This window comes from Lonchura striata, chromosome W (assembly GCF_050655825.1).
Source record: "Lonchura striata isolate lonStrDom1 chromosome W, ASM5065582v1, whole genome shotgun sequence".
NCBI classification, from domain to species: domain Eukaryota; kingdom Metazoa; phylum Chordata; class Aves; order Passeriformes; family Estrildidae; genus Lonchura; species Lonchura striata.
Window position 1 is genome coordinate 9,186,439 of NC_140743.1, and position 143,653 is coordinate 9,330,091.

A 143,653-nucleotide genomic window follows, 5' to 3' on the forward strand; every position below is an offset into this window, starting at 1 on the left:
CAATACTAAAAAAATTTCCCCTCTGTTTTGTAACTACTTTTACTATACTATCTAACCCTTTGTGACTGCTTGTTCCACCTCCAAAGTTGGTAACTCATTCCATGGCTCAAACTCAAAATCACAGCTGTTTCCCGCTGCCTGTCAGGGTCTAAAATGCTTCTGACCAAGGCCAGGAACCTCTAAAAATGTCTGAGAGACATTTTGAGTTCAAACAAATTAGGAGAAAGAATAAGTAAAGAACTTAACCAGCTGTTGGGTTTGTGGGGGAGCTTTGATGTCCAAAGAATGGCCATGGAAAGGCAGTAGGTTAGGCCTGGTTGAATGCTTAAAGTGGAACCAGGGAAATACAAGGGGACAAAACTGACCAGAAAGGTGGATTTTAAGCTCAACAGCTATAGGAGAGGAATGTTTCTGGTGCACTGGGAAAAATTTTCATAATTATATAAAGTTAGCAATGGCACTTTTGCATGGTGGATCCCAGAGATACCAACTCAGTATTGGACTCAAGGAGAAATGAAAAAAAGAGGAATTATAACTATAATAATGAAATTAGACTCTTTCAATGTAATTATACAGGTAAAAATCCTTATTCTGGGATCCCAGAAATATCCAAATTTTGGGAAAATATAAATAAACAGAAAAGTGATTATTGGAAGGCACCAGATAGCTTATTTTGGATATGTGGAAAAGGACCATATCTAAGACTCCCCTCTAGTTGGAGAGGGAGTTGCACTTTGTGTATTATACAACCAGGATTCTTTCTTCTACCCCAACCAAATGGAGATCAATTAGAAGTACCAGTTTATGAGGACCTAAAAACAAATAAAAGGGACTTAATTGGAGGATCCCAAAAATCGGGAAAGGAGGAGTGGCCCCCAGAACACATAGTGGAAACGTATAGGCCAGCCACCTGGGCACAAGATGGGAATTGGGGGATACTGGACCCCAATTTATATGTTGAATTGCATTATAAGACTCCAAGCAGTTATGGAAATAATAGCAAACAGAACTGCTCTGGCAAAGGAATTAATATCAAGGCAACAAACCCAAAAAAGCGCAGCTGTGTATCAGAATAGGTTGGCCTTAGACTATTTGTTAGCTGAAGAAGGGAGTGTTTGTGGAAAGTTTAATACATCAGATTGTTGTTTGAAAATAGATGACAACGGAGATGCCATCCTAGATATAGTCAATGATATCAGAAAAATAGCCCATATACTGGTCCAAAAGTGGGAATATATGCTAAAAACTAGCTGGTGGGATAATGTATTTGGTATAGAATGATGGAAGAAACTAGGCTTCTTCCTTTTATGTGCTACTGCTGGATTGATATTTCATCCTTGCTTGATCTCCTGCTTTATTTGACTAATCACCAACATAGTCCAAGGCATGCAAGTGCTAACAATGCTGACAGACCCAAAATCGACTACATCTGGGACTGCACAAAATATTATGGTGTTAAAGAAACCAAGACCCCTTGGAGGAAGCAAAAAGGATTTTTGAAAAAAAAAAGCAAATAATGAAGGATGAAAAACAAGAATTATTTCTCAAGCCAAATTATTTGTAAAAAGGGAAGAGGAGGGATTGTTATCGGATACATATTATGTTGTTGGCTTTTCACAAACATTAGGATGAATGTTATATGTACAATGTAAAAATAACATTAGGATGAATGTTATATGTATAATGTTAAATTACTTTGCTTTTATTGCTGCTGTTAACAAAAGCTTAGACATAGTAGTAGTGGTAGCTGATATAGTTATGAGTGAACTGTCTGTTTGGTTGGGATAACATCCAGTGAACATGCAATGAAGACCCTGCAATTGATAGGCCAACTATCAGCATCTGCCGTCTGAAGAAAGTATGGACCAAGGCCCATACTGGAAAGTGATAAGGAAAAGGAGCTAAAACCACAGCCAAGAAACATGCATGCTCGAAAAAGGCAGACCCAAGGAGGGGCCATGTAAAATAGTTCCTGGAAAATGTGAACTAGTTTATGCATATGTATAAGGGTCTATGAATATGCAATGGCATTATGTAATGGAAAAGGTATTTAAGGGGTATCCCCGAAGGTGAAGGTGTGCTCTTGGCTGAGTGCTAAGACACACCCAGGTGTAATCTTTACTTTTGTCTCCTGTTATAAATGAAAAATTTTCCAGCCAAATTAATATGAAAAAATAAAATATTTATTTTTCAATCAAATTCTATCTAGCCAGCCACAAGGAAAGAACAGAGCCAAGCCCGGGGTCGGCCCTGGGTGTTCAACAAAGAGGTCAACCTCAGCAGAGGTTTTCCTCTATGCCCACACACCTCCATCCTGTCACAAGTGGTTTTTATAGGGAAAATTCCGCCTGAGGCTAAGATTTAGACAGTCAGTTTTTCTTCCATTCAGAGTCCATAGGTTAATAAGGTTTTCCTTTTTGGTGCTGAGGAAGAACAATTCAGTGTCCGGAGCTGTTGAATCGCTTGATGAAATTTACGGGAACGGAACGCTGCATTCACATGTATCTGCTCAAGGATTTCCATGATATCCATCTCGGGTCATTCACGCGATGATCAGTGCCTGGGTGCCCCGTATCTCTCCAGACATAGCCCATCTCCTGGCCGAGCCACATCCTTTTACTTGTAAATCGGGTTCTAATATACAACAGGTTTTGCCTGCGAGGGTGGGGGGGGACTCCTAATACAAATGTGTATACTCCAACAAATATTCAGTATCACATATATCATACTAGAAATGGCGCAAATTATATCTACTACACATAACACTCCTATTGTCCTTTATTACATTTTTTAATTTTCACAGGAGACTGAACGTATTTTTCACACTTGTGGCTCAGGAGAACAGAGACAAGGTGCCATAGACGCTCTCCCAGCTCAACCATCCCTCTCCTCCCCCTGCCCCCAATGCCAGGAGAAATGGAAAACCAAACGAAGACAGAACACAGAACAAAATCTGGAGAGCTAGTTAGTTTGACTCGGGGGTTGCACTGCCAAAATGCTGGTTCCTACAATGACAGTATGTATGCACGGGCTCTCTTTCTCCATGGTGTGGTTGCAGAAGGTGGTGGACTGCGGTGCGAAAGGGGGCAGGTGCTCTCTCTCTTTGGGACCCGCCGGAGGTGACTTCCTTGGAAGCCTGGAGAGAACAAATAAAGCCCTGTGAAAAATGAATACTTTATGATTGGCTTTTCACAAATATTACAATGAATATTATATGTGTAATGTTAGAAAGTTATGCTGTATTAATTCTCTTAAGTAGTGTGTTAAATATATTTTTAGGTTACAACACAATGTTAAAATAGAAACTATGCTATGTAAGATACTTATTAACCAGCTCAAGAAAGAGATGAGATTATCAAGAAATTCTTCGCACAGAGATAACAGTGAAAGGGCCCATAAAGAGTTACTGCCTCCTTATCAGAAAAGACAAACATTCTTCCACCTTCTCTCCGTCTTTATGGAACCACCAGGATTAAGGGGAAGAAGTTGACAAGAACCGGAAAAGTTCTTAATTTGCAAGAAATTTATGCATCATGTATGAGATATATGAATATGCAACAGGTTATTGCTTTTAAGGGTTATTCCTTTGTTCACAAGGCATGTTTTTGGCAGCTTAGTGCCCAAAACCATCCGGCTGTCTGTAATTCTTTGCTTTTTATTGTAATTGTCCTAAATCTAAATTTTTATTACTCTAATTGTATTACTATTTTTATAACCATTTTATTATTATTAAACTTTTAAAAATTCTAAAAACAAGTGATTGGCATTTTTTACAAGCCCCCTGCGTTCCTGTTCCCTGTTTTTTAAAGGGGCAGAGCACTGTACCCCTTCCGCAAAATGGGTAAAACCCAAAACGTTTTGCTTCCGATGTCAGTCTACTATTTGGAAAAATTCCCGACATCAGAGGTTTTAGTCCAAAAAGAGACAGAGGAGTCCTGAAACTATATTAGAATAAAGGGAGTCCACTGCGGCATACTGTGGGAATCCAGGGCATCCCTCTGGCTGCCCTGGAAGGACTGGAACCCCGGCAAGGGGGTCAGGAACCCCCCTGTATAGAGCCCCAAGAGACATTGTCTCTGATCTCTGTCCATGGAAAAGAGTTTTCAATCTTACAGGATGAATTACAAGCTCTGAGTGTTTGATATAAGTAATAATTAGCATGGCACGGGTGCAAAAGTAGAATTTTAGGATTCTGGATAAAGGGTTCAAAGGGGACAAGATGGAGGAAATTGGGTGTGCCTTGTCTTTTTCTTCTTCTTCATGCCATCCATGTTTCACTGTAGTGTTGGCATTTTTCAATTGGTTTAAACTGGGGACACACTGTTCAATGTAGGTGATAGTTATTGGCACGTTATTGTAAATATAGCACACGTCGTTTCTGGTATATAATGTTTGTAACAGCCCACTGAGGGGCAGAGACCTGCACACTGTCCTGCAACACAGACCTGTGGCAGGTCAGCTGGAACATGTTATAGATAAGCAAGAATAAACAACCTTGAAAACCAGCACAGATGAATTACGACTTCTTCTTTGGCAGTGGGGCTGAAAGACAGAGACTTTCTACAGTCTCAAGATCCTTTAAATACCACATATTCCAACAGCATACCCCATGGGGTTTCTCTCTGAAGGTTTTGGAGGACGCAGCCTCTGTTTGTCCTAAACTGCCAGCCTCATGTTGCCGTCTTCCTTTCCCCATTGGCTGATGTTATAGGAAGGCACAGCCTTCCTGAATCACGTACCACATAACCTGCCAGCCCCCCCCCCAACCCCCCGCTTCCCCTTGAACTTATAATTTTCCTCCACAGTTAGGAAACTCAGGCTTGTGCAGACCCATTTCTCTATTTTAGGAGTCAAACTGTCTGGGTTTTGTAACAAACCTGCGGCTTGAAGTGAGTGGAGACATTAAGACCCATTTCAAAGATGTTAACACCCATACCCTCACCAATCAAACTTGTAAGACTTTAGCACGCATCTTTCCTACCACTACCTTGCCCGAAATTGCCCCCTTCGGGACTACCCTCCCCCCACCCCCACACACCTTGCTCATGGTTATGATGTAAAAATGGTATTGAATAATCAGCTCTGAAAGCTTCACTCCCTTGTCTTTAGACCCAGGACATTATCCACCCCTTATGCTGTACCATTCAAATCATACCCGTTTTTTTTACCTTTCAACTGTATACGTATACACAAAGAAATAACTATATACAAACACAGTTATCATTTCAATAATCACTAACCATCCTCCCAAGATATTTGTTGAGTTCCTTTTAGCCCATCACTGCTGTAACTTGAGCAGTCCATGTTCATTGTCCAGGATATTTTACAACATATGGTTCCAGTGTCATTGAACAACCACTATTACATATGCAATTCAATATGATAGGAAAAGATGTGTGCTAATGTCTTTACAAACAATTCGATAGGTGAGGGTATGGGTGCTAATGTCTTTGAAATGGGTCTTAATGTCTCTACCAACCTCAAGCCACAAGTTTGTCTTGTCTAGAAAGTTTGGAGTCCAGAAAGTTTAACTCCTGAACTTTAGGCTAATAGACAAATGGGTCTGCACAAAGTCTATTCCAGAACCCAGATAGCCTGAACTTCTGAACTTTGGGGTGAAATTACAGGTTCAAGGGGGGATATGTAGTAGGCGATTCAGGAAGGCTGTACCTTCCTACTACCTCAGCCAATGGGGAAAGGAAGAGGGCAACATGTGGCTGACAGCTTAGGATAAAAGGAGGCTGTGTCCTCCGAAACCTCAAGAGATAAATCCCACAGGGTATGCCCCAGTGAACACCCTCTCCCTTTATTCTAATAAAGTTGCAGGACTCTGTCTTCTTTATGGACACTGGCTTTTCATAGCATGGTTTTCCACCCAAACATTACAGACCGTTCTCACCTGTTATAGGTGGGTAATGTGATGATTGGCTCTTGAAATTAAAGGGTGGATATTGCGTGTATGTTAAGAGAAGTTTTATTGCTGTTACTGTAGTTTGTTGTTTGAACATCCTCTCTGTTCTCCCCATAGTCCCCTTCCCTCCTCTGTATTGTTGCCACCGGACAATCTTAGTTGTTGGAGACATGTGGAAGGAGGGCGTATACATGTGCCCCTTGCATGGGGCAGTTGGGAATAGGGAAGGCTTGTTGCTAGGGAGGTGGGGCATGGCAACACCTGACATCAAATCAAGTTGCAAGAAGGTCTCCACCAATGGATGGCAAAGAAGAGTTGACTGACAAACTTTGGGAGGGGCCAGGGTTGGCTGATGTAACGCCAAAGGTATAAAAGGTGGAGCAGCCATTTTGTGAGTGAGCACGTGGCAGACAGTCACAAACTCCCAGCATTGCTCTTTTTCCATATTCAGTCCTTTGCTGTATTTGGTAAGGTTTAATAAACATTTTAAAATTTGAAAGTGAGGGGTCGTTTCTCACACCACCCAAAACCAAATCCCAAGATACACATCTTCCACGTATTTCCCCATCCCTCTGCATTACCAACCAATTGCACCTAGATCCTTGATCAAAAACAACCTCACAGATGGGTTTGTCTTTGCTTGAGGCAGGACTGATCCAAACTTTCCTAACATATTTCTCCTATGCACCACAGGGACTTTATCTTCATTTACAGTACATCTGACTGAGCAGGACTAGCTCAATTGGTAGAGCTTCAAGTGTTAATCAACCAGGTGGCCTTCGCTAAACATAAATCCTAATGTTTAAAGGTCCCAAAGACCATTGTTTTCAATGTGGTTTTTAACAGTCTATTGTACCATTCAACTTTCCCAGAGGCTGGTGCATGATAGGGAATATAATACACTTACTCAATCCCATGTTCTCTGGACAAGGTGTCTATGAGGCTGTTTTCTAAATGAGTCCCATTATCTGACTCAGTTCTGTCTGGGGTGCCATGTTGCCACAGGATGTGCCTTTTGAGGCCAAAGATTGTATTCTGGGCAGTGGCCAGAGGCGCAGGGTGTCTCAAGCAATCTAGTGGTTGTCTTCACAATTGTCAACACATAGTGCTTGCCTTGGCGGGTTGGTGGGAGTGAAAAATAAATGTTAAGGAATTTAGAGATTTTAGAGGAGCTAAGATTTTAGTTAGAGATAAGCCTAACTAGAGTTAAGTAAAATAAATGAGTAGGCCTTGATGAAGTTAAGAGTTAGTAGTTAACTAATAATTGATTGCTTACCAACACAATGTTTAGTTAGCTGGGTTTATAATGAAGAATATAGAAACTGACAAATAGCTTTTAGGAACATAAGACAATTGTGGGCCTCCTCTGTTCTGAAACCAATTGAAGACAAGGAATGGGAGTTCTACCAAGAGTTCATTTGTCATATTTGCATTGAAAAGGTAGAAAGGTCAGAACGAGGAAGACTTCATTTACTTTCTCATTTTGGGACCCCTCCCCATGAAAGGGACCACCGACCCATTTCAAGGAACAAACTACGCATACTTAATAGCTTTTGAAGTGATTAGCATACGAAGCGGGGAATGGGATGTACCAAAATTATGAATATGTAGTTTATTTTGGGTATTCAATACTTGTATGGATAAAAGGGCTCTGTAATCACTTGGAAGGCACGGTGTGTATTTGGGAGCTATCCCGCATGCTGCCCGGCATTGAATAAACATACACTTTCTAACTTTAAACTGTTAGAGAGTTTTTGTCCATCAGAGTTGGATATCGTTACTAGATCACTATCCATATTTTTTTAATAAATCAGGAAGGTGATATAATCAATGTGCCAGGCCACCCCATATTTATATTTTGACCACTGTACCCCATACCACAGAGGGTTTACCTTCTTGGTCTGCTTGATCACAGTGCACATCTCACAGTTATGGATAACCTGGGAAATAGCGTCCATGGCTGAGTCCACCCCTTGATCACAAGTCTATCTGTATGTTGCATCTCTACCCTGATGACAGGAGGTGTTATGGATCCATAGCACCATAAATAACTCACCCTTTTGTTTCCAGTCCAGATCTACTTGAAATACTGTTGCCGTGCGAGACCGGCTTGGGGCGTGCGCCGGTGGGACACAGCGAGAGGGGGGGAGAGGCGGCGCCTCTTTTCCCCTTCAACTCTGCGAGGCTCAGTTCTAGCACGGGAACAGACAAAAAGACGACACGGGGCTTGGGTGCAAACACGTGTTTATTGTGGGAGCGTGTCCCCGAGACCGCCGGGGCACGGACCTGCGGGTCGGTTATACCCCGTGCTGGGGACGGGGGGAACCTGAGCTGAGGCTAATGCGGACGGGAGGCAGGGGACAGGGGCAGGGAAACCCCGGGGACAGCAATGGGAAAGGCGGGGGGGGGGGGGGGGCAGGGACCAACCACATGGCGAGGGGGAAGGCAGGGGAACGCAGGAACGGGACAAAGGACCACAGGAGGAAGGGGGAACGTGCGGGAAGGGGGGAGGGAGAATGGGGGAAGAAGGGAAAATTACAAACCCCGCAAGATACTTTAATCATGACATCTTAATCTTGTCCATTTTTGCAATATTCCTTGTTAGCATGAGTCTCAGGTACATGTGCATCTACATGATATACTTTCAGTCAGCTTCTCTATCTGGGCTGAGTTGTCTTACCACAATTCAGCAGACCAGATGGGTTTTCCTCTGCACTGCCAATTGGCCTTCTGCCATCAGTCCAGCCACCCCCACAGATTTTATGGTGGGGCGTCCTAAGCATGTGCCACCTGTTCTTTTTCCTCTTCTGATGATAGTACAACATTTTCAACTTTGGACCAATTTGTGATGATCTCCAAGATCCCAGGGTGATTAGGGTAAAACACCAGTGATTTGGCTACTGCTGAGCAGTGCTGGTGCAGCATCAGCCCTGTCTATCAACATCTCCCCCCTTCATCAAGGGGCTGAGAGCGGGAAAGATCCTGGGAGGGTACACAACCAGGCCAGCTGACCCAAATTAACCAAAGGGATATTCCATACTATATGATGTCAGCTCAGATATAAAAGCTAAGGGAGAGAGGAGGAACAGGGAGCATTAATTTATTCTACAATGTTTGCATTCTGGAGCAACCACTACACATGCTGAAACCCTACATCCTGGGAAGTGGCTAAACATCACTCGCTGACGGGAAGTAGAGATTAACTTTTCCCTTTGCTTATGTGCCCACAAATTTTTGCTTTACATTTTTTGCTTTAGTAAACTGCTGTATCTAAACCTACAAGTTGTTCTCAATCTAATTTTCTCTTCCCTGTCCTGCTGGAAAGGGGAATGATAGAGGGGCTTGGTGGGCACCTGGTGCCCAGCCAAGATCAACCCACTACAAGCCCCCAGAAGTAGCAGCCCAGACCAGGACAGGCAAACAACAACGAATAAACATCCCAAATGATCTTCATTGCCTTTGATGCTATCATTATAGAAACTGATATCACAAAGTGCATCAACAAAACAATCTTGATTTCTCTCTTGATTTGAAAAAGAGCACCATGGTGGGCAAATAATTCCACATATACAGACACATATACAAGGTTACATGCCACACCCCCATGAATAGACAGAGCAACATGTTGACCAGGGAGTTCTGTTCTTTAGCCAAAATTGTTATTTCAACTTATCTCTCATGCCCTACATTGGGCACCAATAAATGTGTTGGTTTTGACAACCAATGAGGAACTAAACTCCAAATAGCCTTGGCCTCTTCCCCCTGTCAGAAACGGAAGGACAATAAATGAAAGACTGTGTTGATTTTGCATGTCCTGATTTTTGGTGCTGGGGGGCCATAGAGGTGACTTCTGTGAGAAGCTGCTAGAAGCTTCTTCCATGTCCAATAGAGCCTATTCCTGATGGCTCTGAAGATGAACATGCTGCTGGCCAAGCTTGGGCAAATTAGAGGTGATGGTAAGACCTCTGTGATAACATATTTTAAAAGAAAATCAAAACAAAGTGGGGCACTGTTAATTCCAGCTACAGAAGAGGAGGTGGTGAAAACATGTGAGGGAAAAAACACGAAGACACCAAGGTCAGGGAAAATGGAGGGGGAGGAGGTGGTCCAGGCAGCAGAGCCGAGATTCCTCTGCAGGCCGTGGTGATGACCATGGTGAAGCAGCTGTCTCCCTGCAGCCCATGGAGGTCCACAGGGGATGCAGAGATCCACCCGCAGCCCGTGGAGGAGATGCTCATGCCAGAGCGGGTGGATGCCTAAAGGAGGCTGTGATCCAGTGGGAGACCTGGTGGAGAGAGTGGGCCCCTGTTTTCAAGCCAGAGCAGCCTGTCCTTGGAGGACAGCATCCCATGGAAGAGTGACCCATGCCACAGCAGTTTTGGGAGGACTGTTGCTCATGAGATTGGAACCACGCTAGAGAAGTTCATAGAGAACTGTCTCCCATGGGAAAGGATGCCATGGCACAGCAGGGGAAGGACTCATCTTCTTAAGCAGTGGAAAAAAACCTTGGGTGATGAGCTGTTCAAAACCCCCATGCCCTGTCTCCCTGTGCTGTCAGTAGGAGGGAGGGGTTGAGGGAAGAAAAGGTGTTCTTAAGTGTCAGAAATGATACTCACTTCCAAAAAATTTAAAAGGTTTATTAAAATCTTATGAAAAAAGACTGAATAGAGAAATTATTACTGCTCTGGGAGCAAAGGATTTTTTTCCCACCATGTGTTCATCAACACAATGGGGGTTTCGCCTTTTAACCCTTTAGCCTCTTCCAAAGTTCTGTCCATGGATTCCTTCTTCACTGTCCAGTGGTGGAGTTTACTTCCTTACATCTTGATTGAAGGTCAGGTGCTGCCATAGTAACAAGCTGACCCTATCAAATGTCCCGACTACCCAGGTGACCCCATGATACCAATGCAAGGGGGGTAAAACATCTATAAAACTTCTCTTAATATATATACACATGACATTTGCCTTTTAATTGAGACAGTCAACCATCACATTACTCATCTATCACAATCCCCCCTTTTCCTTTTCTACCAGGTATTTGGCTGGAACAATTTAACTCAATGAGTCATACTAGCATCTCTTAATGTGGGAAAGGACAGTGGGAATCAAAGGAAAAAAAAGGTCCCAGGTTTTCCCTAGACACCCTTATCTGGAATGAACAAAAGGACATCACAGAGGTCCGGTATGGCTTTGACTTCCATCTACTATGCCTCTGGGGTTGCTACCCATAGTTGGTGTATCTTACGGGTGAGCATTCAGTCTTTCCCTCCTATCTCTTTTGTATTAAAAGACATTTGAGGAATTATAAAGGTCTGGCAAAGTCCTTTTGCCCCTACCTTACCATGCCTACAGGGTTGCTACCCACAGCAGGGCAATGGAATTTTCTTGATTGCGAACAAAGGGGCCAACCTGGTCTTGCCCTCCATTCCTTGTCTTGCTTTACTTGTGGTTCTTAAGGATGCTGCCCCATTACCTTTTACGGTCCTTTGTGTACTTCCCCTCAACAGATGCTTGTAACTCTCACCCATTAAAACACTTCTCAAGCTGGCTGGTGGAAGCTTGACTCTACCTTTCGGGCATCTTGTTTTACTGGTTGTCTCTTGGTCTCTGCTTGAGAGTCAATCTCGTTTCACCTGGCCTGGATGTTATAGTCCATTCTTTGGGTTCTTCTAGTGGCCTTTTAACTCTGTTGATGTGAGTCCATCCCCGCTCTGCCTTTAGCACAGCTGATTCGGTGGTGAGCAGTACATGAAAGGGACCTTCCCACTGAGGAGTTAGAGGCTGATCTGTCCATTACTTGATCATTACCGAATCCCCAGGATTAATATTATGGATTCTGAAATCCAGGGTGGTAGTTTGAGGAATTGCCCCTTTATGTCTTAGTCCTTCTAAGGTTTGTGCTACATACATAACATATTTCTTGGCATTGGCTTCCCCTTCCTCATAGGTGGCAACTTTCTGGGGTGAGGTCAAAAAGAGTAACTCAAACATCATTTAATAGGGTGACACCCCCAAATCTGACCGGGTTTGGGTTCTAATTCTTAACAAGGCTAAAGTGAGACATTTGATCCATGACATCTGGGTTTCAATCATCAGCTTAACTGGAGTTCTTTTAAGAGTTTGATTCACGACCAGAACTCTGTGGATGCCATGGAGTGTCAAATTCCCATTTTACTCCCAGGGCTTGAAGAACTTTATGCAATATTGTCACCCTGATTCTTAAGATTTTCTAAAGCCTTCTGAGTTTACATTCTGTTGGATAACTTTCCCACACAATTTCTGTAAACAACATATTGTTTACATTCTTTTATGGGGGTGGAGAAACTTGATGTACTAGTGGTTTGTCCAATGTCCTTGGAGAGGTGGCCCATTCACTCTCCAATCCAATGTCACCTTTGGGAAAGTATAAAGGTCGGAGTCAGAGAATAAATCTTCTTCTTTACCTTGCAAATAGCAGGTGGCTCGCGTCGTGCTTTCACATGTCCTATAGCAACTCAATATTTTAGAGGTGAAATGAGTTCCTTGGTCTGAATCAATCCTGTTTTACCATCCCATATTGGGGAATGATTGATTCTAGGAGTGTTTTACTCACAAGTTTGGTATTGGCTTTAACAGTGGGTACTGCCTTTACCCAATGAGTCAAGTGATCTACTATCACTAGCAAAAATTTCCACCGTTGTACCTGGGGAAGCTCAGTAAAGTCTACTTGTATACTTTGAAAGGGCTGTAAGGCTAGTTCTGGCCCTCCTCTGGGTGTTTTCCTCATGACTTTCTGTTATGGTTTGACATGGAAGAGAATTTTTTTCAGGAAGTTGGTAGTCAAACCAATCAGTGTCACATTTGGATATTGGCACCTGGAGTGACCACTGAAGGCTCGACACACCTCTGAGAACACAGGGTGTTAAAAGCAAGAACTCCCAGAAGAACTGTCTCTTTGGTTCTGGTCATCAGAGAGTGTAGACTCTCCCCTGCCCAGCCACGGGCTGGGTGGGGGAGGGGAAGCCATATGGCCTGTAAAGGTAGGCCAGAGTGTGAAGGGACTGGAACCGAGCCAGATCCTATGGACGGAAGGGTAGAGGAAGTCTGAGATGTCTTTGTCGTCCCGTTCCCCCCCCCCCCCCCCCAACCTAGAGGGAAAGAAACAGAGCCTGAAGACACCTGGAAATTTGCCAGCAGAGAAGAAGGAGAAGGGGGTGGTAAGGTGCCCAGCATGGGAGATGGAGTGCTGGGCCGAGATTTCAGCTGTCTGGGGAGTCTGTGACTTTTAACCCTTTCCTGGGGAACAAATACTTTGTGAAATATTACTCCTCCTTGATTTGAAAGAAAAGAAAGACAGTCTGGGACCTGAGATGTTAGGAAAAGAAGGTTGGGGGAGATGATGGAGTGGCTTTTGTCTGGACTTTTTTTGTTAGCCATAGACTGAACCAATTTCTCCTGCAACAGAGACTGCATTTTAGGGAAATGCTTGGTGAGCCAAGAGACTTGCTTCAGCAACTACCAGTACAGGAATGAAGTAAACAGATAAAAGCTGAGGAGGGTATGATAATGCCCTCTGTCTTCAGGAAGAAGAAGATCTCTGTTTTCACCCTCAGCCCCAGGGGAGGAGGAAAATGGGGGGGACCATGGTCCCAAAATGAGACACTGGACTGTTGCTCTTTTTGGTCCTTGGCAAAGCATCCTTAAAGGAGCCTTATGAGCAGTCTGTCCATGCACGGTGGTGAGAGCACTGTGACATGGAGAGGAGAGTGTCACGCTAGCAGATTTTCGCCAGGCAGTGCCACGTGTGACATGGAAACACAAGAAGTGGCAATTGTGTTTCCTGGGGGTCTATGGTGCAAGGGAGAATCCTCGCTCCCTTGATGGACTTACTATTGATTATATTGAAAGGTGAATACTTGATTAAGGGTCTGAGTTGTGTCTCACTGTAGTTTGTTGGAGCTTGGGTGGGGGGAGGAGGAATGTTTTGGAAGGTTTTCATTCTGGATTTAGTGCGTGTGTCTCTTCTAGTAGTAGTAGTTTAATAAAGTTTTTCCCTTTGTTATTAAGCTTGGGCCTGCTCTGCTCTGTTCCGGATCACATCTCACAGCATTCATTTGGGAAGATGCATTTTCATGGGGGCGTTGGCATTGTGCCAGCGTCAAACCATGACACTTTCTTATTCACTTGATGACATATCACCCACCATTCAGTTACTTGCTTAGCTATTCCAAAAATTCTGATGCAGCCCCAGTCCCTGAGAAATTGATCACTTAGCACTTGATGTGTTGTACCATGTATGCCTTCCAGCATTTTCTTGGCAAGAGGTATATTCAACATTTGCTTCCCATCTGCTAATCTCCACTTCTCTTCATTATTTTTCCTGGCTCCTGTTTTAAAGAATTCTTACTCTTTTGTCCCACTAAACACAAGGACTTCTTGCATTTCTCCCATGGGGGTTAACACCATCATTATTTTTTCTGTCCCTGATTCAGCTGCATTTTTAACTTCTAAATCTGCTAAATTGTTCCCTCATGCCTCTTGAGTCATTCCCTTTCTGATGTCCTTTAACCTATAGCACTGCCACTTCCTCTGGTAATTGTAAGGTTTCTAACACTTCTAAAACAAGGTTTTCATGAATCAGTCCCTTTCCCTTTGAATTTAATAGCCCCCACTCTTCCCAAATTTTTCTAAAGGTATGCACTACTCCAAAAGCATATTTTGAGTCTGTATATATTGTTTCTCTTTTCTGTGTTAATATTTCCAGAGCTTGTTTTAGGGCATATAACTCACATGCTTAGGCTGACCAGATGGAAGGTAACGTTCCCTTTTCTATGGCTACTAACTCTTCATCCACTATAGCACACCCCGATACCCAGTGCCCCTGGATTACCCTTGAAGATCCATCAACGTATAATCATTTTTCTCCTTGGAGTGGTTGATCCGTTAGGTCTTCTCTTACTTTAGTTTGATAGTTTGTAACCTCTAGGCAATTATGTATAAATTCCTCACCTGGTTCTTCATATATAAACTGGGCAGAGTTGAGTTGGTTACTCACGATTAGCTCTAAATCATTATCTATTAAGATGGCTTCATATTTTAACACTCAGGAATCAGTAAGCTATTTCTCAGCTTTTTGGCTTAGGATACTTCTAACTGAATGCAGGGTATATATTTTTAATTTTCCCCCAAAGGTTAATTTCTTGCTTTACTCCACGAGTAGGGTAGTTGCTGCCACTGCCTGAATGCAGGTTGGCCACCCCCGACTAACAGGGTCTAGTAGTTTTGATAATTAGGCCTCTGGTTTCCTGGATCCTCCCCAGTCCTTGGCTAGTACTCCATGAGCTACCCCTTTTTCTACATCTACAAACAGATAGAAGGGTTTGTCTAAGTGTAGTGGTTTTGGTTTGTTAATTTTAGATTTTTAAATTTTGAATTTATTTTGGTTAATGTATTAAAGAATGTAGTGGGTTCGGTGTTGGTTAATTATTAATATACTTCTTGTTGTGAGACAGAATTTGGAGAAAGGTAAAGTAGGTTTAGAACTTTAAAACGGTATAAAGAAAATTTTATTAAAAGTAATTAAAAGAAAAAAGTAGTAAGAATTAAAATAAGCTTTTTAGAATGCTTTTTTTTTTACAACATTTTTTTCTTACTGACAATGTAAAGAAACTAAACCTAACATTTTTAGTGAGTTTATTTTTTTTTAACTTTATTTTTAGTTTACCGAGGGAGAGAAGTCTTTTTTTGTTAAGGTTATGGAGACTTTTATAAGAGGAAAAAACCAGTTTTTTTGTGGTTTTTAATTTTGTTACAAATAGTAGCTGCTTGGGGAATTTTGTTATTGTGTTTTTTTTTAAATTTTTATAAGTTTTCCCACAGCTTGTTGATGGGCTATGTTGACTTAGGGGGTATTGTTTTAAAGATTAGTTGTTTAAAGGTAAAAGTTTTTATTATTTATTTTTTAAATTATCTTTCTCTCTGGGAATAGAAATGTTTTTTTTTTTTTTCTTTTTCTCTGGGAAGTACAGTACAGTAACTACTACAAGTTACTAACAAGTCAAATAAACCCTAAACAAGATATTAACCGTTTCAATGCTTTAATCATCCTTCAAATAAGAGAAAAAAAACCAAAATACAAACATATAAACGAACAACATTAAAACATCAGTCAGTAAAAAAAAAAGTTAAGTCTCATGAAAGAGAGGAGGAGATGGCTTATTTTAAAGCTAAAAACCTCTTATAAGCTATAAAGAAAAAACTCTTTTTTCTTACAACACATGAAATTATAAAAAGATAAAAGTGTTCAAATTAATATCAAGCAAAAACCTCCATACTAAGATAAATATTAAAATAGCTATGATCCCATAAAATGTTTAAACAGAGAAAAAAAAAAAGAAAAAGAGTAGTGTACTTCCCAGAGAAGAAGAAAAAAATTTATGTTCCCAGAGATAAATAATTATAAAAAATGAAAACTTTTACTTTTAAACAACTCATCTTTAAAACAGTACCCCATAAGTCAATATAGCCCATCAACAAGCTGTGGGAAAACTTGTAATAATGAAAAAGATGTCACAATAACAAAAATCCCCAGGCAGCTGCTATTCGTAACAAAATTAAAAACCACTGTCATGGGCTGGCACACTGCCAGTGCACCCATGAAAATATATTTTTCTCAAATGGCTACTGTGAGATGCAACCAGAGACAGAGCGGAGCAGGCTCAAGCTTAGAAATAAAGGGGGAAAAAAAACTTTATTAACCTACACTATAATAAAAGAAACACACAAAATTCAGAATGAAAACCTTCCAAAGCATTCCTCCGCCTCCCACCCAATTTCTACCAAAGCACAGTGAGACAAAATCTTGGATTCTCAGTCAAATTACCACCTCTCAGATAATCAATTCTCAGTTCATCAAGTGGGAGAGGAGTCCATCTTGTACCATAGTCTTCCACAGGAAACATCATTGAAACCTCTTATGTTTCCATGTTACACATGGCACTGCCAGGAGAAAATCTGCCATCATGACATCCTCCTTTGTGGCAGGCACATTCTTCTCTCTCCAAGGATTTTTTCATAGAGGAGCATAGAGGAAAGAAAGAGAAAACAATTTCTATTCCTGCTCCTTGTTTTTCCCATGTGGAATGTGTTTGGGGAATTGTTTACCTGGGGTGATTGCTTGATTGGATTCTGGTGAGGATTGTTTGAGCCTGATGGCCAATCCAATCCACCTGTGTCTGGACTCTCAACAGAGGGTCATGAGTTGTGGGAGTTAGATATGGTAGTTAGAAAAAGTAGGTATGTAGTTTTAGTATCTCCTTTAAATAGTATATTAATGTATTATAGTATAGTTATAATAAATAAATCATTCAGCCTTCTGAACTGGAGTCAGACATGATAATTTCTTCCCACAGGGTTCACCTGAATTTACAATATTCCTTCGATGTACACTGCTCTCACCACCGTCCATGGACCAAAACTGCTTATAGGGTTCCTTTTAAGGATGCTTTGCCAAGTACCAAAAAACAACAATTTCTCATTTTGGGACAAAAGTCCTTCCCCATTTTCTCCTCCCCTGGGGCTGAGGGTCTTGAGAACAGAGATCTTCTTCTTCCTTGAAGACAGAGGGCACCACCACAGCCTCCTCATCTTTCTTTGTTCACTCCTGCACATGACATCACTGCAGAAGGTCACCCTCACTTCTGCACTGGCAGTCACTGAAGCAGGTCACTCTCACTCCTGTCACTCTCTTGGCTCAAGCCATTGCATCCCCCTAAATGCAGTCTCTCTGTTACAGGAAAATTGGTTTAGTCTATGGCTTCACAAGAAAAAGCCCAGCCAAAAGCCACTCCATCATCGCCTCTCACCGGCCTACTGCCGCCACATGATATTGAATTTCCAGGTGGCACAGGCTCTCTCTCTCTCTCTCTGTGTGTCCCTCTGGGGTCCTGCCTGGGACATCTCAGTGTTTCTCCACCCTTCCGTCCTGCAGGGGCCAGCCCGGTTCCATTCCCTTCACCCCCCTTCTCTGTCCGGGGCTCCTGGCCTACTTCTCCAGGCCACATGGCTTCCCCTCCCCCACTCAGCCTGTGGCTGGGCAGGGGAAGTCTGAACTCTTCACTGACTGGAACAAAAGAGAAAGTTCTTCTGGGAGTTCTCTGCTTTTAACCCTCTGTGATCTCAGAGGCATATCCATATCTTCAGTGGTTACACCAGATGTCAATATTCAATTATGGCCACTGATTTGCTATAGCTTTCTGAGAAAACTCACTTCCTTGTCAACCCACAACAACCACAAAAAACCTGGTTTATTCCTCTTATACAGAAGTCTCTATAACCTTAACAAAAAAGACTTCTCTCCCTCAGTAAACTAAAAAAAAGCTATTTTAAAAATAATAAACTAACTACAAATCTTTAGTTTCTTTACATTGTCAGTGTTATAAATGAGAATTTATTCAGCCAGATTAAAAATAAAAAATAATTTTATTAGCGGTCAAATTCTATCTAGCCAGCCACACAGAAAGGACAGAGCCGAGCCCGGGATCGACCCTGGGTGTGCAACAAGGAGTCAGCCTCAGCAGAGGTTTTCCCCTATGCCCACACCTCCATCCTGGCACAAGCGGTTTTTACAGGGAAAATTCCGCCTGAGGCCAAGATTTTAGCAATCAGTCTTTTCTTCTATTCAGAGTCCATAGGTTAATAAGAATTTCTTTTTTGGTGATGAGGAGAAATAATTCAATGTCCAGAGTAGGTAAATTCTTGTTGGGAGTTTACGGGAAGGCTCCATTCACATGGATCTGTCTATTTCCATGATATCCATCTCGGACGATCAGCACCGATTATGGCCCATCTGCTGGCCGAGCCAAATCCTTTTACTTGTAAATCAGTTTCCAATATACACCCAGTCTCGCCTGCAAAGGGGCGGGGGGGGGCGGGGGAACTAATACAACGGGCATGATTTAACAAGTATCCAATATTACATATTTCATACAAGGAATGGCGCGAATTATATTTATTACACATAACAATCCCCCACCTTCTATATTAACTCATTAATTTGCGCCCTAATTTCTACCTCTATTCACTCTCAAGGCAGTGTATTGACTACCTTGAGACTGGCTTTTAGTCTACATCTGGAATATCTTGGTAAATTTTGTAGTTTTGTTCTTTTCCCTTTATTTGCCTTTCAAATTTTGCTAGAGCCTCATCCGCCCTGCTGTGAGGAATTTCTTCTCCCAGTGTCATTATTTTTGGTACCTGATTTGTTTTCCAAGGGCAGCTTCTGGGTCTGTGGGTAAAGCTGCTATTTGCATTCCCTGTACCACCGAATGGATGAGTCTTATAAAACAGAGGATGAGACAGGGTAGGAATATGACTCCTGCTATTGAACATAAAATTAAGAAAATTGTTTTCTTCCACCAAGCCCCTTCTAACACATGATCCCACCACGATGCCTGGAGAAGTGAGTTTCAATTTTGTACTGGAACATGGGCTACCTGTTTAATTTCTGTGGCCAGATTTCTAATGGTTTCCCCATAATCATCTATTTATACACAGCACTGAGATTCGTTAAATTGTCCACACACACCTCCTTCTCCAGCTAGTAAGTAATCAAGGGCTATCCTATTTTGATATACAAAAGCCCTCATTTGAGAGTGTTGCTGGGATAATAATTTAAGAGCATCTGAAGTGTGATTGGATACAATCTCCACTACAGCCTGCAACCTTATTAAGCGATTCAGTAAATAGATGGGGGTTTGGTATCCCCACGACACATCCTGAGCCCATGTGGCAGGACCATAATATTCAATGATCCTTTCAGCAGGCCATTCATCCTCTCCCCACGTTTGTTTCCCTCCGATGAGAGGGAATTTTTCCTTTAAGCCTCTTTTTCCTCGGTTCAGGGATTCATACAAGGGGGGGCCTAGTGAACTACTCTCTGACCCGGGTAGGGTGAAGAAAACAGGTCTGATTAGTCCTACTGTGCAGGATCCTTTCCAGCGTGGAGGTAATTCACTGTAGGCTTTTTTCCCCACAGATACAGAGTAATCCATTAGGTGCTTTCCATCTGATTGTTATTCTCTCAGGCTCATCCCAATACTTTCTTAGTTCACTGATTGACCGATAGGGGTTAGCTCCGGGGTTTTTGTACCAGCAGAGCCCAATTTTTTCACTCCATTCACAGTTATCCTTTTTCTCCTAGCTCCAGTACCCAGTAGGGCTTTCAGGCTGCCAGACTTTGATGATGCTGGTGGAATTTATAGATAGGGTGGAAACACATGGAGTGTATCCTACAATTTTTGAATATAACCCTCCCTCTCTGCTAAGGCAGAATGTTCCAATTACTCGTTGGTCTAGTATCCACCCCTCTGGTCTCTGAATTATTTTGGGGGTTGCACCAGTTTCCCATTTTAGTAGTTGTCAGGAGTCAAACCCTCACCCCTCCAAGGCCATTTTTCTGCGAATTTTAGCCCCCCACAGATCCAGCAATTAGACAACCTCAGCTCTGTGGAAATTTCCTGCATTAGATCCACAAAGAGATTCTGATCTGAGGTAGGCAATCCCCATTTTGCGTATTGTTTTTCTAATTGGTCATACTGTTTGCTTAGGGATTTTAGCCTTTCTTGTTCTATTCTCTTTTTCCTCATTTCAGCTTCTTGTCTTTTTACCTCTTGCATTACCTGCTTTATTTTATTTTCTGGGTCTACCCCTTCTTTATCCTTGGTGAAACAAAACATTTTGTCATACTGCAGACAGATTGTCATCTTGGTCCCCTAAGAGGTCCAGAATGATTGGCTCAGCTTCTAGAGGTATCTTATTTTCATATTTCAGGTTATTCCCCACCCAGTATGTTTTTCCCCCCATTACACACATACTAATTTTATTCGGATTGTAGCACACTGGGTTAGCTTGGAAATAAGCAACAAAGATAGACTCCTGTCTTCCCCCAACCCATACAGTACGGTTACATTCATTACAAATCGGAATAGAGATTTCCCTTGTGTTCCTTCGATGCAGTTGATGAGCTGACTGTCCGTTTTCACGGTATGGTATTGATTTCCCCTTTAATTTGTATACCCCTTGTTGAGTGTTTGTCTCAAGACACGGTTTATTAGGCTTACCCGTGCTGCAGTTCCATGAGGTGAGAGATAACTTCTCTGGGTATCTGCCCCCAAGTTCCCCCTTGAGGCATGTGGCTAGGCTCAGGCTCACCAGGATTACTCCCACTGCTAGGATCCCTTTGCCATTCCCAGCGCCCATTGGGTTGCCGCCAGCGGCGGGGAAAACCATCTTCTTGGCAGCAGGAATCTTTGTCTGTGGTTTCATGCTCAGGCTGAGCTGCATACCTGTTTAAAAATGCCTCCCTGGTGTAGTTCAGCAGAGCCTGCGCGTTGTATAACCTATGACACTCAACAATAATAATTTTAGTTTTGCAAATAATTTCTCCCTTAATCCATTCTAATATGGGAAAACACCAGATTATTGAATTTAATTGAAACAATCCCAGCCTTGTGTCTATTACCAGAAAACGGTTAGGTCTAACTCCTGCTCAAAGCACTCCCACATAACCCACTTAGTTTGAGCAGTCTAACAGTATTCATAGGGGAAGCATACAAAGAGGATAATAGTTACACTCTGGCACTGAAAGTTTGATTGAGATGTTTTCAGTCATTTACTTTGCCAGTGAAGGGTTATCTTCATATCTCCAGGGCGGGAGGTGATTTTACACTCTTGTGCCTGATCCTGGAGTTCGACTTTCTTTATCCTTGATGAGTGTGTCCACCCCTTTTCTGTAGTTCATATAGCAGTATCTGTGATCAAAAGAACAATGAAGGGTCCCTCCCAATGAGGCGTTAATGGGGATTCCCTCCATGCTTTTACAAGTACTTTGTCCCCAGGTTTTATTTTATGTAACGAGAAACCAAGAGGACTGTGCTGCATGATCACCCCCGGCTTTCACAATTCTTCAAGATTCTTATTTAATGCTATTAGGTATGGTTGTATTTGTCTATCCTCTAATCTCGGATGCCCTACAGGCATACCATGGGTATAAGGCATCCCATATAAGATTTCAAAAGGTGAAAGTCCTGTTTCAGAGTGAGGCATAGTCCTTATATTTAATAAGGCCAACGGGAGGCATTTTGTCCATGACATCGTGTTTCTAACATCAATTTGGCTAATTGGGCTTTTAATGTTTGATTCATCCTCTCAACTTGTCCTGAGCTCTGAGGGTTCCACGGGGTGTGGTATTCCCACCGAATGCCTAAAGCATCTGCCAATTGCTTAATAATTTTTGATGTGAAATGTGTTCCCTGGTCTGAATCAATGTAGCTTGCTAACCCATATCGTGGTATAATTTCTTCCAATAAGATTCTTGACACTGTTTGGGCTGTAGCCCGAGAGCTTGGGAAAGCCTCTACCCAGTGGGTTAGTTTGTCCACTATGACTAATAGGAATTTGTATCTCCCGACCTTAGGTAGATCGGTGAAATCTACCTGGACCCTTTCAAAAGGCCAGTAAGCTGCTGGGCGACTCCCCATTGTTAACCTTTGGGAGTTTGCTCGATTTATTTTTCTGCAAATTATACACCCCTGTACCTCCTGTTTAGCCAATTCGTATATACTTCTGCAGCCAAAGAATCTCAGGAATTGTTCTGCCACAGCTCGGGCCCCCCAGTGTGTTTTTTGATGTAATCTTTTTTAAATTTTCCTGGTGTATTCCTTTGATAACAATTCCCGCCCGTCTGGTAACTTCCACTTACCTTCTTCCAACCGTCCCCCGATCTCTTGATAAGCCTTCATCTCTTTTTCAGAGGGATGGTGGGGGAATTTCTGAGCTTTTCCTTTCTCAATTTCTAGGGTACTTACTTTTAACAAAGCAGTGCTCTTTGCCTCTTTGTAGGCTAAAATGTTTCCTCGAGTCCTGAATTGCATCCCAGTTTGGTGTCCCTTTACATGGACCACAGCAATAGCTTTAGGTCCCCTAATGGCTTTTAGGATTTGCCTAATTATTTCTTTGTGAATTATCCCTTTTCCCCGTGTGTTTAGCAGACCCCTTTCCTCCCATATTTTTCCAAAAGTGTGCACTACCCCAAATGCATATTTGGAGTCAGTGAAAATTGTTCCCTTTTTCCCTTCAAGTCCCAGCAGAGCCCTTGTCTTGGTTTGACAAGACAGGAGTCTCTGAAGGAGGGCAAAAGCCTCCTGTGCAATGGAGAAGGTAAACCCTCTCCCTCCGAATTACGAGTATTTTTAAATTAAAAGGCTCTCAGGCAAAGATATGGGAATGGGAGTAACAATTCTTTACTAGGAGAAAACTAGATAACAATTTAAAAAGGCAAATGCAATTGGTACAAACAAAACTAATGATAAAGTCCACAACCTGAGGATTCGGGGTGTTGGTAGCAGTCCGGTTGAAATGATAGCTGCTCCTCTTGCAGTGGCTGATGAATTGCAGATGAAGTGGTGATCTTTAGAAGGGTATAGTTTTCACTGAAGATCTGGTGGCAGTTGGGCCGGTCTTCCTCTGCGCCGGGGCCTCCTCCGAGCTCTGCCGCCGCCACCTCACCGCTCTCCGGCCGTTTCTCTGGAAATCCCACCGAAAGGACCTACTTCTCTGGGAATCCCGCAAAGAGAGAGCTGCTCTGTCTCCCAAAAGTTACCCCTTTATACAATAAAAGAGTGCTTGGCTTCCCCCTCTGGGTGGAGCATCTCACAATGGGATGGTGTTACGTTACCAGGCCTGCAGTGAGTCAGTCAAAGGCCCATTAACAAACCATTACCTCTTTGGAGCAAACCATTGTTCTTGGAAAAGATAACAAACCTGCCCAACCTCCAACAGATGGCAAATAGAATACAAGCTTATCTTACAAACCAGGACAGCCCTGTATACTGCATACAGCTCACAGGCTTGAGCCGACCACCCTGCACTCAGGGGTCTGGATTCTACCACCCTTCCCGTCTTCCCATCTATGACTGCATATCCTGACTTTCTTTTACCTTCCACAATTTTTGCAGAAACATCCACAAACCATTTTTCCCCTTCTTTGAGTTCTTCTTCTTCCAAATCTGGTCGTATTTTTGTCTGTAATTCTACTATCTCAGCACAGTTATGGAGGGGGTCCCCTGGGACTGCCCCAAACAGGAATTGGGCAGGATTTTGTGCCGGGGTAGTCTTTAGCTCAAGGTCCTGGGAATGGATTAAAATGGCTTCATATTTCAGAAGCCTGGCGTCTGTCAGCCATTTGCCAGCTTTTTGCTGCAAGATGCTTCTTACATTATGGGGGGAGTAGATGGTTAATGAGGCCCCAAACCTTACCTTTTTGGCTTCTTCTACTAATATTGCCACTGCCACAATTTCTTGCAAGCAGGTGGGCCAGCCCCTGATGACAGGGTACAGAAGCTTGGTTAGATATCCGACTGGTTTCTTGGTCCCTGCCCAGTCCTGGGTCAGAACCCCGTGGGCAGTGTGGTTACTAACATCCACAAAGAGCTGAAAGGGCCTTTTTATGTCAGGGAGACTTAGTACTGGAGCTGCTATGAGGGTTTCTTTTAATCCTTGGTAACTCTCTTAGTCTTTTTCAGTCCACTTAAGTCTGTCTCTGGTAAGTTTGTTATATAAAAACCTTACCTTCTCACTGTAACCTTCGATCCATTGTCTGCAAAAGTCCAAAATTCCCAGCATTTGCCTGATTTCTCTTTTTGTCTTAGGAGAGGGTAATGAAATTACTCCTGCCACCCGGTCTGGATCTAGTTTCTTTTTCCCTTTTGTCAACCAGTGCCCCAAATATTTTACTTCAGGTTCAGTGAATTGTAATTTAGACTTTGAAACTTTCAACCCTTGTCCTCCCAGGGAGTTTAATAAAGCTATGGTTCCAGCCCTGACTTCTTCCTCCTTAGAGCCAGCTACCAATAAGTCATCTACATATTGTAATAGTTTGGTTCCAGGGACTGGCACAAATTCGCTGAGCACCTTTTCAAGGGCCTGACCGAAAAGATTTGGTTAGTCTACAAACCCTTGAGGGAGGGAAGTCCATCTTAGTTGTTGTTTTCTGTGGGTGTCTGGATCCTCCCATTGGAAGGCAAATTAATCACGTCTTTCCTCAGCTAGAGGACAAGTCCAGAAGGCATCTTTTAGGTCGATCACACTATACCATTTATCATCCGGGGACACGTTCAGTAAAGTATATGGATTAGAGACCGTGGGAAATAGGGTTTTTGTTCTTTGATTTACTGCTCTTAAGTCTTGTACTAGCCGGTAATTACCATCTGATTTTTGAACTGCCAAGATAGGTGTATTATGTCTTGACATGCAAGGCTCTAAGGTGCCCCTTTTTATTAAATCTTCGATTATTGGTTTTAATCCTTTTCTTCCCTCTAGAGGGATGGGATATTGCTTCACCCTTATGGGGTCTTCTGGTCTCTCAATTTCAATGTGGATTGGTTCCATGTCTAATTTTCCAGCTTCCCCGGGAGTGTGCCAGACCCTGAGATCAATTTTATTTTCATCTTCGGTAGTTAGGTTGTATAAACTTACCATGAGTTGTGAGTCTTTTGCAATTATACTTATTCCTAATGTTACCATTAAATCCCTCCCCAATAAATTGTATTCTGTTTCTTCCACTAATAAAATATCTCCAACACAGATTTTGTTATTAGATTTTATTTCTACATTTTTTAGGACAGGGACCTGAAAAGATTCTCCTTTTGCCCCAATCACAGTCATAAAATCTTTACCTTTGATGCACCCAGGAGGTAGTTGTCTGACTGTGTTTTTTTCTGCTCCAGAGTCAACTAAAAAGACTAGCTCCTGGTTTTGGGGTCCAACCTTTAATTTTATCAAGGGCTCTCTAGATGTCCTTGACCCCAGATTGTAAAGCCCCTGACACCTCTATTCCTCTTGAAAAACCATTTCATCCTTTATTCGTTTCTTACAATCCCTCTTGAGGTGTCTTTTCTTTTTACAGTAAAAACATTCAGGGGCACTTACCCATTTGTTTGTCTTTTGTGTGAGCGCCGGCTTTCCCTGGGGCCCCCTGGCTGGAGGTGATGTCCCAGCCATTTGTGCTTGTGCTTCCCTTTCTGCTGCTACTAACACCCTGGCTTGTGTCTTTTGTTTTTCCTCATCCCTCCTCATATATACCTTTTGTGCTTCACTCAATAGTTCCTGTAAACTTTTTTCTTGCCAATTATCTATTTTCTCTAACTTCCTTCAAATACCCTCCCATGATTTAGCCACGAATTGCGTTTTTAAAAGGACCGCCCCCACGGGGGATTCAGGGTCTCTACTAGAATACATTTGAAGTCTTTTCCTGAGTCTCTCCAACCACTCAATGGGAGTTGCATCCTTCCCCTGGCATTCCCCCAATGCCTTGCTAATGTTTTGTCCCTTGGGGACTGCTCCCCGAATACCTTGTATTACCATGTTCCTTAATCCGATCATTTTTGCTCGGTCTGCCTCCGCCTGAGCATTCCATAATGGTCTTTGTTCTGGCCACTTTTCCACCCCGCTCCCGCCCTGGGGGTTTCTGAATTCCCAGTCCTTTATGGCAGCCTGCCTTATCATATCTCATTCTTCAGCATTAAACAAAGATCTTAATATAGCCGAGATATCATAATATGAATATATACTATTTCCCAAAAATTCATCCAACCTCTCTGCCACACCCAAAGGGTCATCCATTAATTTCCCCATTTCCTTTTTGAAAGCCCTTACATCCCCAGTGTTGATGGGAACATTTACAAATCCGATGATTCCGGGAGCTGTAGGGACTTCCCTTAAAGGGTATAGACTAGGTCTGTCCCTTTCATTATCGCTATCTCCCATGTTTTCTCTCCTCGTTTTCTGCCGGGTTCTACTGGCAGGAGGAGATGTGTTTTCCCCGGTGAGGTGTGCGTGTGTTTGTGTGTCCCCGTGCTGTGTGGAAGGGGGTTTTGGGGGCTGAGAAGGTCCCGGGGCACCTGCATCAGGGACTTGTACATTAGGTGGCAGTGCAGGCTGAGCCGGGGGCGCTGATGTGGGGGCTGCCGGGACCTGTGCTTGAGCTGGGGGAACCTAGTATGGGGGGGGGGGGGGGCAAGTTCTCTAGGGGTTCCCAGGTTTTCTCCGAGCTTACCCTGTTGCCAGAGGTCTTAATAGGGAACAGCCGTGCACTGGCATATTCCCATAGCCTGGCATAGTCCAATTCCTCATCGTCCCACTCCTTCCTCGTACAAGTGATCCGAGAGTGCTTGGCAGAGCTTATTTTCGAAGGTACCAAGAACGGGCCAGTATTGGTATTTGTTATAAGTTGAGGCGAATAATTTGATTCAGCCTTTTAAGATCAATTAATAATTTTATTAATTACAGCAAGCGATAGCAAGCAAAACAGCGCTGGGTTCAGCTGGGAGCCTGGCTCCGCCAAAAGCTGACAACCTTTCCTTCTCTTCAGTCCCTTTTTATCTTGCATGAGTGGGGGTGGTGAGTCTCGTTCCACCGTGGTTATCAGTCCCAAAAACAAAGGATTTCACAAGTGGGGTGGTATGTCTCCTTCTCCTTCGGTTTATTAGTTTTCAGCAACAATGGGTTTCCACTGCGGTTATCAGTTCCAGTCAGTCCTGCAAAATCTTTTACAATCTTTGTTTGTGGTTACCAGTCAAGCTTGCAAATTCCATGTCCCGACTTCCCCCCCTTTTATCCTAATTTCATACTTTTGATGAACAAACAAGTCAATGCAGTTTCTCACAGTCCCCCATTTCATATTTTATCATTTTGTTCATCAAATCGTTTTATTTCTTGGTGGGCTAGAATCAAAGTCTCTTCTACTTCAGGATCTCTAGGGAGAGTTTCATATTTGGCTTTGATTAGCCTCAGGTGTGCTGCTTCCAATCTTCTTTTTATTATTTCAATTACCTTGTTGAATATACATGGGCCAAATGTTAATCCTAACACTAATAATATTAAAGGACCCGCAATTGTAGATAGTAAGGTAGTTAACCAAGGGGAGTGATTAAACCAGGTCTCATACCAGCTCTGCTGGGCCTCTCTTTCCCTTTTCCTTTTCTTAAGTCCTGCTTTCAGTTTTGTCATAGTGTCTCGTACTACCCCAGTGTGATCTGCATACACAACATTCTTCTCGGAGAGCTGCACACAGTCCTCCCTGTTGTAAGAATAGAAGATCTAGTCCTCTTCTATTCTGCAGAACTACTTCCAATAAGGACCTTACTGACTTTTCCAATGCTGATATTGATTGTTCTATACGTTCCAAATCTTCATCTACAGCAATCCTCAGGGAATTAAACTTCTTTGTTTGTTTTACTAGGGAGGCTACTCCCGTACCAATACCTGCTCCCCCTGCAAGCATTAAAACTGCCACTGTAAGTGCGGTTAAAGGCTCTCGTTTTTGTATGTGGTGTTCTGTGATGTTTTGTACATTATACATATATTCGTTGGGGTGATAGATCTTAGCTGTTAAATCCCCAACTATTACAGGATTAGGGCCCACTGCCTGTGTGTCTGCTGGTACAGGCCCTTTCTTTATGGTAAATACGCTCTCTCTGTCTTTTCCAGGTTCCCAATACCAAAAGCCCCATGATCTTCCCACCATCCATCCTGGGTCTGTGGGCTCAGTTATGTTTAAATGCACAAATTGGCAACTCCCTTTCCACCCGCCCAAGAAGGCGCCACTAGAATCCTTTTGTGGAGGGGTACACGCATAGGGTCCCCATGATACTTTAAGAAATTTATCTCCTGCTGCTTGCCAGTCTGAGGCTATTGTTTTACACCCCCAGTACCCACAGAAATATTCTCCAGGGTAATTGCAATACCCTTTTCTTCGGTTCGATGCTGGACACATGTAAAATCTTGCGGTATTAAAATAGGGCTCTACAGGGGCTAGTTCACATAACTGTGGGGTAAAACTAGGGGGTCCGGATGTTATCTGACTCTGAATTACCCTGCCATCTATTCCGGTTAGCGTCCACTTAAAGGGCTGGTGCAGAGCCGGGGAACTCTCCCCCTTATGTACGATATAAAGCATTAAAATACTTATAATTTGCCAATAAGGGTGGGGTCCTGACCTTGTTTTTGTGGCATAATATCCTGTTTTCCCTTTTTGGGTTTGTTGCCTTTCTGGTGTTTCAGAGGCAATCAGACCGGTCATCTGGGGGAGCTTAGTACTCAGTTAGCAATAGTTGGAGCATTTCAGCATTATTCCATGGGGGGGGGCACATGGCTTTTTCCCCTCTGCCTCGCTCGCCGACCCGGTTGCTTCGAGCCGCGAGGTAAATTATCTTCTCGGCAGCAATGGTACTCGCCTGGGCGTCCTTTCCCCTGCTCCCGCCTAACTTTGTACTGTTCCCTATTTTTATCTTTGACCGGGGGTAGGTGGCATGGGACCTCCTTTAGTTCCCTCTGACAATACCTTTTTAGAATTTGGGCAACAAATGGAGTAGGTTTGTTAATATGGAAACAAAAGTTTCCTGATGCACTCCTTTGGTGTATATATATATATATATATATATATATATATATATATATATATATATATTTTTTTTTTTTTTTTTACCAGTCCTCAGGCTCTAAACAAATCTACTGATTTTTCAATTTTCTTGATTTTACTACAATTTCTGTTCAGACCCCAGTTGGTGGCTTCCCCCCTTGGCAATGGACCTGCCACCGTTCTTGGCAAATTTTACATGTAAAGCACTTAAAAGGACAACAATCACAATTTACCTTATTACAAATTATTAAATGATCATTAAAATAATTACTAACACATATAAAAGGATAATAATTATAATTTACCTTATTATAAACTACTAAATAATTACTAATAAGTAGGTAATTATATTCCTTTTTGTTCTCCTTTGCGATCGACTTAAATGATGTACACAGAGTTCATCGATTTTTCTTAATGGTAACCCTTTAAATTCCCAGGCTGGCTGTCTACTTTCCACTGGTTATCTGTGGTGGCTGGACTTTTAACTCGACTGGCTTGCATCCACTCTTTTTCGGCCATCTGTATTGCAGTTTTTGTAGTCTTCTTTTCTTCTCAAATTTTACTAAAAGTATGAACTACTTTATGGGCATATTTAGAATTAGTAAAAATAGTCCCACTTTTTCCTTTCAATAAATTTAGAGCTTTAAGCACAGCATATAATTTGGATGCTTGGGCCGACCAGCTGGGACTAAGGGGACTAGATTCTACTGTCTTAAATGTTTTTCTCATCTATTGTAGCATACCCGGATTTTTTTTTTTTTTTTTTTTTTTTTTCTCTTCTCAGAACTTGAGAGAACTTGTCCACATATAATTGAGTCCCTTCTTTTAGTTTTTCTTCCTCAAGATCTGGCTTTATTTTTGTTTGTTCTTTTATTTGTTGGAGGTAATCATGTGTTAGTTCTGTAATTGGTTCTTTATATAAAAAAAAAAAAAACTGGGCTGGGTTTTTCAGGCCCATTGTTTCTTAACTTAGGAGAGGAGACTAGGATGCCTTCATACTTTAGAATCTGGCATCCGTTATCTATTTGTCGGCCTGCTGTTGCAAAACTCCATGAATGTTATAGGGAGATAAGATTTTTAGCTTACTTCTAAAGGTTATCTTCTCAGCTTCCTCTACTAGGAGAGCAGTGGCTACTATCGCCTGTAAGCTTGGTTTGTTTTTTTTTGTTGTTGTTTTTTTTTTTTTTAGAGCCTTTCTATTTCTGGTTTCAGTCCTTGCCTCCCCTCCTTAGATATTGGATATTGTTTAATTCTGACAGGTATCTCCGGGTTCTTATTAGTTACTTCAAAGGGTTTAATACTTAATTTTCCTATACTATTAGGGGTGTACCAAACTTCTGGATTAATCTTTTTTTTCATCTTCAGCCCGGAGAGGACACAATTTTACTGTCAGTTCTCCCTTATTAATCTTTATCTCTGTTTCTAATTCAATCATTAGATCCCTTCCTAGTAAATTATAATCTGCTTCTGGTACTAATAAAAACGACCCAATTCTTAATTTGGAGTTACTTTTTAAGAGTACATCCTTGATTATAGGTACTCAAAAGGGTTCCCCTTTTGCTCTAATCACTTGTATTATTTCAGATGAAATCTTACACCCTAGGGGAAGAGTCTGGATAGTCGATCTTTCTGCCCCTGAGTCCACAAGGAACTCATATTCTTGCTGCTGGGGAGTTATTTTTTTAATTTTACCAGGGGCTCTGTTCTTTCTTTTGTCCCCAGCAGATAGAGCCCCTGACCCCTAATCTTCCTTAAACTGCTCTTTATCAGCCATCCTTTGTCAGCATTCCTGCTTCATATGTTCCTTTTCCCCACAATAAAAGCAAACAATTCTATCTCCTCCACCTTGTCTTCCTTCATGCACGTGTCGACCAGCTCCCCTCAAACCTCCTGGGTGACCACCACCCCTTCTTTGGGGAGATTGCCTCTGTCCTTCCCTTACAGCTGCTAACATAGTTCTCATCCTCCCTCCTAACATAAACCTTCTGAGCCTCCCGCAGTAACTCATCCAGCCCCCTCGCTTGCCATCCTTCTAACTTTTCCAACTTCTTTCAAATATCCACCCACGAATTTACCACAAAATGAACTTTCAACAATGTCTCTCCTTCAGGAGTGTTAGGGTCCACCCCTGAATATAACTGAAAGGCTTTTATCAGCCTCTCCAACCACTCAGTTGGATCTTCATCCTTCTTTTGTTGTTCCTTGAATGCCTTTTGTACATTCTGTCCACGAGGGACAGCCTTCCTTATTCCCTGTATTATTATATTTCGCAAATTGCCCATATGGGTACCGTGTAACGGGTCTTGATTATTCCACTGGGGATTATGTAGGGGCCATTTAATATTTGCTAATGGTCCCTGTTGATGTTCATCATCCCAGATTCTCATGCCCGTTTCTCTAATCATTCTCCTTTCTTCTGCAGAAAACAAAATCCCTAACATGGATTGCATCTCCTCTTATTTGTTTCCTCCGTGCAAACTTCTATGCAGTAATGAGCCATTTCTACTTTATATTTTCCCTTCCTAGAAGGAAAGGCATTCCAATATTTAATCATTAAGCCTAATGGACTATCCTCTGAAATATGGGGAAGTTTTACAGGGATTCCCCCACCCATGGGTTCAGCAGGCTTGCTTTTCCTCTGACCCATCTTCTGGAGTACCTTCTCTCACACACACACTTGCTTCCCTCAATTCGTGGCCCAGTCCGTCGCCAGATATGGGAACCGCACTACTATGAGGTCCGCACTTGCTTGGGGAGTCCGAGCTGCCGGCCCCCCTCTCATACACTACACTCGTCACACTCCAGGAACCCCACCCCCGACCAGGCAGTCCCGTTCTCCCAGAACAGGCCTCCTCTGGACACCCGGTCCTTCGGAAAATACTTACACCATCCGGTGTCTTCGCCTGGGGCTTCGTGCACAAAGATTAAGGGGGTAGCCGGCAGTTCCTTGCTTGCTATCGGATTTTAGGTTCGTCGGTCGGAGTCTGGGGAGGAGTGTCCCCGTAAGGCCACTGTTAAAGCAAAGGCAGTGGGGCGCCTCCTTAGGAGACCTCCTCTCCAGGTGTTCCGATCCGAGTCACGGCACCAAATTTGTTATAAGTTGAGGCGAATAATTTGATTCAGCCTTTTAAGATCAATTAATAATTTTATTAATTACAGCAAGCGATAGCAAGCAAAACAGCGCTGGGTTCAGCTGGGAGCCTGGCTCCGCCAAAAGCTGACAACCTTTCCTTCTCTTCAGTCCCTTTTTATCTTGCATGAGTGGGGGTGGTGAGTCTCGTTCCACCGTGGTTATCAGTCCCAAAAACAAAGGATTTCACAAGTGGGGTGGTATGTCTCCTTCTCCTTCGGTTTATTAGTTTTCAGCAACAATGGGTTTCCACTGCGGTTATCAGTTCCAGTCAGTCCTGCAAAATCTTTTACAATCTTTGTTTGTGGTTACCAGTCAAGCTTGCAAATTCCATGTCCCGACTTCCCCCCCTTTTATCCTAATTTCATACTTTTGATGAACAAACAAGTCAATGCAGTTTCTCACAGTATTTTCCAATTTCCATATTTCCCCATACTTCTACACAATAGTGTATCATTTTTTCTTTGGACCTTTTCCGTCTCACAGAACAGTCCTCCCTGTGTTCTAACATCCAACCCAGGGGACTTTCCCTCAGAATCTCAGGGAATCCCTCTGTTTCCCCTCTTCTTGTTTTTGAGTGCTTACCTTTTCTTGCTGTCAGGTGTTCACCCTTTCCTGGTTTAGGATTTTTTCCTTTTGGTCCCCCCTGCACTTTACTGGTTTTTTGTCTCATATTAAAGTTTTCCTTACCGTATTCCAAGTCAGTGTCTGACAGCCGTTCCAAGAAGTCAGCAACCTGCATGCTAAAATGTGTATTTTGGTCCTGTCTCGGACTGAGCCTTACCAAGTGTTTAAACTGGTCTGTTCCCACCCGAACCTTGCCAACCTAGTTACCTCACGGCGAGCCGGTCCGTGGGTTTTCAGTTGGAAGAACAGTGAGCTCTCTTTTACCTTTTTGTCGGGCTCCCCGAGCCCGGAGCCAGTGAGGTTTACCAGTTTCTTGAATCCACGAGAATGTACCTTCCCTCCCTCGACCCGTCCATGACTGGATCCCCGTAACTTCCTGAGTTTCAGGTCGTATGCGTGTTGTGAGTATACCGGAATCCTTTTGGTTCCCCCGTAACCGACCACCTCCCTCATGGGTTAGTGGAACTGCGGTTTGTTGGGGTCCAAACTCGCGCCGTGACTATGTCACATCTCACACACACACCCACTCACGCCCCACTCAACCACGCGATACTTACAGCTCCTTTTCCCGCATGGATTCTTCGTGCACGTTGATTTTACGAGTGAAAGTTTGCTGCTGCAGCCTCGGAGATTTAGCTCCGAGTTCTGAGATTTCTGGGCTCGTTTATATCCTTTCTTAATGTGGCTTTTCGGCTGTTTTCAGAATCTGGTTGGTTCCGTGGAGTTCCTCAGTCCTGTCCGGCTGCTGAAATCAGCAGGGCGCCACCCAGATTGAGGATAGGGAACTCCCCGGATACCCCCAAACCAGATCATGTAAGGGGTCACCAAGATTGTTATAAATGAGAATTTATTTAGCCAGATTAAAAATAAAAATCATTTTATTAGCTGTCAAATTCTATCTAGCCAGCCACACAGAAAGGACAGAGCCGAGCCCGGGATCGACCCTGGGTATGCAACAAGGAGTCAGCCTCAACAGAGGTCTTCCCCTATGCCCACACACCTCCATCCTGGCACAAGTGGTTTTTACAGGGAAAATTCCACCTGAGGCCAAGATTTTAGCAATCAGTCTTTTCTTCTATTCAGAGTCCATAGGTTAATAAGAATTTCTTTTTTGGTGATGAGGAGAAATAATTCAATGTCCAGAGTAGGTAAATTCTTGTTGGGAGTTTACGGGAAGGCTCCATTCACATGGATCTGTCTATTTCCATGATATCCATCTCGGACGATCAGCACCGATTATGGCCCATCTGCTGGCCGAGCCAAATCCTTTTACTTGTAAATCAGTTTCCAATATACACCCAGTCTCGCCTGCAAAGGGGGGGGGGGGGGGGGGGGGCGGGGGAACTAATACAACGGGCATGATTTAACAAGTATCCAATATTACATATTTCATACAAGGAATGGCGCGAATTATATTTATTACACATAACATCAGTAATTAAAAATTTGTAATAAAAAGCATTCTAAAACGTTTATTTTAATTCATACTACTTTTTTTCTTTTAATTACTTTTAATAAAATTTTCTTTATACCCTTTTAAAGTTCTAAACCTACTTTACCTTTCTCCTAATACTATCACACAACAAGAAGTATATTAAAAATTAACTAACACCAAACCCACCACATTCTTTAATACATTAACCAAAAAAAAGTCAAAATTAAAAAATCTAAAATTAACATACCAAAACCACTGCACAAAATTGGTGTTTCTGCCCAGTTTCAAACTGAAACCGCCACATCTTTTGGTAAAGAATACAGGCAATTATTAAACACTGTAAAATAGATAATTTATTTAAAAAAATAAATAGCAAAGTGAGTATTAGATTATAAGATTAAGTAAAATAATAGTGAAAAAGTTTTATTATAATTATAGTAAAAATCTAAGAATAAGTTTATGTAATTTTTTCCCCTTCTGTTTAATTTAATACGTTTTATTCTAAATAAAAATAGCATAAAAATGTAATTTTAATAATAATTCTTTAACATGTATTTCACAGAAGCAAGGAATAGAGTGTCATGGTTTGTAATGGGAGGAAATTCAGGGAAGTGATGGAAAGATTTTGTGTAACTAACAGCCTGTTGAACTACTGAGAAGCTAGACACGCCTCTGTGCAACACACATGTAAAAAATAAAAAAAAAAAACCAGAACTATCTCTTTTCTTTCTGGTCGGTAGAGGAGGTGGCGGGCCCTGGCTCCAACCCCACTGTCTCTGCCAGGCCAGGCCGCGCGGTCCTGCCGCGAGCTGGACCCCTTCCCCTCTCCCCGGGTGGTCTGCTGGCCTCCCCCATCAGCTCCAGTCTGGCCAAAGTGAGCCCCAGCAGCTGCCAGGCAGAAAGGCAGGGGAGGCTGCAGAACCCTGGCCATAGCAGAGCTGGCCATAACTGTAAAAATCTTACCATCTGACCCCCTCCACCCAGCACGACTAAAACCCAAAACCCCTACAGCCAGTGCAGAAAACAAAAAACCAACCATAAAGCCGATCTTAACACAACCCAACCACAACTCCCCATCACACGTTCCCAGGTTTTTTCCATTTTTTACATGTGTGTTTCACAGAAGCATGTCTAACTTCTCAGTAGTTCAACAGACTCTTAGTTATACAAAAAACTTTACATCACTTCCCTGAATTTCCTCCCATTCCAAACTAAGGAAGGAAGACTCAGTGCCAGCGCACTGACTAATTTTTGCTTTAAAGCTTCAAACTTTTGCTCATTGTCTTTTTCCCACCTAATCTCTTCTTCTACTAAATTCATACAAGAACTGGATGGCCTGTGTGTGTATCCTCCAATCCATTGCCTACAATATCCCAGCAAGCCTAGAAACCTTCTGACTTCCCTCTTACTTCTAGGCCGTGGGAGTGAGACTGTCCCTGTAATTCTCTCAGGGGTCAGTCACTGGGTCCCTTGACAAATCACATGTCCAAGGTATTTTACTTCCTTCTCTACAAATTGGAGTTTCCCTTTTGATACCCAAAGTCCTTGGTCTCCCAGAAAATTTAACAATGCTATGGTGGATTCCCTAACTTCTTTTTCTTCTCGTCCTGAGAGAAGCAAATCATCTACATATTGGATGAGTTTTATCTCAGGTTTGATGGAGAAGAGTTGTAGTACTTCTCCTAAGACTTGACCGAATAGGTTTGGGGATTTGGAAAACGCTTGGGGTAACCTAGTATGAGTATTCTCATTTCAGTTACAGAGAAAAGAGAGGTTTTCTAACCAGACTGGGCCTGGTAAAGAGCTGGAAAGGAATGTAAATAATTCTCTATCTCTCTTGTTGTTCACATTGTTTATAGTTATGTTCTGCCACCGTGCATCATTCACTGCACACCAATGGGGTAAGATGTTTTTACTTTAAGACCAATGAAATTAGTCTGCACGATGCTCTCTATAAAAGAGTGATGTATTTGAAATAAATCAGTTGGAGTTCACATCATCTAGCCTTCTGAACTGGAGTTTCTTCTGTTCCTGTCCTGTCTCAACAGTGACAACCTAGTCCAACAAAGCTGTTGCTTTCTTCCTGAATCGGGGTCTTTCCATTCAAAGGCAAATATATCTCTACTTTCCCCTGCTAATGGGCAGGCCCAAAAAGCATCTTTTAGGTCTACCACACTAAACCACTGGTGTGCTGGGGGGATATTACTCAGTAGTGTATAGGTGTTAGGCACTACTTGGTGCCGATTCACTGTTCTCTTATTCACTTCTGTAAAGTCTTGGATCAGTCTGTAAGTCCCATCTGACTTCTTTACTGGTAATATGGGTGTATTATGGGGGAACATACATGGTTCTAAGGTCCCCTCCTCAAGTAGGTCCTGGATCACTGGCTGCAGTGCTTGTCTCCCTTCCAAGGAGAGTGGGTATTGTCATACCAGAACTGGATGGTTCTCTGTTGTGGTTTGAAAGCAGAACCAGTGAGACACTCCAAGTCAGAAATACAATTTATTAGGAAAAGAAAATAAAAACCAAAATACATGCAATAATACAAAAGAAAAACCACTGACAGAGTGAGAATACAACCTGACACCCTGCTAGTTAGGGTGGTGGTGGCAGTCCAGAGGAAATGGTCTTGTTGCAGTGGTGATCCTGTGGAAACAACCTGGTAGCTCTTGTCCTCTGAAAACCAGTGGGTAAGGGTAGCCATTTCTCTGGGAATCCAGTGGAAAGAACTGACTGTTCTGTCCCAAAACCAGATCTAGGTGGAGATGCTTAGCTCCTCCCCCCTGGGCGAAGCATCTCACAATGGGCTGATGTAATTCTGAGTCATGCAGTGGGTCCTTGATTACCCGTTAAACAGAAATGGCTCCCAGAGGGAGTTATCTCTGAGTCATGTGGCAAGACATTGATGGGCCCATTAACAGGAGATAAGGAAAAAAACAATGCCCCTTTGGTTTCAACAGCTCTTAAGGATGGGGATAGAAGACATTTTTATATTGTAACCTCGGACATTCTCATTAACTATTTTTATTACTACAGGTTTCATGTTCAATTTACCTCAATTTTTCAATTTTGCCCACACCATTTTATGAATTTTCTCCTCATCTTCCCTTAATTGGAGAAGCTTAACTACCATTTTCCCTTCCTCTGGGAGCACTCAAATGTCCAACTGCACCTGTAAATCCCATCCTAATAAATTGCACCCTACTTCTGGAACTAATAGAACATCCCCAATTCCTATTTTATTTGCCCTTTCAAATGTTACTTGCTTTGTAATTGAGACTTTGAACCCATCCCCTTTAGGACCTACTACTTGCACAGTATCTTGACCCTTTTTGCACCCCTTTGGAATTCTACAAATAGAAGTTCTTTCAGCCCCTGTGTCTACTAAGAATTCAAATTCTTCCTCCTGGGGATATATTTTTAAAGTTATCAAGGGCTCCTGATGGTATTCTGTCCTCAGGAAGTAGAGTCCCTGATACTCCTACTCTTCTGCTTCTCCTTTTTGCTCAGCCTCATAGACCCTCAGGTCCTTTTCCCTCTAGGGGCAATTATTTCTGATATGCCCATTCTCTTTACAGTAAAAGCAAACTGATCCTAGGTTCCCCCGTCTCCCAAACTCTCCTTTTTTGTGTCCAGTCCCAAGGAGCTGCATCCCCTCTTCGTCTATCTTCTTCATTCTGGGTCCCCCTCTGTGGGAACTCAAAATATCTCTCAGACATTTTTAGAGGTTCCAGGCCTTGGTCAGAAGCATTCTAGACCCTGGCAGACAGCTGAAAAACAACTGTGATTTTGAGTTTGAGCCATGGAATGAATTACCAACTTTGGAGGTGGAACAAGCAATCACAAAAGGTTAGATAGTATAGTATAAGTAGTTACGAAGTAGAGGGGAAATTTTTTTAGTATTGTACAGGGGGGTTTTAGCACATGTACAGGGGGGTTTTCACTTTGTACATGGGGGTCAGAAGTTCTAAGATGTAGGAAAGTGGGCTGAACCCATCCTTCTTCCTTCTTCTTCCTTACCTCCATGTTCTTGGTGATGTTGGCACTCACAGATTGGTTTAGAGTAGAAAAACACTTGGCAACGTAGGTAGTAGGTATTGGGGAATAATTGTAAACATGTTATACGTAATATATCTTATAAAAGATAGCAGCAACCCTGGGCGGAGGGAGAGACGAAGAAGACAGCAGATAGAGAGGATGTCAGGGTGTGTGTGTGCCTCTACCCAGGCCACTGATCAAATAGCTGCAGTCCAAGAACATAATCTGTTAGATAACTAGCAATAAACTGCCTTGAGACCGAACAGCTAAGCCTGCGGAGTTTTTCTTTGGAAGCACGGGTTGGAGGAGGAATTTCACCACCACATGTGGCCCCAAAACAAGGCTGGGGTTCTCACACCCCTCCCTTACATGGGTTGTTCTTTTTAAGCTTGTTTCCTTCTCTAATGGCAGTTACCATTACCTTGGCTTTTGCCTTGGCCTTCTTTTCATCCATCTTTACATATACCTTCTGTGCCTCTCTTAAAAGATCTAATCTCCTTTCTTGCCAACAATCTAACTTTTCTAACTTTCTTCGTATATCTGGCCAAGCGTGAGTGACAAAATTTATCTTTAGTAAGATCTGTCCGGCCACTGTATCAGGGCCACTCCCTGAATATTGCCTCATATTCCTCCTCAATCTTTCTAGTCACTCTGTTGGTGTTTCTTCCTTCTTTTGCTGCTCAAAAAAAGCTTTTTGAGCATTTTGATTTTGTGGAGCCGCCTGTTTGATACCTCTTATGATTAGTGCTCTATACTCCTCCACGTCCTGCCTTCCCCCATTGATGTTGTGGTCCCAATTGGGGCGTACTGTGGGCATTTTCAGGTCCTCTGGAGGTCCTTGCACATGCTCCCTTTCCCATATCCATATTCCAGCTGCCCGGATCATCTGTCTTTCTTCTGGTGTGAATAGCATGGTCATTATTGATTGCATGTCTTCCTGTGTATATATATTGGGCCCCAGAAACTGGCCTAACTGTTCTGCTAATCCAGTGGGGTCCTCTAGTAATCCTTTTAATTATTTCTTGAACATTTTCACCTCAGAGGAACTGAGAGGTACGGTTACAAATCCAATTCCTCCCTGCACCGTGCCCAGGGGTACTTCCCTCAGGGGATCAATCCTGCTGCTTGGTTCCCATCCTCTGATTTGCTTTCCTCTCATTTTGCCACCCTATTTCTGGTGTTTTGGCTAGGTCCATCAGAGGATAGGGGACGTGCAGTTGAGGCTACTGGAGGTAGAGGGGATAAGTACTCTAATGGGTCCCATTCTTTATTTTCTGATACCTTAAACATGCTCACCTTCAAGGGCCAGGTCCCCCCCTCCTAGCAGGAAGTATAGTCACTCTCTTCCTGATTGAATGGTTTCTTAGCTCTTGCATAGATGTTTAATGCCTGACATATCCATTCTTTGTCTGATCCATATCTTGGCCAGTATACATGGTCGCTCCTAATTTCCCCTTTGGTCCATTCTACCATGCAGTACTGAATCATTTTGAGTTTGTCCTTATCTCTGGTATTGGAGTCATATTTCCTCATTTCTTTCCCAGTCGGCTATTTGGAGGTATACCTATTGGTACCTCCTCAATTTCTACTTCTCCCCTTGGGGATTCCCTACTCGCCCATAGTTCCATCCTGACCGGCTGATCACAGGCCTTCCCTTGACAGATCCCACCTTTCCAACCACAGGCCCTCCCGACAGAGTCCACCTTCCCATTCAGTTAGAAAGAGAAAAAGAAAGAGAAAGGAAAATAGAAAGAAGGAAAAAAACCCCCTTACTTTCTCCCTGGCAGACTGGAACAAAAAAAAACCGTCCACCTGCAGTCCAGGAACTCCGGTGCAACTGGGTCAGTACTTCTACTCTTTTGTTCCTGGGGTCTCGCACTCTGATGCTTTTCGGCATGCTAGGGCAACTGCTGAAAGATCCCCCCTCCCCCATGTTGGCTCCAGTGGCCCTGTGGCTTTTATGCCCATGGATATCGCAGAGAAGTCTGCACAGTCTAGCTGCCTCAGTGCTCCCAGCATGGCAGGACCAGCAAAAGACCTCCCCCACATGGGCTCCTGCATCCCCACTCTGCCAAGTCTGAGCCAGCGCTGGGCCCCCAGTCCCGCTCCCAGCCCCACCACGTCACGCAGAGCTCACCAGATCCCTAGCTCCCTTTGGGTGTGCTAGCTGGGAATCTTGCCACGGGTCCCTGTCCAGGCACAAATGCAATCCCCCGACGCGTGTCCTCTGCCACAAACCCCTCACAAACCCTTCAATCTCACGTGTCCTCTTTTATGAGATCCCCGCTTTTCCTCCCCACCACACATCCCCCCGTTCCCTTTTCTTTACCAATATCCTCATACTTCAAGGAACCAGGACAGATCCAGCATAGTACTAGTGTGAAGCTCACTTTCATATACCAGAATTACAGAGTCACAATCTGGACAAGAATAGTTATGAGGATGGTACTCACCCCCCTCTTCCCCTCTTTTTCTTTATTCAGCCTACTGTTGTCTTTGGGCTACCAACCTGCAACCACCAGTGGTCCTGGGAGAGTTCCATAGACTCGGCCAAATGTGTGGCAGGGGGCACCCCTTTCAAAAACTCCGAGTGCCACCCAGGAGAGGTGTAAATCCCAGGCAGAGCTCCCATTGTGACAAATGATACTCACTTCCAAAAAATAGAAAAGATTTATTAAAACCTTATGAAAAAATACAGCAGAAGACTGAATAGAGAAAATATTATGGCACCGGGAGCAAAGGATTTTTTTCCGACCATGTGCTCATCCACACAATGGAGGTTTTGCCTTTTAACCCTTTAGCCCCTCCCAAAGTTCTGTCTATTGATTTCTTCTTCGCTGTCCAGTGGTGGAGTTTACTTCCTTACATCTTGATTGGAGGTCAGGTGCTGCCATAGTAACAAGCTGACCCTCCCAAATGTTTTGACTACCCAGGTTACCTCATGATAGCAATGCAAGGAGGGCAAAACATCTATAAAACTTCTCTTAACACATATATATGATATTTGTCTTTTAATTGTGAGAGTCAACCATCACATTACTCATCTATCACATTAAGGGCTTATTTTACTTCTCATTATCTTCCTCTGACTCTGTTACTAATATATTCAGTTTGTACCTCTAAGCTGAGCCTGTTTTGCTCTTGGAGTGTTTTCTCCCAGTCCTTATCTCAACTCATGAACCCTTCATTTAATTTTTTTTCTTCCCTTCCCATCTGTGGCAGGGGAGGGTGAATGAGCGTCTTCCGTGGGTGCTTTGCATTTGGCCAGTGTCAAGCCACATCATAGATGCCGAGTTAAAATAGCAATTTACTAAAAACACAAAGCAATAGAGTTAGACACACAATGAAAAGAAAATTGTACAGAAGAGGGAAATGTTTTAACCAACAAACAGCAAGGTGTTACGTAGCTCCCCTGGAACAAAGACAGAATGGCTGCTTCTTCCCAGGCAGTCCATGTGGTCATCCTAGAATAAAGACAAGATGGCTACCTCTGGCATTTCCTTGTGGCCTAGGAGAACAAAGGCAAGATGGTGAAACTGAAATAACACCAAAATTTGACCAGTGTTAAGCAGTGTGAGAAATGAAGTCCAGTTCTCACTTGAATTTTAAAAAATTTAATAAAGGACAATAGGGGACAAAATCAATAAAGCAAAAGTAACAATGCTGGCTGTGTAGCCATAGGCAGAGGCACACTGGCTAAACATAGCAACTCTTCTTATATACTTTTTCTATTGCATTGGTCAAATGCATATTCATAAATGATTATACATATTCAAACATTTCTTTGAACTCGTTTACATGATCCAGGAACTTTTTAGCATATCACTTATTCTGATCTCCCTTTTTAGAGCATTTACAGTAATTTTCGATGAGGTTTTGTTGTGGTTTGACACAGGAAAAGAATTTTCTTAGAAGGAAGAGGTCAGTCCAGTCAGGGGTCAGGTTTGGATACTGACACTTGGGGTGACCAATTAAAGGTGGACACTCCTCTGAGAACACAGAGGGGTTAAAAGCAGAATTTCCAGAAGAACTCACTCTCTTTAGTTCTGGTCATCGGAGAGTGCTAACCTCCCCTGCCCAGCCATGAGCTAGGTGGGGGAGGGGAAAAGCCATGTGGCCTGGGAAGGTAGGCCAGGGGGTGAAGGATAGGGAACCGAGCTGGGCCAGTTCCTGCAGACGGAAGGGTAGAAAACGTCTGAGATGTCTTTGTCGTGTCCCCCCCCCCCCCCCAACCTAGAGAGAAAGAGATAGAGAGCCTGCAGACACTCGGGACTTTGCCGGCAGAGGAGAAGGAGGAGGGGGGGAAGATGCCCAGCGTGGTAGACAGCACAGTGTCCTGGGCCAGAGATTTCAGCCGTCCGGGGAGTCCGGGAATTTTAACCCTTTCCTGTAAAATGAAGGCTTTATGAAATATTGCTCCTCCTCAATTTAAAAGGAAGAGAGACAGCCGGGGACCTTAGTTGTTAGAGAAAGAAAGTTAGGGAGAAATAATCAAGTTGGCTAGACTCTTCTTATTAACCATAGACTAAACCAACTTCTCCTCCAAGAGAGACTTCATTTTAGGGAGATGCAATAGTGAGCCAAGAAACTCCTTCAGCAACTACCAGTTCAAGAATGAACAGAGGTCAGCGGAGGAAGGTGTGAGGATGCCCTCCGTCTTCAGAGAAGAAGAGAAGGCGATCTCTGTTCTTGGACCCCCGGCCCCAGGGGAAAATGGGGGGGACTGTAGTCCCAAAATGAGACACTGGACTGTTGTTCCTGTTGGTCTTTGGCAAAGCATCCTTAAAGGGGCCCTATAAGCAGTCTCTGTCCATGCATGGTGGTGAGAGCACTGTGACATGGAGAGGAGAGTGTCACATTGGCAGATTCTCTCCGGGTGGTGCCACGTGTGACATGGAAACACAAGAGGTGACAGCTGTGTTTCATGGAGGGTCTATAGTGCAAGGAAGACTCCTCTCTCCCCTAATAAACTCAGTATTAATTATGTGGAAGGGTGAAGACTAAATTAAGAGTCCAAATGTGTCTTACTGTGATTTGTTAAAATTAGGTGGGGGAAGGAGGAATGTTTTAAAAGGTTTTCATTTCGAATTTTGTGTAATTTTTTTTCTCCTTTATAGTAGTAGTAGTAGTAGTATAATAAAGTTTCCCCCTTGTTATTAAGTTTAGCCTGCTTTGCTCTGTTCTGAATTGCATTTCACAGCATTTAATTGATAAGTTACATTTTCATGAAAGCACTGGCATTGTGCCAGTGTCAAACCATGACAGGTTTTAAGGGTCATGTGTCACCCCGCACAACGACCCCCTGTTCCATGGTTTTAGCAGGTGACAGTTATTGATAGTTGTAGTGTCAGTAGCAGGGGTCCTCATCACCCCCATTCCTCAAATGTTATCTGACCATGCAGATGGTTTAGCTATTTCAGTCATTGCAAGTTGATCACAAGTACTCTAAATCAACATTATCTACTTCACAAATGTGTCTGAGCTATTTTAATTATTGTCATATAGTTACAAAAATAAAAGCATTAGTTATTATTTCACAACCGTAGCTAATGAAATAGAGTGGAAATTTAACAGGGTAGAAATCCCTTTGGATTTAGGTGAAATGTGCTGCTTTGAATTATTAGTAGCTTGCTAGCATAGGTAAAATATGCTGTTTATTCTGGCAGCTCTGCTGCACTAGTAAAAACTGAAAACTGCCTCAGCCAAGGAGAAAGAATGCGAATTTCCAAGCTGAAGAGATAAGAGAGGCCCTTGAACCTTAAACAAAAAAAAACCCAAAAAACCCAAAACAAAAAAACCAAAGCTGAGTCTGCAAGAGACAGACAAAGTGACCAGACAGTTCTCTGTACAAGGACTGTTCTCTGTACAAGGACTAATTGCAAGTAGTAACGTGAAACCAGTAAAATGAATTTTCACAAACCTATTCTGAAGATCTATGAATATGTACTAGTAATGGGGAATAAAAAGGATCGAGAGTTCTCAGGGGTGCACATGTTCTTTAGGGGGGACAATCCCCACATGCGTCCAGCGCTGTAATAAACATACCGGCTTTACAACTTTTACAAGTTGTGGAGTTAGTATTTTTTTCTGCAAATCACTACTTCTGCAAAAGTTAGCATTACAATGTAATGCACAGCACATAGTATCCACTTTAATATTTGCAAAAGCTATAACTATAATATGTGTTTATCACAGCAGACATTCTTTATGAGGTGCCCAAGAAGCACTGGGGATTTTCCTTCCATCAATGCTCCCCACAAGCAGATAAATTCATGCAGTTTATATTTACAAGACTGTTGCATATTCATTACACAGACAAAGAAATCAATAACATAAACCACATCACCACATCTATTTTTAAAGCTGTATGAGCATGATTTAACTACTTCACAGTCTTTACTGCCATCTATTGTCCTTTTGTAAGAAGATAGGCCCTCTGGTGGTCATTCCATAGTCTTCTTCACTTGTCCTTTAATTTAACTTTCTTAATTGACACATGCTCAGTCTGTTATCTTGTTTTCAAGCTACAAAACTGGTTCTTTCTGGTGTTATTTCCTTATCGTCCTGGATGGCTTGGTTCGTGACCTTGAAGGTTGGTTGATGACTGGCTGCTTATTTATTCTAAGCAATATATATCCTGTCTACTTATAAAGAAATTATCTAGTCAGTTACATTTTCCTGAAGATCTCTTACTCTCTGGTTAAGCATAATTTATACATCCTATTTTTAAACAATGCAAAGAAATTACTCAAGATATGCCTATTCATCTATATTCTTCTTGAATATTTGTTAGTTCCTGGTTAAACTTTGTTCCCTTTATCTTTGTTTGTGGTAGAGCAAAAGGCCTTAAAACTATTTTGTTAGTTAATTAGAAATTTATCCACATATGAGAAATCAGCAAGTTTCTTTCAGTGGTGGAGAGGATGTTTTGGCTTGTGCGGAAAAGACATGCTATGAAAAGCCAGTATCCACAAAGGAGACAGAGGAGTCCTGCAACTTCATTCAAATAAAGGGAGACAGTCCACTAGGGCATACCCCATGAGGTTTCTTTTGAGATTTTGGAGGACACAGCCTCCTTTTATCCTAAACTGCAGGTTGCATGATGCCCTCTTCATTTCCCCATTGGCTGAGGCATTAGGAAGGAATGGCCTTCCCAAACCACCTACCAAATATTCCTCCTTGAACATATATTGTCATTTTCCCTTAAAGTTCAGAAGTTCAGTCTATTTGGGTTCTGCAATATACTTTGTGCAGACCCATTTGTCTATTACCCTAAAGTTCAGGAGTCAAACTCTGGTCAAATGGTCTCTGGGTTCTGTAACAACATTGAATGGCTTGATGTTCATAGAGACATTAAGACCCATTTCAAAGACATTAACACCCATTTCTCCTAAGGACCCTCACCCATTGAGTCATTTGTGCAGGCATTAGCACCCTTCTTTCCTATCAGGTTCAAACATCCCCCCCTTCCCTGCCTCTCGCCCCGCCTTTGCCTGAGAGCAACAGAAAAACAAATGAACAAAACCTGGAGCGATAGTTCGTTTGACTCGGTGGTTGCACTGCTGAAATGTTGGTTCCTACAATTACAGTGCAGGTGCACAGGCTCCCTTTCTCCATGACGCGGCGGCAAAAGGCAGTGGACTGCCGTGCGGCTGTGGTCAGGCGCACTCTCACTATCTTTCTCTAAGATTCAGTGACAGCGGTGGTGTGGGTATTCCCAAACTGATCCAAAGCAGCTCTGGATTGTGAAATACAGCTTCGTGGGCTACTGCTTTGGGACTGGCCCAAGCTGACTCCCTTGGGAGCATGTGATGCAAGGAAGTTAGAGATTAAAGAGTAATTGATTTGGGCTGGCTGACTAGACAGTGTATATTGCTTAACATTTACCGTGCTTGCAAAAGCAGGATGAGTAGATGCAAGGCTATTGTGATAAGGAAGACTGTTTGAACCCCTAAACCAGTGAAAACCAGTCTTGCAGTTTGAACTGTGACCAAGAGACCAGGGAGCATGGGCAAGAAGTCAAGGTGAAAAGTTCACCTCAGAGGAAGACTTGGAAAGACTCATTTACTTCCTCCCGTACAACCACCATACGACCACCAGAGAGTGATGCACAAGTGCAGAAGGACTTAGAGCTAATTATGATATGAAGCAAGGATAGGTGGGGTTAGGAAATGAATATGGATTAGGCATGTTGTGCAATTTAATGCATATGTAAGGCTTTAGAGAATAGATGAATAGGCTCTGATGATGGCGGGCATGTCTTTGAGGAGCACATGCATCTCAGTGCTGAATAAATACATACCTACTTTACAACTTTTTTGAGTTATGGGGTTTTTCCGTGTATCATTTTTGTCGAGCCAGCCAGGAGGCTCTCTGTTCAGCTGCAAGATCGGCTGAGGAGCAGACTTCCTGGGCATGCCCTGGTATTTTCCCTGGAGGGACTTCGAACCTCAGCTTGCTCACTGCGGGGACAGACAACAGCCTTCTGGAACTGTGGATAAAGGGTATGTATCGAATCTAGGGAGCCTATAAGACATATACTTGGCCTGGGGCTGCTGATAAGTCATGCTGAGATGTCTGGTGCACAGCATAGTCCCTGTGTAGGTAAAGTTTGGGGCTTGCAAGCAACCGCTGGCCAATAGAGCAGCTGGTGGAGGGACTTGCTGGCCAATAGAGTGGCCACTAGCAACCCTGGGGGTGGGTTGAGTGAATCTTTGTCTTTATTGCTGCTACTAGAATTGTGACTGTGTGATTGCCGAGTCTGGATGTTTTGGTTGTGTGAGTGAGACATACCCTCGGTAAGAAGTGAGTGGGGAGATTTATCCATGTTTCCGACCTTGGGCAATTGAGGTCGGAAAAAAGTGAAGCAATTGAAGTAACTGAGGTACCGTGTGAAGTGTGGTGCAAATGTGAAAAGAGGAGTGTTCTGTTTGAATGCAGTGATCAGTGTATGTTTTAACCATGGCTAGATGAATTGAAGGAATCCCTTTCCCCCAGCAGTTTGGGCTTGATCTTTGGGAATTTGTAAATCTGGTGAATCATTGGATAGAAAGAGGGAACTAATGGGTTTATTGGGAAGGAATATATAGGACTTCTGGAGGAAGATTGGTAGCCTTAAATTGGGAACAGTCTGCACCAAAAGATCTGAATATTCAAGAAAGAATAAATGGAATAGCCTGTCTTTGTGGGCGTTTTGGAGCCTTCAGTGCATCAAGGGGATGGCATCATGCGTAGGTACTGTTACAGTGTAGAGTTTGTGAAAGACATTGGTATTGTTCCTCTGGTAAACAGCAGGATATATGCTCCCAGTGTAAATTGAGGTAATCAAATCAAGTCGATTTTGAACCTAGGATTCTAAAGTTTCTATGTGGAAAGTCACATTTGGTACCTGAAACTTCGAGGTGTGTGTGGGAGGAAAATTGGGAAAGGATTGTGAAAGTTTGTGAAGAAAGATTTGGGTGGAAATGAGATAGGACAAGAAGAAGGAGATAATGGGAACTGGCCAAAGCAAAGAGATTTCTAAAGCCAGCCTGTTGGGCTGTATTATGGCACATTGGAAAGAAAATGCAGGGACTGGGAGTACGGAAAATAAGAGAACTCTTGTTAAGTGTTGCAACCAGTGGTGGCCCTTATATAGGTTAGAAGATGGAGAAAAGTGGCCACCTACTGGAACTTTCGATTATAACACTTTGTTACAGTTAATGTTTTTAAGGAGAGAAGGCAAATGGGATAAAGTTTCATATGCAGATGAGGTTTGTCATACTGTCACCCAAGAACAAGATTTAACAGATTTATTTAAGCCCTCCCCCCAGGAGACAGGAGGAGGATGCAGACTAGGAAGGAACATCAACTTCAATCCACTCCCCTCCTAGTAGCCCAGTTTCATCCAGGACTAGAAAACATGGACTGCAAGCTCCACTACAAGAGGCAGTGGGACCAGAAGGAGAGAGGGTATTGGTTAAAGTACCTTTCTCCACTATTGATTTGGAGGCATGGGGAAAGGTTGCTAAGAACTATTGCAGTGATCTGGTAAGTACCACCAAACGTTTACGGTATATAATAAACAACATAATCCCGACTGGAGTGATATGCAGTTATTTCTGGATGTTTTAAGTGAAACAGAATAACAGTTGATTTTGAAAACAGCACGGGATTTGGCAGAGGATTTTTATAAGACCCAACAACATGATGCAAAAGACTACTTCACACTCCAAAATCCACATTGGAACCCAAACATATCAGCAGAAATGCAAAAGTTACAAAGTTACCAAGAGTGGATAGCAAAAGTAATGGAGACAGTAATCCCTAAAACCATAAACTGGTCAGCTTTATATGCAGTTAAACAGGGTCCTTCTGAGTCTCCATCCAAATTCCTGGATTGCTTAAGAGATGCAATATGCCATCACACATCACTGGACCCTGGGTCAGAGGTAGAAATACAACATTTAGTCAACTTATTTTTGGGGCAGTCCATGGGACACATTAGACAAAAACTTCAAAAGCTTTGGGGGGTGGATGGGAGGAACCTAGAGACCTTAATAGATAAGGAATGGAGAGTTTTTAGCAACCAGGAAGAAGGATATAAGCAAGGTATGAGAAAGTTAGCAGCAGCTGTTAGGAAAAAAGAGCGAGGAAGACACAGACAAGAACCACCCAGGCAAGGCCTGCCCCGGTTGAGCAGAGACCAGTGTGCAATCTGCATGAAATTTGGTCATTGGAAAAACCATTGCCCAGAACGGAGATGAAGTGACCATCAGAAGCGGAACCAGGGAAGAGAAGGGTTGGTCGCCCAAGTGAAAGAAGATTGAGGACGACTGGGGCATTCTACCCTAGCGGATCCACTGGTTATAACAATGAAGCTGGGAGAAAAATGAAAAAAAGTGGAATTTTTGATTTACATGAGAGCGATGTATTCAGTTTTAAATAAAGCTTTAGTGCCTGTGGAGAATGATTACATTGTGGTGCAAGGAACAGCTGGTCAATCTGAAAAGGAATATTTTTGCAGACCACTAAAGTATAAGCTTGGGAAGCAATGGGGCATTCACGAGTTTTTATATATGCCCAATTCTCTAAGGGCACTTTTAGGGTGAGACTTATTGGAACAATTACAACCAACCATTGCATTTAAGAATGGGGAAATTACTCTGGAGGTAAATGACCAACTGTACATAGAGGTATTAAGTTTAATATTAACAGCTATTGAGACTGAAGAGGAAATTAGTGAAGAAATAATAAGCCAAGTGTTTCCTGGAGTATGGGCTTCCAATGTACCAGGGAGAGCAAAAAATGCACCTCCTATATTAATTAAACTTAAGGAAGGGAAGCAACCAATTAGAATGAAAGAGTACCCTTTGAAAAATGAAGATAAGGAAGTAATTAGCTTGGTAATTGAGAACTTCTTGCAATTAGGGTTGCTAAAAGTGTCAATCTGACTTCAACACTCCCATTCTACCTGTTTGAAAACCTAATAGGTCATATCGGGTAGTGCAGCATCTATGAGCTGTCAACAAGATAACAGACGATCTTTACCCTGTAGTGGCAAACACATATACTTTGTTAACGGACTTAGCACCAGCACTAACTTGGTTTACCGTTTTAGATCTGAAAGATCCCTTCTTTTGCCTTTCTCTCCATGAAACCAGACAGAAAATCTTTGCATTTGAATGGGAAAGTCCTAAGAGTGGGCGTAAAACTCAGCTTGCATGGACAGTGTTGACTCAGGGATTTAAGAACTCTACTACTTTGTTTGGAGCACAATTTGCAAAAGACTTAGAGTCCTGGGAAGCTCCACCAGAAGAAGGAAAGCTATTGCAGTATGTAGATGACCTCCTAATAGCCACCCAGACAGAAGAGGTATGTGTCGTCAGGACGGTAAACCTCAAACTTTCTAGGACTCCAGGAGTACAGGGTATAGAAGAAAAAGGCTCAGGTGGTAAAGCAGAAAGTGATCTATCTGGGTTATGAGGTTAGTACTGGACAATGGACTTTGGAGCAAGATCCTAAAGAAGTGATATGTGGAACTCCGAAACCTCAGACAATAAAGGAACTGTGAATCTGTTGTAGGATTTCTGAGAGAGACAGGACATGATTTATATTTAGAGTGAAGAATTGAGCTACCCTCTGACTGGGCCTCAGATAAGCGGCCTTGGTGGGGCCTGGAAGCCTTTTGCATAGTAAGAAATTAGTTGTGAGGCAGTTAGAAATTAGGTTAAGGTGACCACAAAGTAATGAGCTATCTGAGTGTGAATTAGGGTAGAGCTGGAGTGTGAAAAGCTGACCACCTTAAGGCAAAGGTAAACAATGTTTGCTGACCAATGATACGGTGTTCACAACTTGTAAACTATATTGAAGTGTATATAAACTGACATCTTTTAGACAATAAACGGAGAACATAGCTTTAACCATATTTCCTCGATCTGAGTCTTGTCCAATCCAGCTGCCTTTGTATTATAAGAAGTCCCTTGCTTCTTCTGGTGCCTGGAACAGGGATTCAGGAGTCTCCAGGGGCTCCCAAATTGCCTTAGGGGCAGTGGGGAGCATCTCCAAATCGTGTGAAAGGAAGACGCGACGGGAAGATTCTGATCCCAAATCGCTGTTATAGTGACGGGGATCCGGAGCATCGAAGACTCCAGACTCCAAATCGTGCTGGCCACGATGGGAGACGGTTACTAAAATGCTTGTTTTGCATCAGGAAACGCAGGAGCAAATGCCGGAGACTCTGCTGTTCACAGGACTGCCCGTGCGGCTCGGGTGGACAAAACGGAGCGGGGGTGCTGGAGCGAGTATCTCTGCTAGCTCGAAAAAAAGCTGGGAGTGCTTTGCACTGGTGGGAAAGGTAAGCTGCAATCAAAGAGAGAGAAATTCATCATGGATAGCGATTTAGAGGCGGCCTTGCGCCTCCTTTCACATATCCTTTCCAAGAGAGGGAAAAAGATAAAAAAAGTCAGATTTTAGAGCAATTGACTCTGTGGGCAAAAGATAAAGAAAATTTACAGAAAGCCGTCACTCATCCCTAGCGAGATGGGGTGGCAAGAACTACGGCAGCGGGCTGTGGCGCCGAGCACCGGCCAGCCGCCCGGGCGGACCGCAGTGGCGGCGGGTGCAGAGCCGGTCGGTGCGGGGCCAACCGGCGCCAAGCCTGAGGTGGGCCCGGGGGGGGGGGGGTGGGGGTGGGGGTGGATGTCGGCGGAGAGACGGAAGGTTCCTTGTTGCCAAGCAACAACGCAAGGGGGGAGAGGGGCGTTCCCGGGGGCTCGGCCGAGCTGGAGTCGGGGCAGGCAGGGCACGGCCACGGTGGGGGCGTCTCTTCTCACATCCCCATGGTGACGCAGCAAGGACGGGAGCGAGATGGCGCTGCCCCCTCATCTCCCTGGGAACCCAGCCATGGAGGCGGCGGCGGCGCGCCTGCGCGGGACAGGGGGGCCCCGCAGCACACAGCAATGGCGGCGAAGACAGCTGCACAGTCTTGGTTGCCACGGCAGCGACAACGCCGAGGGCAGCAGTGCCACCGATGGCGGGATTACAACATTACAGCAAAAAATTTCATCAGCATTTTTCCAATTTCTTACAAGACTCAGAAAATATAACGGAAGGTACAGCAGTACCGAGTTATTGTCCAAGATGCAAAGAAGCATTAACATTTTGCAAATCAATGTTATTTAAAATACGATATAAATGGAAATCACTGTATAGGTAGAAGTATTAGTAATGATTTAACTACTAAAAATGTCTCTGAAAACAAAGCATTTGAGAAATGTCAGTCAGATGGATTGTTAGTACTCAATTTGTAATCTTTGTTTTTGGGTTTTTATAGATAATAATATAAATAATGATGATTGTTAAGTTTTTTGTAAGTGATGTTGAGATAAATAGTGATTGTTGTTAATGTTATATGAATGCTTTAAAAAGATTGTCTTAAACTATTTTAAACATTTCTTGTTGATAAGTTGATAATATAATGTGAGTTGTCTGATTTTTATGATTAAAATGATTATTAATGTATTAAGGTATTGAGGTGTTGTTATGGTATTTACAGTCAGTTTTCATATGTTTTATTGTCTCTTTGGGTGATTGTTTACAAGACGTGTTTCTACAGGATCCTGTGTTTTTGATTTTTTAACTACTCATGTGTTTTCTTTGTCCAATCTTTTATGCAGCTGCAATTAATCTTCCTTTACACACTCATTGTCCAGATTTTGGTTCAAGATTTCAGATTTCAAATTTTCAGATTTCTGAAGAAAGGGTTTGTTGTGTTTGGAAAATCTCTGTCTTGAAAGAAATTTTGGACAGGTTCAATTATTTGATGGTGTGATAAATTTTTAATCATAAGGTTTCTTACTCATAACTGTTATTTCTAAGACTTTTGTTTCATAATGTGTTAAGTGATATCCTCCAATTAGAGTTTGGGCTCTGGCCAAGCCCTGGCTTTACTTGGATGAAGTGACTGACCCAAGTGTTTTCTGCATCAAAAAGTATTCAAGTCCTTTTGGCTTGACAATTTGACCATATAGGACACTGAGCCTCAAAGGGAGTTTTGGAAGAACATGATCTAGACATGATTTCTCCAAATCTCTGTTGTTTTAAGGTTTGTCAGCTGCTGCAGACTCTGGGATGACAATTTGATATTGTAGCACTTGGTAACTGTGATTTTATATGTAATATTAAACGTGTATTATTTGATTGATTGTTATTTGTTGTTAGTTTCTTTACTATATGTATTGTTATGTTCATGATTTTTTTTCATGTTTATAACAAAGATGTTGATATCTCCATTTCTTCATGCAATTTTAAGGAACAGAATTGAGACAGAATCCTCCAGCCCCTGTGGGGATGTTGGGTTGGTTTGTGTTTTAACAGGTACAGAATCTGGATGGATTTCAATGAAGAATGTAGAACTTATCAACTGCAAGAAAGCACTGATCTATCCACAAGTGGGAGGAGAAGATGCACAGAAAATGTAGATTGTGCAAAGATTTTTGTTTCACCCACAGAAGATCGTGAGCTCTGGGTTTTTCATAGATGGGGGTTTTTGGTGATGTTATAGAATTTAGTTACTAAGTTTTGATTTATTTTAGTAAGGCCTGTGATTCTTCGGTTCATTTTGCCATTGTTTTTCAATGGCAAAAGAAAAAGAGGGAAAATAAGTTAGATAATCATAAACATAATATTAAGTTTATCATAAGTTATAGTTTGTATTTAGAATTAAGTTTATTCCTTTCATGTTAAACAGGGCAATGAAGAACATGAGAAATATGTGGTGGGGGAGAGTGTTTCTATTAAGTAGTGTTTTAGTAGCTAAAGTATTTAGAATGCTTGACAAAAGACAAAACAAGTGAATCACTTGGGCCAAACAAACAGGGCAAGATTCATTTTGCCTCTTGTTAAATACACCATCCAATTCTTTTCATACTTGTTTGATTGGGGTTCTACTGGGTTCCATGGCAGAGTTCAAAGTTTAGACTCTAGACAGAATAAATCCAAAAAGTATTCTGGGAGCACAAGCTCCCAGTCATGCAAAATCTTAAAATTTCTGATGTCAAATCTCAAGAATTCAATCTTTTGGGTTCTGTCCCAAGAAATTATTCTTCGATATTTGGACCTCATGCTATAAAACCAACCCAAAAAGAAGGACAATGAACAGATTATAACACTTGGTTGTCTCCCAGATCTCCATTGTATTATAATTATTCAGAATATTGTAACGGACACAATCCATGATACCACCAAAAACTGCCGTAAGAAAACTGCCACCAGGGATTTTCCTCATTTGTGGGGATCGAGCCCGAATAACTCAATTGGCAGTGCATCAAAAAGCCATGGGAGGCCCATGTTATGTTAGTAAATTGTAGTAGATAGGGACAGGCGAACGGAAGATTTCGGGATGTGACGGAAAGAAAGACCCCCATCCCCCTCTCACCCTGCAACATGTTATCCATTACCCCAAAGAATGTAACCACACCTAATCCAGTAGTTTTCCACTCCTGACTAACCCTAGAGACCCTACCAACCCCTCCTGACGTAGCAGAGTCCCCCAAGACTATTTAACCCCATGAGATAAGATAATAAAGGCTTTCGACCATCCACCACATTGGTGTCCTGCGTGTGTCGTTAGCCCGAGTGGCCCAGGGGAGACTGGGCTGCCGTGCTGTTCCTTGCAACCAGGTCGCTGTTGTCTTCCATGAAGGCAATATAACTGGTGCCGAAACCCGGGAAAGATTAGCTCGGGTAGTGGGTGTCGCCTGGACAAGAGCAGCGGCCAGACCGGTGAAACCGTGTTCTCGGCAAGGGAGACGTCCCAGGACCCGCGGTCGTCATGGACGCCATCGCCAGGGTCGTAAGTGAGGTTCATAAGCAATGGGGAATTGAGTGTAAGCTCAAAGACTTTTATCTTGCTATAGCAAGGCTGCTTGAGCTTGGGGCCATTGAACGCCCTGTGGATGTTTTGCATCCGGAGATATGGGAAAAATGCACAGCCATGCTGGCCGAGGACACGAAATCCTCAGGCAGCGGCAAATGCCTTAAGGCATGGGGCAAAGTAGAGAAAGCCCTGCGCAAAGCAATAGAAGAGCAGGAGATATGGAGCGCAGCGCGTATGTGTTTATTGGTTACACCCAAGCTAGGTGTAGGAGTGGCAACGCAAACCGCCCCTGAGGGCGATCCGCCCAGGAGCGGGGATCCGGGGGGGCCCGGCGCGTCGCCCCCCTCCCCGGGCCGGGGCCCGGGACCCCCCGCGGAAACCTCCCAAAAATCCGCGGCTTCCCCATCCGCCCCACCGCCGCCGGTCGGTGACCCGCTACCGGAGGTTCAGCAGCGCGCAGAGCTCTTTCGGCAGAGGCTGGCGGGGGAAGCCAGAGGCGCGGAGGCTGCGGCTCGGGAGGAGATCCTACCCATGCCACCCCCGTATCCCCTTGAAAATGGCGCCGGCAGCCAAGGGGAGGGGCGGGGCGCGGGCAGTCTTGGTGCGAAGAGCCCAGAGGCGCGGAGTTTTGCTAATGCGCGTGTGCGGGAGAAAGAGGAGGAGAGCGGCAGAGGGCTCGGGGCCAATCGGCAGCCGTGCCTGATGCCGCTACCATGTAAGGGAGAAACCCCCCCCTGCAGGAGGCAGGGTGAGCCCGGGGGGCGGCAGCGGTGCCACCCCCGGGGGGAGGAGCGGGGTCGGAGCCGGACAAAACGGCACCGAGCCCCGGAAGTGCGCTGGCATTCGACTTCCGACTCTGAGTCCAGCAGCAGCTCTGGCAGCTCGGAAGAGCTGTCGGGAGCCGGCTGGGACTCTAAGACGAAGGGAACGGAGCCAACACAATTTAAATCAAAAACAAATAAAGCTTTAAGCTGCACCGAAAAGCAGCCACAATACGAACCAGCCCAGTTTACCAACTGGGGAGAAATAAAAATAGCCTGTGCTAAATGGTCCCCAGCGGCTGCCGTACAAGCCTTCCCGGTGAGGATCACCGGCCCGGAAGGGAACCAGCAGAGGGTATATTCCCCGGTAAACCCAAAAGATGTACAGTCAATTGTCAAAGCCATTGCAGAAAAAGGAATCAATTCGGCCATGGTCTCCACATTAATCGATGGTCTTTTTAGTAATGACGACCTGCTTCCCTTTGATATCGAGCGAATAGGTCACATGATACTTGATGGTGCCGGAATGATTGTGTTTAGACAGGAATGGGAGGATAATTGTACAAAGCTATTAGCCCAAGCATCTGGCGCGAGGCAGCCACTACGCGGATCGACTTTATCCAGGCTTATGGGAAAGCACGATGATATGATCATGCCTCAGCAACAAGCCACACAGATGCGGGCTGAGGAGGTCAGGGCGACCACTCGGGCTGCTAGGGAGGCTATTCGTGCAGCCTCCCGGGTCGTGGCAAAGCCGTCGCCGTGGTCCACCGTGAGGCAGGCAGAGAGCGAAAGCTTTACGCAGTTCGTAGATCGCCTGCAGGCAGCGATAGACTCCTCTACCCTGCCGGCAGAGGCAAAGGGCCCCGTGGTAGCTGACTGCTTGCGCCAGCAGTGCAACTCTGTCACCAAAGATATCTTACGTTCCCTGCCAGCCGGAGCCAGCCTGGCTGACATGATCAGACATGTAGTGAGGGAAGAACACCTGACACCCATTCAGGCAGCCGTCCACACCCTGACCAGTGCCATGGCGTGTTTCAAGTGTGGTGAGGCAGGTCACATCGCGGTGAGCTGTCCCCAGCCGGCACGGCAGCCCGCCACGGCGCCTCCACCCCAAACACGCCCAAGAGGAGCCTGTTGGGGCTGAGGGAGGAAAGGACATCTGGCCAAGGAATGCAGGTCCCAGCCCCAGGGAAACGGGAGAGGGAGGGGGCGTGCGGGCCGCACTCAGCCTCCTCCTGCCGTGAATGCAAGGCGGCCCATCTATGCCAACCCCCAGTGGGACTCCTGTGGGGTATGGGTATACCCCATACCCCCACAGGAGACAGCCAGCTTCGTACCCTCACCAGCGAATTTTGCAACACAGCCTGCGGTACCTTCGTACACACTACTGCCGCAAGCAGCGCCCGTGCCGCAGGGTCAGCAGGGGACGCCCCAGAACGGGACCCCTGGGTGGCCCTGGCCATGAAAATAGGGAAGGAGCCCCTGATGCTGTGGGGGACATGCCGCCTTTATGACAGTCAGGACCCCCATGTCATAGGGCTTCAGTTTTGGGCAGACACAGGAGCAGACTGCTCGATTTTTCCCCAAGCGCTGTGGCCCCGACACTGGCAATGCAAAGAAGTCCCCCCAGTGAACGGAGTGGGAGGGCCGTCCCGAGCTTGGAAAAGCACCCAATTAGTAGCCATAACGCTTCATACAAAAAAGGGACCAGAACAAACAGTTGCAATCCACCCCTACATTTTGCAAAACTCTCCACCCCTGATAGGAAGGGACATCCTTGCTATGTTAGGAGTCAGGATTACAAATTTATAATAAGGGCCACTGCCGTACACTCACTGCTGCCAATCAAACTGACTTGGAAATCACCAGACCCCATATGGGTTGAGCAGTGGCCCCTGTCAAAGCCTCAAATGGCAGCCTTGCTGGAGCTGGTCGACCGCGAGCTGCAAAAGGGTCACATAGAGCCCTCCACCAGCCCGTGGAACACCCCCGTGTTTGTAATCCCCAAGAGATCTGGAGAAGGTTATTGTCCCATCCGCATCTGGGATGTGGGTTTGCCAGCGATCCGGAGTGAGTCCTTGTGTGTTCCTTGCCAAATTTAATGACTCTATTGACTTCTGTGTCCAAGTTCTGATTGTTCCTAGGGTCCTGTACCACTCAGATGAAGAAGTGTACCACCTTTTCGAAGAACCTGACAGACTCCACAAAAGAGAAATAATCACAGGTATAACTATCGCAATGCTGCTTGGCCTGGGAGCAGCTGGTACAGCCACAGGTGTCTCAGCCATCACAACCCAACAGCACGGACTCTCTCAGCTGCAAATGACCATCGATGAAGACCTGCAGAGGATCGAGAAATCCATCTCCTATCTAGAGAAATCAGTCTCTTTGCTTTCAGAAGTAGTTTTACAGAATAAGCGAGGGCTGGACCTCTTGTTCATGCAACAAGGAGGACTGTGTGCAGCTTTGAAAGAAGAATGCTGCTTTTATGCAGATCATACGGGAGTCGTTAAAGACTCCATGGCAGAACTCCGAGATAGACTGGCTCAGAGAAAGAGAGACAGGGAAACCCAGCAGAGCTGGTTCGAATCCTGGTTCAATCAATCACCTTGGCTCACCACTTTAATTTCTGCCCTGGTAGGTCCACTGGCAATACTGCTTTTAGCTGTTACCATAGGACCATGCCTACTGAACAAGCTAGTCTCGTTTGTTCAGGCCTGTCTAGAACGGGCGAACATTCTGTTCGTGGGCCAGCAACAAATGCTGTAAACCAAAAACTGTGAACACAGTCAGTTGCAAAAGCCTTCGAAACTCACCTTGCGAGAATTACTCAGGTTTACCAAACCCCTTTTTCCTTACCAAGTTACAGGTTTGTACCTCACTCCAGTGCCTATATCTACGACTACCTCATTTTATTTATGAAAAGGAGGGGGGAGATGTAGTAGATAGGGACAGGCAAACGGAAGATTTCGGGATGTGACGGAAAGAAAGACCCCCATCCCCCTCTCACCCTGCAACATGTTATCCATTACCCCAAAGAATGTAACCACACCTAATCCAGTAGTTTTCCACTCCTGACTAACCCTAGAGACCCTACCAACCCCTCCTGACGTAGCAGAGTCCCCCAAGACTATTTAACCCCATGAGATAAGATAATAAAGGCTTTCGACCATCCACCACATTGGTGTCCTGCGTGTGTCGTTAGCCCGAGTGGCCCAGGGGAGACTGGGCTGCCGTGCTGTTGCTTGCAACCAGGTCGCTGTTGTCTTCCATGAAGGCAACAGTAAATTAACACTGTTTTGCTCCCCCCATCCATCAGGTTCTTAGATTGCCCCAGAAGCCTCAATGAGCAAAATGGAGTGCCCTCTAATTAGAGTCCAATTGTAAAGATCAGGTATCATTATGGAGACGCATGTCTGTAATGCTAGCCTCAATTTTCTCCCCAGGAGTTGCTTCAGCACAAGCTCTCACACAATTGAAAACCCTGCCCTGCTAGACAAGAAAGTAAATTAATATTACATCTAAAATGTTAAGTGAGCTTGATTTAGATAGTACCCGTCATGCAGTTCCTCAAAACAAAGCTGCCATTGACTTCCTTCTTTTAGCACAAATACATGGGTGCAAAAAATTTGACGGCATGTGTTGCATGAATTTAGCTGACCACTCTCAATCAATTCAGAAAGAGTTAATGCAACTGAAAGACAACATGAAGAAACTTGTTGCAGACCCTCCATTTGCTAATTGGCTCAATTCTTTAAGTTTTGCTAGTTGAGTCAAAGATTTAGTTCATTTTGGTATTGTATTTTTTCTTATTACTATAATTATTTTAGTCTCTATACCTTGTTTATTGCATTGCATACAAAAAATGATTAACCACGCCTTCAAGTTGAGCGGGTAGCTCAAATAGAAAAAGAGTGAATTGTTGTAAGATTTCTGAGAGAGACAGGACATGATTTATATTTAGAGTGAAGAATTGAGCTACCCTCTGACTGGGCCTCAGATAAGCGGCCTTGGTGGGGCCTGGAAGCCTTTTGCGTAGTAAGAAATTAGTTGTGAGGCAGTTAGAAATTAGGTTAAGGTGACCACAAAGTAATGAGCTATCTGAGTGTGAATTAGGGTAGAGCTGGAGTGTGAAAAGCTGACCACCTTAAGGCAAAGGTAAACAATGTTTGCTGACCAATGATTCGGTGTTCACAACTTGTAAACTATATTGAAGTGTATATAAACTGACATCTTTTAGACAATAAACGGAGAACATAGCTTTAACCATATTGCCTCGATCTGAGTCTTGTCCAGTCCAGCTGCCTTTGTATTATAAGAAGTCCCTTGCTTCTTGAACCTTTTTGGGGATGACAGGTAGGCATAGATTGTGGATCTACAACTATGGATTGCTCGTAAAACCTCTGTATGCACTCTTTACAAATGGAAACAGAGACCTCTAGAGAACAAAGGAGGCCACGGACGGCCATTTATGAGCTAAAGAATGCTCTCATGTCAGCTCCAGCTTTAGGACTCCCAGACGTAAGTAAACCATTCTTTGTCTTTTCCCATGAGAAACAGGGGATTTCCCCTGGGATACTAGCCCAGGACTTGGGCCCATATTGAAGTGCAGTTGCTTACTTTTCCAAGCAGCTAAATGCAGCAGCCAAGGGATGTAGCAACCAGAGGCCCTGCAAGGCATCCCTGGCAGTCACTTGCCTAAGATAAGAAATGCCTAGTCATGATGACTGGACCAAAGTAGCCCCTCTTCCACCTTTAGACCTTTGTTATCTCTCTATAAGAGTATATGTCATATTCGCCTCGACCCTTACTATTGGACCATTTCCAAAACCTCTGTACCCTATATAAAACCCCATTTCTGCCCAGTTAGGCAGAAGAGCCCCTTCACAGGAGCTTCCAATAAAGACACCTCTGTGGAACCTCATGCAGCCTTCTCCTCTCTCTCTCCCTGCGTCTGCCCGTGGCACTTAGCAAGCAAAGAGCTGAAATCACTGAAGAGCTGAATTCACCAAAGAGCTGGTCTCACTTAAGAGCTGAGCTGATTGCTAAGATTGCCTGGGGCTGGGAGCTTGCCTGAGAGACCGGACAGGTTGTGCTTATCAGCCCAGTGCTATCCAGGACACTTACCACAGCCGGGATCAGATGAACTCAGGGAACCTCAGGCCGTAATACATGGTGACCGAACTGGCGTGCTGATATCCTGGCACCCTAGAGAGCAGCATTAATCATGAATAGTCACTGCCTCGGCTCGCTACAACCTCCTGAAGATAAGTTCTCCATTATAGAAGAAGTTATCTGAAGACACATTGGTATTACCAATATTGAGGATGGGACATGCCCTGGCTTGTTTGGCCCCTGCAGCTGAACCAAATAGCGGCAACTCTGGTGTTTCACCCCAGAGACTCTTTTGGCTAGATGGATGTTGCACCTGTGCAAGTGGAGACAAGTCCAGACAGGCTGGAGCTCCGGTGCCAGTAGGATGGAGCTTCCTCTCGTAGAGGGTCCGCTCCCTCAGGTTTCCCTCTGCTAGAGAAGCTTTTAAGGCAATAGTGAGGGAAAGGAGTCAGTTCTGATGGAGGGTTTTAATCCAGAGCTTTCATTCTGGCTCACAGGCTCCTGAATGCAGCAACCCCTCCAACAGAACTCCCAGACTGCATGGTTGCTCTCTCTTTTACTTGGGGGAGGGGAGGGGGGAAGGATTATGAAGTCCACCAAAAAAGTACGGGAGAAGTCTCAAGGGACAAAGGACACCTGGATGGCCTAATGCCCTCCGGGGGTAGAGGGCATCTCTTGAATGTGCCCAATCACTCGACACCCTTCTGGAATTCCAGGAGTGACAGACAATTTTCAGCAGGGATCAGGATGGGGAAAGGAGGAGTAATTGACACACCTGGGAGGGAATCTTCAGGGAAGAAACGCAGGGTTCAGGGGTAAACCATGAAATCACGCTGCAACATCTCCCTCTTGTTTGGTTTAAAATTAAGAGGACTTGGTTTGGGGGGCAGAATGCTTGCCAAACCACTGTTGGTAAGTTGGTTCCTCTCCTTCAGGAGGGTAATTATTTTCAACTGATGCTTCCAGATCATCCACTGGAGCACTAGGGGCTTCCAAATGGTAGACTTCAGGAGGGGAAGATGAGCTTGACATTAACTTGTAAACCATGCGCTTGATTAGCCCAAAAACTATTCTAACAACTACAATAACATAAACTAGAAAAACCGTACAAAACCACAGTTTTCAGAATAGATCCCAACCAGCCCGAGAGTCCCCAGCCTTTGAACAGTCCACTCAGCCAATTGTCTGTTTCTCTCTTGATGCCATTCACCATGGTTTTAATTTTTTCGATCATGGCATGGATGTTCTCTGCTTTCAACGACAAGTTGAGGCATCAGAGACTGTCCTGGGTTGTAAGATAAGCTTGTATTCTATTTACCATCTGTTGGAGGTTGGGCAGGTTTGTTATCTTTTCCAAGAACAATGGTTTGCTCCAAAGAGGTAATGGTTTGTTAATGGGCCACTGACTGATTCAATGCAGGGTTGGTAACGTAACACCATCCCATTGTGAGATGCTCCACCCAGAGGGGGAAGCCAAGCACTCTTTTATTGGATAAAAGGGGTACCTTTTGGGGGACAGAGCAGCTCTCTCTTTGCGGGATTTCCCAGAGAAGCAGCTCCTTCGGCGAGATTCCCAGGGAAGCGGCGGGAGCGCGGTGAGGTGGCAACGGCGGAGCTCAGAGGCAACCCCGGCGCAGAGGAAGAGCGGCCCAACTGCCACCAGATCTTCAGAGAAAAACTATACCCTTCTAAAGATCACCACTTCAGCTGCAATTCATCAGCCACTGCAAGAGGAGCAGCTATCATTTCAACCGGACTGCTACCAACACCCCGAATCCTCAGGTTGTGGACTTTATCACTAGTTTTGTTTGTACTGATTGCATTTGCCTTTTTTAAAATTGTTATCTAGTTTTCTCCTAGTAAAGAATTGTTACTCCCATTCCCATATATTTGCCTGAGAGCCTTTTAATTTAAAATTCCTAGTAATTCGGAGGGAGGGGCTTTACCTTCTCCATTGCACAGGAGGCTTTTGCCCTCCTTCACAGACTCTTGTCTTGTCAAACCAAGACACCCCATTAGACCAAGTCTTGTTCCAGGCAACCTTGAAGCCCCCTGATAAGGCATGCCCGAGGGACCGGACGGTCTCTTGGAACTTCCTCTTGGAACCCTCTCCTAGCATCCTCTGCCTGTTGCCTCTCCCTGCCCCCACTCCCTAGGGCCTGCCACAAGTTGCGCCTGGCAACTCCAAGCAGGGCCCTTCACCTTTTATAATAAACCACATATTCTAAGACCAGACTTCAGAGATCTCTCGTCTTTATCCATCTGGACTTTCCTGGAGTCCAGCACTCCTCACACAGACTCTACTCTTTCCCTGTAACACGTAAAGGTATGGGGAGATGAAAGTGTTCAAATTGTATATATATGGGAAAGGCCTCTATGCTAAAGTGAGCAAATGTTGAAGTAGCTGTGATCCTATGAGAAGTTTGAACAGAGAGGATTGATTAGACCCTATGCCCACAGGGAGCGAAGAAGAAAACCTCTTTTCTCAGAGATGAAGATGATCTCAGGGATTGATAAAAAGGACCTTTGCACTTAAACAGTTCATCTTTAAAGTAGTACCCCATAAGCTGACATGGCCTATAAACACAGCTGTGGGAAAAGCTGTGAAAGTGGGAGGGATTTGACAATTCCAGATTTTCCAGGCAGTTGCAATTCATAGAATTTAAAAGCCATGAGAGAACTGTTTTCTTGTGGAGCAGTCTCCATAAACTAGAGGGACTCCACTGCAAATAAGAGCCTGAATGAGAGATGCAGAACTCCAGGCGGCTCTTCAAAATACAGTTTATTGTATCCAAGATATTACAACAGTCCAGATTGGTTTTCTTCTGCACTGCCAGTTGGCATTTTTCCACCTTTCCAGCCAGCCCCACAGAGCATTGGATACCATCCAAGAATCAGTATAAAGGTAGAGCTTTAGCCACTTCCTTCTTTCAGCAATGTCCAGGGCCAGCTGAACACCCTTGAGTTCAGCAAGTTGACTTGATCTACCTTCTCTTTCAGTAGCTTGTGCAGCCTGTCATGTGGGGCTCTATACGGCTGCTTTTTACTTTTGTTTCATCCTTATGATGTGACAGGAATCATCAGTGAAAAGAGCATATCGTGTTTCTTCTGCTGGTAGTTGATTGTACAGTGGAGCTTCTTCAGCCCATCTCACTTGTTCTTGCTCTTCTTCATTAGTGAGACTAAAGTTTTCAACTTCTGGACAGTTTGCAATTATTTCCAAAATCCCAGGGCAATTCGGGTTTCCAATACAGGCATGCTGTGTGATGAGGGCAATATATTTGCTCCATATGGTGTTGGTATCATCCACCCTAGCACCGGTAGTTGGGGTACCAGGAGGAGTTGTGCTTCTGTGCTAGTCACCTCAGAGGAAGCTTGAACTCCTTCATAGGCAGCCAAGATTTCTTTTTCTGTGGGAGTGTAGTTGGATTTGTATATTTTGTAACTTCAGCTCCAGAATCCCAGTGGCCGGCTCTGAGTCTCTCTAGGCACTTTTTGTTACAGGCTCCAGGAGAAGCCATTGTTCCTGTCTGCAGAGTAAAGCACATTCTTCACTTCTGCTCCTGTCCTGATTGGGCTAAGGGCTACCACATGAACAATCTCTTGCTTGATCTGGCTGAATGCTTGTTGCTGTTCAGGGCCCCAGTGGAAATCGTTCCTGTGGGTAACCAGGTGAAGAGGGCTCACAATCTGGCTGTACTTAGACATGTATCCTGCAAAAACCTATGGCGCCTAGGAAAGCTTGTGTTTCCTTCTTGCTGGTCTGGGGAGACATCGCGGTGATCTTATTGATGACTTCAGTGGGAGTCTGACACCATCCATCTTGTCACTTTACTCCCAGAAATTGGATCTTTTGGACAGTTTTTTTGACTTTGCTCTTCTTCATGGCAAAGCCAGCTTCCAGCAGAATCTGGATGATCTTTTCTCCTTTCTCAAATACTTCTATTGCCGTGTTCCCCCACACAATGATATCATCGATATACTGCAGATGTTCTGGAGCTTCACCCTTTTCTAGTGCAGCACGGATCAGTCCATGGCAGATAGTGGGGCTGTGTTTCTACTCCTGGGGCAGTCAGTTCTAGGTGTACTGCACACCCCTCTAGGTGAAAGCAAACTGAGGCCTCCATTCTGCTGCCAGAGTAATGGAGAAAAACACGTTAGCAATGTCAATAGTGGCATATGACTTTGTTGCCTTGGACTCCAGCTCATACTGGAGTTACAGTGTGTTCATCACAGAAGCGCTCAGTGGTGGAGTCACTTCATTCAAGCCATAATAGTCTATAGTCAATCTCTATTCTCTGTTAGACTTGCACACAGGCTAAATGGGGCTGTTGAAGGGAGAGTGGGCTTTACTGGCCACCCCTTGGTTCTCTAGCTCACTGATCATTCTGTGGATGGTGATCGTCTGATACTACTGGCCATGCACTGTTGAAGTGGTAATTGGTACTCATTGCTCTTCAACCCTCAGGAGTCTTACTGCAGGTGGGTTTTCTGATACTCTAGGCAAGGTGTTCAGTTGCTTAATGTCCTCTGCCTCTATAGCAGCTATTCCAAAAGGCCACCTGAGTCCCTTTGGGTTTTTGTAATATCCATTCTGGAGGAAGTCTATATCTAGAATACACAGGGCCTCTGGGCCAGTCATAATAGGATGTTGCTGTCGCTCCTTCCCAGTCAGGCTGACCTCGGCTTCCAACAGGGTTAATTGCTGCAATCTCCCTATTACCTTGGCAATGGAAACAGGTTCTGCCCCCATATGTCCTGATGGCATTAGGGTACACAGCGCACCAGTATCAACTAGTGCTTTATATTTTTGTGGTTCTGATGTGACAGGCCATCAGATCTACACCAGCCAAAAGACCTGGGTTTTTCCATGCCTCCTTTTGGCTAGAGGCAGGGCCCCTCTAGTCCTGATTATAATTTTCTTTCTGGGCATACATACTAGAGGTTCCTTCAAGGGGATGTGACAGATCATACTCCGCAGCTCGGTCATGGGAGGCTGAGGCTACCTTTGCTTTAGTTGAAGTCCCTCAGTTAGTGATTGCCTCCTTGAGCTGATACATCCGTGCTGCCAGGACAGAAGTGGGTTTTCCATCCCACCTTCCTATGTCTTCCCCATGGTCACGCAGAAAGAACCACAAGTTAGCAATGGGGTGTACCCTCTCTCTCCAGCTGGGGGACATTGGGCTCTGACTTTGGGGCCTGTGACTTGCACTGGTGCCATATTTGAACTGTTCCTCCTCATCTCCCTCATCTCCTCTTAGAGGGTCTTAATTACAGAAAAGACATGAGCTTACATCAGGCCATTGATAATACTCTTGCAATTTCTAAGCTTGTTGACAATAGAACCCACTGTCTCTTGGTTGTTATTGACATTAATCATTGCAATGAAGGTGGTGTATTGAGATGGCCCTAGATTTGCCAGACTCCACAGTATTTGCCCTGTGCACCTGACCTTGTTGGGATCATTATCATGGTGTCCATCCCTCCCAAAGAGTACCTCCAATACTGCCACTTCTCTCAGCTGTTGGATCCCTTCCTCAAGTGTCATCTAGAGCATTCTATGATGGTACTCTTGCATTTGCTCTCTGTGGACAAACTTCTCTCTTACACTCATTAAAAGCCGCTCCCAGAGGGAAAGAGATTGTCATGGTTTGACACTGGCACAATGCCAGCACCCCCATAAAAATGCAACCTCTCAATTGAATGCTGTGAAATGCAATCAGGAACAGAGCAGAGCAGACCCAAGCTTAATAACAAAGGTAAAAAAAAACTTTATTAAACTACTACTACTATAAAAAAAAGAAAGAAAACCACACACTAAATCCAAAATTAAAACCTTTCAAAACATTCCTCCCTCTTCCCCCCCCCCCAATTCCAGCAAACCACAGTGAGACATAACTTGGACCCCCAATAGGCAATCAATACTCAGTCCATCGAGGGAACAGGAGTCTCTCTTGTGCCATAGACCCCCAAGAAATGCAACTGCCACTTCTTGTGTTTCCATGTCACACATGGCACCACCTGGAGAAAAATTTGCCATGGTGACAACTCTCCATGCACAGTGCTCTCACTACAGTGCATGTGACTGCTCTTAGGATTTTTCCTTTCAAAGATGCTTTGCCAAGAGGGAAAAAACCAGCAGTTCACTTTTTCATTTTTTTGGGACCACAGTCCCCCCCATTTTCTTCCTCCCCTGGGGCCGAGGGTCTCAGTAACAGAGATCATCTTCTTTTTCTTCTTCTCTGAAGACAGGGGGCACCACCACAAACCTCCCCAACTTTTCTCTCTTTGCTCCACTCCTGTCTTTTTCCTCAGCTGCTGAAGCAGATCTCTTGGCTCACCATCATCCTCCTAAAATACAGTCTCATTTGGAGGAGAAAATCGGTTCAGTCTATGGCTAACAAGAAAAAGTCCAGCCAAAAGCTAATCTATCATCTTCCCCCTCAATCTTCTTCTCCTATCATCCAAGGACCCAGGCTGTCTCTCTTCCTCTCTTTCAAACTGAGGAAGAATAATGTTTTAACAAAGCTTTCATTTCTCAAGGAAGGGTTAAAAGTCCTGACTCCCTGGATGGCTCTTGGCCCAGGCTCCAGCTTCCACGCTGGGCACACTTTTTCCCCCTTCCTCCTCTGCCGGAGTACAGTCGGCACTGTCGCTGTCTCTTGAGAGAGAGAGAGAGAGAGAGAGAGAGACAGAGAGAGAGAGAGAGACTCTTGGGGGGAACGCAGACATCCCAGATTCCTCCACCCTTCCATCTGCAGGGGGCCAGCCCGGTTCCAGTCTCTCCACCCTTTGGCCTTACTGCAGTCAGGCTGCACGGCTCTCGTCCCCCACCCAGCCACCTGGCTGAGCACGGAAGAGTCTGCACTGCACTCTGACTGGAACCAAAGAGAGAGAGTTCTCCTGGGAATTCTGCTTTTAACCCCTCTGTGTTCTCAGAGGCATGTCAACCCTCAATTGGTCACCCCAAGTGTCAATATCCAACCCTGACCCCTGACTGGATTGACCTCTTCCTTCCGAGAAAATTCTTTTTCCATATCAAACTACGACAGGGATCTGGCTCCCTTATGAATACCTGATTCATACCTGAGTCTTGGGTCAAGGGTACCAAATTCTTTGTCTCACTATCCAGTTGCACACCTGTACCCATAAGATCCCAGACGTGAATAACTAGGTTGTATAAGCCTTACACCACCATCGTACAATGACTTTGTGCAGATTACGGAGACTTTCATACATCAGCGACTCAGTGATGATCTCAAATGTTGGCTCCCCTGCAGGTTTTGAGGGCCCTCCTTTCTTATCCTTATTATCTGGGTGCTCTGATTTAATCTTAGACTTCCTCATGTCCACAGGGGCAACTGCTGCTGGTTGTGACTGCCCTTTCAGTTCAGCTGGAACCCAGATGGTTGTAACATCTGTGGATTCCACTGCTGTACTATTAGACTCTCCCTCTTTAAGGCAGGGGGAGGGTTTCTCATCATCTGGGGAAATGTATTCCTTCAGCACTTGGCATATCTTCTCTTCCATTACCCCCATCCAGTTTGGGTGGTTTATTTCTGAGCTGGGTTGTGGGGCAGGGTCAGGTCATGTGGCAGCATCCCTAGTCTCTGGGGCAGTATCAGGTTCTGGGGCAGCATTCCTATTCTCTGGGGTAGGTATAAGGGTGATTATCCATGTTAATCTTCCCTTATCTCTGAGTGCTAAATAGAACAGGCTTAACAGGCATATCAGTATCACTAACTACTGTATGATATCATTATCATTTAGAGAAGATTTGAACCCTTTGAAAACTGATGAAGCAAACCCAAAGAGATGGTTGAAAAGTTGGGAGAAAATTTCCCCCGGTGTCATTTCTTTACAGTAGATACCATTATTAAAGTAACACCAAAAACATACAGTGAGTGTGTGATAGCTCTGAATCCATGTGCCTGCCTTACAGAGGAAGTAAAAATCCATTAATTCATCATTTTATTAACCTATAAAGCAAACTGGATAACAGCCACAGTAGCCTTAGTTATGGGATGCATGTTTAGATAAGGGCCTGCAAATGGGAGAAATATAGCCACAACCACATGCCATCCAAACCAGGGTAAGCTAGACCATATGGTGACACCTAATGAGGTTTCTATATCAGCACACAAATATTAGGTTACTCAAGATCTACTATTCCTTTTTTCATCCTTTTTCTCTCAATGCCCTTGTGCCTCATGTTGGGTGCCAAAATCTGTCTTAGTTTGAAAAGATGAGTGTCTGCTAAGGAAGGCAGGAGCTTCTCTTGAAATGTAAAATGTAAATCCCCTCCCTCCAAATTATTATCATTTTGAAATTAAGGGGCTTTAGGAAAATATATGGGAGTAGGAATAACAGTTATTTATTAGGAAAATTAAAAATAAAAACAAAAATAAACAATGCAGTAATACAAAACAACACTGACAGAGTCAGAATATGACCTGACACCCTGTTGGTCAGAGTGTTGATAGCAGTCTGCAGTCTTCTTTGAGTGACAAATATGGTTCTGTTGAAGCAGTGATCCTGTAGAAGGGTGTAGTTTTCCTCTGAAGGTCCAGTGGTGGTGTAGAAGTTTTAAAGTAGATTAATAGTGAAAATCCAGGGGTAGAGGTTTTGTGTAAGTTATTGCTTTAAGTAGAAGTGTGTAGAATGTAATTTTCATAATAATTTTAGAAAGGTATGTTCTGAGGCGAAGGGTAGAGTTCCATAGGTTGACAAGGAAATGAATTTTCTACAGAAGTTGTAGTCAAACCAATCAGTAGTCAGATTTGAATATTGATGCCTAGTGTGGTCACTCAAGACCTAGACACATCTCTGAGAACACACAGGGTAAAAAGTAGAGAACTCCCAGAGGAACGCTTTCTTTTGCTCCAGTCAGTGAAGAGTTCAGACATCTCCTGCCCAGCCACAGGCTGGGTAGGGGAGGGGAAGTCATGCAGCCTAAGAGAAGTAAGCCAGAGGGTGAAGGGAATAGAACTGGGTCAGCCCCTGCAAGATGGAAGAGTGTTGGGGTGTGTTTTAAGTTTCCCTCCAGTTATGGTTGCTCCCTCTCCCCCTCTTTTTGTAAAATGGTCCAGCCTCCCTTCTCCCACCTCTGTCTGCCTGTCATTCCTCCCTCCACCCAGTTCATTGTATTCCAGCTGAGTTATCTCCCCCAACCCCACCCTGGCACCTGTCTGTCTCTGAGAGACCTCTCCCTTCCACCTAGAAAGTTCCATCCAGGGCTACGAGTGATAAGCTGGTCTATGGGGTCCCCTCCCTCCCTCCTTCCTCAATGGAAGTTTCCCCTGCGTGTCACCCCTGTTACCACCCCCAGGTGTTATCCCATTGGTTGGCTGCTGTTTCCTCCCCTTGTTACCACCCCCCTTTAACAAGCAGGGCACATGGTGCCCATCGCCTTTTGGAGCTTATCTTCCTTTGAGCCAATAAACTCGGAACACAGATACGCCCAGAAGGATGGCTCCTTGCTTTTGTCTGAGTTGCTCTGCGTGTCTTTCAGTCTGGTGGCTTCGTCTTCCCACTGGCCATGCCTCGTGCCCACAGTGGCACATGAGAGTGGCCTTTGCTGCCACAGTGCTACAGGTACTGTGCTAGCCAAGACTTGGTAACCTAGCAACAGCCCTGGTGTCTCCACGGTAGAATTTACACCTGCCACGCCGGCAGCCTGGATTCTAATCCCAGCAGGGGCACTAGTGCTAGCTGAGACTTGGGAAGGCACAGTGACAGAAGAGTAGAGAAAAAACTGAGATGTCTTTGTTCCCCCCCCCCCCCCCCCTTGGATGGAGAGAGAGACAGAGAGCCTGTGCCACCTGGCAGAGGAAAGGGGGGGGGGGAGAAGGTGCCCAGCTGTGAGAGTTCTGAGCAGCCTGCTTCCTGAGAGATATCAGTCCTCCTGAGAGCCTTTTAACCCTTTCTTAGGCAAAGAAAGATTTGCAAAACACTACTCTTCCTAGATTTGAAAGAAATAGAGAGACAGTCTGAGACCTGAAATGTCAGAAAAAGATAGAAAAGAAATCCTAACTAGGAGGAGATAATGGAATGGCCTTTGACTGGACTTTTCTTCTATAGCCATAGACTGAACCAATTCTCCCTAACACAGAAACTGCATTTAGGGGGATGCAATGACTTGAGCCAAGAGAATACAAGAGTGAGAGTGGACTGTTTCACTAAGTGACGTCATGTGCAAGAGAGAGTGAACAGAAAAAATTGACGAGGGTGTGGTGGTGCCTTTTGTCTTTAGAGAAAAAGATGATCTCTGTTCTCAAGACCCCCAGCCCCGGGGTAGGAAAAAATAGAGGAGACTGTTATCCCAAAATGAGAAACTGTTGTTCTTTAGTACTTAGTAAAGCATCCTTAAAAGAACCCTATAAGCAGTTTCGGTACATGCACAGTAGTCAGAGCAGTGTACATAGAAAGAAGATGTCACAACAGCAGATTTTCTCTAGGCAGTGCCATGTGTGACATGAAAACATCAGAAATTTCAACTGTATTTCCTGTAGAAGACTATAGTACAAAAAAAGACTCCTCTCTCCACTGATAGACTAAGAATTAATTATCTGAAGAGTAGTAACTTAATCAAGAGACCAAAGTTTTGTCTCAGTGTGTTTTAGTAAAAATTAAGTGGGGTGAGGAAGAATGTTTTAGAGAGTTTTCATTCTGTTTTCCTGTGTGTTCCTTTTACCATAGTGAAAGTTAATAAAGTTTTTTTCTTTATTTCTAAACTTAAGTCTGGTCTACTCTGTCCCTTGTCACATCTCAGAGTATCCATTTAAAAAATATATATTTTCATGAGTACACTAGCACTACACCAGTGCCAACCCATAACAACGGGTTACAGCAATTATCTTGGCCTTTTGTGCAGAAGTATCTGTTGGCAAAGGTCTCGATGCTATTACTTCTTTGCAAGTAATAACTGCATAACCAGCATGCCATTTTCCACTGGTGATGTAGCTTCTCCCATCAGTGAACCAGGTCTCGGCATTATACAAAGGGGTATCCTTCAGATCTGGGCGGCTGGAATAGGTAGCTTTGATAGTCTCTAGGCAATCGTGGTATATCGGCTCATCTTGATTTCCACTGAGAAAAGAAGCTGGTTTGACAGTGTTAAGTACCACTATTTCTATATCATCTTGTTCTACCATAATGGCTCAGTATTTCAGGAACCTTTGTTGGGAAAGCCAGAGACCGCCTTTCACTTCTAGCACTGCGGACACAGTGTGAGACACTAGTAAAGTAATTTTCTGTCCCAAGGCGAATTTGCATGCTTCCTGGATATTTAGCACAACTGCTGCGACAGCTCTGAGGCACCCCAGCCATACTTTTATTATGGTCTGGGGTTCCCAGGGTCCATCTGACCCCGGCTGCCATGGGTATCCCAGATAGCACTGGGCTGATAAGCACAACCTGTCCAGGTCTCTCAGGCAAGCTCCCAGCCCCAGGCAATCTTAGCAAGCAGCTCAGCTCTTAAGTGAGACCAGCTCTTTGGTGAATTCAGCTCTTCAGTGATTTCAGTTCTTTGCTTGCTAAGTGCCCCAGGAAGAGGCAGGGAGAGAGAGGAGAAGGCTGCATGAGGTTCCACAGAGGTGTCTTTATTGGCAACTCCTGTGAAGGGTTTCAGTGACAGCACTTCTGCCGAACTGGGCAGAAATGGGTGTTTATACATGGTACAGGGATTTTGGAAATGGTCCAATAGTAAGGGTCGAGGCAAATATGACCTATAGTCTTACAGAGAGATAACAAAGGTCCAGAGGCAGAAGAGGGTCTACTTTGGTCCAGTCATAATGACTAGGCATTTCTTATCTTAGGCAAATGACCACCAGGGATGCCTTGCAGGGCCTCTGGCTGCTACAACTCCACTTTCTGTATTTAGTAAAAAGGCGTTCCCAATAGTTCTTTTAAAACAATGGGCAAGGCATGAGAACATAGTTAACACAATGACAATTACAATGAAAATCCACAAAATTCCCTTAACCAAAGATGCAACCCATCCTTTTAATCCACATTGACCGAAAAGGTCATTGACCCAGTCTGGGTTGTTTTCTACTTTTAAGTCATTCACAAGTTCCTTCGGTTTCTGGATGTTTGTGTGGATGGATTACGAGTGTGAAGAGAGATTGAAGCAGCACATCCCTTCAAAGTCTTGGCAGTCATGTCCATGAGCAAGCAGCAGGAAGTCAATTGCTGCTTGATTTTGAAATGATGCATGTCTTGTGTCTTCTTCCTTTAAAAGATCACTCAGGGCAGCAGATGTAGCTTTGGCTTGCTTACTAAGCCAGCACCCTAGGTGATTTATTTCACCAAGGGCTTTAGCTGCAGCTACCCATGGTAGGAATAGGGAGATAGCAATCTTTTTTTGTTTGTTCTGAAACGTGGATAAAAAAATTAAACTTCACCATTCTAATAAAGATTTGTAGGGAATGATATGTTTATTCACAGCGCTGTGGACGCATGTGGGGACTTATTGCTCTTCAATGGACATGCGCACCCCTGAGAACTCTCGATCTTTTTTTATTACCCTGACTAATTTCCATATGCATAGAATTTTACAATAGGTTCATGCATATTCATTCTGCTGATTTTGGTTACACTTATAGCTAGTTACACTTGTACTCAGTTTTTGTTAGAAAGTACAGAAAGAACTGGGTCACTTTGCCCTGTCTGTTTCAAGGTTCAAGGAGTCTTTCTTATCTCTTATCTGTTTAGTGTGGAAATTTGCATTCTTTCTCTTTAGTTGGAGTAGTTTTGCTAGTGTTGTAATTATTAGACTAAACAGCATATTCAGTAAGCTCAAAGCAGCACATTTTACCTAAATCCAAATATATTTCTACCCTGTTAAATTTTCACTCTGTCTCAGTTCCAATCGTATAATTTGGGATCACAATTTTCATCAAATTCTCTGTAGGATCTTTTGTGGTGTTTTAATTAACTTTCTTTTTTTCCAATTATGTAGCAAAGTGATATTTAGAGTGAGGGTAGAAAGTTTTCCAAGGCTACAGGGACCTTCCTGGAGACGCGAGGGGATCCCAGCCCATACTCGGTCACCACAGATGAGAAATGTTCCTTTGGGTAATACTTTGTGACGGAGAGAGGATACAGAGATCACCCAAGCGGTGTAATTACACCAATCCGGATAGTTATAGGCTTTATTAATGGGTTATATGTCTTTTCTGTATGTATTTTTTGTCTGGTCAATTTCTGGTCAATTAGTCTTTGGATGTCTAAAGAAAAATTTGACACAGAATGTTGCCTTGGAGGACCCCAACAGGTCCAATTCTTGGGGTTCCTCTTGAGCACTGGGCAATATTTTTGTCCACTCATCCCAAGTATCTACCAGGTTGGGTATCTTAGCTATGGTGCAGAGGAGCTCTGAATTATAGACGGGCCAGTCATCTGTTATGAATGGAATCCCTACCAAACATGTGGAAAGTGGGTTATCAATGCTTCCCACGGATAAGCACATGTTATCCTGTTTTAAATGTCTTTGCTATGGTTATCCAGACATTATGGCTAGGCTGTAGGCTAATCCAGCCAAAGGCATATAGTATGGTGAGGAGCATCCAAGCAGGAGTGAGGACAGCACCAATGGAGATAATTTTCATCTTTGGACAAGGATGGGGATTCTGATAGGGAATATAAGCAAAATTTGTTATCTTTATGGTGTGAGGGGAGGGTTTTCTCCCTTGTTCCTTTCCTCCTTTCCTTCCTCCCCCCACCTTTTTTTTTTTCTTTCTTTCTATAAGCTAAGAATGGGGGAGTGGGTATAAGGTTAGGGGTTTTTTGTAAGAGTTGAGAAAGGGGAACAATAGGGGTTTTTAGGGTAAAAAGGGGTAATAACATATAATTCAGAGAACAATTTGTGCTCAGGCTGTGTCTGGCTTATGGCTTGACTGCTACAGCAGAATGTTGTTCAGCTTTCTGTTTTGTCTGCTGTCATGTGATGGGACGGTCTTTTCTTCAGTATGTGGACATTCGGTGACGCCTTTGTCTCCAGGCAGAACTTGTCTGGTTTTGAGGAGGTCTTGTATTTGACTCAGGGGAATTCTTGTCACTGTTTGTGGGAGTAGTATTTGCAGTGCTGAGGTATGGTTTTATGTTTTTTCCTGGGTACTGTGTTGGACCAGATGGTAGTAGAACACACGCATACCCTCTACCCCAAGTAATCAACTGGAAAGGCCCAGAAATTTGATGTGTTTCTGGGTCCTTCACTAGCACAGGTGGTTTCTCAGTGAGCTTTGCTTGGGTGGTATTTGCGAAGTGGCAAAGTATTGGGGGGGTCAGGCTCTGATGTTGTACAATTTAGGAAGTTAATGACATAGAGAGCCTTGCAAAGTCTTTCAACTGGAGATATGATTTTTGTTTCTCTTTGCTGCTGATTGAGGACTCTTTTGAGGGTTTGATGTGTCCTCTCTATGACTGATTGTCCTGTGGGATTTGCTGGTATGCCTTTCTTGTGTTCTATTCCCCATTCATTGAAGAACTCTTTTAACTTCTGAGAGGTATAGGCAGTTCCATTGTCTGTTTTGATTTGTTTCGGTACTTCCAGAGTAGCGAATGCAAGGAGGAAGTGCTTTATGGTGTGCTGTGTAGTTTCTCCTGGATGAGCTGATGTAAATATTGCTCCAGAAAATGTATCGACCGACACATGCACATATTTTGACCTTCCAAAAGGTGGGAAGTGAGTTACGTCTGTCTGCCACAGCTGGCAGCTGTTCAGACCTCGGGGATTGGCTCCTGTCCCCACAGATGGTATCTGATAATTTTGACAGTTCGTGCATGTGGCGACAATAGCTTTTGCTTGATCTTTTGAGAGCTTGAGCATTCCGATAAGGGCAGGTACATTTTGATGATAAAATGCATGTGACAACTTTGCCTGGGCAAAGATGTCAAGGACATTAGCAGTTTCTATTGCCATGGCCAACGCGTCCGCTTTCCTGTTCCCTTCTGTGATGATACCAAGGAGGTCGTCATGGTAAGGTTGCTTTCTGTGGGAGATTAAGCGTGTTAATGCCAAAATCAATTGGTGTAACTTTGAATTGGAAACCTCTTTGAGAAGAGTGTGTTCTGCTCTCATAGCTATACCAGCAACATACGCTGAATCTGTGACCAGATTAAAGGGTTTGTCTTTGAATTTCTCAAAGACTCTGACAAGAGCTGCTAATTCTGCAATCTGTGGAGATCCCTCCACTATTTGGATGTCAGATTCCAATTTTTGGGTCTTAGGGTGCTTGCAAGTCATTACAGACTTGTGGGATGACCCTGAGCCATCTGTAAAATTTGTTAGAGCTTTGAGAGGTGTTTTACTTTGGACTAATTTTGGGGTCAGATTAAAGGCTGCATCACAAGCTGTTCTTCCACAAGGGCTTGTAGTGCGCGCAGTTTTACTTTAGAGAGGGGCCACTGGTCAATCTGGCATTTCCAGGTGAACCGAGGGGTATCTTGTAGTGCACGCTCCTCATTGGCCCCAGTCAGAAATCCCGACTGGAAATACATGGGGAAGCTCCCCATTGGGATAGAACATTCCTGCCCCAAAGGGTGATGGGGGCCCTTACCACAAATGGGTGGATGGTTGCCAACTTGCCTTCAGGCCCTTTGACGAGGATGTTGTGCTTGCTTTGCATAGACACTGTGGCTACACCAACCCCTGAAATCTTGCCTGCTACCAATTGTATTTCCCAGTGTGCTGGCCATTCTGAGTGAGCGATGATGGTCACGTCCACACCAGTGTCCAGCATGCTTGGTTGGTGGATCTTCTCTGTAAGATAGACCACACTAGATGGTAGTCTTACTTGGACCCACAACTTGTGCCCATATTGCTGTAGGGTTGAGAGGAAGATGTTCCCTTTGATTCTTTGGGACTAGAAAGGCTTGTGCAATAGGAGTTTCCCGTGAAGGGAAAAATGGTAAGTCCGTGCAGCACAGCTGGACAGAGATTTCTTGTCCCGGGTGCACTGGAACAACAAAGATTTCCTCTGGTCCATGGCGGGTGTCATCTATAATTAAGATGTCCGAAATACCACCTTTTGGCCCATGCTTGCCTGTGGGAACACGATAAACATCCTTATTATTAAAGTCAATAGACAGAGCAGTTACCAACTGGTGCCGTGTTTCCATCTTTATCGCTGTGTGTGTTGGATCCTCTCCATGTGGCCTGGAATCTCCTGGGATGATGCATGGTTGGGTCTGGACAGCTTTTGATTTTTTGTCTGCGCAGGGAATGGCCACGCTCCACTGGAAGTTTCCCAAACGCTGCTGGTAGTGCTGCTGATTCTGGGGTCTTTGGTAGGTGTTACAGGTGTTTCAGTTAGGTGACTTGTCTAGACAGTCCCTTATAAAATGTCCAAATTCCCCACAGTGATAGCAGTGGGCCTGGTCTTTGGAAGCTACTACTGTAACTGCACCAGAAACTCCTTCTGCAATACCCTTAACAACTGCTTGGGCCACTGTGTTTTCAGTGGACAAATGATGTGTGCAGCTTTCCACCATTTGCTCTATAGTGGGTTCTGTATCCAAGGGTAGGGCCCTCAGAATTGTTTTACATTGTTCGTTTGCGTTTGACAAGGCAAGCCACAACAGTTCTTTTCTTGCCTCTGTGCTCTCTATGTGTTTTTCCTGAGCATCCTTAATTCTATCTATAAACTTGACAAAGCTTTCATCTACTCCTTGTTTAATATTAGAGAAGTGTTGGGTAGGAATAGAGTCATCTGGGGTAAGAAGTAAGGAGGTTTTTGCTGCAATAGCCAAGTCCTGTAGTTCTGCCTTAGGTAAGGTGTTAGCTTGGTCAGAGGGTTTCTGTAAATCCCCTTCTCCAGCCAGCTGTTGGACTGTAAAATCTGGCCTATTTGCATCTTCAGCATAGGTGTCTGATAATGTTTTTAATTGTCTTTTCCAATGCCTTTCCCATGGCATATATTCTGCCTGGGAAAGAAGGCAGTGGGCAATGTTTTTAACATCGTGAGGTACTAAAACATGCCGAGAAGAGAGCTTCCAGGAAATTTCTAAAAATATGTGAACTTTTACCATGTTCTTTGGCTATATTTTGTAGTTGTACAAGTTCTTTATTTGTGTTAGGTTCCCACATTGTTTTAGTGGTGGCCCCACCTCTTCTTCCCTTTATATAAATTGCTGGGAAGGCAGAAATTCTCTGAGCTAGTTCCCAATCCCCTGCCCGAGTCCCTTCTGAAATGAACAGGGTCTATGCCTTTATTAGTGTTCAGCTCTTTATTAAAAAGTCATCTCGGCAGGGGGGGTGGTGTAGCTTCTTCCGGTAGCCGAAGGGCGAGAAGTCGTTCAGAGTCTGTCCCTGGAGTCTCCGTGGCACACTGGTAGCCGGAGGTGAAGAGGTGTCCAGTCTGTATCTGAAGCCCCAGCAGACCGTCCTCTCTCCTTTCCTCCTGGCACACTGGTAGCCGAAGGGTGGGGGGGGATGTGCAGAGCCTGCTGCCGAGATCTAGCAGCAGCTATCCCTCTCCTGCCCTCCTGGTAACACCAGGTAGAGTGCCTGATTCCTTGTGCCTGCTTCCCACAGCCCAGTCCAATCTGGTCCTCTGCAGGTTATAGTGACAGGTTAAACACAGACTAGGGATGGGGTTCCCTTTTCCCCAACCTGCACACCCATCCAGCCCCCTCCACTGTGCCCCTCTTTTTCATTTTGGGGTGTTTTTCATCCCCAAAACCCCCTCCCATTATTCTACTGGATTATTTTGCATCCCAGTCCTAGTTTGGGTGGGGGTGTAGGTGATTCCCAGGAGCAATTAGGTAATTAACATTTCAATGTCAGTACTTAGTTCAAGCCAAGTGTCCCAGCCAGGCTGTTTTGTTCATAACAAATCCCTCCTCTATTTCTTTGATCGGGCTTAAGCCCGCATCAACTTACAGTCTCTGGCTTTTGAGGGTTAGCTTCTTTGGGTAATTCTCTTAATTCCATATATCAGCTTCTAGCAAGCCTTCTTTAAAGCCAATTTTAAGTCTTTTAGTTCCTTAATTACTGTCTATGCACAAGAGGAGTTGGCTTGGGTGACCCTCTAAAGGACACTTATTCTTATTAAATAGTTACAAAGTACTTAAACTTTGACCATGGTACCTTAACTCAGAAGCGGTTACCACCTTACCGTATATCAGCTTCTAGCAAGTCTTCTTTAAAGTAAATTTTAAGTCTTCTGGTCCCTTACTTACCATCTATGCAAAAGAGGAGGTGGGTGACCTTGTTGGGTCTGGTCTGGCGTCTGGGGGTGGCACTGGTCCTTTTACTCTGGTGATATGGGTCCAGCCTTTTTCTTGGGTTTGCACCACAGTGTGTGTGGTGAGTAACACCTGAAAAGGTCCTTCGAATTTGGGGGTTAGTGGAGTGGTGGTGTTCCAGGATTTTATTAACACCTAATCTCTAGGACTGATGTTGTGGGCATTGGTATCCAGAGGGGAGGTCTGGGGAAGATACCCCTTCTTTCTGAGGCCTTCTAGGGATTTTCCTATGATTTTTAAATATTTTTGAGTTGCTGCCTCCCCTTCTAAATAATCTGCAGTACTGTAAGGGGTGATTAGAAAAGGGAGTCCAAACATCACTTCATAAGGAGATGCCCCTATGTCGAACCGAGGTCTTGTTCTGATGCGCAAGAGAGCAAGAGGTAAACGCTTGAGCCAATTCAATTTTGTCTCTTCAATTAATTTGGTTATTACATTTTTAAGAGTTTTATTCATCCTTTCTACCCTTCCCGAGCTCTGAGGATGCCATGGGGTGTGCAATCTCTACCTTATCTCCAGGGCTTTTTGTTACTTGATGCAAAGTTTGAGCAACAATATGTGGACCTCGGTCGAGTCAATCTTATTGACTAGCCTGTATTGAGGTATGATATTTTCTAAGATTATTCTTGGAACTTTTTGCGTGGTTTCCTTTTTGGTTGAGAAAGCCTCTACCCAGTGAATGAGATGATCTACAATCACTAGTAAATGCTTGTACCTCTTCATCGAGGGCATTTCAGTGATATCTACTTGTATGTTCTGGAAAGGTCTTAAAGCAAGTTTTCCTCCCCCATGTTATGTTTTTCTCATTACCTTTTGGCTAGTTTTCAGGCAAATTGTACACCCTCTTGTGACTGCTTTTGCCGGGTCATACACTCTAATACATAAATTCTCCCGTAAAAAGTGGTCGTACAAACTTTGGATTCCCCAGTAGGTCAATTCACAACTTGAACTCCTATCTTTTTATCTCGTGGGATGATCCTTACCCTCTCTTTTTTTGGACTTGCAAGTCTCTTCTCAAGAGATTACTTTTTAAATTTGGCAGATAGATAAAGTCTGTCAAAAATTGTCTAGAATTCTCCTTGATTTTTATATTTTTGGCTATAGATGCTTTAAATGGCCTTCTCTTCCACCCCTAAAACCTCACAGACTATCTTTCCAATGGTGACTCCTACTGGTAACTTGTTTATACTGTACTTATCTGCCCCTGTGTCAACTAAGAACTCAAAATCTTCATAATGGGGACCTACTTCAAAGTTTACCAAGGGCTCTTCTTGATGGTTCATTGGATCTCCTAACTTATAGAGCCCCTGACACCCCTAGTTGTCTCCTCTTGAAATCTCTTCTAAGACTTCTTGTTCTTTCTGAATTGCTTCATCAAGGTGAAATTTCTTACAATTCTTCTTAAGGTGTCCTATCTCACCACAGTAATAGCACCTCCTGTTGCTTTGTGAGGCCTCAGGTTTCCTGAACTCGTTAAGACTCTTATTTGTTTCATATGATGGTGCTGGTTGGTCTCTACCCCTTTTTGATAATGGCCCTGGTCTATTCCAACCTGGCTTAGACATCAGTGCTGGTGATTTCTCTACTCTTACACTTTCTCGAGCAACTGCAACCATAATTCTGGCTTTGGTTTTGGCCTTTTCTTCCTCCCTCCTTAAATATATTCTTAGGGCTTCTTTGACCAACTCATTCATGTTCTTTTCTTGCCAGTCATCCATTTTTTCGAGCTTCCATCTGATATCCGGCCAGGATTTAGTGACAAACTGGACCTTTAAGAGGACTTGACCCTCTGGACAATCTGGGTCTATATTTGAATATAAGTGGAAATTTTGTTTTAGTCAGTTAAGCCAAATTGCTGGAGTCTCATCTTTCTCCTGAGTACTATCAATGGCCAATTTTGTGTTGCTTCCCCTAGGGATAGACTGATTCATCATGAGGAATCTATAGTCTCTCATGTTTTGCCTTCCTTCTTCCTGGTTAGGATTCCAACTGGGGTCTACTAAAGGTATCTTTTGGTCCCCTGGGGGTCCCAGTCTATTTTCTCTTTCCCATATCTTCACCCCTGCTGTTCGGATCATCCGGACCTCTTCTGGAGAGAACAGGATGCTTAGAATAGAGTTCAGCTCTCCCCAGGTATAGATATTTGGCCCTAAGAATTGGTCTAACTGATTAGATATTCCAACAGGGTCTTCTACCAAATTTCCTAGCTCTTTCTTAAATCCCCGAATTTCAGAAGCGGTCAAAGGTGCATCTACAAACCCAACTCCTCCAGCTGCCCCACCCATAGGAACTTCTCTAAGGGGAAAGAGCTTTTCTACCCTTGGTATTTTGGATCGGGTGTTACAATATGGCCCTTCTCCCAAGGCACCAGGTGGGGAAATAGTAGTGGAGATAGATACTTGTTGGAGGCTATGGGGCATGCTAGGTGGTGAACAATCACAAGGGAAGGGTGGCCTCAGATCCCAAGGAAACTCTTGTTGGAGAAGGGGAGGAGGGAGTTGGGGAGATGGTTGGGGAAATTTGGGGAAGGGATGATGGGATAGGAGGGGCCGAAGGATTAGCTGGGGAAGTGGTTGGGGAGGGAGCAGGAGTAGAGTGGTGTAGGTATTCAAGGGGGTCCCATTTTTTTCTTTTTCTAGTCTCTTTTTCTCCATCCTCTTCTTTTTTTCTTGGTAACTTGCATATTCTCACAGTCCCATCATTTCTAGAGTTCTCCAGCCAGCAAGCTGCATAAGATAGTTGTTCTACATCGAGGTCTTCTTGGGCTTCTAGGTGTTGGTTTAACTGATTACACATCCACTGATCTCGGGTTCCATACCATGGCCACTCTCCCTGTAATTTTAACTTTGGCTATACTTCTGTACTGTAATTTATCATTTTACGCTTGTCCAGACACTTTGTGGTTTCTCAAGAATCCCATTGGTCTAAAAATGGCCCCAAAGGGCTGTTAGGATGAATACTCATTGCTTTCTCTTCTGAAGGATTCGCTCCAATGCTATAACCTCTTCCCATCTTCAGGCCTCAAAAAAAAAAAAAAAAAAAAGTATATATATACCGTAAATTATATCTCTCTCAAAAATGGAATATATATATATGCAACTGTAATTCATTTGGCTACTTCCCAAAACCTAATATTTTTAATCTCCAAACTAAACTTAATCTCTTCGAGCTAAGCTCCAAATCCTGGCATTTATCTCTGTCCCTATTCCAGGATAACCACTAATCACACTCACATATATTGTCTTCTAGTATCCTGTTCTTTTTTTTTTTTTTTTTTTATGGACTTTCTAAGCTTGGACCCTGAGGAGGTCTCGCCCCAATTCTTACCTGGCATTTTGCCCAACCTCCTTACTAGGTTTAGGAAGCTTGGTCTCCCTGCCGAGGTAAGGTCGAATGTCCTACCGAGCCTTACACTAGAACTCCGGCCAAATCCCCTCGCCTGACTCCTACTAGGATTAGGAAGCTTGGTCTCCCTGCCGAGGTATAGTCGAACGTCCTGCCGAGCCTTACACTCGAACTCCGGCCAAGTCCGATCGCCTGAGACCTACTAGGCTTAGGAAGCTTGGTCTCCCTGCCGAGGTAAGGACGAAGGTCCTGCCGAGCCTTACACTAGAACTCCGGCCAAATCCCCTCGCCTGACTCCTACTAGGATTAGGAAGCTTGGTCTCCCTGGCGAGGTATAGTCGAACGTCCTGACGAGCCTTACACTCGAACTCCGGCCAAGTCCGATCGCCTGACACCTACTAGGCTTAGGAAGCTTGATCTCCCTGTCGAGGTATAGTCGAATGTCCTGCCGAGCCTTACACTCGAAATCTGGCCAAGTCCCATTGCCTGACTCCTACTACGCTTAGGAAGCTTGGTCTCCCTGCCGAGGTAAGGTCGAACGTCCTGCCGAGCCTTACACTCGAACTCAGGCCAAGTCCCCTCGCATGACTCCTACAAGGCTTAGGAAGCTTGGTCTCCCTGCCGAGGTAAGGACGAACGTCCTGCCGAGACTTACACGCGAACTCTTGCCAAGTCCCCTCGCCTGACTCCTACTAGGCTTAGGAAGCTTGGTCTCCCTGCCGAGGTAAGGACGAACGTCCTGCCGAGCCTTACACTCGAACTCTGGCCATGTCCCATCGCCTGACTCTCCTACTAGGCTCAGGAAGCTTGGTCTCCCTGCCGAGGTATAGTCAAAGGTCCTGCCGAGCCTTACACTCGAACTCCGGCCGAGTCCCATTGCCTGACTCCTACTAGGCTTAGGAAGCTTGGTCTCCTTGCAGAGGTAAGGTCGAACGTCCTGCTGAGCCTGACACTCAAACTCTGGCCAAGTCCACTCGCCTGACTCCTACTAGGCTTAGGAAGCTTGGTCTCCCTGCCGAGGTATAGTCAAAGGTCCTGCCGAGCCTTCCACTCAAACTCCGGCCAAGTCCGATCGCCTGACACCTACTAGGCCTGAGAAGCTTGGTCTCCCTGCCGAGGTAAGGTCGAACGTCCTGCTGAGCCTTACTCTGGAACTCCAAAGCAGTCCCCTTGCCTGACTCTCCCACGAGGCTTAGGAAGCTTGGTCTCCCTGGCGAGGTGAGGTCGAATGTCCTGCTGAGCCTTACTCTGGAACTCCAAACCAGTCCGCTTGCCTGACTCTCCCACGAGGCTCAGGAAGCTTGGTCTCCCTGCCAAGGTAAGGTCGAACGTCCTGCCGAGCCTTACACTCGAACTCCGCCCAAGTCCCCTTGCGTGACTCCTACTAGGATTAAAAAGCTTGGTCTCCCTTCCGAGGTAAGGTCGAACGTCCTGCTGAGCCTGACACTCGAACTCTGGCCAAGTCCCCTCGCCTGACTCCTACTAGGCTTTGGAAGCTTGGTCTCCCTGCCGAAGTATAGTCAAATGTCCTGCCGAGCCTTACACTCGAACTCCTTCCATGTCCCATCGCCTGACTCTCCTACTAGGCTCAGGAAGCTTGGTCTCCTTGCCGAGGTAAGGTCGAACGTCCTGCCGAGCCTTACACTCGAACTCCGGCCAAGTCCCCACGCGTGACTCCTACTAGGATTAAAAAGCTTGGTCTCCCTGCCGAGGTAAGGTCGAACAACCTGCTGAGACTTACTCTCGAACTCCAAAGCAGTCCCCTTGCCTGACTCTCCCACGAGGCTTACGAAGCTTGGTCTCCCTGCCGAGGTAAGGACGAACGTCCTGCCGAGCCTTACACTCGAACTCTGGCCATGTCCCATCGCCTGACTCTCCTACTAGGCTCAGGAAGCTTGGTCTCCCTGCCGAGGTATAGTCGAACGTCCTGCCGAGCCTTACACTCGAACTCCGGCCAAGTCCCATTGCCTGACTCCTACTAGGCTTAGGAAGCTTGGTCTCCCTGCCGAGGTAAGGTCGAACGTCCTGCCGAGCCTTACACTCGAACTCAGGCCAAGTCCCCTCGCATGACTCCTACAAGGCTTAGGAAGCTTGGTCTCCCTGCCGAGGTAAGGACGAACGTCCTGCCGAGAACTACACGCGAACTCATGCCAAGTCCCCTCGCCTGACTCCTACTAGGCTTAGGAAGCTTGGTCTCCCTGCCGAGGTATAGTCAAACGTCCTGCCGAGCCTTACACTCGAACTCCGGTCAAGTCCGATCGCCTGACTCCTACTAGGCTTAGGAAGCTTGGTCTCCCTGCCAAGGTAAGGACGAACGTCCTGCCGAGACTTACACTCGAACTCTGTCCAAGTCCACTCGCCTGACTCCTACTAGGCTTAGGAAGCTTGGTCTCCCTGCCGAGGTATAGTCAAAGGTCCTGCCGAGCCTTCCACTCAAACTCCGGCCAAGTCCGATCGCCTGACACCTACTAGGCCTGAGAAGCTTGGTCTCCCTGCCGAGGTAAGGTCGAACGTCCTGCTGAGCCTTACTCTGGAACTCCAAAGCAGTCCCCTTGCCTGACTCTCCCACGAGGCTTAGGAAGCTTGGTCTCCCTGGCGAGGTGAGGTCGAATGTCCTGCTGAGCCTTACTCTGGAACTCCAAACCAGTCCGCTTGCCTGACTCTCCCACGAGGCTCAGGAAGCTTGGTCTCCCTGCCAAGGTAAGGTCGAACGTCCTGCCGAGCCTTACACTCGAACTCCGCCCAAGTCCCCTTGCGTGACTCCTACTAGGATTAAAAAGCTTGGTCTCCCTTCCGAGGTAAGGTCGAACGTCCTGCTGAGCCTGACACTCGAACTCTGGCCAAGTCCCCTCGCCTGACTCCTACTAGGCTTTGGAAGCTTGGTCTCCCTGCCGAGGTAAGGTCGAACGTCCTGCCGAGCCTTACACTCGAACTCCGGCCAAGTCCCCACGCGTGACTCCTACTAGGATTAAAAAGCTTGGTCTCCCTGCCGAGGTAAGGTCGAACAACCTGCTGAGACTTACTCTCGAACTCCAAAGCAGTCCCCTTGCCTGACTCTCCCACGAGGCTTACGAAGCTTGGTCTCCCTGCCGAGGTAAGGACGAACGTCCTGCCGAGCCTTACACTCGAACTCTGGCCATGTCCCATCGCCTGACTCTCCTACTAGACTCAGGAAGCTTGGTCTCCCTGCCGAGGTATAGTCGAACGTCCTGCCGAGCCTTACACTCGAACTCCGGCCAAGTCCCATTGCCTGACTCCTACTAGGCTTAGGAAGCTTGGTCTCCCTGCCGAGGTAAGGTCGAACGTCCTGCCGAGCCTTACACTCGAACTCAGGCCAAGTCCCCTCGCATGACTCCTACAAGGCTTAGGAAGCTTGGTCTCCCTGCCGAGGTAAGGACGAACGTCCTGCCGAGAACTCCACGCGAACTCATGCCAAGTCCCCTCGCCTGACTCCTACTAGGCTTAGGAAGCTTGGTCTCCCTGCCGAGGTATAGTCAAACGTCCTGCCGAGCCTTACACTCGAACTCCGGTCAAGTCCGATCGCCTGACTCCTACTAGGCTTAGGAAGCTTGGTCTCCCTGCCAAGGTAAGGACGAACGTCCTGCCGAGACTTACACTCGAACTCTGTCCAAGTCCACTCGCCTGACTCCTACTAGGCTTAGGAAGCTTGGTCTCCCTGCCGAGGTATAGTCAAAGGTCCTGCCGAGCCTTCCACTCAAACTCCGGCCAAGTCCGATCGCCTGACACCTACTAGGCTTGAGAAGCTTGGTCTCCCTGCCGAGGTAAGGTCGAACGTCCTGCTGAGCCTTACTCTGGAACTCCAAAGCAGTCCCCTTGCCTGACTCTCCTACGAGGCTTAGGAAGCTTGGTCTCCCTGGCGAGGTGAGGTCGAATGTCCTGCTGAGCCTTACTCTGGAACTCCACAGCAGTCCCCTTGCCTGACTCTCCCACGAGGCTTACGAAGCTTGGTCTCCCTGCCGAGGTAAGGACGAACGTCCTGCCGAGCCTTACACTCGAACTCTGGCCAAGTCCCCTCGCCTGACTCCTACTAGGCTTAGAAAGCTTGGTCTCCCTGCCAAGGTAAGTACGAACGTCCTGCCGAGCCTTCCACTCAAACTCCGGCCAAGTCCGATTGCCTGACACCTACTAGGCTTAGGAAGCTTGGTCTCCCTGCCGAAGTATAGTCAAACGTCCTGCCGAGCCTTACCCTCGAACTCCTTCCATGTCCCATCGCCTGACTCTCCTACTAGGCTCAGGAAGCTTGGTCTCCCTGCCGAGGTAAGGTCGAACGTCCTGCAGAGCCTTACACTCGAACTCTGGCCAAGTCCCCTCGCGTGACTCCTACTAGGATTAAAAAGCTTGGTCTCCCTGCCGAGGTAAGGTCGAACTTCCTACCGAGCCTTCCACTCAAACTCTGGCCAAGTCCGATTGCCTGACACCTACTAGGCTTAGGAAGCTTGGTCTCCCTGCCGAGGTAAGGACGAAAGTCCTGCAGAGCCTTACACTCGAACTCCTTCCATGTCCCCTCGCCCGGGACCTACTAGGCTTAGGAAGCTTGGTCTCCCTGCCGAGGTAAGGTCGAACATCCTGCCGAGCCTTACACTCGAACTCCGGCCAAGTCCCTTCGCGTGACTCCTACTAGGATTAAAAAGCTTGGTCTCCCTGCCGAGGTAAGGTCGAACTTCCTACCGAGCCTTCCACTCAAACTCCGGCCAAGTCCGATCGCCTGACACCTACTAGGCTTGAGAAGCTTGGTCTCCCTTCCGAGGTAAGGTCGAACGTCCTGCTGAGCCTTACTCTGGAACTCCAAAGCAGTCCCCTTGCCTGACTCTCCCACGAGGCTTAGGAAGCTTGGTCTCCCTGGCGAGGTGAGGTCGAATGTCCTGCTGAGCCTTACTCTGGAACTCCACAGCAGTCCCCTTGCCTGACTCTCCCACGAGGCTTGCGAAGCTTGGTCTCCCTGCCGAGGTAAGGACGAACGTCCTGCCGAGCCTTACACTCGAACTCTGGCCAAGTCCCCTCGCCTGACTCCTACAAGGCTTAGGAAGCTTGGTCTCCCTGCCGAAGTATAGTCAAACGTCCTGCCGAGCCTTACCCTCGAACTCCTTCCATGTCCCATCGCCTGACTCTCCTACTAGGCTCAGGAAGCTTGGTCTCCCTGCCGAGGTAAGGTCGAACGTCCTGCAGAGCCTTACACTCGAACTCTGGCCAAGTCCCCTCGCGTGACTCCTACTAGGATTAAAAAGCTTGGTCTCCCTGCCGAGGTAAGGTCGAACTTCCTACCGAGCCTTCCACTCAAACTCTGGCCAAGTCCGATTGCCTGACACCTACTAGGCTTAGGAAGCTTGGTCTCCCTGCCGAGGTAAGGACGAAAGTCCTGCAGAGCCTTACACTCGAACTCCTTCCATGTCCCCTCGCCCGGGACCTACTAGGCTTAGGAAGCTTGGTCTCCCTGCCGAGGTAAGGTCGAACATCCTGCCGAGCCTTACACTCGAACTCCGGCCAAGTCCCTTCGCGTGACTCCTACTAGGCTTAAAAAGCTTGGTCTCCCTGCCGAGGTAAGGTCGAACAACCTGCTGAGCCTTACACTCGAACTCAGGCCAAGTCCCCTCGCATGACTCCTACTAGGCTTAAGAAGCTTGGTCTCCCTGCCGAGGTAAGGACGAAGGCCCTGACGAGCCTTACATTCGAACTCTGGTCAAGTCCCCTCGCCTGACTCCTACTAGGCTTAGGAAGCTTGATCTCCCTGTCGAGGTATAGTCGAATGTCCTGCCGAGCCTTACACTCGAAATCTGGCCAAGTCCCATTGCCTGACTCCTACTACGCTTAGGAAGCTTGGTCTCCCTGCCGACGTAAAGTCGAACGTCCTGCCGAGCCTTACACTCGAACTCCGGCCAAGTCCCATTGCCTGACTCCTACTAGGCTTAGGAAGCTTGGTCTCCCTGCCGAGGTAAGGTCGAACAACCTGCTGAGCCTTACACTCGAACTCAGGCCAAGTCCCCTCGCATGACTCCTACTAGGCTTAAGAATCTTGGTCTCCCTGCCGAGGTAAGGTCAAACGTCCTGCCGAGCCTTACACTCGAACTCAGGCCAAGTCCCCTCGCATGACTCCTACTAGGCTTAAGAAGCTTGGTCGCCCTGCTGAGGTAAGGTAGAATGTCCTGAGGAGACTTACACTCGAACTCTGTCCCAGTCCACTCGCCTGACTCCTACTAGGCTTAGGAAGCTTGGTCTCCCTGCCGAAGTATAGTCAAACGTCGTGCCGAGCCTTACACTCGAACGCCGGCCAAGTAGGATCGCCTGACACCTACTAGGCTTGAGAAGCTTGGTCTCCCTGCCGAGGTAAGGACGAACGTCCTGCCGAGCCTTACACTCGAACTCAGGCCAAGTCCCCTCGCATTACTCTTACTAGGCTTAGGAAGATTGGTCTCCCTGCCGAGGTAAGGTCGAACGTCCTGCCGAGCCTTACACTCGAACTCCGGCCAAATCCCATCGCCTGAATCCTACTGGGCTTAGAAAGCTTGGACTCCCTGCCGAGGTATAGTCAAACGTCCTGCCGAGCCTTACACTCGAACTCCGGCCAAGTCCGATCGCCTGACTCCTACTAGGCTTAGCGAGCTTGGTCTCCCTGCCGAGGTATAGTCAAACGTCCTGCCGAGCCTTACACTCGAACTCCGGCCAAGTCCCATTGCCTGACTCCTACTAGGCTTATGAAGCTTGGTCTCCCTGCCGAGGTAAGGTCGAACGTCCTGCTGAGCCTTACACTCGAACTCCGGCCGAGACTCCTTGCCTGACTCGTACTAGGCTTAGGAAGCTTGGTCTCCCTGCCGAGGTAAGTTCGAACAACCTGCTGAGCCTTACTCTCGAACTCCAAAGCAGACCCCTTGCCTGACTCTCCCACGAGGCTTAGGAAGCTTGGTCTCCCTGCCGAGGAAAGGACGAACGTCCTGACGAGACTTACACGCGAACTCTTGCCAAGTCCCCTCGGCTGACTCCTACTAGGATTAGGAAGCTTGGTCTCCCTGCCGAGGTATAGTCGAACGTCCTGACGAGCCTTACACTCGAACTCCGGCCAAGTCCGATCGCCTGACACCCACTAGGCTCAGGAAGCTTGGTCTCCCTGCCGAGGTAAGGACGAAGGTCCTGCCGAGCCTTACACTAGAACTCCGGCCAAATCCCCTCGCCTGACTCCTACTAGGATTAGGAAGCTTGGTCTCCCTGCCGAGGTATAGTCGAACGTCCTGACGAGCCTTACACTCGAACTCCGGCCAAGTCCGATCGCCTGACACCTACTAGGCTTAGAAAGATTGGTCTCCCTGCCGAGGTAAGGACGAAGGCGCTGACGAGCCTTACATTCGAACTCTGGCCAAGTCCGATTGCCTGACACCTACTAGGCTTAGGAAGCTTGGTCTCCCTGCCGAGGTAAGGACGAAAGTCCTGCGGAGCCTTACACTCGAACTCCTTCCATGTCCCCTCGCCCGGGACCTACTAGGCTTAGGAAGCTTGGTCTCCCTGCCGAGGTAAGGTCGAACATCCTGCCGAGCCTTACACTCGAACTCCGGCCAAGTCCCTTCGCGTGACTCCTACTAGGCTTAAAAAGCTTGGTCTCCCTGCCGAGGTAAGGTCGAACAACCTGCTGAGCCTTACACTCGAACTCAGGCCAAGTCCCCTCGCATGACTCCTACTAGGCTTAAGAAGCTTGGTCTCCCTGCCGAGGTAAGGACGAAGGCCCTGACGAGCCTTCCACTCAAACTCTGGCCAAGTCCGATTGCCTGACACCTACTAGGCTTAGGAAGCTTGGTCTCCCTGCCGAGGTAAGGACGAAAGTCCTGCAGAGCCTTACACTCGAACTCCTTCCATGTCCCCTCGCCCGGGACCTACTAGGCTTAGGAAGCTTGGTCTCCCTGCCGAGGTAAGGTCGAACATCCTGCCGAGCCTTACACTCGAACTCCGGCCAAGTCCCTTCGCGTGACTCCTACTAGGATTAAAAAGCTTGGTCTCCCTGCCGAGGTAAGGTCGAACTTCCTACCGAGCCTTCCACTCAAACTCCGGCCAAGTCCGATCGCCTGACACCTACTAGGCTTGAGAAGCTTGGTCTCCCTTCCGAGGTAAGGTCGAACGTCCTGCTGAGCCTTACTCTGGAACTCCAAAGCAGTCCCCTTGCCTGACTCTCCCACGAGGCTTAGGAAGCTTGGTCTCCCTGGCGAGGTGAGGTCGAATGTCCTGCTGAGCCTTACTCTGGAACTCCACAGCAGTCCCCTTGCCTGACTCTCCCACGAGGCTTGCGAAGCTTGGTCTCCCTGCCGAGGTAAGGACGAACGTCCTGCCGAGCCTTACACTCGAACTCTGGCCAAGTCCCCTCGCCTGACTCCTACAAGGCTTAGGAAGCTTGGTCTCCCTGCCGAAGTATAGTCAAACGTCCTGCCGAGCCTTACCCTCGAACTCCTTCCATGTCCCATCGCCTGACTCTCCTACTAGGCTCAGGAAGCTTGGTCTCCCTGCCGAGGTAAGGTCGAACGTCCTGCAGAGCCTTACACTCGAACTCTGGCCAAGTCCCCTCGCGTGACTCCTACTAGGATTAAAAAGCTTGGTCTCCCTGCCGAGGTAAGGTCGAACTTCCTACCGAGCCTTCCACTCAAACTCTGGCCAAGTCCGATTGCCTGACACCTACTAGGCTTAGGAAGCTTGGTCTCCCTGCCGAGGTAAGGACGAAAGTCCTGCAGAGCCTTACACTCGAACTCCTTCCATGTCCCCTCGCCCGGGACCTACTAGGCTTAGGAAGCTTGGTCTCCCTGCCGAGGTAAGGTCGAACATCCTGCCGAGCCTTACACTCGAACTCCGGCCAAGTCCCTTCGCGTGACTCCTACTAGGCTTAAAAAGCTTGGTCTCCCTGCCGAGGTAAGGTCGAACAACCTGCTGAGCCTTACACTCGAACTCAGGCCAAGTCCCCTCGCATGACTCCTACTAGGCTTAAGAAGCTTGGTCTCCCTGCCGAGGTAAGGACGAAGGCCCTGACGAGCCTTACATTCGAACTCTGGTCAAGTCCCCTCGCCTGACTCCTACTAGGCTTAGGAAGCTTGATCTCCCTGTCGAGGTATAGTCGAATGTCCTGCCGAGCCTTACACTCGAAATCTGGCCAAGTCCCATTGCCTGACTCCTACTACGCTTAGGAAGCTTGGTCTCCCTGCCGACGTAAAGTCGAACGTCCTGCCGAGCCTTACACTCGAACTCCGGCCAAGTCCCATTGCCTGACTCCTACTAGGCTTAGGAAGCTTGGTCTCCCTGCCGAGGTAAGGTCGAACAACCTGCTGAGCCTTACACTCGAACTCAGGCCAAGTCCCCTCGCATGACTCCTACTAGGCTTAAGAATCTTGGTCTCCCTGCCGAGGTAAGGTCAAACGTCCTGCCGAGCCTTACACTCGAACTCAGGCCAAGTCCCCTCGCATGACTCCTACTAGGCTTAAGAAGCTTGGTCGCCCTGCTGAGGTAAGGTAGAATGTCCTGAGGAGACTTACACTCGAACTCTGTCCCAGTCCACTCGCCTGACTCCTACTAGGCTTAGGAAGCTTGGTCTCCCTGCCGAAGTATAGTCAAACGTCGTGCCGAGCCTTACACTCGAACGCCGGCCAAGTAGGATCGCCTGACACCTACTAGGCTTGAGAAGCTTGGTCTCCCTGCCGAGGTAAGGACGAACGTCCTGCCGAGCCTTACACTCGAACTCAGGCCAAGTCCCCTCGCATTACTCTTACTAGGCTTAGGAAGATTGGTCTCCCTGCCGAGGTAAGGTCGAACGTCCTGCCGAGCCTTACACTCGAACTCCGGCCAAATCCCATCGCCTGAATCCTACTGGGCTTAGAAAGCTTGGACTCCCTGCCGAGGTATAGTCAAACGTCCTGCCGAGCCTTACACTCGAACTCCGGCCAAGTCCGATCGCCTGACTCCTACTAGGCTTAGCGAGCTTGGTCTCCCTGCCGAGGTATAGTCAAACGTCCTGCCGAGCCTTACACTCGAACTCCGGCCAAGTCCCATTGCCTGACTCCTACTAGGCTTATGAAGCTTGGTCTCCCTGCCGAGGTAAGGTCGAACGTCCTGCTGAGCCTTACACTCGAACTCCGGCCGAGACTCCTTGCCTGACTCGTACTAGGCTTAGGAAGCTTGGTCTCCCTGCCGAGGTAAGTTCGAACAACCTGCTGAGCCTTACTCTCGAACTCCAAAGCAGACCCCTTGCCTGACTCTCCCACGAGGCTTAGGAAGCTTGGTCTCCCTGCCGAGGAAAGGACGAACGTCCTGACGAGACTTACACGCGAACTCTTGCCAAGTCCCCTCGGCTGACTCCTACTAGGATTAGGAAGCTTGGTCTCCCTGCCGAGGTATAGTCGAACGTCCTGACGAGCCTTACACTCGAACTCCGGCCAAGTCCGATCGCCTGACACCCACTACGCTCAGGAAGCTTGGTCTCCCTGCCGAGGTAAGGACGAAGGTCCTGCCGAGCCTTACACTAGAACTCCGGCCAAATCCCCTCGCCTGACTCCTACTAGGATTAGGAAGCTTGGTCTCCCTGCCGAGGTATAGTCGAACGTCCTGACGAGCCTTACACTCGAACTCCGGCCAAGTCCGATCGCCTGACACCTACTAGGCTTAGAAAGATTGGTCTCCCTGCCGAGGTAAGGACGAAGGCGCTGACGAGCCTTACATTCGAACTCTGGCCAAGTCCGATTGCCTGACACCTACTAGGCTTAGGAAGCTTGGTCTCCCTGCCGAGGTAAGGACGAAAGTCCTGCGGAGCCTTACACTCGAACTCCTTCCATGTCCCCTCGCCCGGGACCTACTAGGCTTAGGAAGCTTGGTCTCCCTGCCGAGGTAAGGTCGAACATCCTGCCGAGCCTTACACTCGAACTCCGGCCAAGTCCCTTCGCGTGACTCCTACTAGGCTTAAAAAGCTTGGTCTCCCTGCCGAGGTAAGGTCGAACAACCTGCTGAGCCTTACACTCGAACTCAGGCCAAGTCCCCTCGCATGACTCCTACTAGGCTTAAGAAGCTTGGTCTCCCTGCCGAGGTAAGGACGAAGGCCCTGACGAGCCTTACATTCGAACTCTGGTCAAGTCCCCTCGCCTGACTCCTACTAGGCTTAGGAAGCTTGATCTCCCTGTCGAGGTATAGTCGAATGTCCTGCCGAGCCTTACACTCGAAATCTGGCCAAGTCCCATTGCCTGACTCCTACTACGCTTAGGAAGCTTGGTCTCCCTGCCGACGTATTGTCGAACGTCCTGCCGAGCCTTACACTCGAACTCCGGCCAAGTCCCATTGCCTGACTCCTACTAGGCTTAGGAAGCTTGGTCTCCCTGCCGAGGTAAGGTCGAACAACCTGCTGAGCCTTACACTCGAACTCAGGCCAAGTCCCCTCGCATGACTCCTACTAGGCTTAAGAATCTTGGTCTCCCTGCCGAGGTAAGGTCAAACGTCCTGCCGAGCCTTACACTCGAACTCAGGCCAAGTCCCCTCGCATGACTCCTACTAGGCTTAAGAAGCTTGGTCGCCCTGCTGAGGTAAGGTAGAATGTCCTGAGGAGACTTACACTCGAACTCCGGCCAAGTCCCTTCGCGTGACTCCTACTAGATTTAAAAAGCTTGGTCTCCCTGCCGAGGTAAGGTCAAACGTCCTGCCGAGCCTTACACTCGAACTCCGGCCAAGTAGGATCGCCTGACACCTACTAGGCTTGAGAAGCTTGGTCTCCCTGCCGAGGTTAGGACGAACGTCCTGCCGAGCCTTACACTCGAACTCAGGCCAATTCCCCTCGCATTACTCTTACTAGGCTTAGGAAGATTGGTCTCCCTGCCGAGGTAAGGTCGAACGTCCTGCCGAGCCTTACACTCGAACTCCGGCCAAATCCCATCGCCTGAATCCTACTAGGCTTAGAAAGCTTGGACTCCCTGCCGAGGTATAGTCAAACGTCCTGCCGAGCCTTACACTCGAACTCCGGCCAAGTCCGATCGCCTGACTCCTACTAGGCTTAGCGAGCTTGGTCTCCCTGCCGAGGTATAGTCAAACGTCCTGCCGAGCCTTACACTCGAACTCCGGCCAAGTCCCATTGCCTGACTCCTACTAGGCTTATGAAGCTTGGTCTCCCTGCCGAGGTAAGGTCGAACGTCCTGCCGAGCCTTACACTCGAACTCAGGCCAAGTCCCCTCGCATGACTCCTACTAGGCTTAGGAAGCTTGGTCTCCCTGCCGAGGTAAGGTCGAATGTCCTGAGGAGACTTACACTCGAACTCCGGCCCAGTCCCTTCGCGTGACTCCTACTAGTCTTAAAAGCTTTTTCTCCCTGCCGAGGTAAGGTCGAACGTCCTGCTGAGCCTTACACTCGAACTCCGACCGAGACCCCTTGCCTGACTCGTACTAGGCTTAGGAAGCTTGGTCTCCCTGCCGAGGTAAGTTCGAACAACCTGCTGAGCCTTACTCTCGAACTCCAAAGCAGACCCCTTGCCTGACTCTCCCACGAGGCTTAGGAAGCTTGGTCTCCCTGCCGAGGAAAGGACGAACGTCCTGCCGAGACTTACACGCGAACTCTTGCCAAGTCCCATTGCCTGACTCCTACTAGGCTTAGGAAGCTTGGTCTCCCTGCCGAGGTAAGGTCGAACGTCCTGCCGAGCCTTACACTCGAACTCAGGCCAAGTCCCCTCGCATGACTCCTACAAGGCTTAGGAAGCTTGGTCTCCCTGCCGAGGTAAGGACGAACGTCCTGCCGAGAACTACACGCGAACTCATGCCAAGTCCCCTCGCCTGACTCCTACTAGGCTTAGGAAGCTTGGTCTCCCTGCCGAGGTATAGTCAAACGTCCTGCCGAGCCTTACACTCGAACTCCGGTCAAGTCCGATCGCCTGACTCCTACTAGGCTTAGGAAGCTTGGTCTCCCTGCCAAGGTAAGGACGAACGTCCTGCCGAGACTTACACTCGAACTCTGTCCAAGTCCACTCGCCTGACTCCTACTAGGCTTAGGAAGCTTGGTCTCCCTGCCGAGGTATAGTCAAAGGTCCTGCCGAGCCTTCCACTCAAACTCCGGCCAAGTCCGATCGCCTGACACCTACTAGGCTTGAGAAGCTTGGTCTCCCTGCCGAGGTAAGGTCGAACGTCCTGCTGAGCCTTACTCTGGAACTCCAAAGCAGTCCCCTTGCCTGACTCTCCCACGAGGCTTAGGAAGCTTGGTCTCCCTGGCGAGGTGAGGTCGAATGTCCTGCTGAGCCTTACTCTGGAACTCCAAACCAGTCCGCTTGCCTGACTCTCCCACGAGGCTCAGGAAGCTTGGTCTCCCTGCCGAGGTAAGGTCGAACGTCCTGCCGAGCCTTACACTCGAACTCCGCCCAAGTCCCCTTGCGTGACTCCTACTAGGATTAAAAAGCTTGGTCTCCCTTCCGAGGTAAGGTCGAACGTCCTGCTGAGCCTGACACTCGAACTCTGGCCAAGTCCCCTCGCCTGACTCCTACTAGGCTTTGGAAGCTTGGTCTCCCTGCCGAAGTATAGTCAAACGTCCTGCCGAGCCTTACACTCGAACTCCTTCCATGTCCCATCGCCTGACTCTCCTACTAGTCTTAAAAGCTTGGTCTCCCTGCCGAGGTAAGGTTTAACGTCCTGCCGAGCCTTACACTCGAACTCCGGCCAAGTCCCCACGCGTGACTCCTACTAGGATTAAAAAGCTTGGTCTCCCTGCCGAGGTAAGGTCGAACGTCCTGCTGAGCCTTACACTCGAACTTCGGCCGAGACCCCTTGCCTGACTCCTACTAGGCTTAGGAAGCTTGGTCTCCCTGCCGAGGTAAGGTCGAACAACGTGCTGAGCCTTACACTCGAAATCAGGCCAAGTCCCCTCGCATGACTCCTACTAGGCTTAAGAAGCTTGGTCTCCCTGTCGAGGTGTAGTCGAATGTCCTGCCGAGCCTTACCCTCGAACTCCTGCCAAGTCCCATTGACTGACTCCTACTAGGCTTCGGAAGCTTGGTTTCCCTGCCGAGGTAAGGTCGAACAACCTGCTGAGCCTTACTCTGGAACTCCAAAGTAGTCCCCTTGCCTGACTCTCCCACGAGGCTTACGAAGCTTGGTCTCCCTGCCGAGGTAAGGACGAACGTCCTGCCGAGCCTAACACTCGAACTCTGGCCAAGTCCCCTCGCCTGACTCCTACTAGGCTTAGGAATCTTGGTCTCCCTGCCAAGGTAAGTACGAACGTCCTGCCGAGCCTTACACTCGAACTCTGGCCAAGTCCCCTCGCCTGACTCCTACTAGGCTTTGGAAGCTTGGTCTCCCTGCCGAAGTATAGTCAAACGTCCTGCCGAGCCTTACCCTCGAACTCCTTCCATGTCCCATCGCCTGACTCTCCTACTAGGCTCAGGAAGCTTGGTCTCCCTGCCGAGGTAAGGTCGAACGTCCTGCCGAGCCTTACACTCAAACTCTGGCCAAGTCCGATTGCCTGACACCTACTAGGCTTAGGAAGCTTGGTCTCCCTGCCGAGGTAAGGACGAAAGTCCTGCGGAGCCTTACACTCGAACTCCTTCCATGTCCCCTCGCCCGGGACCTACTAGGCTTAGGAAGCTTGGTCTCCCTGCCGAGGTAAGGTCGAACATCCTGCCGAGCCTTACACTCGAACTCCGGCCAAGTCCCTTCGCGTGACTCCTACTAGGCTTAAAAAGCTTGGTCTCCCTGCCGAGGTAAGGTCAAACGTCCTGCCGAGCCTTACACTCGAACTCCGGCCAAGTAGGATCGCCTGACACCTACTAGGCTTGAGAAGCTTGGTCTCCCTGCCGAGGTTAGGACGAACGTCCTGCCGAGCCTTACACTCGAACTCAGGCCAATTCCCCTCGCATTACTCTTACTAGGCTTAGGAAGATTGGTCTCCCTGCCGAGGTAAGGTCGAACGTCCTGCCGAGCCTTACACTCGAACTCCGGCCAAATCCCATCGCCTGAATCCTACTAGGCTTAGAAAGCTTGGACTCCCTGCCGAGGTATAGTCAAACGTCCTGCCGAGCCTTACACTCGAACTCCGGCCAAGTCCGATCGCCTGACTCCTACTAGGCTTAGCGAGCTTGGTCTCCCTGCCGAGGTATAGTCAAACGTCCTGCCGAGCCTTACACTCGAACTCCGGCCAAGTCCCATTGCCTGACTCCTACTAGGCTTATGAAGCTTGGTCTCCCTGCCGAGGTAAGGTCGAACGTCCTGCCGAGCCTTACACTCGAACTCAGGCCAAGTCCCCTCGCATGACTCCTACTAGGCTTAGGAAGCTTGGTCTCCCTGCCGAGGTAAGGTCGAATGTCCTGAGGAGACTTACACTCGAACTCCGGCCCAGTCCCTTCGCGTGACTCCTACTAGTCTTAAAAGCTTTTCTCCCTGCCGAGGTAAGGTCGAACGTCCTGCTGAGCCTTACACTCGAACTCCGACCGAGACCCCTTGCCTGACTCGTACTAGGCTTAGGAAGCTTGGTCTCCCTGCCGAGGTAAGTTCGAACAACCTGCTGAGCCTTACTCTCGAACTCCAAAGCAGACCCCTTGCCTGACTCTCCCACGAGGCTTAGGAAGCTTGGTCTCCCTGCCGAGGAAAGGACGAACGTCCTGACGAGACTTACACGCGAACTCTTGCCAAGTCCCCTCGGCTGACTCCTACTAGGATTAGGAAGCTTGGTCTCCCTGCCGAGGTATAGTCGAACGTCCTGACGAGCCTTACACTCGAACTCCGGCCAAGTCCGATCGCCTGACACCCACTACGCTCAGGAAGCTTGGTCTCCCTGCCGAGGTAAGGACGAAGGTCCTGCCGAGCCTTACACTAGAACTCCGGCCAAATCCCCTCGCCTGACTCCTACTAGGATTAGGAAGCTTGGTCTCCCTGCCGAGGTATAGTCGAACGTCCTGACGAGCCTTACACTCGAACTCCGGCCAAGTCCGATCGCCTGACACCTACTAGGCTTAGAAAGATTGGTCTCCCTGCCGAGGTAAGGACGAAGGCGCTGACGAGCCTTACATTCGAACTCTGGCCAAGTCCGATTGCCTGACACCTACTAGGCTTAGGAAGCTTGGTCTCCCTGCCGAGGTAAGGACGAAAGTCCTGCGGAGCCTTACACTCGAACTCCTTCCATGTCCCCTCGCCCGGGACCTACTAGGCTTAGGAAGCTTGGTCTCCCTGCCGAGGTAAGGTCGAACATCCTGCCGAGCCTTACACTCGAACTCCGGCCAAGTCCCTTCGCGTGACTCCTACTAGGCTTAAAAAGCTTGGTCTCCCTGCCGAGGTAAGGTCGAACAACCTGCTGAGCCTTACACTCGAACTCAGGCCAAGTCCCCTCGCATGACTCCTACTAGGCTTAAGAAGCTTGGTCTCCCTGCCGAGGTAAGGACGAAGGCCCTGACGAGCCTTACATTCGAACTCTGGTCAAGTCCCCTCGCCTGACTCCTACTAGGCTTAGGAAGCTTGATCTCCCTGTCGAGGTATAGTCGAATGTCCTGCCGAGCCTTACACTCGAAATCTGGCCAAGTCCCATTGCCTGACTCCTACTACGCTTAGGAAGCTTGGTCTCCCTGCCGACGTATTGTCGAACGTCCTGCCGAGCCTTACACTCGAACTCCGGCCAAGTCCCATTGCCTGACTCCTACTAGGCTTAGGAAGCTTGGTCTCCCTGCCGAGGTAAGGTCGAACAACCTGCTGAGCCTTACACTCGAACTCAGGCCAAGTCCCCTCGCATGACTCCTACTAGGCTTAAGAATCTTGGTCTCCCTGCCGAGGTAAGGTCAAACGTCCTGCCGAGCCTTACACTCGAACTCAGGCCAAGTCCCCTCGCATGACTCCTACTAGGCTTAAGAAGCTTGGTCGCCCTGCTGAGGTAAGGTAGAATGTCCTGAGGAGACTTACACTCGAACTCCGGCCAAGTCCCTTCGCGTGACTCCTACTAGATTTAAAAAGCTTGGTCTCCCTGCCGAGGTAAGGTCAAACGTCCTGCCGAGCCTTACACTCGAACTCCGGCCAAGTAGGATCGCCTGACACCTACTAGGCTTGAGAAGCTTGGTCTCCCTGCCGAGGTTAGGACGAACGTCCTGCCGAGCCTTACACTCGAACTCAGGCCAATTCCCCTCGCATTACTCTTACTAGGCTTAGGAAGATTGGTCTCCCTGCCGAGGTAAGGTCGAACGTCCTGCCGAGCCTTACACTCGAACTCCGGCCAAATCCCATCGCCTGAATCCTACTAGGCTTAGAAAGCTTGGACTCCCTGCCGAGGTATAGTCAAACGTCCTGCCGAGCCTTACACTCGAACTCCGGCCAAGTCCGATCGCCTGACTCCTACTAGGCTTAGCGAGCTTGGTCTCCCTGCCGAGGTATAGTCAAACGTCCTGCCGAGCCTTACACTCGAACTCCGGCCAAGTCCCATTGCCTGACTCCTACTAGGCTTATGAAGCTTGGTCTCCCTGCCGAGGTAAGGTCGAACGTCCTGCCGAGCCTTACACTCGAACTCAGGCCAAGTCCCCTCGCATGACTCCTACTAGGCTTAGGAAGCTTGGTCTCCCTGCCGAGGTAAGGTCGAATGTCCTGAGGAGACTTACACTCGAACTCCGGCCCAGTCCCTTCGCGTGACTCCTACTAGTCTTAAAAGCTTTTTCTCCCTGCCGAGGTAAGGTCGAACGTCCTGCTGAGCCTTACACTCGAACTCCGACCGAGACCCCTTGCCTGACTCGTACTAGGCTTAGGAAGCTTGGTCTCCCTGCCGAGGTAAGTTCGAACAACCTGCTGAGCCTTACTCTCGAACTCCAAAGCAGACCCCTTGCCTGACTCTCCCACGAGGCTTAGGAAGCTTGGTCTCCCTGCCGAGGAAAGGACGAACGTCCTGCCGAGACTTACACGCGAACTCTTGCCAAGTCCCATTGCCTGACTCCTACTAGGCTTAGGAAGCTTGGTCTCCCTGCCGAGGTAAGGTCGAACGTCCTGCCGAGCCTTACACTCGAACTCAGGCCAAGTCCCCTCGCATGACTCCTACAAGGCTTAGGAAGCTTGGTCTCCCTGCCGAGGTAAGGACGAACGTCCTGCCGAGAACTACACGCGAACTCATGCCAAGTCCCCTCGCCTGACTCCTACTAGGCTTAGGAAGCTTGGTCTCCCTGCCGAGGTATAGTCAAACGTCCTGCCGAGCCTTACACTCGAACTCCGGTCAAGTCCGATCGCCTGACTCCTACTAGGCTTAGGAAGCTTGGTCTCCCTGCCAAGGTAAGGACGAACGTCCTGCCGAGACTTACACTCGAACTCTGTCCAAGTCCACTCGCCTGACTCCTACTAGGCTTAGGAAGCTTGGTCTCCCTGCCGAGGTATAGTCAAAGGTCCTGCCGAGCCTTCCACTCAAACTCCGGCCAAGTCCGATCGCCTGACACCTACTAGGCTTGAGAAGCTTGGTCTCCCTGCCGAGGTAAGGTCGAACGTCCTGCTGAGCCTTACTCTGGAACTCCAAAGCAGTCCCCTTGCCTGACTCTCCCACGAGGCTTAGGAAGCTTGGTCTCCCTGGCGAGGTGAGGTCGAATGTCCTGCTGAGCCTTACTCTGGAACTCCAAACCAGTCCGCTTGCCTGACTCTCCCACGAGGCTCAGGAAGCTTGGTCTCCCTGCCGAGGTAAGGTCGAACGTCCTGCCGAGCCTTACACTCGAACTCCGCCCAAGTCCCCTTGCGTGACTCCTACTAGGATTAAAAAGCTTGGTCTCCCTTCCGAGGTAAGGTCGAACGTCCTGCTGAGCCTGACACTCGAACTCTGGCCAAGTCCCCTCGCCTGACTCCTACTAGGCTTTGGAAGCTTGGTCTCCCTGCCGAAGTATAGTCAAACGTCCTGCCGAGCCTTACACTCGAACTCCTTCCATGTCCCATCGCCTGACTCTCCTACTAGTCTTAAAAGCTTGGTCTCCCTGCCGAGGTAAGGTTTAACGTCCTGCCGAGCCTTACACTCGAACTCCGGCCAAGTCCCCACGCGTGACTCCTACTAGGATTAAAAAGCTTGGTCTCCCTGCCGAGGTAAGGTCGAACGTCCTGCTGAGCCTTACACTCGAACTTCGGCCGAGACCCCTTGCCTGACTCCTACTAGGCTTAGGAAGCTTGGTCTCCCTGCCGAGGTAAGGTCGAACAACGTGCTGAGCCTTACACTCGAAATCAGGCCAAGTCCCCTCGCATGACTCCTACTAGGCTTAAGAAGCTTGGTCTCCCTGTCGAGGTGTAGTCGAATGTCCTGCCGAGCCTTACCCTCGAACTCCTGCCAAGTCCCATTGACTGACTCCTACTAGGCTTCGGAAGCTTGGTTTCCCTGCCGAGGTAAGGTCGAACAACCTGCTGAGCCTTACTCTGGAACTCCAAAGTAGTCCCCTTGCCTGACTCTCCCACGAGGCTTACGAAGCTTGGTCTCCCTGCCGAGGTAAGGACGAACGTCCTGCCGAGCCTAACACTCGAACTCTGGCCAAGTCCCCTCGCCTGACTCCTACTAGGCTTAGGAATCTTGGTCTCCCTGCCAAGGTAAGTACGAACGTCCTGCCGAGCCTTACACTCGAACTCTGGCCAAGTCCCCTCGCCTGACTCCTACTAGGCTTTGGAAGCTTGGTCTCCCTGCCGAAGTATAGTCAAACGTCCTGCCGAGCCTTACCCTCGAACTCCTTCCATGTCCCATCGCCTGACTCTCCTACTAGGCTCAGGAAGCTTGGTCTCCCTGCCGAGGTAAGGTCGAACGTCCTGCCGAGCCTTACACTCAAACTCTGGCCAAGTCCGATTGCCTGACACCTACTAGGCTTAGGAAGCTTGGTCTCCCTGCCGAGGTAAGGACGAAAGTCCTGCGGAGCCTTACACTCGAACTCCTTCCATGTCCCCTCGCCCGGGACCTACTAGGCTTAGGAAGCTTGGTCTCCCTGCCGAGGTAAGGTCGAACATCCTGCCGAGCCTTACACTCGAACTCCGGCCAAGTCCCTTCGCGTGACTCCTACTAGGCTTAAAAAGCTTGGTCTCCCTGCCGAGGTAAGGTCAAACGTCCTGCCGAGCCTTACACTCGAACTCCGGCCAAGTAGGATCGCCTGACACCTACTAGGCTTGAGAAGCTTGGTCTCCCTGCCGAGGTTAGGACGAACGTCCTGCCGAGCCTTACACTCGAACTCAGGCCAATTCCCCTCGCATTACTCTTACTAGGCTTAGGAAGATTGGTCTCCCTGCCGAGGTAAGGTCGAACGTCCTGCCGAGCCTTACACTCGAACTCCGGCCAAATCCCATCGCCTGAATCCTACTAGGCTTAGAAAGCTTGGACTCCCTGCCGAGGTATAGTCAAACGTCCTGCCGAGCCTTACACTCGAACTCCGGCCAAGTCCGATCGCCTGACTCCTACTAGGCTTAGCGAGCTTGGTCTCCCTGCCGAGGTATAGTCAAACGTCCTGCCGAGCCTTACACTCGAACTCCGGCCAAGTCCCATTGCCTGACTCCTACTAGGCTTATGAAGCTTGGTCTCCCTGCCGAGGTAAGGTCGAACGTCCTGCCGAGCCTTACACTCGAACTCAGGCCAAGTCCCCTCGCATGACTCCTACTAGGCTTAGGAAGCTTGGTCTCCCTGCCGAGGTAAGGTCGAATGTCCTGAGGAGACTTACACTCGAACTCCGGCCCAGTCCCTTCGCGTGACTCCTACTAGTCTTAAAAGCTTTTTCTCCCTGCCGAGGTAAGGTCGAACGTCCTGCTGAGCCTTACACTCGAACTCCGACCGAGACCCCTTGCCTGACTCGTACTAGGCTTAGGAAGCTTGGTCTCCCTGCCGAGGTAAGTTCGAACAACCTGCTGAGCCTTACTCTCGAACTCCAAAGCAGACCCCTTGCCTGACTCTCCCACGAGGCTTAGGAAGCTTGGTCTCCCTGCCGAGGAAAGGACGAACGTCCTGCCGAGACTTACACGCGAACTCTTGCCAAGTCCCATTGCCTGACTCCTACTAGGCTTAGGAAGCTTGGTCTCCCTGCCGAGGTAAGGTCGAACGTCCTGCCGAGCCTTACACTCGAACTCAGGCCAAGTCCCCTCGCATGACTCCTACAAGGCTTAGGAAGCTTGGTCTCCCTGCCGAGGTAAGGACGAACGTCCTGCCGAGAACTACACGCGAACTCATGCCAAGTCCCCTCGCCTGACTCCTACTAGGCTTAGGAAGCTTGGTCTCCCTGCCGAGGTATAGTCAAACGTCCTGCCGAGCCTTACACTCGAACTCCGGTCAAGTCCGATCGCCTGACTCCTACTAGGCTTAGGAAGCTTGGTCTCCCTGCCAAGGTAAGGACGAACGTCCTGCCGAGACTTACACTCGAACTCTGTCCAAGTCCACTCGCCTGACTCCTACTAGGCTTAGGAAGCTTGGTCTCCCTGCCGAGGTATAGTCAAAGGTCCTGCCGAGCCTTCCACTCAAACTCCGGCCAAGTCCGATCGCCTGACACCTACTAGGCTTGAGAAGCTTGGTCTCCCTGCCGAGGTAAGGTCGAACGTCCTGCTGAGCCTTACTCTGGAACTCCAAAGCAGTCCCCTTGCCTGACTCTCCCACGAGGCTTAGGAAGCTTGGTCTCCCTGGCGAGGTGAGGTCGAATGTCCTGCTGAGCCTTACTCTGGAACTCCAAACCAGTCCGCTTGCCTGACTCTCCCACGAGGCTCAGGAAGCTTGGTCTCCCTGCCGAGGTAAGGTCGAACGTCCTGCTGAGCCTGACACTCGAACTCTGGCCAAGTCCCCTCGCCTGACTCCTACTAGGCTTTGGAAGCTTGGTCTCCCTGCCGAAGTATAGTCAAACGTCCTGCCGAGCCTTACACTCGAACTCCTTCCATGTCCCATCGCCTGACTCTCCTACTAGTCTTAAAAGCTTGGTCTCCCTGCCGAGGTAAGGTTTAACGTCCTGCCGAGCCTTACACTCGAACTCCGGCCAAGTCCCCACGCGTGACTCCTACTAGGATTAAAAAGCTTGGTCTCCCTGCCGAGGTAAGGTCGAACGTCCTGCTGAGCCTTACACTCGAACTTCGGCCGAGACCCCTTGCCTGACTCCTACTAGGCTTAGGAAGCTTGGTCTCCCTGCCGAGGTAAGGTCGAACAACGTGCTGAGCCTTACACTCGAAATCAGGCCAAGTCCCCTCGCATGACTCCTACTAGGCTTAAGAAGCTTGGTCTCCCTGTCGAGGTGTAGTCGAATGTCCTGCCGAGCCTTACCCTCGAACTCCTGCCAAGTCCCATTGACTGACTCCTACTAGGCTTCGGAAGCTTGGTTTCCCTGCCGAGGTAAGGTCGAACAACCTGCTGAGCCTTACTCTGGAACTCCAAAGTAGTCCCCTTGCCTGACTCTCCCACGAGGCTTACGAAGCTTGGTCTCCCTGCCGAGGTAAGGACGAACGTCCTGCCGAGCCTAACACTCGAACTCTGGCCAAGTCCCCTCGCCTGACTCCTACTAGGCTTAGGAATCTTGGTCTCCCTGCCAAGGTAAGTACGAACGTCCTGCCGAGCCTTACACTCGAACTCTGGCCAAGTCCCCTCGCCTGACTCCTACAAGGCTTTGGAAGCTTGGTCTCCCTGCCGAAGTATAGTCAAACGTCCTGCCGAGCCTTACCCTCGAACTCCTTCCATGTCCCATCGCCTGACTCTCCTACTAGGCTCAGGAAGCTTGGTCTCCCTGCCGAGGTAAGGTCGAACGTCCTGCCGAGCCTTACACTCGAACTCTGGCCAAGTCCCCTCGCGTGACTCCTACTAGGATTAAAAAGCTTGGTCTCCCTGCCGAGGTAAGGTCGAACTTCCTACCGAGCCTTCCACTCAAACTCTGGCCAAGTCCGATTGCCTGACACCTACTAGGCTTAGGAAGCTTGGTCTCCCTGCCGAGGTAAGGACGAAAGTCCTGCGGAGCCTTACACTCGAACTCCTTCCATGTCCCCTCGCCCGGGACCTACTAGGCTTAGGAAGCTTGGTCTCCCTGCCGAGGTAAGGTCGAACATCCTGCCGAGCCTTACACTCGAACTCCGGCCAAGTCCCTTCGCGTGACTCCTACTAGGCTTAAAAAGCTTGGTCTCCCTGCCGAGGTAAGGTCAAACGTCCTGCCGAGCCTTACACTCGAACTCCGGCCAAGTAGGATCGCCTGACACCTACTAGGCTTGAGAAGCTTGGTCTCCCTGCCGAGGTTAGGACGAACGTCCTGCCGAGCCTTACACTCGAACTCAGGCCAATTCCCCTCGCATTACTCTTACTAGGCTTAGGAAGATTGGTCTCCCTGCCGAGGTAAGGTCGAACGTCCTGCCGAGCCTTACACTCGAACTCCGGCCAAATCCCATCGCCTGAATCCTACTAGGCTTAGAAAGCTTGGACTCCCTGCCGAGGTATAGTCAAACGTCCTGCCGAGCCTTACACTCGAACTCCGGCCAAGTCCGATCGCCTGACTCCTACTAGGCTTAGCGAGCTTGGTCTCCCTGCCGAGGTATAGTCAAACGTCCTGCCGAGCCTTACACTCGAACTCCGGCCAAGTCCCATTGCCTGACTCCTACTAGGCTTATGAAGCTTGGTCTCCCTGCCGAGGTAAGGTCGAACGTCCTGCCGAGCCTTACACTCGAACTCAGGCCAAGTCCCCTCGCATGACTCCTACTAGGCTTAGGAAGCTTGGTCTCCCTGCCGAGGTAAGGTCGAATGTCCTGAGGAGACTTACACTCGAACTCCGGCCCAGTCCCTTCGCGTGACTCCTACTAGTCTTAAAAGCTTTTTCTCCCTGCCGAGGTAAGGTCGAACGTCCTGCTGAGCCTTACACTCGAACTCCGACCGAGACCCCTTGCCTGACTCGTACTAGGCTTAGGAAGCTTGGTCTCCCTGCCGAGGTAAGTTCGAACAACCTGCTGAGCCTTACTCTCGAACTCCAAAGCAGACCCCTTGCCTGACTCTCCCACGAGGCTTAGGAAGCTTGGTCTCCCTGCCGAGGAAAGGACGAACGTCCTGCCGAGACTTACACGCGAACTCTTGCCAAGTCCCATTGCCTGACTCCTACTAGGCTTAGGAAGCTTGGTCTCCCTGCCGAGGTAAGGTCGAACGTCCTGCCGAGCCTTACACTCGAACTCAGGCCAAGTCCCCTCGCATGACTCCTACAAGGCTTAGGAAGCTTGGTCTCCCTGCCGAGGTAAGGACGAACGTCCTGCCGAGAACTACACGCGAACTCATGCCAAGTCCCCTCGCCTGACTCCTACTAGGCTTAGGAAGCTTGGTCTCCCTGCCGAGGTATAGTCAAACGTCCTGCCGAGCCTTACACTCGAACTCCGGTCAAGTCCGATCGCCTGACTCCTACTAGGCTTAGGAAGCTTGGTCTCCCTGCCAAGGTAAGGACGAACGTCCTGCCGAGACTTACACTCGAACTCTGTCCAAGTCCACTCGCCTGACTCCTACTAGGCTTAGGAAGCTTGGTCTCCCTGCCGAGGTATAGTCAAAGGTCCTGCCGAGCCTTCCACTCAAACTCCGGCCAAGTCCGATCGCCTGACACCTACTAGGCTTGAGAAGCTTGGTCTCCCTGCCGAGGTAAGGTCGAACGTCCTGCTGAGCCTTACTCTGGAACTCCAAAGCAGTCCCCTTGCCTGACTCTCCCACGAGGCTTAGGAAGCTTGGTCTCCCTGGCGAGGTGAGGTCGAATGTCCTGCTGAGCCTTACTCTGGAACTCCAAACCAGTCCGCTTGCCTGACTCTCCCACGAGGCTCAGGAAGCTTGGTCTCCCTGCCGAGGTAAGGTCGAACGTCCTGCCGAGCCTTACACTCGAACTCCGCCCAAGTCCCCTTGCGTGACTCCTACTAGGATTAAAAAGCTTGGTCTCCCTTCCGAGGTAAGGTCGAACGTCCTGCTGAGCCTGACACTCGAACTCTGGCCAAGTCCCCTCGCCTGACTCCTACTAGGCTTTGGAAGCTTGGTCTCCCTGCCGAAGTATAGTCAAACGTCCTGCCGAGCCTTACACTCGAACTCCTTCCATGTCCCATCGCCTGACTCTCCTACTAGTCTTAAAAGCTTGGTCTCCCTGCCGAGGTAAGGTTTAACGTCCTGCCGAGCCTTACACTCGAACTCCGGCCAAGTCCCCACGCGTGACTCCTACTAGGATTAAAAAGCTTGGTCTCCCTGCCGAGGTAAGGTCGAACGTCCTGCTGAGCCTTACACTCGAACTTCGGCCGAGACCCCTTGCCTGACTCCTACTAGGCTTAGGAAGCTTGGTCTCCCTGCCGAGGTAAGGTCGAACAACGTGCTGAGCCTTACACTCGAAATCAGGCCAAGTCCCCTCGCATGACTCCTACTAGGCTTAAGAAGCTTGGTCTCCCTGTCGAGGTGTAGTCGAATGTCCTGCCGAGCCTTACCCTCGAACTCCTGCCAAGTCCCATTGACTGACTCCTACTAGGCTTCGGAAGCTTGGTTTCCCTGCCGAGGTAAGGTCGAACAACCTGCTGAGCCTTACTCTGGAACTCCAAAGTAGTCCCCTTGCCTGACTCTCCCACGAGGCTTACGAAGCTTGGTCTCCCTGCCGAGGTAAGGACGAACGTCCTGCCGAGCCTAACACTCGAACTCTGGCCAAGTCCCCTCGCCTGACTCCTACTAGGCTTAGGAATCTTGGTCTCCCTGCCAAGGTAAGTACGAACGTCCTGCCGAGCCTTACACTCGAACTCTGGCCAAGTCCCCTCGCCTGACTCCTACAAGGCTTTGGAAGCTTGGTCTCCCTGCCGAAGTATAGTCAAACGTCCTGCCGAGCCTTACCCTCGAACTCCTTCCATGTCCCATCGCCTGACTCTCCTACTAGGCTCAGGAAGCTTGGTCTCCCTGCCGAGGTAAGGTCGAACGTCCTGCCGAGCCTTACACTCGAACTCTGGCCAAGTCCCCTCGCGTGACTCCTACTAGGATTAAAAAGCTTGGTCTCCCTGCCGAGGTAAGGTCGAACTTCCTACCGAGCCTTCCACTCAAACTCTGGCCAAGTCCGATTGCCTGACACCTACTAGGCTTAGGAAGCTTGGTCTCCCTGCCGAGGTAAGGACGAAAGTCCTGCGGAGCCTTACACTCGAACTCCTTCCATGTCCCATCGCCCGGGACCTACTAGGCTTAGGAAGCTTGGTCTCCCTGCCGAGGTAAGGTCGAACATCCTGCCGAGCCTTACACTCGAACTCCGGCCAAGTCCCTTCGCGTGACTCCTACTAGGCTTAAAAAGCTTGGTCTCCCTGCCGAGGTAAGGTCAAACGTCCTGCCGAGCCTTACACTCGAACTCCGGCCAAGTAGGATCGCCTGACACCTACTAGGCTTGAGAAGCTTGGTCTCCCTGCCGAGGTAAGGACGAACGTGCTGCCGAGCCTTACACTCGAACTCAGGCCAATTCCCCTCGCATTACTCTTACTAGGCTTAGGAAGATTGGTCTCCCTGCCGAGGTAAGGTCGAACGTCCTGCCGAGCCTTACACTCGAACTCCGGCCAAATCCCATCGCCTGAATCCTACTGGGCTTAGAAAGCTTGGACTCCCTGCCGAGGTATAGTCAAACGTCCTGCCGAGCCTTACACTCGAACTCCGGCCAAGTCCGATCGCCTGACTCCTACTAGGCTTAGCGAGCTTGGTCTCCCTGCCGAGGTATAGTCAAACGTCCTGCCGAGCCTTACACTCGAACTCCGGCCAAGTCCCATTGCCTGACTCCTACTAGGCTTATGAAGCTTGGTCTCCCTGCCGAGGTAAGGTCGAATGTCCTGAGGAGACTTACACTCGAACTCCGGCCCAGTCCCTTCGCGTGACTCCTACTAGTCTTAAAAGCTTTTTCTCCCTGCCGAGGTAAGGTCGAACGTCCTGCTGAGCCTTACACTCGAACTCCGACCGAGACCCCTTGCCTGACTCGTACTAGGCTTAGGAAGCTTTGTCTCCCTGCCGAGGTAAGTTTGAACAACCTGCTGAGCCTTACTCTCGAACTCCAAAGCAGACCCCTTGTCTGACTCTCCCACGAGGCTTAGGAAGCTTGGTCTCCCTGCCGAGGAAAGGACGAACGTCCTGCCGAGACTTACACGCGAACTCTTGCCAAGTCCCCTCGGCTGACTCCTACTAGGATTAGGAAGCTTGGTCTCCCTGTCGAGGTATAGTCGAACGTCCTGACGAGCCTTACACTCGAAATCTGGCCAAGTCCCATTGCCTGACTCCTACTACGCTTAGGAAGCTTGGTCTCCCTGCCGAGGTAAGGTCGAACGTCCTGCCGAGCCTTACACTCGAACTCAGGCCAAGTCCCCTCGCATGACTCCTACAAGGCTTAGGAAGCTTGGTCTCCCTGCCGAGGTAAGGACGAACGTCCTGCCGAGCCTTCCACTCAAACTCCGGCCAAGTCCGATCGCCTGAATCCTACTAGGCTTGAGAAGCTTGGTCTCCCTGCCGAGGTAAGGTCGAACGTCCTGCTGAACCTTACTCTGGAACTCCAAAGCAGTCCCCTTGCCTGACTCTCCCACGAGGCTTAGGAAGCTTGGTCTCCCTGCCGAGGTGAGGTCGAATGTCCTGCTGAGCCTTACTCTGGAACTCCAAACCAGTCCGCTTGCCTGACTCTCCCACGAGGCTCAGGAAGCTTGGTCTCCCTGCCAAGGTAAGGTCGAACGTCCTGCCGAGCCTTACACTCGAACTCCGCCCAAGTCCCCTTGCGTGACTCCTACTAGGATTAAAAAGCTTGGTCTCCCTTCCGAGGTAAGGTCGAACGTCCTGCTGAGCCTGACACTCGAACTCTGGCCAAGTCCCCTCGCCTGACTCCTACTAGGCTTTGGAAGCTTGGTCTCCCTGCCGAAGTATAGTCAAACGTCCTGCCGAGCCTTACACTCGAACTCCTTCCATGTCCCATCGCCTGACTCTCCTACTAGGCTCAGGAAGCTTGGTCTCCTTGCCGAGGTAAGGTCGAACGTCCTGCCGAGCCTTACACTCGAACTCCGGCCAAGTCCCCACGCGTGACTCCCACTAGGATTAAAAAGCTTGGTCTCCCTGCCGAGGTAAGGTCGAACAACCTGCTGAGACTTACTCTCGAACTCCAAAGCAGTCCCCTTGCCTGACTCTCCCACGAGGCTTACGAAGCTTGGTCTCCCTGCCGAGGTAAAGACGAACGTCCTGCCGAGCCTTACACTCGAACTCTGGCCATGTCCCATCGCCTGACTCTCCTACTAGGCTCAGGAAGCTTGGTCTCCCTGCCGAGGTATAGTCGAACGTCCTGCCGAGCCTTACACTCAAACTCCGGCCAAGTCCCATTGCCTGACTCCTACTAGGCTTAGGAAGCTTGGTCTCCCTGCCGAGGTAAGGTCGAACGTCCTGCCGAGCCTTACACTCGAACTCAGGCCAAGTCCCCTCGCATGACTCCTACAAGGCTTAGGAAGCTTGGTCTCCCTGCCGAGGTAAGGACGAACGTCCTGCCGAGAACTACACGCGAACTCATGCCAAGTCCCCTCGCCTGACTCCTACTAGGCTTAGGAAGCTTGGTCTCCCTGCCGAGGTATAGTCAAACGTCCTGCCGAGCCTTACACTCGAACTCCGGTCAAGTCCGATTGCCTGACTCCTACTAGGCTTAGGAAGCTTGGTCTCCCTGCCAAGGTAAGGACGAACGTCCTGCCGAGACTTACACTCGAACTCTGTCCAAGTCCACTCGCCTGACTCCTACTAGGCTTAGGAAGCTTGGTCTCCCTGCCGAGGTATAGTCAAAGGTCCTGCCGAGCCTTCCACTCAAACTCCGGCCAAGTCCGATCGCCTGATACCTACTAGGCTTGAGAAGCTTGGTCTCCCTGCCGAGGTAAGGTCGAACGTCCTGCTGAGCCTTACTCTGGAACTCCAAAGCAGTCCCCTTGCCTGACTCTCCCACGAGGCTTAGGAAGCTTGGTCTCCCTGGCGAGGTGAGGTCGAATGTCCTGCTGAGCCTTACTCTGGAACTCCAAACCAGTCCGCTTGCCTGACTCTCCCACGAGGCTCAGGAAGCTTGGTCTCCCTGCCGAGGTAAGGTCGAACGTCCTGCCGAGCCTTACACTCGAACTCCGCCCAAGTCCCCTTGCGTGACTCCTACTAGGATTAAAAAGCTTGGTCTCCCTTCCAAGGTAAGGTCGAACGTCCTGCTGAGCCTGACACTCGAACTCTGGCCAAGTCCCCTCGCCTGACTCCTACTAGGCTTTGGAAGCTTGGTCTCCCTGCCGAAGTATAGTCAAACGTCCTGCCGAGCCTTACACTCGAACTCCTTCCATGTCCCATCGCCTGACTCTCCTACTAGGCTCAGGAAGCTTGGTCTCCTTGCCGAGGTAAGGTCGAACAACCTCCTGAGCCTTACACTCGAACTCAGGCCAAGTCCCCTCGCATGACTCCTACTAGGCTTAAGAAGCTTGGTCTCCCTGCCGAGGTAAGGTCAAACGTCCTGCCGAGCCTTACACTCGAACTCAGGCCAAGTCCCCTCGCATGACTCCTACTAGGCTTAAGAAGCTTGGTCTCCCTGCTGAGGTAAGGTAGAATGTCCTGAGGAGACTTACACTCGAACTCTGTCCCAGTCCACTCGCCTGAATCCTACTAGGCTTAGGAAGCTTGGTCTCCCTGCCAAAGTATAGTCAAACGTCCTGCCGAGCCTTACACTCGAACTCCGGCCAAGTAGGATCGCCTGACACCTACTAGGCTTAGGAAGCTTGGTCTCCCTGCAGAGGTAAGGTCGAACGTCCTGCCGAGCCTTACACTCGAACTCCGGCCAAGTCCCCACGCGTGACTCCTACTAGGATTAAAAAGCTTGGTCTCCCTGCCGAGGTAAGGTCGAACGTCCTGCCGAGCCTTACACTCAAACTCAGGCCAAGTCCCCTCGCATGACTCCTACAAGGCTTAGGAAGCTTGGTCTCCCTGCCGAGGTAAGGACGAACGTCCTGCCGAGAACTACACGCGAACTCATGCCAAGTCCCCTCGCCTGACTCCTACTAGGCTTAGGAAGCTTGGTCTCCCTGCCAAGGTATAGTCAAACGTCCTGCCGAGCCTTACACTCGAACTCCGGTCAAGTCTGATCGCCTGACTCCTACTAGGCTTAGGAAGCTTGGTCTCCCTGCCAAGGTAAGGACGAACGTCCTGCCGAGACTTACACTCGAACTCTGTCCAAGTCCACTCGCCTGACTCCTACTAGGCTTAGGAAGCTTGGTCTCCCTGCCGAGGTATAGTCAAAGGTCCTGCTGAGCCTTCCACTCAAACTCCGGCCAAGTCCGATCGCCTGACACCTACTAGGCTTGAGAAGCTTGGTCTCCCTGCCGAGGTAAGGTCGAACGTCCTGCTGAGCCTTACTCTGGAACTCCAAAGCAGTCCCCTTGCCTGACTCTCCCACGAGGCTTAGGAAGCTTGGTCTCCCTGGCGAGGTGAGGTCGAATGTCCTGCTGAGCCTTACTCTGGAACTCCAAACCAGTCCGCTTGCCTGACTCTCCCACGAGGCTCAGGAAGCTTGGTCTCCCTGCCGAGGTAAGGTCGAACGTCCTGCCGAGCCTAACACTCGAACTCTGGCCAAGTCCCCTCGCCTGACTCCTACTAGGCTTAGGAATCTTGGTCTCCCTGCCAAGGTAAGTACGAACGTCCTGCCGAGCCTTACACTCGAACTCTGGCCAAGTCCCCTCGCCTGACTCCTACAAGGCTTTGGAAGCTTGGTCTCCCTGCCGAAGTATAGTCAAACGTCCTGCCGAGCCTTACCCTCGAACTCCTTCCATGTCCCATCGCCTGACTCTCCTACTAGGCTCAGGAAGCTTGGTCTCCCTGCCGAGGTAAGGTCGAACGTCCTGCCGAGCCTTACACTCGAACTCTGGCCAAGTCCCCTCGCGTGACTCCTACTAGGATTAAAAAGCTTGGTCTCCCTGCCGAGGTAAGGTCGAACTTCCTACCGAGCCTTCCACTCAAACTCTGGCCAAGTCCGATTGCCTGACACCTACTAGGCTTAGGAAGCTTGGTCTCCCTGCCGAGGTAAGGACGAAAGTCCTGCGGAGCCTTACACTCGAACTCCTTCCATGTCCCCTCGCCCGGGACCTACTAGGCTTAGGAAGCTTGGTCTCCCTGCCGAGGTAAGGTTGAACATCCTGCCGAGCCTTACACTCGAACTCCGGCCAAGTCCCTTCGCGTGACTCCTACTAGGCTTAAAAAGCTTGGTCTCCCTGCCGAGGTAAGGTCAAACGTCCTGCCGAGCCTTACACTCGAACTCCGGCCAAGTAGGATCGCCTGACACCTACTAGGCTTGAGAAGCTTGGTCTCCCTGCCGAGGTAAGGACGAACGTCCTGCCGAGCCTTACACTCGAACTCAGGCCAATTCCCCTCGCATTACTCTTACTAGGGTTAGGAAGATTGGTCTCCCTGCCGAGGTAAGGTCGAACGTCCTGCCGAGCCTTACACTCGAACTCCGGCCAAATCCCATCGCCTGAATCCTACTGGGCTTAGAAAGCTTGGACTCCCTGCCGAGGTATAGTCAAACGTCCTGCCGAGCCTTACACTCGAACTCCGGCCAAGTCCGATCGCCTGACTCCTACTAGGCTTAGCGAGCTTGGTCTCCCTGCCGAGGTATAGTCAAACGTCCTGCCGAGCCTTACACTCGAACTCCGGCCAAGTCCCATTGCCTGACTCCTACTAGGCTTATGAAGCTTGGTCTCCCTGCCGAGGTAAGGTCGAACGTCCTGCCGAGCCTTACACTCGAACTCCGGCCAAGTCCCATTGCCTGACTCCTACTAGGCTTAGGAAGCTTGGTCTCCCTGCCGAGGTAAGGTCGAATGTCCTGAGGAGACTTACACTCGAACTCCGGCCCAGTCCCTTCGCGTGACTCCTACTAGTCTTAAAAGCTTTTTCTCCCTGCCGAGGTAAGGTCGAACGTCCTGCTGAGCCTTACACTCGAACTCCGACCGAGACCCCTTGCCTGACTCGTACTAGGCTTAGGAAGCTTGGTCTCCCTGCCGAGGTAAGTTTGAACAACCTGCTGAGCCTTACTCTCGAACTCCAAAGCAGACCCCTTGTCTGACTCTCCCACGAGGCTTAGGAAGCTTGGTCTCCCTGCCGAGGAAAGGACGAACGTCCTGCCGAGACTTACACGCGAACTCTTGCCAAGTCCCCTCGGCTGACTCCTACTAGGATTAGGAAGCTTGGTCTCCCTGTCGAGGTATAGTCGAACGTCCTGACGAGCCTTACACTCGAAATCTGGCCAAGTCCCATTGCCTGACTCCTACTACGCTTAGGAAGCTTGGTCTCCCTGCCGAGGTAAGGTCGAACGTCCTGCCGAGCCTTACACTCGAACTCAGGCCAAGTCCCCTCGCATGACTCCTACAAGGCTTAGGAAGCTTGGTCTCCCTGCCGAGGTAAGGACGAACGTCCTGCCGAGCCTTCCACTCAAACTCCGGCCAAGTCCGATCGCCTGAATCCTACTAGGCTTGAGAAGCTTGGTCTCCCTGCCGAGGTAAGGTCGAACGTCCTGCTGAACCTTACTCTGGAACTCCAAAGCAGTCCCCTTGCCTGACTCTCCCACGAGGCTTAGGAAGCTTGGTCTCCCTGCCGAGGTGAGGTCGAATGTCCTGCTGAGCCTTACTCTGGAACTCCAAACCAGTCCGCTTGCCTGACTCTCCCACGAGGCTCAGGAAGCTTGGTCTCCCTGCCAAGGTAAGGTCGAACGTCCTGCCGAGCCTTACACTCGAACTCCGCCCAAGTCCCCTTGCGTGACTCCTACTAGGATTAAAAAGCTTGGTCTCCCTTCCGAGGTAAGGTCGAACGTCCTGCTGAGCCTGACACTCGAACTCTGGCCAAGTCCCCTCGCCTGACTCCTACTAGGCTTTGGAAGCTTGGTCTCCCTGCCGAAGTATAGTCAAACGTCCTGCCGAGCCTTACACTCGAACTCCTTCCATGTCCCATCGCCTGACTCTCCTACTAGGCTCAGGAAGCTTGGTCTCCTTGCCGAGGTAAGGTCGAACGTCCTGCCGAGCCTTACACTCGAACTCCGGCCAAGTCCCCACGCGTGACTCCCACTAGGATTAAAAAGCTTGGTCTCCCTGCCGAGGTAAGGTCGAACAACCTGCTCAGACTTACTCTCGAACTCCAAAGCAATCCCCTTGCCTGACTCTCCCACGAGGCTTACGAAGCTTGGTCTCCCTGCCGAGGTAAAGACGAACGTCCTGCCGAGCCTTACACTCGAACTCTGGCCATGTCCCATCGCCTGACTCTCCTACTAGGCTCAGGAAGCTTGGTCTCCCTGCCGAGGTATAGTCGAACGTCCTGCCGAGCCTTACACTCGAACTCCGGCCAAGTCCCATTGCCTGACTCCTACTAGGCTTAGGAAGCTTGGTCTCCCTGCCGAGGTAAGGTCGAACGTCCTGCCGAGCCTTACACTCGAACTCAGGCCAAGTCCCCTCGCATGACTCCTACAAGGCTTAGGAAGCTTGGTCTCCCTGCCGAGGTAAGGACGAACGTCCTGCCGAGAACTACACGCGAACTCATGCCAAGTCCCCTCGCCTGACTCCTACTAGGCTTAGGAAGCTTGGTCTCCCTGCCGAGGTATAGTCAAACGTCCTGCCGAGCCTTACACTCGAACTCCGGTCAAGTCCGATTGCCTGACTCCTACTAGGCTTAGGAAGCTTGGTCTCCCTGCCAAGGTAAGGACTAACGTCCTGCCGAGACTTACACTCGAACTCTGTCCAAGTCCACTCGCCTGACTCCTACTAGGCTTAGGAAGCTTGGTCTCCCTGCCGAGGTATAGTCAAAGGTCCTGCCGAGCCTTCCACTCAAACTCCGGCCAAGTCCGATCGCCTGATACCTACTAGGCTTGAGAAGCTTGGTCTCCCTGCCGAGGTAAGGTCGAACGTCCTGCTGAGCCTTACTCTGGAACTCCAAAGCAGTCCCCTTGCCTGACTCTCCCACGAGGCTTAGGAAGCTTGGTCTCCCTGGCGAGGTGAGGTCGAATGTCCTGCTGAGCCTTACTCTGGAACTCCAAACCAGTCCGCTTGCCTGACTCTCCCACGAGGCTCAGGAAGCTTGGTCTCCCTGCCGAGGTAAGGTCGAACGTCCTGCCGAGCCTTACACTCGAACTCCGCCCAAGTCCCCTTGCGTGACTCCTACTAGGATTAAAAAGCTTGGTCTCCCTTCCAAGGTAAGGTCGAACGTCCTGCTGAGCCTGACACTCGAACTCTGGCCAAGTCCCCTCGCCTGACTCCTACTAGGCTTTGGAAGCTTGGTCTCCCTGCCGAAGTATAGTCAAACGTCCTGCCGAGCCTTACACTCGAACTCCTTCCATGTCCCATCGCCTGACTCTCCTACTAGGCTCAGGAAGCTTGGTCTCCTTGCCGAGGTAAGGTCGAACAACCTGCTGAGCCTTACACTCGAACTCAGGCCAAGTCCCCTCGCATGACTCCTACTAGGCTTAAGAAGCTTGGTCTCCCTGCCGAGGTAAGGTCAAACGTCCTGCCGAGCCTTACACTCGAACTCAGGCCAAGTCCCCTCGCATGACTCCTACTAGGCTTAAGAAGCTTGGTCTCCCTGCTGAGGTAAGGTAGAATGTCCTGAGGAGACTTACACTCGAACTCTGTCCCAGTCCACTCGCCTGACTCCTACTAGGCTTAGGAAGCTTGGTCTCCCTGCCGAAGTATAGTCAAACGTCCTGCCGAGCCTTACACTCGAACTCCGGCCAAGTAGGATCGCCTGACACCTACTAGGCTTAGGAAGCTTGGTCTCCCTGCAGAGGTAAGGTCGAACGTCCTGCCGAGCCTTACACTCGAACTCCGGCCAAGTCCCCACGCGTGACTCCTACTAGGATTAAAAAGCTTGGTCTCCCTGCCGAGGTAAGGTCGAACAACCTGCTGAGACTTACTCTCGAACTCCAAAGCAGTCCCCTTGCCTGACTCTCCCACGAGGCTTACGAAGCTTGGTCTCCCTGCCGAGGTAAAGACGAACGTCCAGCCGAGCCTTACACTCGAACTCTGGCCATGTCCCATCGCCTGACTCTCCTACTAGGCTCAGGAAGCTTGGTCTCCCTGCCGAGGTATAGTCGAACGTCCTGCCGAGCCTTACACTCGAACTCCGGCCAAGTCCCATTGCCTGACTCCTACTAGGCTTAGGAAGCTTGGTCTCCCTGCCGAGGTAAGGTCGAACGTCCTGCCGAGCCTTACACTCGAACTCAGGCCAAGTCCCCTCGCATGACTCCTACAAGGCTTAGGAAGCTTGGTCTCCCTGCCGAGGTAAGGACGAACGTCCTGCCGAGAACTACACGCGAACTCATGCCAAGTCCCCTCGCCTGACTCCTACTAGGCTTAGGAAGCTTGGTCTCCCTGCCAAGGTATAGTCAAACGTCCTGCCGAGCCTTACACTCGAACTCCGGTCAAGTCTGATCGCCTGACTCCTACTAGGCTTAGGAAGCTTGGTCTCCCTGCCAAGGTAAGGACGAACGTCCTGCCGAGACTTACACTCGAACTCTGTCCAAGTCCACTCGCCTGACTCCTACTAGGCTTAGGAAGCTTGGTCTCCCTGCCGAGGTATAGTCAAAGGTCCTGCTGAGCCTTCCACTCAAACTCCGGCCAAGTCCGATCGCCTGACACCTACTAGGCTTGAGAAGCTTGGTCTCCCTGCCGAGGTAAGGTCGAACGTCCTGGTGAGCCTTACTCTGGAACTCCAAAGCAGTCCCCTTGCCTGACTCTCCCACGAGGCTTAGGAAGCTTGGTCTCCCTGGCGAGGTGAGGTCGAATGTCCTGCTGAGCCTTACTCTGGAACTCCAAACCAGTCCGCTTGCCTGACTCTCCCACGAGGCTCAGGAAGCTTGGTCTCCCTGCCGAGGTAAGGTCGAACGTCCTGCCGAGCCTTACACTCGAACTCCGCCCAAGTCCCCTTGCGTGACTCCTACTAGGATTAAAAAGCTTGGTCTCCCTTCCGAGGTAAGGTCGAACGTCCTGCTGAGCCTGACACTCGAACTCTGGCCAAGTCCCCTCGCCTGACTCCTACTAGGCTTAGGAAGCTTGGTCTCCCTGCCGAAGTATAGTCAAACGTCCTGCCGAGCCTTACACTCGAACTCCTTCCATGTCCCATCGCCTGACTCTCCTACTAGGCTCAGGAAGCTTGGTCTCCTTGCCGAGGTAAGGTCGAACGTCCTGCCGAGCCTTACACTCGAACTCCGGCCAAGTCCCCACGCGTGACTCCTACTAGGATTAAAAAGCTTGGTCTCCCTGCCGAGGTAAGGTCAAACGTCCTGCCGAGCCTTCCACTCAAACTCCGGCCAAGTCCGATCGCCTGACACCTACTAGGCTTAGGAAGCTTGGTCTCCCTGCCGAGGTAAGGACGAAAGTCCTGCGGAGCCTTACATTCGAACTCCTTCCATGTCCCCTCGCCCGGGACCTACTAGGCTTAGGAAGCTTGGTCTCCCTGCCGAGCCTTACACTCGAACTCCCGCCAAGTCCCTTCGCGTGACTCCTACTAGTCTTAAAAAGCTTGGTCTCCCTGCCGAGGTAAGGTCGAACGTCCTGCTGAACCTTACACTCGAACTTCGGCCGAGACCACTTGCCTGACTCCTACTAGGCTTAGGAAGCTTGGTCTCCCTGCCGAGGTAAGGTCGAACAACGTGCTGAGCCTTACACTCGAAATCAGGCCAAGTCCCCTCGCATGACTCCTACTAGGCTTAAGAAGCTTGGTCTCCCTGTCGAGGTGTAGTCGAATGTCCTGCCGAGCCTTACACTCGAACTCCTGCCAAGTCCCATTGACTGACTCCTACTAGGCTTAGGAAGCTTGGTCTCCCTGCCGAGGTAAGGTCGAACGTCCTGCCGAGCCTTACACTCGAACTCTGGCCAAGTCCCCTCGCGTGACTCCTACTAGGCTTAGGAAGCTTGGTCTCCCTGTCGAAGTATAGTCAAACGTCCTGCCGAGCCTTACACTCGAACTCCGGCCAAGTAGGATCGCCTGACACCTACTAGGCTTGAGAAGCTTGGTCTCCCTGCCGAGGTTAGGTCGAATGTCCTGCTGAGCCTTACTCTGGAACTCCAAAGCAGTCCCCTTGCCTGACTCTCCCACGAGGCTTAGGAAGCTTGGTCTCCCTGGCGAGGTGAGGTCGAATGTCCTGCTGAGCCTTACTCTGGAACTCCAAACCAGTCCGCTTGCCTGACTCTCCCACGAGGCTCAGGAAGCTTGGTCTCCCTGCCGAGGTAAGGTCGAACGTCCTGCCGAGCCTTACACTCGAACTCCGCCCAAGTCCCCTTGCGTGACTCCTACTAGGATTAAAAAGCTTGGTCTCCCTTCCAAGGTAAGGTCGAACGTCCTGCCGAGCCTGACACTCGAACTCTGGCCAAGTCCCCTCGCCTGACTCCTACTAGGCTTTGGAAGCTTGGTCTCCATGCCGAAGTATAGTCAAACGTCCTGCCGAGCCTTACACTCGAACTCCTTCCATGTCCCATCGCCTGACTCTCCTACTAGGCTCAGGAAGCTTGGTCTCCTTGCCGAGGTAAGGTCGAACAACCTGCTGAGCCTTACACTCGAACTCAGGCCAAGTCCCCTCGCATGACTCCTACTAGGCTTAAGAAGCTTGGTCTCCCTGCCGAGGTAAGGTCAAACGTCCTGCCGAGCCTTACACTCGAACTCAGGCCAAGTGCCCTCGCATGACTCCTACTAGGCTTAAGAAGCTTGGTCTCCCTGCTGAGGTAAGGTAGAATGTCCTGAGGAGACTTACACTCGAACTCTGTCCCAGTCCACTCGCCTGACTCCTACTAGGCTTAGGAAGCTTGGTCTCCCTGCCGAAGTATAGTCAAACGTCCTGCCGAGCCTTACACTCGAACTCCGGCCAAGTAGGATCGCCTGACACCTACTAGGCTTAGGAAGCTTGGTCTCCCTGCAGAGGTAGGGTCGAACGTCCTGCCGAGCCTTACACTCGAACTCCGGCCAAGTCCCCACGCGTGACTCCTACTAGGATTAAAAAGCTTGGTCTCCCTGCCGAGGTAAGGTCGAACAACCTGCTGAGACTTACTCTCGAACTCCAAAGCAGTCCCCTTGCCTGACTCTCCCACGAGGCTTACGAAGCTTGGTCTCCCTGCCGAGGTAAAGACGAACGTCCTGCCGAGCCTTACACTCGAACTCTGGCCATGTCCCATCGCCTGACTCTCCTACTAGGCTCAGGAAGCTTGGTCTCCCTGCCGAGGTATAGTCGAACGTCCTGCCGAGCCTTACACTCGAACTCCGGCCAAGTCCCATTGCCTGACTCCTACTAGGCTTAGGAAGCTTGGTCTCCCTGCCGAGGTAAGGTCGAACGTCCTGCCGAGCCTTACACTCGAACTCAGGCCAAGTCCCCTCGCATGACTCCTACAAGGCTTAGGAAGCTTGGTCTCCCTGCCGAGGTAAGGACGAACGTCCTGCCGAGCCTTACACTCGAACTCCGGCCAAGTCCCTTCGCGTGACTCCTACTAGGCTTAAAAAGCTTGGTCTCCCTGCCGAAGTATAGTCAAACGTCCTGCCGAGCCTTACACTCGAACTCCTTCCATGTCCCATCGCCTGACTCTCCTACTAGTCTTAAAAGCTTGGTCTCCCTGCCGAGGTAAGGTTTAACGTCCTGCCGAGCCTTACACTCGAACTCCGGCCAAGTCCCCACGCGTGACTCCTATCAGGATTAAAAAGCTTGGTCTCCCTGCCGAGGTAAGGTCGAACGTCCTGCTGAGCCTTACACTCGAACTTCGGCCGAGACCCCTTGCCTGACTCCTACTAGGCTTAGGAAGCTTGGTCTCCCTGCCGAGGTAAGGTCGAACAACGTGCTGAGCCTTACACTCGAAATCAGGCCAAGTCCCCTCGCATGACTCCTACTAGGCTTAAGAAGCTTGGTCTCCCTGTCGAGGTGTAGTCGAATGTCCTGCCGAGCCTTACACTCGAACTCCTGCCAAGTCCCATTGACTGACTCCTACTAGGCTTAGGAAGCTTGGTTTCCCTGCCGAGGTAAGGTCGAACAACCTGCTGAGCCTTACTCTCGAACTCCAAAGTAGTCCCCTTGCCTGACTCTCCCACGAGGCTTACGAAGCTTGGTCTCCCTGCCGAGGTAAGGACGAACGTCCTGCCGAGCCTAACACTCGAACTCTGGCCAAGTCCCCTCGCCTGACTCCTACTAGGCTTAGGAATCTTGGTCTCCCTGCCAAGGTAAGTACGAACGTCCTGCCGAGCCTTACACTCGAACTCTGGCCAAGTCCCCTCGCCTGACTCCTACAAGGCTTTGGAAGCTTGGTCTCCCTGCCGAAGTATAGTCAAACGTCCTGCCGAGCCTTACCCTCGAACTCCTTCCATGTCCCATCGCCTGACTCTCCTACTAGGCTCAGGAAGCTTGGTCTCCCTGCCGAGGTAAGGTCGAACGTCCTGCCGAGCCTTACACTCGAACTCTGGCCAAGTCCCCTCGCGTGACTCCTACTAGGATTAAAAAGCTTGGTCTCCCTGCCGAGGTAAGGTCGAACTTCCTACCGAGCCTTCCACTCAAACTCTGGCCAAGTCCGATTGCCTGACACCTACTAGGCTTAGGAAGCTTGGTCTCCCTGCCGAGGTAAGGACGAAAGTCCTGCGGAGCCTTACACTCGAACTCCTTCCATGTCCCCTCGCCCGGGACCTACTAGGCTTAGGAAGCTTGGTCTCCCTGCCGAGGTAAGGTCGAACATCCTGCCGAGCCTTACACTCGAACTCCGGCCAAGTCCCTTCGCGTGACTCCTACTAGGCTTAAAAAGCTTGGTCTCCCTGCCGAGGTAAGGTCAAACGTCCTGCCGAGCCTTACACTCGAACTCCGGCCAAGTAGGATCGCCTGACACCTACTAGGCTTGAGAAGCTTGGTCTCCCTGCCGAGGTAAGGACGAACGTCCTGCCGAGCCTTACACTCGAACTCAGGCCAATTCCCCTCGCATTACTCTTACTAGGCTTAGGAAGATTGGTCTCCCTGCCGAGGTAAGGTCGAACGTCCTGCCGAGCCTTACACTCGAACTCCGGCCAAATCCCATCGCCTGAATCCTACTGGGCTTAGAAAGCTTGGACTCCCTGCCGAGGTATAGTCAAACGTCCTGCCGAGCCTTACACTCGAACTCCGGCCAAGTCCGATCGCCTGACTCCTACTAGGCTTAGCGAGCTTGGTCTCCCTGCCGAGGTATAGTCAAACGTCCTGCCGAGCCTTACACTCGAACTCCGGCCAAGTCCCATTGCCTGACTCCTACTAGGCTTATGAAGCTTGGTCTCCCTGCCGAGGTAAGGTCGAACGTCCTGCCGAGCCTTACACTCGAACTCAGGCCAAGTCCCCTCGCATGACTCCTACTAGGCTTAAGAAGCTTGGTCTCCCTGCCGAGGTAAGGTCGAATGTCCTGAGGAGACTTACACTCGAACTCCGGCCCAGTCCCTTCGCGTGACTCCTACTAGTCTTAAAAGCTTTTTCTCCCTGCCGAGGTAAGGTCGAACGTCCTGCTGAGCCTTACACTCGAACTCCGACCGAGACCCCTTGCCTGACTCGTACTAGGCTTAGGAAGCTTGGTCTCCCTGCCGAGGTAAGTTTGAACAACCTGCTGAGCCTTACTCTCGAACTCCAAAGCAGACCCCTTGCCTGACTCTCCCACGAGGCTTAGGAAGCTTGGTCTCCCTGCCGAGGAAAGTACGAACGTCCTGCCGAGACTTACACGCGAACTCTTGCCAAGTCCCCTCGGCTGACTCCTACTAGGCTTTGGAAGCTTGGTCTCCCTGCCGAGGTAAGGTCGAACGTCCTGCCGAGCCTTACACTCGAACTCAGGCCAAGTCCCCTCGCATGACTCCTACAAGGCTTAGGAAGCTTGGTCTCCCTGCCGAGGTAAGGTCGAACGTCCTGCCGAGCCTTACACTCGAACTCAGGCCAAGTCCGATCGCCTGAATCCTACTAGGCTTGAGAAGCTTGGTCTCCCTGCCGAGGTAAGGTCGAACGTCCTGCTGAACCTTACTCTGGAACTCCAAAGCAGTCCCCTTGCCTGACTCTCCCACGAGGCTTAGGAAGCTTGGTCTCCCTGCCGAGGTGAGGTCGAATGTCCTGCTGAGCCTTACTCTGGAACTCCAAACCAGTCCGCTTGCCTGACTCTCCCACGAGGCTCAGGAAGCTTGGTCTCCCTGCCAAGGTAAGGTCGAACGTCCTGCCGAGCCTTACACTCGAACTCCGCCCAAGTCCCCTTGCGTGACTCCTACTAGGATTAAAAAGCTTGGTCTCCCTTCCGAGGTAAGGTCGAACGTCCTGCTGAGCCTGACACTCGAACTCTGGCCAAGTCCCCTCGCCTGACTCCTACTAGGCTTTGGAAGCTTGGTCTCCCTGCCGAAGTATAGTCAAACGTCCTGCCGAGCCTTACACTCGAACTCCTTCCATGTCCCATCGCCTGACTCTCCTACTAGGCTCAGGAAGCTTGGTCTCCTTGCCGAGGTAAGGTCGAACGTCCTGCCGAGCCTTACACTCGAACTCCGGCCAAGTCCCCACGCGTGACTCCCACTAGGATTAAAAAGCTTGGTCTCCCTGCCGAGGTAAGGTCGAACAACCTGCTGAGACTTACTCTCGAACTCCAAAGCAGTCCCCTTGCCTGACTCTCCCACGAGGCTTACGAAGCTTGGTCCCCCTGCCGAGGTAAAGACGAACGTCCTGCCGAGCCTTACACTCGAACTCTGGCCATGTCCCATCGCCTGACTCTCCTACTAGGCTCAGGAAGCTTGGTCTCCCTGCCGAGGTATAGTCGAACGTCCTGCCGAGCCTTACACTCGAACTCCGGCCAAGTCCCATTGCCTGACTCCTACTAGGCTTAGGAAGCTTGGTCTCCCTGCCGAGGTAAGGTCGAACGTCCTGCCGAGCCTTACACTCGAACTCAGGCCAAGTCCCCTCGCATGACTCCTACAAGGCTTAGGAAGCTTGGTCTCCCTGCCGAGGTAAGGACGAACGTCCTGCCGAGAACTACACGCGAACTCATGCCAAGTCCCCTCGCCTGACTCCTACTAGGCTTAGGAAGCTTGGTCTCCCTGCCGAGGTATAGTCAAACGTCCTGCCGAGCCTTACACTCGAACTCCGGTCAAGTCCGATCGCCTGACTCCTACTAGGCTTAGGAAGCTTGGTCTCCCTGCCAAGGTAAGGACGAACGTCCTGCCGAGACTTACACTCGAACTCTGTCCAAGTCCACTCGCCTGACTCCTACTAGGCTTAGGAAGCTTGGTCTCCCTGCCGAGGTATAGTCAAAGGTCCTGCCGAGCCTTCCACTCAAACTCCGGCCAAGTCCGATCGCCTGATACCTACTAGGCTTGAGAAGCTTGGTCTCCCTGCCGAGGTAAGGTCGAACGTCCTGCTGAGCCTTACTCTGGAACTCCAAAGCAGTCCCCTTGCCTGACTCTCCCACGAGGCTTAGGAAGCTTGGTCTCCCTGGCGAGGTGAGGTCGAATGTCCTGCTGAGCCTTACTCTGGAACTCCAAACCAGTCCGCTTGCCTGACTCTCCCACGAGGCTCAGGAAGCTTGGTCTCCCTGCCGAGGTAAGGTCGAACGTCCTGCCGAGCCTTACACTCGAACTCCGCCCAAGTCCCCTTGCGTGACTCCTACTAGGATTAAAAAGCTTGGTCTCCCTTCCAAGGTAAGGTCGAACGTCCTGCTGAGCCTGACACTCGAACTCTGGCCAAGTCCCCTCGCCTGACTCCTACTAGGCTTTGGAAGCTTGGTCTCCCTGCCGAAGTATAGTCAAACGTCCTGCCGAGCCTTACACTCGAACTCCTTCCATGTCCCATCGCCTGACTCTCCTACTAGGCTCAGGAAGCTTGGTCTCCTTGCCGAGGTAAGGTCGAACAACCTCCTGAGCCTTACACTCGAACTCAGGCCAAGTCCCCTCGCATGACTCCTACTAGGCTTAAGAAGCTTGGTCTCCCTGCCGAGGTAAGGTCAAACGTCCTGCCGAGCCTTACACTCGAACTCAGGCCAAGTCCCCTCGCATGACTCCTACTAGGCTTAAGAAGCTTGGTCTCCCTGCTGAGGTAAGGTAGAATGTCCTGAGGAGACTTACACTCGAACTCTGTCCCAGTCCACTCGCCTGACTCCTACTAGGCTTAGGAAGCTTGGTCTCCCTGCCGAAGTATAGTCAAACGTCCTGCCGAGCCTTACACTCGAACTCCGGCCAAGTAGGATCGCCTGACACCTACTAGGCTTAGGAAGCTTGGTCTCCCTGCAGAGGTAAGGTCGAACGTCCTGCCGAGCCTTACACTCGAACTCCGGCCAAGTCCCCACGCGTGACTCCTACTAGGATTAAAAAGCTTGGTCTCCCTGCCGAGGTAAGGTCGAACAACCTGCTGAGACTTACTCTCGAACTCCAAAGCAGTCCCCTTGCCTGACTCTCCCACGAGGCTTACGAAGCTTGGTCTCCCTGCCGAGGTAAGGACGAACGTCCTGCCGAGAACTACACGCGAACTCATGCCAAGTCCCCTCGCCTGACTCCTACTAGGCTTAGGAAGCTTGGTCTCCCTGCCAAGGTATAGTCAAACGTCCTGCCGAGCCTTACACTCGAACTCCGGTCAAGTCTGATCGCCTGACTCCTACTAGGCTTAGGAAGCTTGGTCTCCCTGCCAAGGTAAGGACGAACGTCCTGCCGAGACTTACACTCGAACTCTGTCCAAGTCCACTCGCCTGACTCCTACTAGGCTTAGGAAGCTTGGTCTCCCTGCCGAGGTATAGTCGAAGGTCCTGCCGAGCCTTCCACTCAAACTCCGGCCAAGTCCGATCGCCTGACACCTACTAGGCTTGAGAAGCTTGGTCTCCCTGCCGAGGTTAGGTCGAACGTCCTGCTGAGCCTTACTCTGGAACTCCAAAGCAGTCCCCTTGCCTGACTCTCCCACGAGGCTTAGGAAGCTTGGTCTCCCTGGCGAGGTGAGGTCGAATGTCCTGCTGAGCCTTACTCTGGAACTCCAAACCAGTCCGCTTGCCTGACTCTCCCACGAGGCTCAGGAAGCTTGGTCTCCCTGCCGAGGTAAGGTCGAACGTCCTGCCGAGCCTTACACTCGAACTCCGCCCAAGTCCCCTTGCGTGACTCCTACTAGGATTAAAAAGCTTGGTCTCCCTTCTGAGGTAAGGTCGAACGTCCTGCTGAGCCTGACACTCGAACTCTGGCCAAGTCCCCTCGCCTGACTCCTACTAGGCTTTGGAAGCTTGGTCTCCCTGCCGAAGTATAGTCAAACGTCCTGCCGAGCCTTACACTCGAACTCCTTCCATGTCCCATCGCCTGACTCTCCTACTAGGCTCAGGAAGCTTGGTCTCCTTGCCGAGGTAAGGTCGAACGTCCTGCCGAGCCTTACACTCGAACTCCGGCCAAGTCCCCACGCGTGACTCCTACTAGGATTAAAAAGCTTGGTCTCCCTGCCGAGGTAAGGTCAAACGTCCTGCCGAGCCTTCCACTCAAACTCCGGCCAAGTCCGATCGCCTGACACCTACTAGGCTTAGGAAGCTTGGTCTCCCTGCCGAGGTAAGGACGAAAGTCCTGCGGAGCCTTACATTCGAACTCCTTCCATGTCCCCTCGCCCGGGACCTACTAGGCTTAGGAAGCTTGGTCTCCCTGCCGAGCCTTACACTCGAACTCCCGCCAAGTCCCTTCGCGTGACTCCTACTAGTCTTAAAAAGCTTGGTCTCCCTGCCGAGGTAAGGTCGAACGTCCTGCTGAACCTTACACTCGAACTTCGGCCGAGACCACTTGCCTGACTCCTACTAGGCTTAGGAAGCTTGGTCTCCCTGCCGAGGTAAGGTCGAACAACGTGCTGAGCCTTACACTCGAAATCAGGCCAAGTCCCCTCGCATGACTCCTACTAGGCTTAAGAAGCTTGGTCTCCCTGTCGAGGTGTAGTCGAATGTCCTGCCGAGCCTTACACTCGAACTCCTGCCAAGTCCCATTGACTGACTCCTACTAGGCTTAGGAAGCTTGGTCTCCCTGCCGAGGTAAGGTCGAACGTCCTACCGCGCCTTCCACTCAAACTCCGGCCAAGTCCGATTGCCTGACACCGACTAGGCTTAGGAAGCTTGGTCTCCCTGCCGAGGTAAGGTCGAACGTCCTGCCGAGCCTTACACTCGAACTCCAGCCAAATCCCATCGCCTGAATCCTACTGGGCTTAGAAAGCTTGGACTCCCTGCCGAGGTATAGTCAAACGTCCTGCCGAGCCTTACACTCGAACTCCGGCCAAGTCCGATCGCCTGACTCCTACTAGGCTTAGCGAGCTTGGTCTCCCTGCCGAGGTAAGGTCGAACGTCCTGCCGAGCCTTCCACTCGAACTCAGGCCAAGTCCCCTCGCATGACTCCTACTAGGCTTAGGAAGCTTGGTCTCCCTGCCGAGGTAAGGTCGAATGTCCTGAGGAGACTTACACTCGAACTCCGGCCCAGTCCCTTCGCGTGACTCCTACTAGTCTTAAAAGCTTGGTCTCCCTGCCGAGGTAAGGTCGAACGTCCTGCCGAGCCTTACACTCGAACTCCGGCCAAATCCCCTCGCCTTACTCCTACTAGGCTTAGGAAGCTTGGTCTCCCTGCCGAGGTAAGGACGAAAGTCCTTCCGAGCCTTTCACTTGAACTCTGGCCAATTACCCTCGCCTGACTCCTACTAGGCTTAGGAAGCTTGGTCTACCTGTTGAAGTATAGTCAAACGTCCTGCCGAGCCTTGCACTCAAACTCTGGCCAAGTATGATCGCCTGACACATACTAGGCTTGAGAAGCTTGGTCTCCCTGCCGAGGTAAGGACGAACGTCCTGCCGAGCCTTACATTCGAACTCCGGCCAAATCCCATCGCCTGAATCCTACTAGGCTTCGGAAGCTTGGACTCCCTGCCGAGGTATAGTCAAACTACCTGCCGAGCCTTGCACTCGAACTCCGGCCAAGTCCGACTGCCTGATTCCTACTAGGCTTAGGAAGCTTGGTCTCCCTGCCGAGGTATGGTCGAAAGTCCTGCGGAGCCTTACACTCGAACTCTGGCCAAATCCCATCGCCTGACTCCTACTAGTCTTAGGAAGCTTGGTCTCCCTGCCGAAGTATAGTCAAATGTCCTGCCGAGCCTTACACTCGAACTCTGGCCAAGTCCGATCGCCTGAAACCTACTAGGCTTAGGAAGATTGGTCTCCCTGCCGAGGTAAGGACAAACGTCCTGCCGAGCCTTGCACTCGAACTCAGGCCAAGTCCCATCGCCTGACTCTCCTACTAGGCTTAGGAAGCTTGGTCTCCCTGCCGAAGTATAGTGAAACATCCTGCCGAGCCTTACACTCGAACTCCGGCCAAGTCCCCTCGCCTGACTCTCCTACTAGGCTTAGGAAGCTTGGTCTCCCTGCCGAAGTGTAGTCAAAGGTCCTGCCGAGCCTTACACTCAAACTCCGGCCAAGTCCGATCGCCTGACACCTACTAGGCTTAGGAAGCTTGGTCTCCCTGCCGAAGTATAGTCAAATGTCCTGCCGAGCCTTACACTCGAACTCTGGCCAAGTCCGATCGCCTGAAACCTACTAGGCTTAGGAAGCTTGGTCTCGCTGCCGAGGTAAGGACAAACGTCTTGCCGAGCCTTACACTTGAACTCCGGCCAAGTCCCCTCGCCTGACTCTCCTACTAGGATAAGGAAGCTTGGTCTCCCTGCCGAAGTATAGTCAAATGTCCTGCCGAGCCTTACACTCGAACTCTGGCCAAGTCCGATCGCCTGAAACCTACTAGGCTTAGGAAGCTTGGTCTCCCTGCCGAGGTAAGGACAAACGTCCTGCCGAGCCTTGCACTCGAACTCCGGCCAAGTCCCATCACCTGACTGTCCTACTAGGCTTAGGAAGCTTGGTCTCCCTGCCGAAGTATAGTCAAACATCATGCCGAGCCTTACACTCGAACTCCGGCCAAGTCCCCTCGCCTGACTCTCCTACTAGGCTTAGGAAGCTTGGTCTCCCTGCCGAAGTGTAGTCAAAGGTCCTGCCGAGCCTTGCACTCAAACTCCGGCCAAATCCCATCGCCTGAATCCTACTAGGCTTAGGAAGCTTGGTCTCCCTGCCGAGGTATATTGAAACGTCCTGCAGAACCTTACACTCGAACTCTGGCCAAGTCCAATCGCCTGACTCCTACTAGGCTTCGGAAGCTTGGACTCCCTGCCGAGGTATAGTCAAACTACCTGCCGAGCCTTGCACTCGAACTCCGGCCAAGTCCGATCGCCTGATTCCTACTAGGCTTAGGAAGCTTGGTCTCCCTGCCGAGGTAAGGACAAACGTCCTGCCGAGCCTTGCACTCGAACTCCGGCCAAGTCCCATCACCTGACTGTCCTACTAGGCTTAGGAAGCTTGGTCTCCCTGCCGAGGTACGGACGAAAGTCCTGCGGAGCCTTACACTCGAACTCCGGCCAAATCCCATCGCCTGACTCCTACTAGGCTTAGGAAGCTTGGTCTCCCTGCCGAGGTATAGTCAAACGTCCTGCCGAGCTTTACACTCGAACTCAGGCCAAGTCACCTCGCATGACTCCAGTAGGCTTAGGAAGCTTGGTCTCTCTGCCGAGGTAAGGTCGAATGTCCTGAGGAGACTTACACTCGAACTCCGGCCCAGTCCCTTCGCGTGACTCCTACTAGTCTTAAAAGCTTGGTCTCCCTGCCGAGGTAAGGTCTAACATCCTGCTGAGCCTTACACTCGAACTCCGTCCGAGACCCATTGCCTGACTCGGACTAGGCTTAGGAAGCTTGGTCTCCCTGCCGAGGTAAGTTCAAACAACCTGCTGAGCCTTACTCTCGAACTCCAAAGCAGACCCCTTGCCTGACTCTCCCACGAGGCTTAGGAAGCTTGGTCTCCCTGCCGAGGTAAGGACGAACGTCCTGCCGAGACTTACACGCGAACTCTTGCCAACTCCCCTCGGCTGACTCCTACTAGGCTTAGGAAGCTTGGTCTCCCTGCCGAGGTATAGTCAAACGTCCTGCCGAGCCTTACACTCGAACTCCGGTCAAGTCCGATCGCCTGACACCTACTAGGCTTAGGAAGCTTGGTCTCCCTGCCAAGGTAAGGACGAACGTCCTGCCGAGCCTTACACTCGAACTCTGGCCAAGTCCCCGCCCCTGACTACTACTAGGCTTAGGAAGCTTGGTCTCCCTGCCGACGTATAGTCAAACATCCTGCCGAGCCTTACACTCGAACTCCGGCCGAGTCCCATTGCCTGACTCCTACTAGGCTTAGGAAGCTTGGTCTCCCTGCAGAGGTAAAGTCGAATGTCCTCCCGGGACTTACACTCGAACTCCGTCCAAGTCCACTCGCCTGACTCCTACTAGACGTAGGAAGCTTGCTCTCCCTGCCAAGGTATAGTCAAAGGTCCTGCCGAGCCTTCCACTCAAACTCCGGCAAAGTCCGATCGCCTGACACCTACTAGGCTTAGGAAGCTTGGTCTCCCTGCCGAGGTATGGACGAAAGTCCTGCGGAGCCTTACACTCGAACTCTGGCCAAGTCCGATCGCCTGAAACCTACTAGGCTTAGGAAGCTTGGTCTCCCTGCCGAAGTATAGTCAAATGTCCTGCCGAGCCTTACACTCGAACTCTGGCCAAGTCCCCTCGCCTGACTCTCCTACTAGGCTTAGGAAGCTTGGTCTCCCTGCCGAAGTGTAGTCAAAGGTCCTGCCGAGCCTTACACTCGAACTCCGGCCAAGTCCAATCGCCTGACTCCTACTAGGCTTAGGAAGCTTGGTCTCCCTGCCGAGGTATAGTCAAACGACCTGCCGAGCCTTACACTTGAACTTCGGCCAAGTCCCATCGCCTGACTCCTACTAGGCTTAGGAAGCTTGGTCTCCCTGCCGATGTAAGGACGAACGTCCTGCCGAGCCTTGCACTCAAACTCCGGCCAAGTCCCATCGCCTGACTCTCCTACTAGGCTTAGGAAGCTTGGTCTCCCTGCCGAAGTATAGCCAAACATCCTTCCGAGCCTTACACTCGAACTCCGGCCAAGTCCACTCGCCTGACTCCTACTAGACTTAGGAAGCTTGCTCTCCCTGCCAAGGTATAGTCAAATGTCCTGCCGAGCCTTACACTCGAACTCTGGCCAAGTCCGATCGCCTGAAACCTACTAGGCTTAGGAAGCTTGGTCTCCCTGCCGAGGTAAGGACAAACGTCTTGCCGAGCCTTACACTTGAACTCCGGCCAAGTCCCCTCGCCTGACTCTCCTACTAGGATAAGGAAGCTTGGTCTCCCTGCCGAAGTATAGTCAAATGTCCTGCCGAGCCTTACACTCGAACTCTGGCCAAGTCCGATCGCCTGAAACCTACTAGGCTTAGGAAGCTTGGTCTCCCTGCCGAGGTAAGGACAAACGTCCTGCCGAGCCTTGCACTCGAACTCCGGCCAAGTCCCATCACCTGACTGTCCTACTAGGCTTAGGAAGCTTGGTCTCCCTGCCGAAGTATAGTCAAACATCCTGCCGAGCCTTACACTCGAACTCCGGCCAAGTCCCCTCGCCTGACTCTCCTACTAGGCTTAGGAAGCTTGGTCTCCCTGCCGAAGTGTAGTCAAAGGTCCTGCCGAGCCTTACACTCGAACTCCGGCCAAGTCAAATCGCCTGACTCCTACTAGGCTTAGGAAGCTTGGTCTCCCTGCCGAGGTAAGGACGAACGTCCTGCCGAGCCTTGCACTCAAACTCCGGCCAAGTCCCATCGCCTGACTCTCCTACTAGGCTTAGGAAGCTTGGTCTCCCTGCCGAAGTATAGCCAAACATCCTTCCGAGCCTTACACTCGAACTCCGGCCAAGTCCCCTCCCCTGACTCTCCTACTAGGCTTAGGAAGCTTGGTCTCCCTGCCGAGGTAATGTCGAACGTCCTGCCGAGCCTTACACTCGAACTCCAGCCAAATCCCATCGCCTTAATCCAACGAGGCTTATGAAGCTTGGACTCCCTGCCGAGGTAAGGTCGAACGTCCTGCGGGCCTTACACTCGAACTCCTTCCATGTCCCCTCGCCCGAGACCTACTAGGCTTTGGAATCTTGGTCTCCCTGCCGAGGTAAGGTCGAACGTCTTGCTCAGCCTTACACTCGAACTCCGGCCAAGTCCCTTCCCGTGACTCCTACTAGGCTTAAAAAGCTTGGTCTCCCTGCCGAGGTAAGGTTGAAGGCCCTGCTGAGCCTTACTCTCGAACTCCAAAGCAGTCCCCTTGCCTGACTCTCCCACGAGGCTTAGGAAGCTTGGTCTCCCTGCCGAGGTATAGTCAAACGTCCTGCCGAGCCTTACACTCGAAATCCGGACCAGTCCGATCGCCTGACTCCTATTAGGCTTAGGAAGCTTGGTCTCCCTCCAGAGGTAAGGACGAATGTCCTGCCGAGCCTTTCACTCGAACTCTGGCCAAGTCCCCTCGCATGACTCCTACTAGGCTTAGGAAGCTTGGTCTACCTGCCGAGGTAAGGTCGAACGTCCTGACGAGCCTTACACTCGAACTCCGGCCAAATCCCATCGCCTGAATCCTACTAGGCTTAGGATGCTTGGACTCCCTGCCGAGGTAAGGTCGAACGTCTTGCCGAGACTTACACTCGAACTCAGGCCAAGTCCCCTCGCCTTACTCCTACTAGGCTTAGGAAGCTTGGTCTCCCGGCCGAGGTAAGGTCGAACATCCTGCCGAGCCTTACACTCGAACTCCGGCCAAATCCCATCGCCGTAATCCTACGAGGCTTAGGAAGCTTGGTCTCCCGGCCGAGGTAAGGTCGAACGTCCTGCAGAGCCTTACACTCGAACTCCTTCCATGTCCCCTCGCCAGAGACCTACTAGGCTTAGGAAGCTTGGACTCCCTGCCGAGGTAAGGTCGAACGTCCTGCCGAGCCTTACACTCGAACTCTGGCCAAGTCCCCGCCCTTGACTACTACTAGGCTTTGGAAGCTTGGTCTCCCTGCCGAAGTATAGTCAAACGTCCTGCCGAGCCTTACACTCGAACTCCTTCCATGTCCCATCGCCTGACTCTCCTACTAGGCTCAGGAAGCTTGGTCTCCCTGCCGAGGTAAGGTCGAACGTCCTGCCGAGCCTTACACTCGAACTCCGGCCAAGTCCCCTCGCGTGACTCCTACTAGGATTAAAAAGCTTGGTCTCCCTGCCGACATAAAGTTCGAACGTCCTGCTGAGCCTTACACTCGAACTTCGGCCGAGACCCCTTGCCTGACTCCTACTAGGCTTAGGAAGCTTGGTCTCCCTGCCGAGGTAAGGTCGAACAACCTGCTGAGCCTTACACTCGAACTCAGGCCAAGTCCCCTTGCATGACTCCTACTATGCTTAAGAAGCTTGGTCTCCCTGCTGAGGTAAGGCAGAATGTCCTGAGGAGACTTACACTCGAACTCTGTCCCAGTCCACTCGCCTGACTCCTACTAGGCTTAGGAAGCTTGGTCTCCCTGCCGAAGTATAGTCAAACGTCCTGCCGAGCCTTACACTCGAACTCCGGCCAAGTAGGATCGCCTGACACCTACTAGGCTTGAGAAGCTTGGTCTCCCTGCCGAGGTAAGGACGAACGTCCTGCCGAGCCTTACACTCGAACTCAGGCCAAGTCCCTTCGCATTACTCTTACTAGGCTTAGGAAGATTGGTCTCCCTGCCGAGGTAAGGTCGAACGTCCTGCCGAGCCTTACACTCGAACTCCGGCCAAATCCCATCGCCTGAATCCTACTGGGCTTAGGAAGCTTGGACTCCCTGCCGAGGTATAGTCAAACGTCCTGCCGAGCCTTACACTCGAACTCCGGCCAAGTCCCATTGCCTGACTCCTACTAGGCTTATGAAGCTTGGTCTCCCTGCCGAGGTAAGGTCGAACGTCCTGCCGAGCCTTACACTTGAACTCAGGCCAAGTCACCTCGCATGACTCCTACTAGGCTTAGGAAGCTTGGTCTCCCTGCCGAGGTAAGGTCGAATGTCCTGAGGAGACTTACACTCGAACTCTGACCCAGTCCATTCGCCTGACTTTTTCTAGGCTTAGGAAGCTTGGTCTCCTTGCCGAAGTATAGTCAAACGTCCTGCCGAGCCTTACACTCGAACTCAGGCCAAGTCCCCTCGCTTGACTCCTACTATGCTTAGGAAGCTAGGACTCCCTGCCGAGGTAAGGTCGAACGTCCTGCCAAACCTTACACTCGAACTCTGGACCAGTCCCTTCGCGTGACTCCTACTAGTCTTAAAAGCTTGGTCTCCCTGCCGAGGTAAGGTCGAACGTCCTGCTGAGCCTTACACTCGAACTCCGGCCGAGACCCCTTGCCTGACTCGTACTAGGCTTAGGAAGCTTGGTCTCCCTGCCGAGGTAAGTTCGAACAACCTGCCGAGCCTTACTCTCGAACTCCAAAGCAGACCCCTTGCCTGACTCTCCCACGAGGCTTAGGAAGCTTGGTCTCCCTGCCGAGGTAAGGACGAACGTCCTGCCGAGACTTACACGCGAACTCTTGCCAAGTCCCCTCGGCTGACTCCTACTAGGCTTAGGAAGCTTGGTCTCCCTGCCGAGGTATAGTCAAACGTCCTGCCGAGCCTTACACTCGAACTCCGGTCAAGTCCGTTCGCCTGACAACTACTAGGCTTAGGAAGCTTGGTCTCCCTGCCAATGTAAGGACGAACGTCCTGCCGAGCCTTACACTCGAACTCCGGCCGAGACCCCTTGCCTGACTCGTACTAGGCTTAGGAAGCTTGGTCTCCCTGCCGAGGTATAGTCAAAGGTCCTGCCGAGCCTTCCACTCAAACTCCGGCAAAGTCCGATCGCCTGACACCTACTAGGCTTAGGAAGCTTGGTCTCCCTGCCGAGGTAAGGTCGAACGTCCTGCCGAGCCTTTCACTCGAACTTTGGCCAATTACCCTCGCCTGACTCCTACTAGGCTTAGGAAGCTTGGTCTCTGTGTTGAAGTATAGTCAAACGTCCGGCCGAGCCTTGCACTCAAACTCTGGCCAAGTATGATCGCCTGACACATACTAGGCTTGAGAAGCTTGGTCTCCCTGCCAACGTATAGTCAAACATCCTGCCGAGCCTTACACTCGAACTCCGGCCGAGTCCCATTGCCTGACTCCTACTAGGCTTAGGAAGCTTGGTCTCCCTGCAGAGGTAAAGTCGAATGTCCTCCCGGGACTTACACTCGAACTCCGTCCAAGTCCACTCGCCTGACTCCTACTAGACTTAGGAAGCTTGCTCTCCCTGCCGAGGTATAGTCAAAGGTCCTGCCGAGCCTTCCACTCAAACTCCGGCAAAGTCCGATCGCCTGACACCTACTAGGCTTAGGAAGCTTGGTCTCCCTGCCGAGGTAAGGACGAAAGTCCTGCCGAGCCTTTCACTCGAACTCTGGCCAATTACCCTCGCCTGACTCTCCTACTAGTCTTAGGAAGCTTGGTCTCCCTGCCGAGGTATAGTCAAACTACCTGCCGAGCCTTGCACTCGAACTCCGGCCAAGTCCGATCGCCTGATTCCTACTAGGCTTAGGAAGCTTGGTCTCCCTGCCGAGGTAAGGTCGAATGTCCTGCTGAGCCTTCCACTCAAACTCCGGCCAAGTCCAATCGCCTGACACCTACTAGGCTTAGGAAGCTTGGTCTCCCTGCCGAGGTACGGACGAAAGTCCTGCGGAGCCTTACACTCGAACTCCGGCCAAATCCCATCGCCTGACTCCTACTAGGCTTAGGAAGCTTGGTCTCCCTGCCGAAGTATAGTCAAATGTCCTGCCGAGCCTTACACTCGAACTCTGGCCAAGTCCGATCGCCTGAAACCTACTAGGCTTAGGAAGCTTGGTCTCCCTGCCGAGGTAAGGACAAACGTCTTGCCGAGCCTTACACTTGAACTCCGGCCAAGTCCCCTCGCCTGACTCTCCTACTAGGATAAGGAAGCTTGGTCTCCCTGCCGAAGTATAGTCAAATGTCCTGCCGAGCCTTACACTCGAACTCTGGCCAAGTCCGATCGCCTGAAACCTACTAGGCTTAGGAAGCTTGGTCTCACTGCCGAGGTAAGGACAAACGTCCTGCCGAGCCTTGCACTCGAACTCCGGCCAAGTCCCATCACCTGACTGTCCTACTAGGCTTAGGAAGCTTGGTCTCCCTGCCGAAGTATAGTCAAACATCCTGCCGAGCCTTACACTCGAATTCCGGCCAAGTCCCCTCGCCTGACTCTCCTACTAGGCTTAGGAAGCTTGGTCTCCCTGCCGAGATATAGTCAAACGTCCTGCCGAGCCTTACACTCGAACTCCGGCCAAGTCCGATCGCCTGACTCCTACTAGGCTTAGGGAGCTTGGTCTCCCTGCCGAGGTATAGTCAAACGTCCTGCCGAGCTTTACACTCGAACTCAGGCCAAGTCACCTCGCATGACTCCTACTAGGCTTAGGAAGCTCGGTCTCTCTCCCGAGGTAAGGTCGAATGTCCTGAGGAGACTTACACTCGAACTCCGGCCCAGTCCCTTCGCGTGACTCCTACTAGTCTTAAAAGCTTGGTCTCCCTGCCGAGGTAAGGTCGAACATCCTGCTGAGCCTTACACTCGAACTCCGGCCGAGACCCCTTGCCTGACTCGGACTAGGCTTAGGAAGCTTGGTCTCCCTGCCGAGGTAAGTTCAAACAACCTGCTGAGCCTTACTCTCGAACTCCAAAGCAGACCCCTTGCCTGACTCTCCCACGAGGCTTAGGAAGCTTGGTCTCCCTGCCGAGGTAAGGACGAACGTCCTGCCGAGACTTACACGCGAACTCTTGCCAAGTCCCCTCGGCTGACTCCTACTAGGCTTAGGAAGCTTGGTCTCCCTGCCGAGGTATAGTCAAACGTCCTGCCGAGCCTTACACTCGAACTCCGGTCAAGTCCGATCGCCTGACACCTACTAGGCTTAGGAAGCTTGGTCTCCCTGCCAAGGTAAGGACGAACGTCCTGCCGAGCCTTACACTCGAACTCTGGCCAAGTCCCCGCCCCTGACTACTACTAGGCTTAGGAAGCTTGGTCTCCCTCCCGACGTATAGTCAAACATCCTGCCGAGCCTTACACTCGAACTCCGGCCGAGTCCCATTGCCTGACTCCTACTAGGCTTAGGAAGCTTGGTCTCCCTGCCGAGGTATAGTCAAACGTCCTGCCGAGCCTTACACTCGAACTCTGGCCAATTACCCTCGCCTGACTCTCCTACTAGGCTTAGGAAGCTTGGTCTCCCTGCCGAGGTAAGGTCGAACGTCCTGCCGAGACTTACCCTCAAACTCCGGCCAAATCCCATCGCCTGAATCCTACTAGGCTTCGGAAGCTTGGACTCCCATCCGAGGTATAGTCAAACTACCTGCCGAGCCTTGCACTCGAACTCCGGCCAAGTCCGATCGCCTGATTCCTACTAGGCTTAGGAAGCTTGGTCTCCCTGCCGAGGTAAGGTCGAACGTCCTGCTGAGCCTTCCACTCAAACTCCGGCCAAGTCCAATCGCCTGACACCTACTAGGCTTAGGAAGCTTGGTCTCCCTGCCGAGGTACGGACGAAAGTCCTGCGGAGCCTTACACTCGAACTCCGGCCAAATCCCATCGCCTGACTCCTACTAGGCTTAGGAAGCTTGGTCTCCCTGCCGAGGTATAGTCAAACGTCCTGCCGAGCCTTACACTCGAACTCCGGCCAAGTCCCCTCGCCTGACTCTCCTACTAGGATAAGGAAGCTTGGTCTCCCTGCCGAAGTATAGTCAAATGTCCTGCCGAGCCTTACACTCGAACTCTGGCCAAGTCCGATCGCCTGAAACCTACTAGGCTTAGGAAGCTTGGTCTCCCTGCCGAGGTAAGGACAAACGTCCTGCCGAGCCTTGCACTCGAACTCCGGCCAAGTCCCATCACCTGACTGTCCTACTAGGCTTAGGAAGCTTGGTCTCCCTGCCGAGGTAAGGTCGAACGTCCTGCCGAGACTTACCCTCAAACTCCGGCCAAATCCCATCGCCTGAATCCTACTAGGCTTCGGAAGCTTGGTCTCCCTGCCGAGGTATAGTCAAACGTCCTGCCGAGCCTTACACTCGAACTCCGGCCAAGTCCGATCGCCTGACTCCTACTAGGCTTAGGGAGCTTGGTCTCCCTGCCGAGGTATAGTCAAGCGTCCTGCCGAGCTTTACACTCGAACTCAGGCCAAGTCACCTCGCATGACTCCTACTAGGCTTAGGAAGCTTGGTCTCTCTGCCGAGGTAAGGTCGAATGTCCTGAGGAGACTTACACTCGAACTCCGGCCCAGTCCCTTCGCGTGACTCCTACTAGTCTTAAAAGCTTGGTCTCCCTGCCGAGGTAAGGTCGAACATCCTGCTGAGCCTTACACTCGAACTCCGGCCGAGACCCCTTGCCTGACTCGGACTAGGCTTAGGAAGCTTGGTCTCCCTGCCGAGGTAAGTTCAAACAACCTGCTGAGCCTTACTCTCGAACTCCAAAGCAGACCCCTTGCCTGACTCTCCCACGAGGCTTAGGAAGCTTGGTCTCCCTGCCGAGGTAAGGACGAACGTCCTGCCGAGACTTACACGCGAACTCTTGCCAAGTCCCCTCGGCTGACTCCTACTAGGCTTAGGAAGCTTGGTCTCCCTGCCGAGGTATAGTCAAACGTCCTGCCGAGCCTTACACTCGAACTCCGGTCAAGTCCGATCGCCTGACACCTACTAGGCTTAGGAAGCTTGGTCTCCCTGCCAAGGTAAGGACGAACGTCCTGCCGAGCCTTACACTCGAACTCTGGCCAAGTCCCCGCCCCTGACTACTACTAGGCTTAGGAAGCTTGGTCTCCCTCCTGACGTATAGTCAAACATTCTGCCGAGCCTTACACTCGAACTCCGGCCGAGTCCCATTGCCTGACTCCTACTAGGCTTAGGAAGCTTGGTCTCCCTGCAGAGGTAAAGTCGAATGTCCTCCCGGGACTTACACTCGAACTCCGTCCAAGTCCACTCGCCTGACTCCTACTAGACTTAGGAAGCTTGCTCTCCCTGCCGAGGTATAGTCAAAGGTCCTGCCGAGCCTTCCACTCAAACTCCGGCAAAGTCCGATCGCCTGACACCTACTAGGCTTAGGAAGCTTGGTCTCCCTGCTGAGGTAAGGACGAAAGTCCTGCCGAGCCTTTCACTCGAACTCTGGCCAATTACCCTCGCCTGACTCTCCTACTAGTCTTAGGAAGCTTGGTCTCCCTGCCGAGGTAAGGTCGAACGTCCTGCCGAGCCTTACACTTGAACTCCGGCCAAGTCCGATCGCCTGATTCCTACTAGGCTTAGGAAGCTTGGTCTCCCTGCCGAGGTAAGGTCGAACGTCCTGCTGAGCCTTCCACTCAAACTCCGGCCAAGTCCAATCGCCTGACACCTACTAGGCTTAGGAAGCTTGGTCTCCCTGCCGAGGTACGGACGAAAGTCCTGCGGAGCCTTACACTCGAACTCCGGCCAAATCCCATCGCCTGACTCCTACTAGGCTTAGGAAGCTTGGTCTCCCTGCCGAAGTGTAGTCAAAGGTCCTGCCGAGCCTTAAACTCAAACTCCGGCAAAGTCCCCTCGCCTGACTCTCCTACTAGGCTTAGGAAGCTTGGTCTCCCTGCCGAAGTGTAGTCAAAGGTCCTGCCGAGCCTTACACTCAAACTCCGGCCAAATCCCATCGCCTGACTCCTACTAGGCTTAGGGAGCTTGGTCTCCCTGCCGAGGTATAGTCAAACGTCCTGCCGAGCTTTACACTCGAACTCAGGCCAAGTCACCTCGCATGACTCCTACTAGGCTTAGGAAGCTTGGTCTCTCTGCCGAGGTAAGGTCGAATGTCCTGAGGAGACTTACACTCGAACTCCGGCCCAGTCCCTTCGCGTGACTCCTACTAGTCTTAAAAGCTTGGTCTCCCTGCCGAGGTAAGGTCGAACATCCTGCTGAGCCTTACACTCGAACTCCGTCCGAGACCCCTTGCCTGACTCGGACTAGGCTTAGGAAGCTTGGTCTCCCTGCCGAGGTAAGTTCAAACAACCTGCTGAGCCTTACTCTCGAACTCCAAAGCAGACCCCTTGCCTGACTCTCCCACGAGGCTTAGGAAGCTTGGTCTCCCTGCCGAGGTAAGGACGAACGTCCTGCCGAGACTTACACGCGAACTCTTGCCAAGTCCCCTCGGCTGACTCCTACTAGGCTTAGGAAGCTTGGTCTCCCTGCCGAGGTAAGGTCGAACGTCCTGCCGAGACTTACCCTCAAACTCCGGCCAAATCCCATCGCCTGAATCCTACTAGGCTTCGGAAGCTTGGACTCCCATCCGAGGTATAGTCAAACTACCTGCCGAGCCTTGCACTCGAACTCCGGCCAAGTCCGATCGCCTGATTCCTACTAGGCTTAGGAAGCTTGGTCTCCCTGCCGAGGTAATGTCGAACGTCCTGCTGAGCCTTCCACTCAAACTCCGGCCAAGTCCAATCGCCTGACACCTACTAGGCTTAGGAAGCTTGGTCTCCCTGCCGAGGTATGGACGAAAGTCCTGCGGAGCCTTACACTCGAACTCCGGCCAAATCCCATCGCCTGACTCCTACTAGGCTTAGGAAGCTTGGTCTCCCTGCCGAGGTATAGTCAAACGTCCTGCCGAGCCTTACACTCGAACTCCGGCCAAGTCCGATCGCCTGACTCCTACTAGGCTTAGGGAGCTTGGTCTCCCTGCCGAGGTTTAGTCAAGCGTCCTGCCGAGCTTTACACTCGAACTCAGGCCAAGTCACCTCGCATGACTCCTTCTAGGCTTAGGAAGCTTGGTCTCTCTGCCGAGGTAAGGTCGAATGTCCTGAGGAGACTTACACTCGAACTCCGGCCCAGTCCCTTCGCGTGACTCCTACTAGTCTTAAAAGCTTGGTCTCCCTGCTGAGGTAAGGTCGAACATCCTGCTGAGCCTTACACTCGAACTCCGGCCGAGACCCCTTGCCTGACTCGGACTAGGCTTAGGAAGCTTGGTCTCCCTGCCGAGGTAAGTTCAAACAACCTGCTGAGCCTTACTCTCGAACTCCAAAGCAGACCCCTTGCCTGACTCTCCCACGAGGCTTAGGAAGCTTGGTCTCCCTGCCGAGGTAAGGACGAACGTCCTGCCGAGACTTACACGCGAACTCTTGCCAAGTCCCCTCGGCTGACTCCTACTAGGCTTAGGAAGCTTGGTCTCCCTGCCGAGGTATAGTCAAACGTCCTGCCGAGCCTTACACTCGAACTCCGGTCAAGTCCGATCGCCTGACACCTACTAGGCTTAGGAAGCTTGGTCTCCCTGCCAAGGTAAGGACGAACGTCCTGCCGAGCCTTACACTCGAACTCTGGCCAAGTCCCCGCCCCTGACTACTACTAGGCTTAGGAAGCTTGGTCTCCCTCCCGACGTATAGTCAAACATCCTGCCGAGCCTTACACTCGAACTCCGGCCGAGTCCCATTGCCTGACTCCTACTAGGCTTAGGAAGCTTGGTCTCCCTGCAGAGGTAAAGTCGAATGTCCTCCCGGGACTTACACTCGAACTCCGTCCAAGTCCACTCGCCTGACTCCTACTAGACTTAGGAAGCTTGCTCTCCCTGCCAAGGTATAGTCAAATGTCCTGCCGAGCCTTACACTCGAACTCTGGCCAAGTCCGATCGCCTGAAACCTACTAGGCTTAGGAAGCTTGGTCTCCCTGCCGAGGTAAGGACAAACGTCTTGCCGAGCCTTACACTTGAACTCCGGCCAAGTCCCCTCGCCTGACTCTCCTACTAGGATAAGGAAGCTTGGTCTCCCTGCCGAAGTATAGTCAAATGTCCTGCCGAGCCTTACACTCGAACTCTGGCCAAGTCCGATCGCCTGAAACCTACTAGGCTTAGGAAGCTTGGTCTCCCTGCCGAGGTAAGGACAAACGTCCTGCCGAGCCTTGCACTCGAACTCCGGCCAAGTCCCATCACCTGACTGTCCTACTAGGCTTAGGAAGCTTGGTCTCCCTGCCGAAGTATAGTCAAACATCCTGCCGAGCCTTACACTCGAACTCCGGGCAAGTCCCCTCGCCTGAATCTCCTACTAGGCTTAGGAAGCTTGGTCTCCCTGCCGAAGTGTAGTCAAAGGTCCTGCCGAGCCTTACACTCGAACTCTGGCCAAGTCCAATCGCCTGACTCCTACTAGGCTTAGGAAGCTTGGTCTCCCTGCCGAGGTATAGTCAAACGACCTGCCGAGCCTTACACTTGAACTTCGGCCAAGTCCCATCGCCTGACTCCTACTAGGCTTAGGAAGCTTGATCTCCCTGCCGAGGTAAGGACGAACGTCCTGCCGAGCCTTGCACTCAAACTCCGGCCAAGTCCCATCGCCTGACTCTCCTACTAGGCTTAGGAAGCTTGGTCTCCCTGCCGAAGTATAGCCAAACATCCTTCCGAGCCTTACACTCGAACTCCGGCCAAGTCCCCTCCCCTGACTCTCCTACTAGGCTTAGGAAGCTTGGTCTCCCTGCCGAGGTAATGTCGAACGTCCTGCCGAGCCTTACACTCGAACTCCGGACCAGTCCGATCGCCTGACTCCTGTTAGGCTTAGGAAGCTTGGTCTCCCTCCAGAGGTAAGGACGAATGTCCTGCCGAGCCTTTCACTCGAACTCTGGCCAAGTCCCCTCGCATGACTCCTACTAGGCTTAGGAAGCTTGGTCTACCTGCCGAGGTAAGGTCGAACGTCCTGACGAGCCTTACACTCGAACTCCGGCCAAATCCCATCGCCTGAATCCTACTAGGCTTAGGAAGCTTGGACTCCCTGCCGAGGTAAGGTCGAACGTCTTGCCGAGACTTACACTCGAACTCAGGCCAAGTCCCCTCGCCTTACTCCTACTAGGCTTAGGAAGCTTGGTCTCCCGGCCGAGGTAAGGTCGAACATCCTGCCGAGCCTTACACTCGAACTCCGGCCAAATCCCATCGCCTTAATCCTACGAGGCTTAGGAAGCTTGGTCTCCCGGCCGAGGTAAGGTCGAACGTCCTGCAGAGCCTTACACTCGTACTCCTTCCATGTCCCCTCGCCAGAGACCTACTAGGCTTAGGAAGCTTGGACTCCCTGCCGAGGTAAGGTCGAACGTCCTGCCGAGCCTTACACTCGAACTCTGGCCAAGTCCCCGCCCCTGACTACTACTAGGCTTTGGAAGCTTGGTCTCCCTGCCGAAGTATAGTCAAACGTCCTGCCGAGCCTTACACTCGAACTCCTTCCATGTCCCATCGCCTGACTCTCCTACTAGGCTCAGGAAGCTTGGTCTCCCTGCCGAGGTAAGGTCGAACGTCCTGCCGAGCCTTACACTCGAACTCCGGCCAAGTCCCCTCGCGTGACTCCTACTAGGATTAAAAAGCTTGGTCTCCCTGCCGACATAAAGTTCGAACGTCCTGCTGAGCCTTACACTCGAACTTCGGCCGAGACCCCTTGCCTGACTCCTACTAGGCTTAGGAAGCTTGGTCTCCCTGCCGAGGTAAGGTCGAACAACCTGCTGAGCCTTACACTCGAACTCAGG